Below are 144179 nucleotides of genomic sequence, written 5' to 3'. Positions count from 1 at the left end.
TGTATCTCTCTTTCCGGCAGACACAAGTCTGCAGAGGTTCAAAGACCTGCTGGTGAGAAAATTGTCAAGTCAAGCGGAACGTGACCCGTCAACAGCTCCTCCTTCACATTCTCCCGCAACTGGGGGTGCGAGGTAAAGGCTAAGAATTCCGAGCCCACCCACTGGCGGTGATGCAGGGCAGTCTGGAGCGAGTGCTGACATCTGGTCCGGACTGAAGAACCTGCCAACGATTACTGACATGTCGTCTACTGTCTCTGCATATGATTCTCTCACCATTGAAAGAATGGTGGAGGATTATATGAGTGACCGCATCCAAGTAGGCACGTCAGACAGTCCGTACGTATACTGGCAGGAAAAAGAGGCAATTTGGAGGCCCTTGCAGAAACTGGCTTTATTTTACCTAAGTTGCCCACCCTCCAGTGTGTATTTCGAAAGAGTGTTTAGTGCAGCCACTCACCTTGTCAGCAATCGGCGTACGAGGTTACTTCCAGAAAATGTGGAGAAGATGATGTTCATCAAAATTAATTATAATCAATTCCTCCGTGGAGACATTCACCAGCAATTGCCTCCAGAAAGTACACAGGGACCTGAGATGGTGGATTCCAGTGGGGACGAATTAATAATCTGTGAGGAGGGGGATGTACACAGTGAAAGGGGTGAGGAATCGGACGATGAGGAGGAGGTGGACATCTTGCCTCTGTAGAGCCAGTTTGTGCAAGGAGAGATTGATTGCTTCTTTTTTGGTGGGGGCCCAAACCAACCAGTCATTTCAGTCACAGTTGTGTGGCAGACCCTGTCGCTGAAATGATGGGTTTGTTAAAGTGTCCATGTCCTGTTTATACAACATATGGGTGGGTGGGAGGGCCCAAGGACAATTCCATCTTGCACCTCTTTTTTCTTTAATTTTTCTTTGCATCATGTGCTGTTTGGGGACAATTTTTTTGAAGAGCCATCCTGACTGACACTGCAGTGCCACTCCTAGATGGGCCAGGTGTTTGTGTCGGCCACTTGTGTCGCTTAGCTTAGCCATCCAGCGACCTTGGTGCACCTCTTTTTTTCTTTGCATCATGTGCTGTTTGGGAACTATTATTTTGAAGTGCCCTCCTGTCTGACACTGCAGTGCCACTCCTAGATGGGCCAGGTGTTTGTGTCGGCCACTTGGGTCGCTTAGCTTAGTCATACAGCTACCTCTTTGCACCTCTTTGTTTTCTTTGCATCATGTGCTGTTTGGGGACTATTTTTTTGAAGTGCCATCCTGTCTGACACTGCAGTGCCACTCCTAGATGGGCCAGGTGTTTGTGTCGGCCACTTGGGTCGCTTAGCTTAGTCATCCAGCGACCTCAGTGCAAATTTTAGGACTAAAAATAATATTGTGAGGTGTAAGGTGTTCAGAATAGACTGAAAATGAGTGGAAATTATGGTTATTGAGGTTAATAATACTATGGGATCAAAATGACCCCCAAATTCTATGATTTAAGCTGTTTTTGAGGGGTTTTTGTAAAAAAACACCCGAATCCAAAACACACCCGAATCCGACAAAAAATTTTCAGGGAGGTTTTGCCAAAACACGTCTGAATCCAAAACACGGCCGCGGAACCGAATCCAAAACCAAAACACAAAACCCGAAAAATGTCCGGTGCACATCACTAGTTTTAATATGGATACATGGAATGATTTCAGAACTCAGAGAAATGGAGTTACAGGTAGCCTGAGCTTGAAAGATACTGTGTCAATGACTTTGGTGATTGGAAAGGGACCAATGAAGGTGCAAATTTTACTGAGGGCTCCCACAAACTAAGGTTATACCATATCTCCAACTTGTAGATGAGGAACAGCCTTTATTTTCCTGATGACTTATTTAAGGCTTAATCAACCCCTCTCCAAATTTCTGTGAATTTACAGAGTGAGGAACTTGCTGCGGGCACATCAAATGTTGGTAGTGACTGAAATTCCGGTACTGTGGGATGATGACCGAAGACCATGAAGAAAGAAGTAGAACCAGAAGTAGTGTGATAAGAGTTGTTGTGAGAAAACTTAACCCATGGTAACAGTTCTACCCAGTCATCCTGAAAGGAGGAGATATACAGCCATAAAAAGGAATCAAGATCTTGATTCACTCGACGGGTTGTGGAGAATTTTAGTTTGACCTGAAGAGAGGTACAGAGAGATCTCCAGAATTTTGCAATTAATTGCACTCCTCTATCTTAGACGATTTCAGTCAGAATACCATGCAGATGGAATATTTTGGAAATGAGCAATTGAGCAAGATGTGGAGACAATGGAAGACTGGTTAGAGGAACAGAGTGATCTTAGAAAATCAATCGACAATTACCTAGATTGTATTATACCCTTTGGAGGGTGGCATTTCAGTCATAAAATCCATTGAAATGTGAGTCCATGATTGAGTTGGATGGAGGATGGAGTGGACCAACAGGGGCTTGATGCAATACTTTATGTTAAGCACGATCACACATGAGGCAATGAAATATTGGACAACAGCTCTAATAGATGGCTGCCAATAAAATCTATTAATGAATTCTGTACTGCAGAGTGCAATGAAAATTGAGGAGTAAGACCAGTGGATGAGCTTATTGTGCAAACTAGAGTCCACAAAGTTTTTCCGTGGTGATAATTTGATAGAAGCAAAGGCTGATGGATTAAATGTAGGATAACCTTCCATGGTGCTGAGAAGAACAATGCCCAAAGGGCTTGTCTTAGGGACAGGCCCTGTTCGGCTTTCAAGAAAAGAAGATATATGTGATCTGTGAATCCAATAATTGGGAATTGTGCCCCTTCCAAGAGATAATGTCATTCTTCAAATACCAATTTTATGGCACGAAGTTCCTTTTCTACAATTGGATAGTTTTTTCAGCTGGAGAAAACTTTCTTGAGAAGAATCCACAGGGATGGAGTTTATTATCATAGGATTATAGTACTGCTTCCACTTCTTCTGAGGATGCATCTACTTCAAAAATAAAGGGTTGTGATACATCTGGCTCTTGAAAAAAAGTTGCTGAAACAAATGCCTGTGTAAGGAGTTGAAAGGCTGATTTTGCTTCTGGATACCACTGCGCAGGATTAGCACCTTTTCAGGCAGGAGCTGTAATAGGAGCTACCAGAGTAGAGAAGCCTTGGATAAACATTCAGTAATAATTAGTGAACCTAGGAATCTCAAAGGGGATGGTATTGGGATCCCACCACCTGGGATGCCAGCGGTCAGAATACCAACAGCAGCATCCTGACACATGCAGGATCCCTACACCTACTAGGTAAGTACACTAAGCTTAACCTCCTTCCTACCTTGCCCTCTCTCCCAGCAGCCTGACCTTATCCCTCCCTTCCACAGCCTAACCCTAACACTCCCTGCAGCCTAAACCTTACAATCCCCTCCCTGAAGCCTAACCCTAACCCTCCTAACTGGTGCCTAACCCTCCCTCCCCGCAGGATAACCCTTGCCACCCCCACCCCCTTCACACCTAGAGCCTAACCCTCTACCCGCAGCCTAAACCTATCCTCCCCCTGTGGCCTTACCCTAAGCATCACCGGCATTCTTAAGTTCAGGATGCCAGCAGTCATGATTCCGAAACCGGCATTACGTTGGAATACAGCAGGTACATTGAAAATGCCTAAGGGCATCACCAGGTACTAGTAGTGGCTGCCTCTTGTATTAAATGCAGTTGTCCACTCAGCACCCTCTCAAATGCAAATTAATTTGTATGTGCCCCTGTGGGCACTATATTTGTGAATATAGTGGATCCTTTGATCCCATGGGCAGCAAACAAAAGACTAAAAATTCCAAATCAATGTGGCTTAACAAAAAGATTAAGGAACTTATGGGCAAAAAACAGCGAGCTTTCAAAAAATACAAATCAGACGGGAATGCAGAGTCATTACAGCACTATAAGGATTGTAACAAAATATGCAAAAAAGAAATAAGCGACTAAAGAAGAAACTGAAAGCTAGTAGCAAAGGAAAGCAAATCAAACCCCAGTTATTTTTATTTTTTAATATATCAACAGCAAAATATTAAAGGAGAGAATAGGCCCTTTAAAGGGGTGTAGTATGGTTTGCCGGCGGTCAGGGTCTCGGCGACCAGCATACCGGTGCCGGAATCCCAACCGCCGGCAGATTGACAGCTCGGTGAGTGCAAATGAACCCCTTGCAGGCTCGCTGCGGGCACTGTGGCGCGCTACGCGTGCCACGCTATCTATCCTCCCTCCAGGGGGGTCGTGGACCCCCAAAAGGGAGAAAAGATGTCGGTATGACGGCGGTCGGGATTCTGGTGCCGGTATGGTAGTCGCCGGGAGGCCGGCCGCTGGCAACCTGAAGACCACCCCTTTAAAGGATAAGCTGGGAGTCTTAATCAAAAACGATAATGACATAGCTGACAAATTAAATTAGTTTTTCTCATCGGTCTTCACAAAAGAGGACCAGATACAGGGATCTCAACAAAGATTATGTCCCACTGATAAATGCTTATTTAAGTGAAAAGGTAGTCTGTGACCAATTTAAAAAATTAAGATTAATAAATCACTTGGTCCCGATGGAATTCACCCAAGGGTACTCACGGAGCTTCACTGTGAACTAGCAAGACCGCTATTTTTGATCTTCGATGACAGGCATGTTTCCCAAAGACTTACTTATAGTGGAAGTAGTGCCGATATTCAAAAAGGGAAGTAAAGCTGAACTGGGAAATTATAGACCAGTTGGTCTTACATCTATAGTGGGGAAAGTACTGGAAGGTATTCTAAAGGATAGTATACAGAAATTTCTTGAAGCCAATAAGGTTATTAATAGGAACAAACATGGATTTGTGAAGCATAGATCATGTCAAACTTACTAGGCTTTTATTAAACAGTTAGTGCGAATCTTTTACCAGGGTAAATAGGTGGATGTAATCTTTTTAGACTTTGCTAAAGCTTTCGACACAGTACCTCACATGAGACTTATCTATAAGTTACAAGAACTAGGGCTAGGGAGCACAATATGCAGTTGGGTCAGAAATTGGTTAGATAATAGGGAGCAGAGCGTTGTGATAAATGTATCTTTTTCAAATTGGACTAAAGTAATAAGTGGTGTGCCACAAAGGTCTGTACTTGGACCACTATTGTTCAACATTTACAATAATGATCTAGCAGTAGATCTAGAGAGCATGGTGTCAATTTTTGCAAACGATACCAAATTGTGTACGGTTATAAATTTGTGGGGGATGCCAAGTCTCTTCAGAATGACTTACCGTAGTTAAACTGGAAGCATGGGCAGCAAAATGGAGAATGAGCTTCAATACAGATAAGTGTAAGGTAATGCACTGTGGTAGCAAGAACAAAAATAACACCTACATACTAAATGGGGTAAAATTAGGGGTTTCTGTACTGGAAAAAGACTTAGGTGTTCACATAGATAGCAAACTAAGCAGCAGTACCCAAAGCAGGATTGCAGCAAAGAAGGCTAACAAGGTATTAGCATGTATAAAGCAGGGAAATTGATGCAAGGGATGAGAGTGTTATACTCCCATTATATAAATCCCTAGTGAGGCCACATCTTGAATACTGTGCACAATTTTGGGCACCATAATACAAAAGGATATCCTGGAACTAGAAAAGGTTGAGAGGCGGGCGACCAAACTAATTTGGGGGATGGAGATGCTGGTATACGAGGAAAGGCTTGCAAGGCTAGGCATGTTCACACTGGAAAAAAGGAGACTAAGAGGGGACATGATCAATATTTACAAATATATAAGGGGACAATACACAAGACTTGCGGGGGACCTGTTTTTGGTAAGATCAACAGAGAGGACACGTGGACATCCGCTTAGGTTAGAGGAGAGGAGATTTTGCACACTGAGGCGAAAAGGTTTTTTCATAGTAAGGACACTACGTTTTTGGAATTCCCTGTCTGAGAAAGTAATAATGGCACACTCAGTCAACACTTTTAAGAATGGGCCAGATAAATTCCTAATGGATAAGGATATACAGGGTTATGGTGCATAGTCACGCACTATAGTTAAAAAAAGAGGAATAAGGAATTAACACAACGTCCGACATTAGCAACAGAGAAAATTAGTCCTAAAAAATAATACAACGTAGGAGACCACATATAGGTTGAACTCGATGGACAATTGTTTTTTTTCAACCTCAGAACTATGTTACTATGTTACTATGTATGACATGATCAAAAAGCAGGTAGCAATTCTTGATTGTGATATCATTAAGGCCACAATAGTCAATTCATGGGCAAAGCCTGGCAGCATTTTTCTTCACAAAGTACAAACCTGCTTCTGCAGGTGAAGAGGAAAGAAAGATAAAGCTTTTCTCGAGATTTTCCTTTATATAGGCAGACATTGCGGCAGTTTTCTAGAACAGATAACGGGTAAGTACGAGCCCGAGCAAGAGTCTTTCCTGGAATTAAGTCTTTTGGGCAGTCCCATTCACGATGAAGTGGTAATTCATCAGTGCCCCCTTTACTAAATACATCCGTATTGATGGTACTGAGACGGTAAATTTCCAGCAATGGAGGAATCAGAGGCCCGAAGAGGAACCAATTTCTGGAGACAGCCGGTAGTACAGGATAAGATTTGCATAGCGGACCACTCTATTTATGGGTTGTAGGTTTGCAGCCACAGAAGCCTGAGGACGACTCAATAGGTAGCCTTGGGTATGACAAGGAAAAAGATCCGCTCTGAGTGTAGTGCAGGGCCGGTGCAAGGTTTCTCGACACCCTAGGCAAAACTTCAGCCTGCTTTTAACCGCCCCCCCAAACCCCCCCCCCCCCCCCCGACCAAAACCACAAACCAGTACACATTTCCCAGCCCGTCAGATGAAAGTATGTAGGCAGCATCTTAGAAGTTCAACAGCTACCGTCTAAATTAAGTTTTACAGGGATGCATCTCACGGAGTTATCCTTAAATTTGTGATAAGCAGACTCAGGGCAGCCCACTCAGATACTGGCACCCTAAGCAGCTGCTTAATGGTAAAACCAACCCTGCACTTACACATAATGCCCACAGTAGTAGTGCCGCTTACATATAATACACACAGTAGTAGTGCCGCTTACATATAATACACACAGTAGAATGCCGTTGTTGGGGTGCGGTCCAGACAACGTATCCGAACTGTTGCGGGGGCGGGCCACAGCAACTGCATGATATTACCTAGGCTGCGCAGGCAGGTAGCTACTCAGCGAATGCAAAAGCATCGCCGCCGTGCATTGAGAAGTACATTTGGATCTGGACTATGTACATGCTATTTGAGGATGATATGCAGTGTTTATTGTTTAATACTATTTATGTGAATAGAACCAATAAATCATCTATGATTCTTTATCCCAACAGTCTGCACTGTGTCTGCTTGTTTAAATTTTTTCAGAACAATATCTTTATAAAGAAAGAATACATTAGTGCAGACTTCACTGTCTAATTGCTTGAAGCATTGATTGTTTTACTTGGGATATGTGGTTGCGCAACGTGTTATTAAGATATTAGCATTCCCCTCAGATGTGCAATCTGTATACGAGTGCTCTGCCTTTATACATGCCATATCTGCTCACTCACTACTAATACAGTAAGCAGGTAACTGTATTATCCACTATATATATATATCAGCAATAGATAGCTACAGGCTACAATCCATACAGAAATATTATTATACGATTGCAAAAAAAAAAAAAAGGTAATTTGTGCGATTAATGTTTTAAAAATGTCCTGTGTAAATACATGTAACTTCATCCTCGTTGCTACAATGCCGTATTGCAGCCACGCTGCTCCCCAAGCAGAGCGCCATCACACCTGCCATTGCACAGACTTGCCCTCTCCATACCTTGACAAAGTCCACTGGGTACAGGCTCCAGGACAGGGTCGTAGCAAGAACTTTGTGGGCCCCATCGCAACATATTGAAGGGGTTCAGGGTATACCAAGATATATTGCAGACCCAAAGGCAACTTTTTTTTTTTAAGGACACCTATGTATCACCCAATGGTGAAAAATATATACAACACATGTAACTGTGACAGGGAAGGTGGCCCCTTTTAGCTCTGGGCCCCATAACAGCTGCACTCCCTGCACCTATGGTAGCTACGACCTTGTTCCAGGATCTGACAGCTCCAGGATCCCTACCACGGCTCCAACTGCCATGTGCGTCAGTGGAGACACCCTGTCCAACAGGCTCTTGTAGTTGTTTCCAGGCAGAGAGGGCATCCCCTCTTTAACCCCCATTGGGATACCAGCATTTCGTAGCTCGTTGGGGCTGCCGAGGACAGGAAAGGGGCTCAGCCCTCCCCCTGGTGCAGCTAGCAGTTCGAGCTCCGCCTGCTGTGTGCAGCCAGCACGCAGCACAGTGACCAACATGAATCGATGAAGTGCAGCACAGGCAAGGGGACACAAGAACTGGACTCCTGAGATTCATGAGGGTCCAGGGCCCCTCGGAATCTCAGTGCCTGTTACAAGTGTCCCCTTTGTCCCCCCGTCGCTGGGCCTGTTTACAAATAATGACAGACATATTGCCCCACATTATTAAATGCCCTAATACATGACAGACATAATGGCCCTAATGCTGGGTACGCACTGGTAGATATATCTGTAGATCAATTGATCTGCAGGTATATCTGCGGATGGACCGGGCAGTGTGTTGAGCATACACACTGCCTGATCCGTTGGCACTGATGTCACAAACTTGGCGGGCATTTACATACACCCGCCCAGTTCAGCGGTCAATCACCTCCAGCTGTTGCAGCATGTGTATGGGCGGTTGTCTGCCTGCACACACAGCGATGCGCCAATATATCACTAGATATATTGTCCGTCGGCTGTGCTGCAGGGCCGACGCGATATGTCTGTGAACGACAATGTTCACGGAGATATCGCTCGTACACACTAGCCGACAGACCAGCTATATATCGGCCAGTGTGAACGCACCATGACACATATGCCCCACATTATTACATTCCCTTATATACATGACAGACATAATGGCCCTGTTACACAGCGAGCCAATCTCTGTAACACTTTCGACTGCAATCCCCCACCACCTCCACAGCACTCACCCAGCTTGAGATATTAAACAGCCACGGCCCACGTAGGCTGAGCAGACAGACCGCAGCCAGTCACTCCACACACATAGGAAGAGTCCGGGACCTGGGTGAGCCGGGGAGGCAGCAGCAGCGGAGGCAGACATGCGTGGATTGCGGCCTCACACACGGCGCTCCACCACAAATATTTTCTGCCCTCCGGGACCTGGGAGAGCCAGGGAGGCAGCAGCAGCGAAGGCAGACATGCGCAGATCGCGCCCTCACACCATACTTGCCTACTTTTGGAAATTAATTTCAGGGAGATTCTAAATGGTATGAGAGGTCGCACAGCGCGCTGCTGAGCTGGCATGTCATGCTCCGCCTAAAGGATCTGTCTAGCTCCACCTATGGTCATGTCAATTGCAGCTCAGGGTGATATTATGCAGTGGCAGGTGGAAACTAAAGTGGCAATGTTCTATAGTACTTCCTGCTTCGCCTCATTAGCGAGGCGAAGCAGGAAGCTACATTGACAAGATGTATGAATATCTTGTCTGCCGAAGCAGCGGAATTAAATTTTCCCCTACGCGTCTAGTTTCCCTTCGTGGAGAGGACCTTGGCTGTGCAGTGCGCGATGACGTCATCGCGCACCGCACAGTAAATGACCTCTCCACGAACGCGTCTAGTTTCCCTTCCCAGCGGCCAGCGGCAGCAGGGGGACAGCGGGGGCCGGGGGGCACACACTGCAGCAGCGGATCTTGCCCTGGTGCGGCGCCCTCCGGATGGCGGCGCCCCGGGCAAAAATCCTGCTTGCCCGTGGCAAGATCCGCTACTGATGGGCAGTCGCCAAATATCGCCAATTTATGTGATCATTGACACTGATTGACTCCTCTCAACATGAGCCCTCTTGTGTTTTTATAACTTCCACTGTTCGAGCACACAGGAGTCAGTGCCACCTTACACACACACACACACACACACACACACACACACACACACACACACACACACAGGAGTGCCAGCCTACACACATAGGTCAGTGTCAGCCTACACATACACACACACACACACACAGGGGAGTGCCAGCCTGCACACATAGGTCAGTGCCAGCCTACACACATAGGTCAGTGCCAGCCTACACACATAGGTCATTGCCAGCATACACACACATGTGGGGGAGTGCCAGGCTACACACACACACACACACACACACACACACGGGAGTGCCAGCCTACACACACAGGGGAGTGCCATCTTATACACACACACACACACACACACACACACACACACATCAGTGCCAGCCTACACACACACACACACGTCAGCCTACACACACACACACATGGGGGAGTGTCAGCCTACACACACATACATACATACATACACACACACACGGAGTGCCAGCCTACACACACACACACGGGAGTGCCAGCCTACACACACACGGGGGGGGGGAGTTACAGCCTACACACACACACAGAGTGCCAGCCTACGCACACACACACAGGGTAGTGCCAGCCTACACACACACACTCACACGGGGGAGTGCCAGCCTACACACACACACGGGGGGGGGGGAGTTCCAGCCTACGCACACACACGGGGGAGTGCCAGTCTACACACACACGGGTGAGTGCCAGCCTACACACACACACACACACACACGTGAGTGCCAGCCTACACACACACGGGGGGGGGGGAGTTACAGCCTACACACACACACAAACACACAGAAGAGGGCCAGCCTACACACACACACACGGGGGAGTGCCAGCCTACACACACACATGTCAGCCTACACACACACATGGGGGAGTGTCAGCGTACACACACACACACACATGGAGTGCCAGCCTACACACACACACACACACACACACGAGGGAGTGCCAGCCTACACACACACACATCCACACACACACGGGGGAGTGCCAGCCTACACACACACACACACACACACACACACACACACACACACACAGGGGAGTGCCAGCTTATACACACACAGGTCAGTGCCAGCCTACACACACACAGGTCAGTGCCAGCCTACACACACACACACACACACACACACATGGAGTGCCAGCCTACACACACACACACACACACACACACACACACAGAGTGCCAGCCTACACACACACACACACATGGAGTGCCAGCCTACACACACACACAGAGTGCCAACCTACGCACACACACACACACATGGGGGGGGAGTTCCAGCCTACACACACACACACACACTCGGGGGAGTGCCAACCTACACACACACACATGGGGGGGGGGCTACATACACACACACACACAGTGCCAGCCTACACACACATGGGGGAGTGCCAGCCTACACACACACAGGTCAGTGCCAGCCGACACACATAGAGGAGGAGTAGCAGCCTACACACACACACACACACACACACACACGGGGGAGTGCCAGCCTACACACACACACATGGGGGGAGTGCCAGCCTACACACACAAACATGGGGGGAGTGCCAGCCTACACACACACACACACACACACACACGTCAGCCTACACACACACATGGGGGAGTGTCAGCGTACACACACATACACACACACACACACACATGGAGTGCCAGCCTACACACACACGGGGGAGTGCCAGCCTACACACACACACACACACACACACACACACACACGAGGGAGTGCCAGCCTACACACACACACACACACACACACACATCCACACACACACGGGGGAGTGCCAGCCTACACACACACACACACACATCCACACACACACGGGGGAGTGCCAGCTTATACACACACAGGTCAGTGCCAGCCTACACACACATGGAGTGCCAGCCTACACACACATGGAGTGCCAGCCTACACACACACACACACACACACACACACACATGGAGTGCCAGCCTACACACACACACACACACACACACATGGAGTGGCAGCCTACACACACACACACGGAGTGCCAGCCTACACACACACACACACACACATGGAGTGCCAGCCTACACACACACACACACACACACACACACACACAGAGTGCCAGCCTACGCACACACACACATGGGGGGGGGCTACATACACACACACACACAGTCACACACACACACAGTGCCAGCCTACACACACATGGGGGAGTGCCAGCCTACACACACACAGGTCAGTGCCAGCCGACACACACATAGGGGAGGAGTAGCAGCCTACACACACACACAAGTGCCAACTTACACAGACACATAGGGGTCAGTGCCAGTCAGTGCCAGTCTGCCCCCCCCCCCCCCCCATACACACAGATCAGTGCCAGCCAACCAACACACCACAGCACACAGGACAGTAGCAGCCTATACACAATGCCAGCCTATGAAGCTGCTGAGTTAGAACCATGTACTGTACACTGACCTTTGGAACGGCCACTCCTTCTCCTGCTCCAGCCTCTCCTCTGAGCTCCCAGTCACCCCAGACCGTCAAACTCCCCAGCAGACCAAAACTGCTTTCCGTGCCAGCTCCCCATCAACCACCCCTTAAGGTCAATCTGCAGCTCCCAACATGAGGGGGAGAGAGGGAGAGGGAGATCCAATCGTGGGGGCATGGGTAACATGTGGGAGGGCGGTGCAGCATCCCTGCTGAGCCGTGAAACTCAGCTGAGCTAAGGGTAAGGAATTATTCTTTCACTGGCAGCGTGCAGCACCGCCCTCTAGTGGCCGGCGCCCATAGGCAGCTGCCTAAAGCTGCCTAGTGGTGGCGCCGGCCCTGGTGTAGTGTTCCAATACGAAGTGTTAAGGGTAGGGTTTGAAGAGTAACTGAGCTATGAGGAATTAAACTGCTGTCAACTGCTAATAATGAGATGCCTGGTGCAGAACTTTAGTGGGAAATTAATGCTTGCAAATATAGTCTGCTCAAATAAAGTTTTCAAATGCTCCGGAATCCAGGAGATTTGCCAAACCACTGTGACTGGTTTTGGCTTTGGATTTAAAACAGCTGCAATAAGAGTGGCTATATCTGTACTTCCATACAGTGCTATTGCCAAGGACTTGATTCTGACAAGGGTTATGTGTATTTTGTAGAGATATGCACCGGAAAATTTTTGGGTTTTGTGTTTTGGTTTTGGATTCGGTTCCGCGGCCGTGTTTTGGATTCGGACGCGTTTTGGCAAAACCTCCCTGAAATTTTTTTGTCGGATTCGGGTGCGTTTTGGATTTGGGTGTTTTTTTAAAATAAACCTCAAAAACAACTTAAATCATAGAATTTGGGGGTAATTTTGATCCTATAGTATTATTAACCTCAATAACCACACTCTTACACCTCACAATACTATTTTTTGTCCTAAAATTTGCACCAAGGTCGCTGGATGACTAAGCTAAGCGACCCAAGAGGGCGGCACAAACACCTGGCCCATCTAGGAGTGGCACTGCAGTGTCAGACAGGATGGCACTGAAAAAAATTGGCCCCCAAACAGCACATGATGCAAAGAAAAGAGAAAAAGAGGTGCACTGTGGTCGCTGGACTGCTATGCTAAGCGACACAAACACCTCAATATCACAGGAATTATTCGTTCTAATCAATGGTATTATTGGTCCAAATCACTGGAAGAAAATAACAAAATCACAGGAATTATTCGTTCTAATCAATGGTATTCTTGGTCCAAATCACTGGAAGAAAATGACAAAATCACAGGAATTATTCGTTCTAATTAATGGTATTATTGGTCCAAATCACTGGAAGAAAATTATAAAATCACAGGAATTATTCGTTCTAATCAATGGTATTATTGGTCCAAATCACTGGAAGAAAATGACAAAATCACTGGAATTATTCGTTCTAATCAATGGTATTATTGGTCCAGATCACTGGAAGAAAATGACAAAATCACTGGAATTATTCGTTCTAATTAATGGTATTATTGGTCCAGATCACTGGAAGAAAATGACAAAATCACTGGAATTATTTGTTCTAATTAATGGTATTATTGGTCCAAATCACTGGAAGAAAATGACAAAATCACTGGAATTATTCATTCTAATCAATGGTATTATTGGTCCAAATCACTGGAAGAAAATAATAAATTAATCACAGGAATTATTCGTTCTAATCAATGGTATTATTGGTCCAAATCACTGGAAGAAAATGACAAAATCACTGGAATTATTCGTTCTAATCAATGGTATCATTGGTCCAAATCACTGGAAATAAATGACAAAATCACTGGAATTATTTGTTCTAATCAATGGTATTATTGGTCCAGATCACTGGAAGAAAATGACAAAATCACAGGAATTATTCGTTCTAATTAATGGTATTATTGGTCCAGATCACTGGAAGAAAATGACAAAATCACTGGAATTATTAATTCTAATCAATGGTATTATTGGTCCAAATCACTGGAAGAAAATGGAATGGATGGATACTTGCAGTGACAGAGAGCTGCAAGATACAGCAATGGCCTACTGTACACAACTATATACTGTTGGGTCACCAAAATGCTGCACTGTAATACTATATACTGCTCACAAAAATGCAGCACAGATATGGAATGGATACTTGCAGTGACACAGAGCTGCAAGATACACAATGGCCTACTGTACACAACTATATACTGTTGGGTCACCAAAATGCTGCACTGTAATATATACTGCTCACAAAAATGCTGCACAGATATGGAATGGATACTTGCAGTGACACAGAGCTGCAAGATACAGCAATGGCCTACTGTACACAATTATATACTGTTGGGTCACCAAAATGCTGCACTGTAATACTATATATACTGTTCACAAAAATGCTGCACAGATATGGAATGGATACTTGCAGTGACACAGAGCTGCAAGATACAGCAATGGCCTACTGTACTGTACTACTATATACTGTTAGTCACCAAAATGCTGCACTGTAATACTATATATACTGCTCACAAAAATGCCACACAAATATGGAATGGATACTTGCAGTGACACAGAGCTGCAAGATACAGCAATGGCCTACTGTACAACTATATACTGTTAGTCACCAAAATGCTGCACTGTAATACTATATATACTGCTCACAAAAATGCCGCATAGATATGGAATGGATACTTGCAGTGACACAGAGCTGCAAGATACAGCAATGGCCTACTGTACTGTACTACTATAATTATTATATACTGGTGGTCCCCAGTCCCCACAATGCAGCACACTGATCAGATATTTGCAGCACACTGAGCACAGATATGGAGCGTTTTCAGGCAGAGAACGTAGATATTTTCAGCACACTGAGCACAGATATTTGCAGCACACTGAGCACAGATTACGGAGCTTTTCAGAGAGAGAACGCAGCCACGTCCTCACCATTCAATCTCCAATGCACGAGTGAAAATGGCGGCGACGCGCGGCTCCTTATATAGAATATGAATCTCGCGAGAATCCGACAGCGGGATGATGACGTTCGGGCGCATTCTGGTTAACCGAGCAAGGCGGGAAGATCCAATGCTACCTCAGAACCGTGTAAAATAGGTGAAGTTCGGGGGGGTTCGGATCCCGAGGAACCGAACCCGCTCATCTCTAGTATTTTGAGGTAATAATATCTACCGATGCTTGCATGGCTTTCCTTCATGTGCTAAAGTTTTCTTCCAAAATTCAAAAATGTACTGATAGGATAACTAGCTTCTGAGAATAAATGTACCCTAGTATGCGTGTTAGGGAATGTGTAGCCTAATATTGAAATTTAATCTAATTGTCTAAAAAATCTGCATTCACTATTATGTTTGAATAAGAATAGATCTCATGAATACAGTATCTCTTCTCTAAATGAAAAAAAAAAACAACAACAATAATCACTGATAAAAAGCACGTATCAGCTTCAGCCAATCAGAAGTAGTTTAGCAAGTGCTTTTAGATTGTAAGCTCACAAGAGCAGGACCTTCTTTCCTCATGTGCCTATCCTTTTCTTACTTAAGCTATTTTATACTCCATACTCCTTCTGATGGCACCTAACACCTGATTTTTCATACCTGTCCTATGTTGTCTTGAACTGTAAGTGCTGTCTTCCTGTTTGCTCATTTGATTGTGTACTGCATAATGGGCGCTGCGGATATCTTGATGTGGCATATAAATAAAAAATTATGATAATAATAATAATAAGAAGTGCTGGTGACATCATCGTCATCATCATCAGTGTGTATCTACACTTCCCCTCAGGCACCCGCAATCGATAAGATTTTGACATGTTTATATTCCCTCTGTGCAGATCTGAACCTATCATACTACCCAATCCACCCCTTCTCCTAACCCTAACCCCCTCCCCCCCATCAAGTTGTAAGCTGCAAAAATAACAATGACTACTTACCTGATCCAAATAGGATGTGAGACTAGAGGGGGCTTAATTTAACCTTCCACTAATACAGTATCTCCCTTGCTGTAAGGCTCTTATTCTTCCATGTCCTTCTTCTCTTTGCACAGTGATTGCCAAACTTTTTTGAATCATGGCCTCCTGGAGTAGCAGAATTTTTTTTACTGCACCCCTTGGCCAAAAGTTTCTTTTTGATAAATTTAGAAAGAAATATTAAATTAATTGTGTTTTTATGTCATCATTAGGTTCAGTTATGTGGTGAGGGACAAGATTTGCGTCTGTTTGTCCAGATATTTTATGATTGGCAGCCACCAGCATTGGTTTTGCCTATTACATTGATCACCAATCCAAGGCACCCCTGCCAGGGGCAGTTTTAGGAATCAGGGCGCCCCTAGGTACAACAGTAATGGTCGCCCCCCTCTTCCCAATTTTATTATTTTTCATTGTTTGGTTATAAGTCTTCATTATATATAATAATAATAATAATAATTATTATTATAATAAGTGCCACCCCTAGGCACATACCTCACATGCCTCTTATGAGGAATTACCCACTGACCCCTGCAAGTACCCTGAGGCACCCAAGGGTGCCTAGGCACACAGTTTGAGAACCACTGTCTTAGCCTATTCAAGCCAGTGGTGTCTCTGTTGTCTTCCATGGTCTCTTCTTCTGTTGAAGCCACCAATAAATCTTTCTTCTGTCCAGGGCTGTTTTCTTTATTCTGACTGGCATCTTCTTGCTTCTTACTGGTGGTGCCTCTTTTCCTTTCAGAAAAACATCTTCTGCATTGTTTCTTTGGGAGGACTTTGTGCTTATTATGGATAATATAAGCAATTGGATGCATGACACATGAAATAGTGTGCCACCATTTTTTTCAACATGGTGCCGATATTTAAATGGCAGCCTCCAACTTGTTTACTTTGTTGGCCTTTTATTGGTAACATCTGAATATTCACAAATTTGAATGGATTAATGTCAGAAACCAAGATAAAAGCACCACTCTGGGCTGCAGTAACAATGGCTTCTTCAGGGCAAGACCAGGTGACCTCCTACCATTCTGGGTAACCACCATTGGGCAGCCTCTATAGTTGCAATTTATCAGGCACATTTTTGCAGAAACACAACCAGTTATTTACACTTGCTTTTTAGATACATTTGGTGAGTTTAGCTTTTTACAGCAACCAATCATTACTCATCTCTTAGCTGCTAATGGCTAGTCCCACTCATTCTGCAGATAAAGTATTGCAAGAAATAAACCCTCTGATCATTCACAAGTGTTATCAGGTTTTTGCTTATAGTGTTGCAGCAGGAGACCCACAGGAGTATCACAGGGAATGTAGGGATCAGTACTAAATCCCGCTGGACGGGATCCCGGCGGTCGAAATACAGACGCCGGATTCCCGACCACACAATCCCGTCAGGGGTGGCGAGCGGAACGCAGACCCTTGCGGGCACAGTGCCTCGCTAAGCTCGGCACACTAATTTATTCTCCCTCTATGGATGTCGTGGACACCCACGGAGGGAGAATATGTCGGGATTGTGCCGGTCCGGATTCCGGCGTCGGTATTTCGACCGCTGGGATTCCGTCCGGCGAGATCTTAACCGCATCCCGGAATGTATGTGCACATATCGCATTGTCACAAAGTGTGCATGTGTTTGCCTACTGAGCATCGATTATTACATGGATATGGGGAATCTCTTTCAGAGACTCAATCTTCCTATCTGTGGCTGGGAAAAACTACAGAAAATATATTTTTTGCCCAGCAAACATTAACTAAGAGTAAAGTTGAGAAGAGAATTGGCTCTAAAAGTTCTTCACGGATAAAAAAAAACTGTGGCAACCAATTCATTACCAGTTATTTATATAGCACACATACATTCTGCAGCACTTTACAGAGAATATTTGGCCATTCAGTCCCTGCCCCAGTGGAGCTTACAATCTATATTCCCTACCATATGTACACGCACACACATTCACGCTCGGGTTAATATTGTTGGGAGCCAATTAACCTACCAGTATATTTTTGGATTGTGGGAGGAAACCGGAGTACCCGGAGGGAACCCACGCAAGTACGGGGAGAATATACAAACTCCGCACAGTTAGGGCCATGGTGGGAATCGAACCCATGACCTCAGTGCTGTAAGTAATGCTAACCATTACACTATCCATACTGCCCATTATGTCATCCGTCTTGGTAGTTTCCTCTTTTAAATGAAAGTGTTCCGTTTTCTTTCTTTATGATGTTCTGTTTCTTTATCTTGTGTAAATTTACCCTGTGTATGTTCAGAAAATGTGCTCGTGCAAAGGTGAGAATGCACCATATATACACTTATGACATGGGATAAATATAGTAAGGACATGTACTGTATATGAAAATGTGGCTTACGCAGACCAGCATGCAAGCATTTTCACGCCTGCTAGGAGGGTTATCTTTCTAATATGGAGCTTGTGCAAGTACTGTACACACTGATGTTAATGATGATGACTTTTAGTAAACCAGATGCATATTCCGCACATGTATATGTGTTAAAATTCACTATTTTTCAATACACCTATTTGCCAGGGGATTGCCAAGTAGTTTCAAGGGCATATTAAAAGAGGAGGGGGCCTGTGTGCAGTCTCCACTGGGCCCGCTCTTACAGTATCTAGCAGGCAGCGACAGTGCAGCTACAGAATATTGACTCTGAGCACTAGGTGGTACACAGGTCTCCAGGAAAATGGCACTGCAGGTATTTTCCCGCCAATTTTTCCTTCTGCGCATGCACAAAAAAATGATTATTAGTACAGCACTGCTGATGCTAAAGCGGGTCTCTGGAAGAGGTAAGTATTGAAAAAATGGGTCCAGGGCCAGGCTGTGTGGTGTGGTCCTCCTGGACCCAGGGGCCCATGTGCACCGCCCATGCTACTCCCGTTCTAGATATGCCACTTAGAAGTTTGGCATTCCAGGACAGGAACAAGCATAAATAGACAGGATGGGAGTGTTGAGATATTATGCAGAAAAGGATTATAATTCCTGGACATAGTAAAATAGATATAGTAACCAAAGGAAGGAGTCAGACAGACCAGAGTCAGGTGTCCACAGCACGCAGTTGATTAGCAGAATCTAAAACAAAAATAGGTATAGCATAGGACTAATGTGTGTCATGCATGTAGTTTTCTAAAGATGAAATGATTTAAGAAGTAAAAAAAATGCCGTGATCTAAGAAGCTTCCACTTTAACTTCAGTATCATGATATAACCTGGTAAAACAAGGTTTTTGCTCTCATTCATTTACAGCCCTCATTTTTTTAATGACCCTATTTTCTATAGATTCAGATTTTTTTTTCGTTGTTTACCTTCTGCATCTTTAAGGTTGCTGCTGGACTGTCAGGATTATGTAACATTTTCTGAAGTTTCTATGTTGGGTATTCTAGCAGGGCAGGAGATAAAGCATTATCTGCACATCTGCAGCTGTCCTGCAATTAAACACATGATATATTCTGGCTGAACCTGACATCCCCTGACACATCATTGTGTTTAGTCAGACTGGAGAGCACTTCAACTGGTTTGTTGCTGGTTGAAGTCCTGGTTTCTTGGTGGAATCCTTGGTCAGTCACTTTGGTCAATCTTCAGCTTCCTTCAGCCCAGCTAGTGTAGTTTTGCCTATCTCATTTATTAATTTATTTACTCCAACATATTTTAAACAACAGGACAATCTCAAGAACTTCTAGCACCTTGTGCAAACAATTATGGAGCCCCTTCCCCACCATTATGTGTCATGTGTGCTCCACAAAAAGTGTGTGTGTGGCCTCACAATAAAGGGCGTAGCCTCAAAGGAAATGCCCTATCTGTATGACAGGGAGAGGGTGACGCCTTGGAGAGGAAGAGGGGGACAAGAGAGAGATTGTGATGGGGTGATTGTGATGCAGAGGATGGCAGAGGCAGTGTCTCTTAAACATTATGCCACCCAGTAGTAGTGCCCCTTACACATTACGCTAGAGATGTGTGGACTCGTTTTTCAGAAAACCGAGCCCATCCAAACTTCCGCTTTCCTAGGTGGATTTATACCGATCTCAAGTACATGCACTATTAATGATTATGGGCCTAATTCAGCAAGGATCGCAACTCAGCAAAATTAGCAAAAAAAGTGTCAAAACGCAAATTCTGCAACTTAAATAGCAAAAACTGAGAAACATTTTTTTCTGAGACTTAGCAAAAACTGCATATGCACTACGAAAAGAAGGCATGTAAGGGGCGTACTAAAGGGCTGGACTCGCAAAAACTACGATCAGGGGCGTGTTGCGGGGTGTGTTGTGGGTGTATTCTGATGGTCGGTGGGCGGTGCATTCGCAATCTTTACAACAGATCGCACATTTCTGATGTGCAGTTTCTGAGTGACTACAGGTCTACCTTAAAAATCTGCACAAGCTGACCTCAGTTGTAGACTACTGTATACTGCAATCATTGCTTCATTACACCCAGCTGAAGAAGCTCACACCTCAGACCACAAATCACTTCATTCAGCTGTGTTGGAACTTAGAAACATGTAAGGCAAACTTTTTTTAATCATGTCGCCCTAGAGTATCAGAATTTTTTCACGGCACCCCTAGGCCAAAAGTTTCTTTCAGAATTTTAGAAACAATAAGTAAATTATGTTTATGTGTCATCCTTAGTTTTTTTAGTGTGGTGTGGGACAATATTTGCTTCTGTTTGTCCTCATAGTTTATAATTGGCAGCCACAAGCACTGGTTTTGTCTAGAGATGTGCAGTGGGCATTTTTCGTGTTTTGTGTTTTGGTTTTGAATTCGGGTCCGCGGTCGTGTTTTGGATTCGGACGCGTTTTGGCAAAACCACCCTTTTGGGTTTTGGATTCGGATGTGTTTTGGATTCGGGTGATTTTTGAAAAAAACACAAAAACAGCTAAAATCATAGAATTTGGGGTAATTTTGATCCTATAGCAGAGGCGGAACTACCGCCAGTGCAACCAGTGCGTTGCACTGGGGCCGCCTCTGTCCAGGGGCCCAAAGCATGTAATGAGTCAAACTGACTCATTACATGCCGCTGTGTGCTGCGGGCAACCACTCCCCGCAGCGCACAGCCGCCCGGAGAGGAGCAGCGGTACAGGGGAAGGAGTAGGAGGGAGGTGGAGGAGGGAGCCGCAGCAGCGCTTTGTTACTGGTGGAGGCGCTGCTGCTGCTGCTACCCCTCTGCTTCACTATAGGCTGTCTTCCGAGAACAGCCTATAGTGAAGCAGAGGGGCAGCAGCAGCAGCGCCTCCACCAATAACACAGTGCTGCTGCGGCTCCCTCCTCCACCTCCCTCCTCCTCCTTCTCTACTGCCCGGGAATCGTCAGGCTGCACCGAGGAGCTTGAGTCAGCGGAGAGGCTAAGTATAATTATTCTTTCTTTCTTTCTTTCTTTCTTTCTTTCTTTCTTTCTTTCTTTCTTTCTTTCTTTCTGTCTTTGTTGGGACTGCCTGCCGCAATGTGTAAAAAGGGGGAATCTGCCTGCCGCAATGTGTAAAAAGGGGGAATCTGCCTGCCGCTATGTGTAAAAATGGGGAATCTGCCTGCCGCAATGTGTAAACATGGGGAATCTGCCTGCCGCAATGTGTAAAAAGGGGGAATCTGCCTGCCGCAATGTGTAAAAATGGGGAATCTGCCTGCCGCAATTTGTAAAAAGGGGGAATCTGCCTGCCGCAATGTGTAAAAATGGGGACGCTGTCTGCCGTAATGTGTAACAAGGGCACGCTGTCTGCCGTAATGTGTAAAAAGGGGACGCTGTCTGCCATTATGTGTAAAAAGTGTACGCTGTCTGCCGCTATGTTTAACAAGGGCACGCTGTCTGCCGTTATGTGTAAAAAGTGTACGTTGTCTGCCGCTATGTGTAACAAGGGCACGCTGTCTGCCGTTATGTGTAAAAAGGGGACGCTGTCTGCCGTTATGTGTAAAAAGTGCACGCTGTCTGCCGTAATGTGTAAAAAGGGGGACGCTGTCTGCCGTAATGTGTAAAAAAGGGGACGCTGTCTGCCGTAATGTGTAAAAAGAGGAATCTGTCCGCTGTAAGGTGTAAAAGGGTCTCTACCTGGTGTAGTGGTGCTACTGTGTGGCGTAATTTGAATAATGGAGACTACTGTGCACCGTTTTATGAATTGGTATTATTTTGTGGCCACACCACTTCCCCACGAAGCCACGCCACTATGTATTTTTGCGCCCGCCTCCGGCACGCACTGCCCCTGTTTTGCATGCAGGGGTTGGGCTCCGATGACGTTTCTTGCACACAGTGCTAAAATGTCTAGTTACAGCACTGTTGCTAGGTATCCATTTCTCTGGCCCTGAGCAGGTCCCCCTCACCAGATCCTCTCCAGGGGTGAGGGGGTGGACTTGGATGGGATGGGGCCAAAGCATTTTGTCGCACCTGGGCCCACCGCTCGCTAGTTCCGCCACTGTCCTATAGTATTATTTAACCTCAATAACCATAATTTCCACTCATGTCCAGTCTATTCTGAACACCTCACAATATTATTTTTAGTCCTAAACTTTGCACCGAGGTCGCTGGATGACTAAGCTAAGCGACCCAAGTGGCCGGCACAAACACCTGGCCCATCTAGGAGTGGCACTGCAGTGTCAGACAGGATGGCACTTAAAAAATAGTCCCAAAACAGCACATGATGCAAAGAAAAAAAGAGGTGCACCAAGGTCGCTGGATGGCGGTCGCTGGATGGCTAAGCTAAACGACACAAACACCTGGCCCATCTAGAATTAGACTCCAGTATCATGTGAATTATAAGGCAATATCACTGGAATTATTCGTTATAATCAATGGAATTATTGGTCCAAATTACTGGAAGAAAATGACAAAATTACTAGAATTAAAAGCCAGTATCACAGGAATTATTTGTTCTAATCAATGGTATTACTGGTCCAAATCATTGGAAGAAAATGACAAAATCACTGGAATTAAGTGGCAGTAATGTCGGGAATTATATCAAATGGCAGTACCACTGGACATATACGGAAGTGTCAGACATGATGGCACTTTTAAAAAAATAGTCCCCAAACAGCACATGATGCAAAGAAGTAGCTGTCCCATATGCACCAAGAAGTAAGAGGGCAATGAGGTAGCTCTATGACTAAGCTAAGCGACACAAGTGTGCGGCACAAACACCTGGTCCATCTAGGAGTGGCACTGCAGTGTCTGATAGGATGGCACTTTTAAAAAACAAGGCCCCATACAGCACATGATGCAAATAATAAATAAAAAGAGGTGGAAGATGGAATTGTCCTTGGGCCCTCCCACCCACCCTTATGTTGTATAAACAGGACATGCACACTTAAACAAACAAATCATTTCAGCGACAGGGTCTGCCACACAACTGTGGCTAAAATCATTGGTTTGTTTGGGCCTCCACAAATAAAGAAGGAATTCATATCTGGGACTGGTGGAAACAGGCAATCCTGAGTACCTGGTACAGACTCCTCTGAGGAAGACACCTCCACAACCTCCAAAACATTTTGTTCTGACATGACACTGACCAGTGATACTTAGTGATGAGCGGATTCGGTTTTACTCGGTTTTACTCGGTTCTCAAAACCGAATCATACTGAGCACTGATGATACTACTGGGCAGTGATACTGAGAACTGACACTGAGCACTGACCAGTGATTCTGAGCACTGATGATACTACTGAGCAGTGATATTGAGCACTGATGATACTACTGAGCAGTGATACTGAGAACTGACACTGAGCAGCACAAGACACTGAGCACTGAGCAGTGATACTGAGCACTGGTGATGATACTACTGAGCAGTGATACCGAGCACTGATGATACTACTGAGCAGTGATACTGAGAACTGACACTGGGCAGCATGATGCAGCACAAGACACTGAGCACTGACCAGTGATACTGAGCACTGATGATACTACTGAGCAGTGATACTGAGCACTGATGATACTACTGATCAGTGATACTGAGAACTGACACTGCGCAGCACGATGCAGCACAAGACACTGAGCACTGACCAGTGATACTGAGCACTGATGATACTACTGAGCAGTGATACTGAGCACTGATGATACTACTGAGCAGTGATACTGAGAACTAACACTGAGCAGCACAATGCAGAACAAGACACTGAGCAATGTCCAGTGATACTGAGCACTGATGATACTACTGAGCAGTGATACTGAGCACTGATGAGATGATACTACTGAGAAATGACACTGAGCAGCACAAGACACTGTCCTAGTATTGGTATTAGTGAGCAGCACAAAAGCACTCTGGAATTGTCACCGCTCAGATACCACTGTGACTGGAATGATGATGACCGATGCACAGTCACAGGACACGACTACCACAGCTCCCTACAGCAGCAAGATGCAGCACAAGACACTGTACTAGTATTAGTAATGTATTACTGAGCAGCATGATGCAGCACAAGACAATGAGCACTGATACTGAGCACTGATGATACTACTGAGAACTGACACAGAGCAGCACGATGCAGCACAAGACACTGTACTAGTATTAGTATTAGTGAGCAGCACAAAAGCACTCTGGAATTGTCACCCCCCAGATACCACTGTGACTGAAATGATGATGACCGATGCACAGTCACAGGACACTACTACCACAGCACCCTACAGCAGCAAGATGCAGCACAAGACACTGTAATAGTATTAGTAATGTATTACTAAGCAGCACAATGCAGCACAAGACAATGAGCACTGATACTGAGCACTGATGATACTACTGAGTGAGAACTGACACTGAGCAGCACAATGCAGCACAAGACACTGTACTAGTATTAGTATTAGTGAGCAGCACAAAAGCACTCTGGAGTTGTTACCCCCCAGATACCACTGTGACTGGAATGATGATGACCGATGCATAGTCACAGGAAACTACTACCACAGCACCCTACAGCAGCAAGATGCAGTACAAGACACTGTACTAGTATTACTGAGCAGCACAATGCAGCACAAGACAATGAGCACTGATACTGAGAACTGACACTGAGAGAACGTAGCCACGTCCTCTCTGTACTCTCTACAATGCCCGAGTGAAAATGGCGGCAACGCGTGGCTCTTTATATGGAATCCGAATCCCGCGAGAATCCGACAACGGGATGATGACGTTTTACCTTGTTCGCGTTTTCCGAGTCAGACGGGAATAACCGAGCCGGGCTTGGAACCGTGTTTGACACGTGGAGTTCGGTAGGGTTCGGTTCTCGGCGAACCAAACCTGCTCATCTCTAGTTTTGTCTATTACTTTGACCAAAAATAGTTTGAATTGGTCCTGGACCTCCAATCCAAGCCACCCCTGCTAGTGTCCTGTGGCACCCCAGGGTGCCTAGGCACACAGTTTGGGAACCACTGATGTAAGGTATTGTTTAACTCTGTAACACATGTTGATTGTGAAAATATATGTTACTAATAGAGATGAGCGGGTTCGGTTTCTCTGAATCCGAACCCGCCCGAACTTCATGGTTTTTTTCACGGGTCCGAGCAGACTCGGATCCTCCCGCCTTGCTCGGTTAACCCGAGCGCGCCCGAACGTCATCATGACGCTGTCGGATTCTCGCGAGACTCGGATTCTATATAAGGAGCCGCGCGTCGCCGCCATTTTCACACGTGCATTGAGATTGATAGGGAGAGGACGTGGCTGGCGTCCTCTCCATTTAGATTATAAGAGAGAGAGATTTACTGGAGCTTAGGACTAGGAGGAGTACTGTAGAAGTGTAGGAGTGCAGAGAGTTTACTAGTGAGTGACCACCAGACAGTGCAGTTTATTTAATATATCCGTTCTCTGCCTGAAAAAAGCGATACACACAGTGACTCAGTCACATACCATATCTGTGTGCACTGCTCAGGCTCAGCCCAGTGTGCTGCATCATCTATATATATTATATATCTGTCTGACTGCTCAGCTCACACAGCTTATAATTGTGGGGGAGACTGGGGAGCACTGCAGTGCCAGTTATAGGTTATAGCATGAGCCAGGAGTACATAATATTATATAGTGAGTGACCACCAGACAGTGCAGTTTATTTAATATATCCGTTCTCTGCCTGAAAAAAGCGATACACACAGTGACTCAGTCACATACCATATCTGTGTGCACTGCTCAGGCTCAGCCCAGTGTGCTGCATCATCTATATATATTATATATCTGTCTGACTGCTCAGCTCACACAGCTTATAATTGTGGGGGAGACTGGGGAGCACTGCAGTGCCAGTTATAGGTTATAGCAGGAGCCAGGAGTACATAATATTATATTAAAATTAAACAGTGCACACTTTTGCTGCAGGAGTGCCACTGCCAGTGTGACTGACCAGTGACCTGACCACACTGACCACCAGTATAGTTAGTAGTATACTTATATTGTGATTGCCTGAAAAAGTTAAACACTCGTCGTGTGACTTCACTTGTGTGTTGTTTTTTTTTTTATTCTATAAAAATAAAACTCATTCTGCTGACAGACAGTGTCCAGCAGGTCCGTCATTATATAATATATAATATATACCTGTCCGGCTGCAGTAGTGATATATATATATTTTTTATATCATTTATCATCCAGTCGCAGCAGACACAGTACGGTAGTTCACGGCTGTGGCTACCTCTGTGTCTGCACTCGGCAGGCAGTCCGTCCATAATTGTATACCACCTAACCGTGGTTTTTTTTTCTTTCTTCTTTATACATACATAGTTACATAGACATCTCTTTATCAACCAGTCTATATTAGCAGCAGACACAGTACAGTACGGTAGTTCACGGCTGTGGCTACCTCTGTGTCTGCACTCGGCAGGCAGTCCGTCCTTAATTGTATACCACCTAACCGTGGTTTTTTTTTCTTTCTTCTTTATACATACATAGTTACATAGACATCTCTTTATCAACCAGTCTATATTAGCAGCAGACACAGTACAGTACGGTAGTTCACGGCTGTGGCTACCTCTGTGTCTGCACTCGGCAGGCAGTCCGTCCATAATTGTATACCACCTAACCGTGGTTTTTTTTTCTTTCTTCTTTATACATACATAGTTACATAGACATCTCTTAATCAACCAGTCTATATTAGCAGCAGACACAGTACAGTACGGTAGTTCACGGCTGTGGCTACCTCTGTGTCTGCACTCGGCAGGCAGTCCGTCCATAATTGTATACCACCTAACCGTGGTTTTTTTTTCTTTCTTCTTTATACATACATAGTTACATAGACATCTCTTTATCAACCAGTCTATATTAGCAGCAGACACAGTACAGTACGGTAGTTCACGGCTGTGGCTACCTCTGTGTCTGCACTCGGCAGGCAGTCCGTCCATAATTGTATACCACCTAACCGTGGTTTTTTTTTCTTTCTTCTTTATACATACATACTACTACGACATCTCTTTATCAACCAGTCTATATTATTAGCAGCAGACACAGTACAGTACGGTAGTTCACGGCTGTAGCTACCTCTGTGTCTGCACTCGGCAGGCAGTCCGTCCATAATTGTATACCACCTAACCGTGGTTTTTTTTTCTTTCTTCTTTATACATACATAGTTACATAGACATCTCTTTATCAACCAGTCTATATTAGCAGCAGACACAGTACAGTACGGTAGTTCACGGCTGTGGCTACCTCTGTGTCTGCACTCGGCAGGCAGTCCATAATTGTATACTAGTATCCATCTCCATTGTTTACCTGAGGTGCCTTTTAGTTGTGCCTATTAAAATATGGAGAACAAAAATGTTGAGGTTCCAAAATTAGGGAAAGATCAAGATCCACTTCCACCTCGTGCTGAAGCTGCTGCCACTAGTCATGGCCGAGACGATGAAATGCCAGCAACGTCGTCTGCCAAGGCCGATGCCCAATGTCATAGTACAGAGCATGTCAAATCCAAAACACCAAATATCAGAAAAAAAAGGACTCCAAAACCTAAAATAAAATTGTCGGAGGAGAAGCGTAAACTTGCCAATATGCCATTTACGACACGGAGTGGCAAGGAACGGCTGAGGCCCTGGCCTATGTTCATGGCTAGTGGTTCAGCTTCACATGAGGATGGAAGCACTCAGCCTCTCGCTAGAAAAATGAAAAGACTCAAGCTGGCAAAAGCAGCACAGCAAAGAACTGTGCATTCTTCGAAATCCCAAATCCACAAGGAGAGTCCAATTGTGTCGGTTGCGATGCCTGACCTTCCCAACACTGGACGTGAAGAGCATGCGCCTTCCACCATTTGCACGCCCCCTGCAAGTGCTGGAAGGAGCATCCGCAGTCCAGTTCCTGATAGTCAGATTGAAGATGTCAGTGTTGAAGTACACCAGGATGAGGAGGATATGGGTGTTGCTGGCGCTGGGGAGGAAATTGACCAGGAGGATTCTGATGGTGAGGTGGTTTGTTTAAGTCAGGCACCCGGGGAGACACCTGTTGTCCGTGGGAGGAATATGGCCGTTGACATGCCAGGTGAAAATACCAAAAAAATCAGCTCTTCGGTGTGGAGGTATTTCAACAGAAATGCGGACAACAGGTGTCAAGCCGTGTGTTCCCTTTGTCAAGCTGTAATAAGTAGGGGTAAGGACGTTAACCACCTCGGAACATCCTCCCTTATACGTCACCTGCAGCGCATTCATAATAAGTCAGTGACAAGTTCAAAAACTTTGGGTGACAGCGGAAGCAGTCCACTGACCAGTAAATCCCTTCCTCTTGTAACCAAGCTCACGCAAACCACCCCACCAACTCCCTCAGTGTCAATTTCCTCCTTCCCCAGGAATGCCAATAGTCCTGCAGGCCATGTCACTGGCAATTCTGACGAGTCCTCTCCTGCCTGGGATTCCTCCGATGCATCCTTGCGTGTAACGCCTACTGCTGCTGGCGCTGCTGTTGTTGCTGCTGGGAGTCGATGGTCATCCCACAGGGGATGTTGTAAGCCCACTTGTACTACTTCCAGTAAGCAATTGACTGTTCAACAGTCCTTTGCGAGGAAGATGAAATATCACAGCAGTCATCCTGCTGCAAAGCGGATAACTGAGGCCTTGACAACTATGTTGGTGTTAGACGTGCGTCCGGTATCCGCCGTTAGTTCACAGGGAACTAGACAATTTATTGAGGCAGTGTGCCCCCGTTACCAAATACCATCTAGGTTCCACTTCTCTAGGCAGGCGATACCGAGAATGTACACGGACGTCAGAAAAAGACTCACCAGTGTCCTAAAAAATGCAGTTGTACCCAATGTCCACTTAACCACGGACATGTGGACAAGTGGAGCAGGGCAGGGTCAGGACTATATGACTGTGACAGCCCACTGGGTAGATGTATGGACTCCCGCCGCAAGAACAGCAGCGGCGGCACCAGTAGCAGCATCTCGCAAACGCCAACTCTTTCCTAGGCAGGCTACGCTTTGTATCACCGCTTTCCAGAATACGCACACAGCTGAAAACCTCTTACGGCAACTGAGGAAGATCATCGCGGAATGGCTTACCCCAATTGGACTCTCCTGTGGATTTGTGGCATCGGACAACGCCAGCAATATTGTGTGTGCATTAAATATGGGCAAATTCCAGCACGTCCCATGTTTTGCACATACCTTGAATTTGGTGGTGCAGAATTTTTTAAAAAACGACAGGGGCGTGCAAGAGATGCTGTCGGTGGCCAGAAGAATTGCGGGACACTTTCAGCGTACAGGCACCACGTACAGAAGACTGGAGCACCACCAAAAACTACTGAACCTGCCCTGCCATCATCTGAAGCAAGAAGTGGTAACGAGGTGGAATTCAACCCTCTATATGCTTCAGAGGTTGGAGGAGCAGCAAAAGGCCATTCAAGCCTATACAATTGAGCACGATATAGTAGGTGGAATGCACCTGTCTCAAGCGCAGTGGAGAATGATTTCAACGTTGTGCAAGGTTCTGATGCCCTTTGAACTTGCCACACGTGAAGTCAGTTCAGACACTGCCAGCCTGAGTCAGGTCATTCCCCTCATCAGGCTTTTGCAGAAAAAGCTGGAGACATTGAAGGAGGAGCTAACACGGAGCGATTCCGCTAGGCATGTGGGACTTGTGGATGGAGCCCTTAATTCGCTTAACAAGGATTCACGGGTGGTCAATCTGTTGAAATCAGAGCACTACATTTTGGCCACCGTGCTCGATCCTAGATTTAAAGCCTACCTTGGATCTCTCTTTCCGGCAGACACAAGTCTGCTGGGGTTGAAAGACCTGCTGGTGACAAAATTGTCAAGTCAAGCGGAACGCGACCTGTCAACATCTCCTCCTTCACATTCTCCCGCAACTGGGGGTGCGAGGAAAAGGCTCAGAATTCCGAGCCCACCCGCTGGCGGTGATGCAGGGCAGTCTGGAGCGACTGCTGATGCTGACATCTGGTCCGGACTGAAGGACCTGACAACGATTACGGACATGTCGTCTACTGTCACTGCATATGATTCTCTCAACATTGATAGAATGGTGGAGGATTATATGAGTGACCGCATCCAAGTAGGCACGTCACACAGTCCGTACTTATACTGGCAGGAAAAAGAGGCAATTTGGAGGCCCTTGCACAAACTGGCTTTATTCTACCTAAGTTGCCCTCCCACAAGTGTGTACTCCGAAAGAGTGTTTAGTGCCGCCGCTCACCTTGTCAGCAATCGGCGTACGAGGTTACATCCAGAAAATGTGGAGAAGATGATGTTCATTAAAATGAATTATAATCAATTCCTCCGCGGAGACATTGACCAGCAGCAATTGCCTCCACAAAGTACACAGGGAGCTGAGATGGTGGATTCCAGTGGGGACGAATTGATAATCTGTGAGGAGGGGGATGTACACGGTGATATATCGGAGGGTGATGATGAGGTGGACATCTTGCCTCTGTAGAGCCAGTTTGTGCAAGGAGAGATTAATTGCTTCTTTTTTGGGGGGGGTCCAAACCAACCCGTCATATCAGTCACAGTCGTGTGGCAGACCCTGTCACTGAAATGATGGGTTGGTTAAAGTGTGCATGTCCTGTTTTGTTTATACAACATAAGGGTGGGTGGGAGGGCCCAAGGACAATTCCATCTTGCACCTCTTTTTTCTTTTCTTTTTCTTTGCATCATGTGCTGATTGGGGAGGGTTTTTTGGAAGGGACATCCTGCGTGACACTGCAGTGCCACTCCTAAATGGGCCCGGTGTTTGTGTCGGCCACTAGGGTCGCTAATCTTACTCACACAGTCAGCTACCTCATTGCGCCTCTTTTTTTCTTTGCGTCATGTGCTGTTTGGGGAGGGTTTTTTGGAAGGGACATCCTGCGTGACACTGCAGTGCCACTCCTAGATGGGCCCGGTGTTTGTGTCGGCCACTAGGGTCGCTAATCTTACTCACACAGCTACCTCATTGCGCCTCTTTTTTTCTTTGCGTCATGTGCTGTTTGGGGAGGGTTTTTTGGAAGGGACATCCTGCGTGACACTGCAGTGCCACTCCTAGATGGGCCCGGTGTTTGTGTCGGCCACTAGGGTCGCTAATCTTACTCACACAGCTACCTCATTGCGCCTCTTTTTTTCTTTGCGTCATGTGCTGTTTGGGGAGGGTTTTTTGGAAGGGACATCCTGCGTGACACTGCAGTGCCACTCCTAGATGGGCCCGGTGTTTGTGTCGGCCACTAGGGTCGCTTATCTTACTCACACAGCGACCTCGGTGCAAATTTTAGGACTAAAAATAATATTGTGAGGTGTGAGGTATTCAGAATAGACTGAAAATGAGTGTAAATTATGGTTTTTGAGGTTAATAATACTTTGGGATCAAAATGACCCCCAAATTCTATGATTTAAGCTGTTTTTTAGTGTTTTTTTTAAAAAACACCCGAATCCAAAACACACCCGAATCCGACAAAAAAAATTCGGTGAGGTTTTGCCAAAACGCGTTCGAACCCAAAACACGGCCGCGGAACCGAACCCAAAACCAAAACACAAAACCCGAAAAATTTCAGGCGCTCATCTCTAGTTACTAACCGATTTGTGTTTATACTTACTAACAATCGAGGTTTGACAACCACACTATTTGATAGAAGCAAATGTAAAATAACCTTTACAAGCATTTTGCTTAGTAGTATCTGCTGAATGACATTTAGCTTCCTAACAGGTTTTTTTTTTTTAAACAACCAACATTTTTTTGTTAAACAAAACATACCCACATACATTTTTTTTATTTTTTAAATTTTATTTGTGCGCTACACACATAAACATATGTTGAAGAACAGCAACACCATCTTTTTATTTTCAAGTTTTGCAAATTCTGCTCCATTTGTATACTTATTGAAACAAATATTTACACATATTTCCTTAAAGTAAGGTATGTAAATAAAAGCAAAGAAACAATAATATGTAATGTTTGACCACTTCACAATCAAAAAAAACACAACATTTTTTAAAAAATAAAAATGTTACTGTTGTTTCCGAATTAAAATATTTTGACTCCAAAAAAGGTGTGTTTGTTAAAACATATACCAATAATTGCTGTTGTGTAGGGCTTAGAGGCTAGAATTCACACTCTCTCTAGTTGAATATATTTGAACACAGTTATGGGCATTAGTCAATGTTTGAAGAAAAACACTATGGTGTCTTTAAGATAATAATTGCTAAATTACCACAAGATCATTTGACCAATTACTGATGATTGAATTGATTTACAATTGTTGAGTAGTTTTTTTAATTTGGGTGCAGGAAAGTAGGTTGTGCAATTTGTAAGGGAAAAACACTGTTAGCAAAAAATGCAACATCAGAAACATGTACGCAAAAATTGCGTATATTTGTAATATGTATGCAATAATTGCGATTAATAGGATGGTTTTCGCAATATTTGCACATTTCACAAGGCCACCTTCTTTTTGTTAAATTAAATTAGTGTTTCAGTTTTCCGTTTGTGCGTAGTTTCGCAATTTTGCTTTTGCTTGCAATTTTTGCTAATTTGTAATTTTTGTAATCCTTACTGTATGCTACTGTAACTCCAAATGTGAACATGCTGTACTACACCAGGGTTGTTTCTCCATTTAAAATCTTTCTTGATTGGTAAAGGTTCATAAGGAGTCATTACCGCACTGCACAATTTAGGTTACTGTTATTTTAACTTTGAGTCAACAAGCAGCTTTTAAACAAACTGTAATATGAGTTGTTCAATAACCAACTTCCTTTACCAAATCTAGTGGTGCCCTCACTTTATGTCCTTATAACAGTTCAAAGGGAGGGTAACCAGTTGACCCCTAGGTCACCTCTCTGTATGCAGACAAAAGTATCTAAAGGGCCTGCTACTAGTCCATACCTTCAGACTGTACATATGTTTGTAATAGACCCTTCAGAGTGCTTTTTAATAACTCACATAGTCCATTAGTTTGTGGGTTATATCTGTCAGTCCTTAACACCATAACACAGGGTTCTTCTCTCATAATGTTTGCAGTACCTCCTGCATGAATTTGGTTCCCCAGTTCATCAGTACCTACCAGTGTCGGACTGGGGCATGAAGGGTCCTCCGGGGGAATGCAGAGGTAGGGGCCCACATATAGGGTGTGGCCAGTAATCATAAGGGATGTGGCCAGCCACCACATTGGTTTGGCTCACCATTGGTGTATTGGCTGGGACTCTTGATAAATATATATAGTAAATACTGCTAGTGCATACATGGCAATGCACCAGATTAATAATAGCAATGCAATGTATACAATAGACCTAAGTGCTGTGCATTATAAGGTAACATATGTATATTTATGTATGTATATAAGTACACAGACTGGAACCTAATCCCTAGAGGAAGAGGTGAGGCCTACCAGGAATTTCCCCTGTACCGTTGTGTGCCAGTCCGACCCTGGTACATATTATAAATATACTCCTCTACTTAAAATATCTACTAGTACCTTCATTACATAACGCATATCTATGAATGATAGGTATAATGCTTCAGGATGCTTGATGGCAAAATCCCCAGAGTCTTCCCTGATTGTCATAGCATTTTTTAATGCCCCACGATGTCTATTGCTACATTCCCCAGTAATGGGCAGTTACACTAGAAGCGCTCTCCTTGGGAGTCTGGTTAACCTCTGTCACATGTTACATTAAGAGGTAGAATGTACAACATCCTTGGTCACCTTAGGTCAGTAAATGTTGCATCTTAACCATGCCAATGTTTACAGTACCCAAAATGTCAAGTAGTGGCATATAACAATAAAAATTGGCCACAATATGCCTGAGGACCACTACCTGTTTCAGAACAGTGCCCAGGTCTTTCGTATGGATGAGGCACCCCTTTTAAATAATAGAATTATTAATAGTTATTTATATAGTGTCAGCATCTGGTAATAACAGACAGAGCTGAATTTAATTAGCAGCGGTAATTTACCATGCTGGGAAAAGGGTGTTAGCCTTGTGCTTTAACCCATAGAATCCAGAATAAGTTCCCTGAGCTATGTGTTAACAGTTTTGCAGCACCCACAATCAGGGCATTTAAACGCAGATTTAAGTTCGAGCCTCCTCAGGCTCAAACAGAAATTTGCATTAAATGCAGCCTGTGGGCCTTGCTTTTAAGCTTACAATCCATATTACGTCGTTCTCCTGTATTATCTGGGTTCCTTTTGAATCTACATTTGTTTTTACTTCTACACTTAGTAAATTTGCTAGAGTTGTGTCAATCCATCGGGCCTACCTCTCATATGGCTACCCTGTTGGTTCTTGACTAGTAAGCATGTGAATGTGGTTTCTGAACTTCCTGGATAATTCCTCACTGGATTTAGATTTGACTGCTTGAACAAAATTGGTTGCCAGTCCCCGTCTCAGAATGTTCCACAGGACAACTTTAACTAGATGTCCCAAAAATATCCCCACCTCCACAATTCCATAATCAGTTTCCCAATCCAAGTGCACTCAAGGCACCATAGTCTCACAGCTGTAAAGATTGTCCCTGAATTGCTTTATAGGGTGTCCCACTGAAGAGTGACCAGGTGCCATAGACCCTTTTGATTAATTCCCAGGCTTATGAACAATAGGGTCTCTCCATCGATTTGCCACAAAATAATCTGCCATATATGCAGTGCCTTCTATGGACTCTGGATTCCAATTAGACACCTATTCTCTGACATCTTAATCAACAGGGGCGGATTGAGACGCCAGGACACCACGGCAGTTCCTGGTAGGCTGGCCCCGTTGTCCCCTCAGTGGGCTGACTTTCTCCTCCACCAGGCCGGCTACCGCGATCGGAGCTTAGCTCAGATCGGGTAGCGCTGAGAAACAGCCCCCTTTCACAGTCTGTATAGCTGCAGGCTGTGTAGAGCTGCTCGTGCTCGGTGGGCTGTCAGTGTGCAGCACTTCCTCACACTGTAAGCCCCGACCTCTTCATGACGTCAGCAGGGGGCGGGATCAGCACTCTTCACAGCACTGTCTGCTTCCATTTAACAAACTACACATGATAGGAAGACGTGAGACAGAAGAAGAGACTAGTAGTGAGTACAGTAAGCTGCAGTGCACAAAAGTATAAGGATAAGTGAGAGTGAAGAGAGGAATGTGACTTAGGAATGACAGTGGAGGGAAAGAAAAGACTAGGACACCTGAGGCAGCAAAGAAAAGTAGGTGATAGAGAAAAGAAAGCTAGCGAGATGCTCTGTGTATAGTGAGATGCTCTGTGTATAGTGTGTATAGTGAGATGCTCTGTGTATTGTGAGATGCTCTGTGTGTAGTGAGATGCTCTGTGTGTAGTGAGATGCTCTGTGTATAGTGAGATGCTCTGTGTGTAGTGAGATGCTCTGTGTGTAGTGAGATGCTCTGTGTATAGTGAGATGCTCTGTGTAAGAGGTTAGAAAAGAGTCAAGGTCAGTATGTTATGTGAGAGATGAGAAAGGAAGAAAAGTGAGTGAGATGATCTAGAAAAGAAAGGGAGATTAAATGAGAATAAAGACTAAAGGGAAAGGTGAGGCTTCAAAGAGTGTACTGAGTAAAGGAAAGGGGTATAAGCACCTGTGTACGTTGTAATCAGCGGCAGATTGGCATGCCGGGATGCCGGACCAGATTCCGTTTGGCTGGTCCGGACGTCCCCTCTGTGGCCGCTGTTATCCATCATGCTGGCCGGCAGCCGCGAGCGGTGCTTAGCTCCTATCGCAACAGCGTTAACCTGAAGCTAACTGAGAGATGGCCACCAGCGGAGCTGCTACGCATGTGCATATATATACTGTATATATATATATATATATAGAAAAAGACAAATGTCTGGCACTCACGCTTGCAGCTGTGACAACAGGTCCGGTGCCTATCCTCTCAAAATTAGCATATAGAAAAACGTACGGTGGCACTCAGAAAGAACGACTGCAGAGGCAACGCTGATGCGGTCAACGTTTTAGGTATTGCTCCCTTTTATTAAGACACCTTGATAAAAGGGAGCAATCCCTGAAACGTTGACCGCATCAGCGTTGCCTCTGCAGTCGTTCTTTCTGAGTGCCACCGTACGTTTATATATATATATATATATATATATACTGCTCAAAAAAATAAAGGGAACACTAAAATAACACAGCCTAGATCTGAATGAATAAAATATTCTTATTAAATACTTTGTTCTTTACATAGTTGAATGTGCTGACAACAAAATCACACAAAAATTATCAATGGAAATCAAATTTATTAACCCATGGAGGTCTGGATTTGGAGTCACACAAAATTAAAGTGGAAAAACACACTACAGGCTGACCCAACTTTGATGTAAGGTCCTTAAAACAAGTCAAAATGAGGCTCAGTAGTGTGTGGCCTCCACGTGCCTGTATGACCTCTCTACAACGCCTGGGCATGCTCCTGATGAGGTGGCGGATGGTCTCCTGAGGGATCTCCTCCCAGACCTGGACTAAAGCATCCGCCAACTCCTGGACAGTCTGTGGTGCAACGTGGCGTTGGTGGATGGAGCAAGACATGATGTCCCAGATGTGCTCAATTGGATTCAGGTCTGGGGAACGGGCGGGCCATTCCATAGCATCAATGCCTTCGTCTTGCAGGAACTGCTGACACACTTCAGCCACATGAGGTCTAGCATTGTCTTGCATTAGGAGGGCCAACCGCACCAGCATATGGTCTCACAAGGGGTCTGAGGATCTCATCTCGGTACTTAATGGCAGTCAGGCTACCTCTGGCGAGCACATGGAGGGCTGTGCGGCCCCCCAAAGAAATGCCACCCCCACACCATTACTGACCCACTGCCAAACCGGTCATGCTGGAGGATGTTGCAGGCAGCAGAACGTTCTCCTTGGCGTCTCCAGACTCTGTCACGTCTGTCACATGTGCTCAGTGAGAACCTGCTTTCATCTGTGAAGAGCACAGGGCGCCAGTGGCGAATTTGCCAATCTTGGTGTTCTCTGGCAAATGCCAAACGTCCTGCACGGTGTTGGACTGTAAGCACAACCCCCACCTGTGGACGGCGGGCCCTCATACCACCTTCATGGAGTCTGTTTCTGATTGTTTGAGTAGACACATGCACATTTGTGGCTTGCTGGAGGTCATTTTGCAGGGCTCTGGCAGTGCTCCTCCTGTTCCTCCTTGCACAAAGGCGGAGGTAGCGGTCCTGCTGCTGGGTTGTTGCCCTCCTACGGCCTCCTCCACGTCTCCTGATGTACTGGCCTGTCTCCTGGTAGCGCCTCCATGCTCTGGACACTATGCTGACAGACACAGCAAACCTTCTTGCCACTGCTCGCATTGATGTGCCCTCCTGGATGAGCTGCACTACCTGAGCCACTTGTGTGGGTTGTAGACTCCATCTCATGCTACCAGTAGAGTGAAAGCACCGCCAGCTTTCAAAAGTGACCAAAACATCAGCCAGAAAGCATAGGAGCTGAGAAGTGGTCTGTGGTCACCACCTGCAGAACAACTCCTTTATTGGGGGTGTCTTGCTAATTGCCTATAATTTCCACCTGTTGTCTATTCCATTTGCACAACAGCATGTGAAATTGATTGTCAATCAGTGTTGCTTCCTAAGTGGACAGTTTGATTTCACAGAAGTTTGATTGACTTGGAGTTACATTGTGTTGTTTAAGTGTTCCCTTTATTTTTCTGAGCAGTGTATATATATATATATATATATATATATATATATATAAACAAATCCAGAAGCCTGGCACTCCATATATCACCATTACTTAGCTGGTTTTCCGCAGTAGAAGGATATGTAGTATGCGACAGACAGCGTCACTCCACGCAATAATGAACACCGCACAGGAGGTATGTTTCAATGTTTCATTGCCTAAACATACATGACCTCCTGATGAAAATGCTGTATATTATGTTTAGGCAATGAAACGTTGAAACATAACTCCTGTGTGGGGCTCATTATTGCGGTGTGGAGTGTCGCTGTCTGTCACATACTATATATATATACTATATATATTTTATTATCAACGTTTCAAGCCCAAAAATAATAAGAATTTACTTACCGATAATTATATTTCTCATAGTCCGTAGTGGATGCTGGGAACTCCGTAAGGACCATGGGGAATAGCGGCTCCGCAGGAGACTGGGCACAAAAGTAAAGCTTTAGGACTACCTGGTGTGCACTGGCTCCTCCCCCTATGACCCTCCTCCAAGCCTCAGTTAGGATACTGTGCCCGGACGAGCGTACACAATAAGGAAGGATTTATGAATCCCGGGTAAGACTCATACCAGCCACACCGATCACACCGTACAACCTGTGATCTGAATCCAGTTAACAGCATGATAACAGAGGAGCCTCTGGAAAGATGGCTCACAACCACAATAACCCAATTTTTGTAACAATAACTATGTACAAGTATTGCAGACAATCCGCACTTGGGATGGGCGCCCAGCATCCACTACGGACTATGAGAAATAGAATTATCGGTAAGTAAATTCTTATTTTCTCTGACGTCCTAGTGGATGCTGGGAACTCCGTAAGGACCATGGGGATTATACCAAAGCTCCCAAACGGGCGGGAGAGTGCGGATGACTCTGCAGCACCGAATGAGAGAACTCCAGGTCCTCCTCAGCCAGGGTATCAAATTTGTAGAATTTAGCAAACGTGTTTGCCCCTGACCAAGTAGCTGCTCTGCAAAGTTGTAAAGCCGAGACCCCTCGGGCAGTCGCCCAAGATGAGCCCACTTCCCGTGTGGAATGGGCTTTTACAGATTTTGGCTGTGGCAGGCCTGCCACAGAATGTGCAAGCTGAATTGTGCTACAAATCCAACGAGCAATAGTCTGCTTAGAAGCAGGAGCACCCAGCTTGTTGGGTGCATACAGGATAAACAGCGAGTCAGATTTTGTGACTCCAGCCGTCCTGGAAACATATATTTTCAGGGCCCTGACTACGTCCAGCAACTTGGAGTCCTCCAAGTCCCTAGTAGCCGCAGGTACCACAATAGGCTGGTTCACGTGAAACGCTGAAAACACCTTAGGGAGAAATTGAGGATGAGTCCTCAATTCCGCCCTGTCTGGAAGATCAGATAAGGGCCTTTACAGGATAAAGCCCCCAATTCTGACACGCGCCTGGCCGAGGCCAGGGCCAACAACATGACCACTTTCAATGTGAGATATTTTAACTCCACAGATTCAAGTGGTTCAAACCAATGTGACTTTAGGAACCCCAAAACTACATTGAGATCCCAAGGTGCCACTGGAGGCACAAAAGGAGGCTGTATATGCAGTACCCCTTTTACAAAACGTCTGAACTTCAGGAACTAAAGTTAGTTCTTTCTGGAAGAAAATTGACAGGGCCGAAATTTGAACCTTAATAGACCCCAATTTTAGGCACATAGACACTCCTGTTTACAGGAAATGCAGGAATCGACCTAGTTGAAAATTCCTCCATTGGGGCCTTACTGGCCTCGCACCCTGCAACATATTTTCGCCAAATGCGGTGATAATGCTTTGCGGTTACATCCTTCCTGGCTTGATCAGGGTAGGGATGACTTCATCCGGAATGCCTTTTTCCTTCAGGATCCGGCGTTCAACCGCCCTGCCGTTAAACGCAGCCGCGGTAAGTCTTGGAATAGACAGGGTCCTTGCTGGAGCAGGTCCCTTCTTAGAGGTAGAGGCCACGGGTCCTCCATGAGCATCTCTTGAAGTTCCGGGTACCAAGTCCTTCTTGGCCAATCCGGAGCCACGAGTATAGTTCTTACTCCCCTCCGTCTTATAATTCTCAGTACTTTTGGTATGAGAGGAAGAGGAGGGAACACATACACTGACTGGTACACCCACGGTGTTACCAGAGCGTCCACAGCTATTGCCTGAGGGTCCCTCGACCTGGCGCAATACCTGTCCAATTTTTTGTTTAGGCGGGACGCCATCATGTCCACCTTTGGTTTTTCCCAATGGTTTACAATCATGTGGAAGACTTCTGGGTGAAGTCCCCACTCTCCCGGGTGGAGGCCGTGCCTGCTGAGGAAGTCTGCTTCCCAGTTGTCCACTCCCGGAATGAATACTGCTGACAGTGCTATCCCATGATTTTCCGCCCAGCGAAGAATCCTTGCAGCTTCTGCCATTGACTGCTTCTTGTGCCACCCTGTCTGTTTACATGGGTGACTGCCGTGATGTTGTCCGACTGGATCAACACCGGCTGACCTTGAAGCAGAGGTCTTGCTAAGCTGAGAGCATTGTAAATGGCCCTTAGCTCCAGGATATTTATGTGAAATGATGTCTCCAGGCTTGACCATAAGACCTGGAAATTTCTTCCCTGTGTGACTGCTCCCCAGCCTCGCAGGCTGGCATCCGTGGTCACCAGGACCCAGTCCTGAATGCCGACTTTGCGGCCCTCTAGAAGATGAGCACTCTGCAACCACCACAGGAGGGACACCCTTGTCCTTGGTGACCGGGTTATCCGCTGATGCATCTTAAGATGCGACCCGGACCATTTGTCCAGCAGGTCCCACTGGAAAGTTCTTGCGTGGAATCTGCCGAATGGCTTTGCTTCGTAGGAAGCTACCATTTTTCCCAGAACCCTTGTGCATTGATGCACTGAGACTTGGCTCGGTTTTAGGAGGTTCCTGACTAGCTCGGATAACTCCCTGGCTCTCTCCTCCGGGAGAAACACCTTTTTCTGAACTGTGTCCAGAATCATCCCTAGGAACAGAAGACGAGTCGTCGGAACCAGCTGCGATTTTGGAATATTGAGAATCCAGTCGTGCTGTCGCAACACTACCTGAGATAGTGCTACACCGACCTCCAACTGTTCCCAGGATCTTACCCTTATCAGGAGATCGTCCAAGTAAGGGATAACTAAAACTCCCTTCCTTCGAAGGAGTATCATCATTTCGGCCATTACCTTGGTAAAGACCCGGGGTGCCGTGCACCATCCAAACGGCAGCGTCTGAAACTGATAGTGACAGTTCTGTACCACAAACCTGAGGTACCCTTGGTGAGAAGGGTAAATTTGGACATGAAGGTAAGCATCCTTGATGTCCAGAGACACCATGTAGTCCCCTTCTCTTGAATTTGAACCTCTGTATGTAAGTGTTCAAAGATTTTAGATTTAAAATCGGTCTCACCGAGCCGTCCGGCTTCGGTACCACAACAGTGTGGAGTAATACCCCTTTCCCTGTTGCAGGAGGGGTACCTTTATTATCACCTGCTGGGAATACAGCTTGTGAATGGCTTCCAACACTGCCTCCCTGTCTGCTTGTAAAGCCCCAGCGTCATGCTGAGGGCTTGGCAGAGGCGGGAGAGGGCTTCTGTTTCTGGGAACTGGCTGATTTCTGCAGCCGTTTCCCTCTCCCTCTGTCACGGGGCAGAAATGAGGAACCTTTTGCCCACGTGCCCTTATGGGAACGAAAGGACTGCGCCTGATAATACAGCGTCTTCTTATGTTGAGAGGCGACCTGGGGTAAAAACGTGGATTTCCCAGCTGTTGCCGTGGCCACCAGGTCTGAAAGACCGACCCCAAATAACTCCTCCCCTTTATAAGGCAAAACTTCCATATGCCATTTGGAATCCGCATCACCTGACCACTGTCGTGTCCATAACCCTCTTCTGGCAGAAATGGACAGCGCACTTACTCTTGATGCCAGTCGGCAAATATCCCGCTGTGCATCACACATATATAGAAATGCATCTTTTAAATGCTCTACAGGCAATAATATACTGTCCCTATCTAGGGTATCAATATTTTCAGTCAGGGAATCCGACCACGCCAACCCAGCACTGCACATCCAGGCTGAGGCGATTGCTGGTCGCAGTATAACACCAGTATGTGTGTAAATACATTTTAGGATACCCTCCTGCTTTCTATCAGCAGGATCCTTAAGGGCGGCCATCTCAGGAGAGGGTAGAGCCCTTGTTTTGACAAGCGTGTGAGCGCTTATCCCCCCTAGGGGGTGTTTCCCAACGCACCCTAACCTCTGGTGGGAAAGGATATATGCCAATAACTTTTTAGAAATTATCAGTTTTTTATCGGGGGAAACCCACGCTTCATCACACACCTCATTTAATTTCTCAGATTCAGGAAAACTACAGGTAGTTTTTCCTCACTGAACATAATACCCCTATTGGTGGTACTCGTATTATCAGAAATGTGTAAAACATTTTCCATTGCCTCAATCATGTAACGTGTGGCCCTACTGGAAATCATATTTGTCTCTTCACCGTCGACACTGGAGTCAGTATCCGTGTCGGCGTCTGTATTTGCCATCTGAGGTAACGGGCGCTTTAGAGCCCCTGACGGCCTATGAGACGTCTGGACAGGCACAAGCTGAGTAGCCGGCTGTCTCATGTCAATCACTGTCTTTTGTAAAGAGCTGACACTGTCATGTAATTCCTTCCAGCAGTTCATCCACTCAGGTGTCGACCCCCTAGGGGGTGACATCCCTATTACAGGCAATTTTCTCCGCCTCCACATAATTTTCCTCCTCATACATGTCGACACAAACGTACCGACACACAGCACACACACAGGGAATGCTCTGATAGAGGACAGGACCCCACTAGCCCTTTGGGGAGACAGAGGGAGAGTTTGCCAGCACACACCAGAGCGCTATATATATACAGGGATAACCTTATATAAGTGTTTTTCCCCTTATAGCTGCTGTATTGTTTATACTGCGCCTAATTAGTGCCCCCCTCTCTTTTTTAACCCTTTCTGTAGTGTAGTGACTGCAGGGGAGAGCCAGGGAGCTTCCCTCCAACGGAGCTGTGAGGGAAAATGGCGCCAGTGTGCTGAGGAGATAGGCTCCGCCCCTTTCTCGGCGGCCTTTTCTTCCGTTTTTCAGTGTAATCTGGCAGGGGTTAAAATTCATCCATATAGCCCTGGGGGCTATATGTGATGTATTTTCGCCAGCCAAGGTGTTTTTATTGCTGCTCAGGGCGCCCCCCCCTAGCGCCCTGCACCCTCAGTGACCGAAGTGTGAAGTGTGCTGAGGAGCAATGGCGCACAGCTGCAGTGCTGTGCGCTACCTTGGTGAAGACAGGATGTCTTCTGCCGCCGATTTTCCGGACCTCTTCTTGCTTCTGGCTCTGTAAGGGGGCCGGCGGCGCGGCTCTGGGACCGGACTCCATGGCTGGGCCTGTGTTCGATCCCTCTGGAGCTAATGGTGTCCAGTAGCCTAAGAAGCCCAATCCACTCTGCACGCAGGTGAGTTCGCTTCTTCTCCCCTTAGTCCCTCGATGCAGTGAGCCTGTTGCCAGCAGGTCTCACTGAAAATAAAAAACCTAAAACTAAACTTTTCACTAAGCAGCTCAGGAGAGCCCCTAGTGTGCACCCTTCTCGTTCGGGCACAAAAATCTAACTGAGGCTTGGAGGAGGGTCATAGGGGGAGGAGCCAGTGCACACCAGGTAGTCCTAAAGCTTTACTTTTGTGCCCAGTCTCCTGCGGAGCCACTATTCCCCATGGTCCTTACGGAGTTCCCAGCATCCACTAGGACGTCAGAGAAAATGTGCTTTACCTGGGGCAATATGTATAATGTGCTCTGCCTGAGGTAAAGTGTATACCGTACTCTACCTGGCGCAAAGTGTAGAATGTGCTCTATCTGGCGGAATATGTATAACGTGCTCTACCTGGCGCAGTGTATATAGGAGGTTCTATCTGGTGCAATGTGTATAAGCGCCACTACTGTGTGGTGTAATTGGCGGTATTATGTGGCCACGCCCATTCCCCCATGAATCCACACCCCTAAAATTTTGCAGCGCACTCTCCGTGTTTTCTTTAATCGGGCTTTCTAGGCAGTAATCCCACCCACTCTACAGACTCCACCCCCTCAACAGCCCCCCACCCCCTCTTCATGAGGGCTGCTTCCATAAATTTCCCCGCCTGGTTTTTGATCCCAATCCGCCCCTGTTAATCAATAATAGTTCCAGCAGAAAAATGTCAGTAATTTGCTGTGCCGTCTTTGTTTCCCATCCTACCATCCTTCAGAGACATGAATTTTGTTCATAGTTTGGAATTTGTGACTTTATGTCTCTGGGGTGACTTGGATCCTGGGAAGCAGGGCTTGTTTCACATCCTCATAGACTTTGCAGGAGTGCACAGTTAGTGTTTGATGTTCCTCTTGGTACTCAGTGGATCTAGCTAAAATGTAATATCATTTTTGCTGTAATTGCAACTGCATTGTCTTAAATTAGACCAGGGCTTCACTGCTCTTGACCTGTATCAGCAAATGCTAAGACGAGGCAGACACACTGCTCTTCTGCTAGTAAGAGCAGGGGCCTAAGGAGGCTGTTCCATTAATGCCAGGCCACCCAATATTTCAGGTCCCATAATGACAGCGCCCCATGCAGTGGCAGTACTTTTGACACTGAAAAAATATATCTCTTTAGGATATAGTAAAATGCACAAATTCATATAGACAAGGTAACACGGTTCTCTAGTATTCTTCTTCACTATAATTTATTATTATTATTATTATTATTATTATTTAAAACATAGGTTTTATCAGTGTTTATTGGTTTTCACAAGAGTCTGTAAAATTGAAGTTAATTTCGTGCTTGATTGAAAAAGTTTGGTTATAAGAAAATATTTTGTGCTTGATATATTTTTTAATTGCTTGATTCTCATATTAATTAATAGCTTTTATACAAGCATCTTGCAACAAAATGATAGCAATCCTTCATACTGAATAAAAGGCACCTTAACAACTATTTACTTTAGTGAAATGCTCACTTTTGTTTCGTTTTTTAGTAATTTTATTTAATAATAAAAATGCAATTGTTAAATTAACACGTAAGTAGAAAAACACTGTTTATACTGTGAAAATGAATATAGTTTAGGCAGTGTATCTGTAAACAGCACATGGTCTTCAGCTATTGTATACAAAAAGCAAGTACTGTACATTAAAAATAGAGGTAATAAACCCAATAGAATAAATTAATGATCAGAAATATTAGAGGAAAAACAATTCTTGAATAACGATCAATGTTTTCAGGGTTTTTCACAGTAAATAAATCAATAAACATGTCAAATTTTCCTCTGATTTTTAACCAAAATTTTAATTTTATGTTGTTTGTATTGCATTTATGTTCATCAGTCTCTGCCACAATATTTTCTATTTGACTGTTATTTCGGATCAGTTCTTTTGATGTATCATTGATAGGGATAATAACATTTTCTTCTTGTCCTTCAGGTAGATTCTAAAATAAAGCAAACGGTTATATAAAATGACATGTAGAGTGTAATAGAAATTTTACTTGGATACATCAAATAGAAAAACAAAGTTGACTTAACTTACTAAATTAGTTTCATAGTTTTTCTAGGTTTATCTGATCCATGACTACAATAATAGCAGGCGTGGACTGACAAAGAGAATAAGCAGTAACCCTAAATGGGCATCTACAGCCAGGACTGCAAGAGTTTAGTCAGGCCCAGAAAGTGGAGGTGTGACCATATACAATGAAGTGTTCTTTGCTCTGCGAGAGCGTAATTACTTTCAGCTGGGAAAACTCCCCTCCTCCTTGACCCACCTATCAAGAGCAAATATAATACCAGATACTGGGAAAAATTTTGTCATTTGATAAAATAAAATAAAGAAGCAAATAAGTCTATATTATAGACTGCTGTGGATGTAGTGTATGAAATATGTGGGGTAAATTAAATATTTCACAGTGAGTTCTAGCAACTGTAAGCCTAGGTACAAAGCAGAATGATGTGTTTTTCAGGTGATGGCACAGCCGATGAACCAATATAACGCACGGCCATACACACTGCAGAATCCAGTGTCCTGCAGTGCAATATAGAGGTACATCCCACATTCACCTGCATGGCGTCATCAGCGGGGTCAGCCCATCTGACTTACAGCACATCAGATGGGATGAACACGCTGATGACGCACATGAATCTGCAGTTGGGCATATACACTGTGCGATATGGCCAATATATCATTCCGATCCACGTACAAGTAAACTTATTAAACTTCCCCATTTGCTGCTTTGTTTCAGTCAGGCATTCACTTTCATGTGACTTTGTAATAACTATATATTTGTGAAAAAAACATTCTAACACTGCTTGTCTATACAACTGTGGCACACCACCATTACTAAATCAGTATTGCTGTATTGTGGATGTTTAGCTCTTTAACAGAGGGGATTTGTTTCATTTATATACAAGTACAATATGTAGCATTTGAATTTAAAAGCTTTAATTACATACTATACGGGAGCGCTGCAATTAGAGATGTGCGCTGACCCTTGTGTTTTGGTTTTGGTTTAGCCAAAACCATCCTTAAGTGTTTTAGTTCGAATTCGGATTTGATTTTAGATTTCTTGAAAATTTATAAAAACCAATAAAATCATGTAATTTGGACCTATTTTAGTTCCTACATGATTATTAACATCAGTAACATTCATTTCCCATATTTCCAGTCAATTTTGACAATATTGTTCACCAATATTGGTCAAAGCCTGGCTGGCTAAACTAAGCAAAAGAGCAGTGGCACAAACATGCGGTAGCATAAAAGAATGTAGCACATCCATTAAACATTGCTGCACTGCAGTTGCAGGCAGGATGGCAGTTTAAAAATCTATATGACCCCATAGAAAGAATGTTTTCATTAATAAAAAAAGTGGCCCCATGGTAGTACAGAGAAATAGAGGTGGAGTATGTAGTGACAGGTAGGTAAAGCATTGATTGAATAATTGATTGAAATTGATTTAATACATTTTTTTAAATGGATTAATTCATTGATAGCCTAGGATTCCTGACAAGGGTTCAAAGAGGAGTAAAAAAAAATATATGAATATTTGCACTACAGAGCTGCAACTCCAAATCAGTCTATGTTACATTAACAAATATTAGGAGGCTGACCTGCTGGCTAGACTACTCCCGCGTCCTTCCTAATTCTGTAACACACCCCTGTAGTACATTTATGAGGCGCATCAGAAAGTCTTAGTATGAGGGCTAACACCATGTTTTTTCTCCTAAATCTAGTCCACAACCAGAGAGATATTTTACTTATCCATGATCTACTACCTTGCAAGCAATTCTGTTGACTGTTGTGAAAAATTTCTCTTATAAATATTACTGCAAAATACATAATATGCTCCATAATTCTGTTAATTGTTTTAGAGCAATAACCAATGCCTCCCCCCAAAAAACCCAAAAACAAAACAAAACAGTATTATACAATTATTATTCTTTCTTATGCATTTATTATACACTGCTGTCAAGCTCACACAAGACAGCATTATTAGAAAGATACATAAGTTGGTAAAGGATCGACTTGCGAGAAACAGAAGACCATCACCAATGCCCCCATAATGAAAACCCTTAGGCTGTATATTAAAAAGGACATGCCCAGTTTAACAAATCAAGCACTTCAGCAACAGGGACTCCCACTGTAACTTAAGTGCTTGGTTTGTTTTGGCCCACACAAACTAAGCTGCCAATGGGCTAAAAGCAGCTAACTTTGTTGTTATTCATTATAAAATTTGGAACATGTCAGACTCATTATCCTCATCATCACCCTCATCACAGTTGTTAATATCATCATCATCATCATCTTCATCATCGTAATACAATATTATCTCATCCCCACTGGATCCACCATTACCGAAGAAGTTTATGTTTGTTTTCATTGGCAGCACAGGTATTTGTAATTCATTTTAATGAATATCAGTTTTTCTACAGTTTTTGGAAGTAGACTCCTAAGTACTGTCCCTAATAGGAAATGAAAAACTCCTAGTTCACCTGTCCCTAATAGGAAAGGAAAATGCCTAGGTGTTTTTCCGAAAGGAATAGCTACCCATGATACAATATACAGAGGAGCTAGCATTTACTGCATATATGGACACTCTCCCCAGACCAACATGTATGTTTTTATTTGTTGTATGTACTGTTGAATGTCTTGTATGCTGGTATTAGGTCAAATATCTGCCAGTACCAGTAGGTTTTATAACACTATATTTTATTATTATTATTATTATTATTATTATTATTGTTTTTATCATTATTATTGTCCTTACAATATTGACCATATTATATATCCATCTACCATTATATTTTAATACTTTAATAAAGCTCAATTTATTTAAATTATGTAAGACTTTACGAAATTATTTACACAAGGTATGCGCTGAAATTAATTTCTATGTACTATCACCTTGTGTGGAGTCAGGTAGTGATTCCACTTATATTAGCTGTACCTTGTAGTCCTACCCAAAGGTTTAGTGCAGTCTCCATGTTCTCCTTTTAGCCTACTCATCCTGTTGCACTTCCACAGTAGCATACTCAATTTCCATGTCTAACCCTACACCATCCTTACTTTTACTACTACTCATCCTCACATTTGCAGAGGATTTAGAAATGATGGAAGGAGGCTTATCTAGGATTACAGTGTCAGAATCAGAAATGTCAGACTCAGACAGAGCTAACATGGACAACTCTAGACTCTCCTCATGGATTTGTGAAGTTTCAGAACACACAGTTTAACCTTCAGCCTTAGTTGTCTTCTTTTTTTTGGACACTGATTTATCTGTTTTAAAGGTGACACATCTAGGTACTGAAAGCAAGGCTACCGAAGATGCCAGACTGTGCTTGGCCATGGATTTTGCAATTTCAGAAATAGACCTTTGATTGCATGAAACAGCAGTAGCAAGACCACCACTTGCAAAGAAAGGCCATGGTCTGAAATTTTCTTTGGCACTGTGTGTCGTATCAGGCATGTGGTATTTGGCAAATTTAAATTTTTTCAGCAGGAACCACCTTTAGTAGATGTTGAAGAAGTCCTATAACTAGCAGCAGTCCAGCACTAGTACTGGGTTGCTCCTGCTTTTCTACAGACTGATCCATGAAAAAAAAGATGACAGACTCTATTAGAAATTTTAAAAGAGCAGGAACAATTGGCCAACTTCAATAAGAATTAGAAAAATAATTTTCTAGTAGACAGGACATAGAGATTGCACGTATCACCCAGGGCAGGCACCCAGTATGTAGACAACCCAGCTAGAATGATATGGCTGTGTAACTTGCTTTACTTTTTAACAGCAGCTAGAACAATTGGTCAACTTTAATAATAATAATAATAATAATAAGAAGAAGAAGAAGAAGAAGAAGAAGAAGAAGTATTTTCTAGTAGACAGGTCAAATAGGCAGTACGTATTACACAGGCCAGGCACCCAGTATGTATTATTAATATAACCCAAACCAACTAATATGATAGATACTGCATCACTTGTTTTAATTTTAAAATGAGCATTGAGCAGGACCAATTGGTCAACCTTGATAATAATAAGATTTTTTTGTAGTAGACATGTGGTACAGTATGTATTAGGCATGCCAGGTACATAGTATGTATTATGTAAAACAACACAGCTAAAATTATAAGCTGTGTCACTTGTTTTAATTTTTAACAGGAGCAGGAACAATTTGTCAACTTCAATAATAAGAATTATTTTCCAGTAGACAGGTGGTACTTATCAGCCAGGCAATGACACAAACCAGCTAATAATATTAATCAGTGCTGTAACTAGACATTTTAGCGCTGTGTGCAAGAAACAGCATTGGCGCATCCCCCATGTTTAAAATAGGGCCAGTGCATGCCGTAGGCACGCACCATACATATAAGGGCGTGGCTTCATGGGGAAGGGGCGTGACCACAAAATAATACCAATTCATATTACACTGCACAGTAGTCTCCATTATTTAAATCACGCTGCACAGTAGCGCCACTTATATACATTACACCTGGTAGAGCCCCTGTCACACATTACGACAGGTAGAGCCCCCTTTTATACATTACGGCAGGTAGAGCCCCTTTTACATATTACTGCAGGCAGAGATTAATTTACTAAAGTCTAATATATGCCACACTTAATAAAAATAATTGACATGTCAATATCTTAAAAATCCAGGTTAAATATAATAGGCAGAGGTAACATTTGGTTATATTGTGATTTTATCAAATAAAGTATATGAGAGCAACAATGTTGCTAGCAGATCAAGGTATTTAAACAAAGTCATTACATTGTAAATATAATGTGTTAATTGACAAGAGGTAACACCATATGAAAATGCAGAGTAATGCGACTGCTACATTATATAAACTATTCTCAGCTCTACAGTAGCCTCAAGGAATGGCCCATAGCTTGTGGAATTCCAATTAATGGTGTAGGCTGGTCAGGGCTTCCATCAGAAAGCGTGGGGCACACACAAACACACACACACACACACACACACACACACACACACACACACACACACACACACACACACACACACACACATATATATTTTTTCCAGGACACAAAAAATTAGTTTCACATGTCCCATCAAAAGGCATCTTACTTGCACATGATCTGAAATTTCATAAAACTACACACACACCCTGAGATCTCCTGCTCCCTACACACACAACACAAAGAAAAATAAAATAATTTGTACATAAGAGGAGCACTGTATTAAAATGTATCTTTTATTATAATAGTTGAAAATACTATTCACTATATAGCTAGTAGGCAAAATATTAAAATATATGTGAGGAAAAGTGAGAAAGGTGAATAATGAAACACAATTTTCAAAAACAGCATAACCTTATATGTTTACTATTAAAATCAAATTAATATGAAATGATATACAAGGTTTCAAATAATTTGTATCTGAATAATATAAAAAAAATACTTTTGCATATCATATGTCCGTTAATAAATATTGGAGTCCATACTGCGATACCTGCGACACGCGCACACACAAAACCTATGATCCCTGCTTTCTGCACACTCGTCCCTCCCCCATCCAGTCCTAGCTTCCTACACACACCCACTGTGGTCCCTGCTCCCTACACACTCACACACCCCAACCTGTGGTTCCTGCTTCCAACATACTCCCCCCCGCCCAGTCCTTGCTCCCTACTCCCTACACACACCCTCCATGCCGACCCTGCTCCGCATACCTACACACATAACCTGTGGTCCCTGCTTTCTACACACTCCTCCCCCCATATCCTTGCTCCCTAGACACACACCCCCTGCAGTCACTGCTTCCGACACCCCCCCCCCCCCAAGGTACTTGCTCCCAACTCCCTACACACACCCTCCATGCAGTCCCTACACACACAAACACACACACACACACACACAAAGCAGTCCATGCTCCCTACAAGCTGTGATACCTCCTCCATGGCCTGCCACACAGCAGGCACACACTCCTTACACTCACCGGCTACTATGACCAACTTTGTCTCTCAGGCACCAGGGATGCATGCTGCGTGGTTACGGATACCCAGCCTCTGGCAGCAGCGACTTCTACGTGGGGCTCGCGGGCAGAGGGATGATGCTCCAGCCTCTGCGGGGAGGTGACACTCTAGGGGTGAGAGCACTGGCACTGACTGACATTTGGGCCTCTATCTCTCCTTCTTGACCTGCTCCAGACCCACTCCCGTGCTTGCATTGATGCTGAAGTCAGGCAGCACCTCCTCTGCCGCTGCTCCATCCCGTACTTCTCTCAGCCCCCACCACGGTGATTTCTAGTGATAAGCGTCATCCTCACAGTACTCTGCCCAGTGCCCATACGAGTCCCCAGGCCTGGGTACAGTGTCTGATATCAGCGGAGGTGTCTGGCTGGGATCAGTGCTGGCGCCGGCTGAGGGGTGAATGCTGCTGCATTCAAATCTGCCGGGTGTCCCAGGACTCGGCTAAATTTTTACAGGTGGAGAGACCGCCGCGCACTGCACTATTCAGTGGTCATTGAGGAGCCTTCCATAATTTCCTCACTGCGAGCAGCATGGGACTTGCTTGGGAGCCTGCAGGGACAGTGGGTCTGGAACCTTACGGAAGAAGAGACACAAGGAAGCGGGGGCGCAGCGCATGGAAGACACAAGTGTACCCTGCGCTGCCTAAATACAGTATTTACTGCGCAGTCACATACTACAGGGACTATTGGTAGGATTCCGGATGGTGCACCCACGCTGCAAATGTGCGGTGGGCAAGGCACCATCCGCACACACGTAGTTACGGAACTGATATTAATATACAATAGTATATAGTATAAGATGTGCCACTAACAGAAGTGTTTGTTTTTTTAAAACAGCCAGGAAAACACTCAAAAGTTGGCTTCTGGATTGTGTGTGTGTGTGTGTGTGTGTGTGTGTGTGTGTGTGTGTGTGTGTCAAACAGTGCACTGACAATAAGGATGCCTGCAGACACTGACCGCCAGGTAGTAAGCACTAAGTAAGTGTAGTGTATGTTTATAGCAGTACTCCTATACTCCTATATCACCCTAATGGCGCCCTGATGGTGTGCTAATAAATGCTTGATAATGGCTTTTTCTTTTAACTGATCCTGCCTTCAGCCTCATCACAGGCCCGTCTCACACCCTCTCCCTCTGCTCTCCAGTGTGAAATGGTCCTTGCGATCACAAGCAAGGAACTTACAGTATATAGAATCCAAAACACACGAGATCCAAATCTGGGGAAATCCACAACATATGAGATCCGACACCGGGAACATGATGTTTTGCGTCTGGGATCCGAATGTGGTGGGAAGACCCGAGCCTGAGCTACTGAATACTCAGATACCCTAAGTTTGGCGGTGTTCAGGTTGTAATAAGTCCAAACTGCACATCTCTAGTTACAATGCAGAGGCAATTCTGTGGGATATAGGGGTCTCTACTCATAAAGCAGTGAAAAGTACAGAGAAGTGAGCCAGTGGAGAAGTTGACCATGGCAACCAATCAGCATTGAAATAACATTTATAATTTGCATACTATACAATTGTATGGAGCAGCTGATTGGTTGCCATGGGCAACTTCTCCACAGGCTCACTTTTCCACTCTTTCACTGCTTCATGAATAGACCCCAAAGTCTCTTACTGTAGAAGTGCATGTTAAGAAAATGATTAGATCAAGCCTAATATTTCAGCTTGTGTGCTTTGGAAATCTTTGTACAGTATCCTCTTAAAAATATAAATAATATTATTATCATTGTTTATATGGCATGACGAAACTCTGCACACATACAGTTCGTCGCAGTGTCGGAAGTGCGGGATGTAGTTATGTGACCGGCGGTCCCAACACTGTCACCTACATCCAGCCCCCTCACTATCCACAACACCCATATAGTGGGAATATAACCTGTGACGAGTGCAGCTGGTCACCGAGCCCGCAGCGTGGTGAGTGCAGCGAACCCGCAAGGGGCTTCGTTCCTCTCGCCCCCCCTTCCCCACAGGCCATCTAAATGCCGGGATCCCTCCATTGGTATTGTGACCGGCAGTCTCCTGACCGCCGGTCACACATACCCAACCTGGAAGTACAACGGACATACATGGCGGAAATGTAAAGTGTACTAATGCTGAGTTGTACGTATCTTAAGATGTGCTCATCTCTGCCTGTGCAGAATTACTAGTGAGTGTGTATTTGCACCTACCCTTCACTGCATGCAAAAGTAAACCTACTAATAGGCGTATATACACTTACCTGCTGTATTTATTAAATACAAAAGTTTCACCTATGTGTTTATATTTTATTTACTAATGTACTATATATTACTATAGTGAGGCAGTGATCTTAGAACCCTGTTCCCAGTACAATTTCATTTTTTTCTCATACCTGGCACCCACTACTCTGCAGGGACATGCAGTGCCTCCCCTGTCTTTAATGATTAAAATAATATAAAGAAAATACTTATGACACATAGGGGTATATGCAATTGCGGTCAAATTCCCGAAAATGTCGAAAAACTGGACTTTTTCGCCAAAAAAAAAAATCGACAATGCAATACAGTACTTTTCGTCAAAAAAACGGACTTTTCAAATTCGACTTTTTGAAATTCGACATTTGACAAATTCGACATTTCTGCAATGGTACAAATGCGGCTTTTCGACAAAAGTATATTCAATTGAAGAATGTAAATTCGACAACAGTGCTTTTCGACAGTAAATTCGTCATTTTCAATCCGCCTCACTTTGCTGGCGGAATGTAATAAAAATTTTTAAAAACATGTTTTTTTTGTGTGTTTTTTATTGCTAATAGCATATCTATTTATATTAGAAGGGATTAGGTACTTGGTTTGTCTATTTAGGAGGCACAAGTATTATTTATATACTTTTTAAAAAATATATATATTTTTTTTATGGAATGGGTTAAAAACCTGAAAAAAATGTGTGGGGTCCCCCCTCCTAAGCATAACCAGCCTCGGGCTCTTTGAGCCGGTCCTGGTTGTAAAAATACGGGGGGGGAAATGACAGGGGATCCCCCGTATTTTTAGAACCAGCACCGGGCTCTGCGTCCGGTCCCTGCCAAAAATACGGGGGACAAAAGAAGTAGGGGTCCCCTGTATTTTTGGAACCAGCACCGGGCTCCACTAGCTGGGGAGATAATGCCACAGCCGAGGGACACTTTTATATCGGTCCCTGCGGCCGTGGCATTAAAACCCCAATTAGTTACCCCTGGCCGGGGTACCCTGGAGGAGTGGGGACCCCTTCAATCAAGGGTTCCCCCCCCTCCAGCCACCCAAGGGCCAGGGGTGAAGCCCGAGGCTGTCCCCCCCATCCATGGGCTGCGGATGGGGGGCTGATAGCCAGAGTGTAAAATGAAAGAATATTGTTTTTTGCAGCAGAACTACAAGTCCCAGCAAGCCTCCCCCGCAAGCTGGTACTTGGAGAACAACAAGTACCAGCATGCTGGGGTAAACGGGCCCGCTGGTACCTGTAGTTCTACTGCAAAAAAATGACCCAAATAAAAACAGGACACAGACACCGTGAAAGTAAAACTTTATTACATACATGCCGACACACACATACTTACCTATGTGGACACGCCGACTCTGGCCACGTCTCCGTCTGTCGACGTCCGGGGTACCTGAAAATGAAATTATATACTCACCTAAATCCAGTGTCCTTGTCTTTTATTTGTAATCCACGTACTTGGCAAAAAAACAACAACGCATACCCGATCCACACGGACTGAAAGGGGTCCCATGTTTACACATGGGACCCCTTTCCCCGAATGCTGAGACCCCCTGTGACTCCTGTCACAGAGGGTCCCTTCAGGTAATCAGGGAGCGCCACGTCCTGGCACTCTCCTGATTCCCTATGCGCGTCTGAGCTGGCAGACAGCGCATCGCACAGCACCTCCATTAGTTTCAATGGTGGGAACTTTGCGGTCAGCGGTGGGGTTTACTATAACAAAGAAGGAGACAGAGATATCAGTCATTATCCGTTTCTTTCCTGAGCCATTCACACTGCTTGGTCTGTGGAAGAAGTTGGCGATGATAACTTTTTGTGCTCTGGATGTACAGTATCTATGCTGTGCGTTGTGTGATTATGAATTAATCACTTTCCCAATGTATGCTCCCAAGGGGCTATTACTGGTACTATAAGCAGGCAGTATTATAAATTATAAATTTCAGGAGTTTTAAGTTATGGTAATGTTAGGTACTTGTCCAATCTCCCAAAACTTCTGGGAGACTTCCAAATTTAGGGAAGAGTCTTCCATTTCCTGGGAAAGTTGGCAACTCTCCCGCATCCTGCCTGCAGATCCCTTAAGTGGAAGGGACACGGGTAATGATTATGTGATTCGCTATGTATCAGCTGCCCCGCCCGCAGCGTCACAATGCTGGGAATCAATGGGTGAGGCAACAATAATGCAATCCACCCAACATAACTTGTATGTGATTTGTATTATGTGCGTATTTTATACTCGGTAATTTTGCGTATTATGGGGGTCATTCCCAGTTGATCGTAGCTGTGCTAAATTTAGCACAGCTACGATCTTCTTCCCTGACATGCGGGGGGACGCCCAGCACAGGGCTCCACACACATACAATACGTCAGTTAGACACTGAATTGTGCTGCTAGTCTAAATTGTGCTGCTAGTCTATACATGTTTTTACATAGGTTGAGCCTTCAATATCCGAAAATTCATATCTGAAATATTCTTAAATCCAAAATAGCGACTCTTTTGCTTTCTGATTGCTCAATGTACACAAACTTTATTTAACTCACAAAATTATTACAAATATTGTATAAAATGACTTTCAGGCTGTGTGCATAATATGCACAGTACTGTATTTGAAACATAACATTTCCTTTTCAGACTTGGGCCCCATACCCAAGATCAGGGCCGGAACTAGACTTAGTCCCCCCCCCAAAAAAAAATAATATATATATATAAAAAAATTGCACAATATGGACAGTTGGGGAGGGGCTTCATGAGGAAGGGCGTGACCACATAGTAGTACCAATTTACATTACACCGCACAGTAATGTCCGTCAGTCACATTGCACCACACAGTTGTACTCCTTATACACATTATGCCATGTTAGAGCCCCTTACACACATTACACCACAGAAGAGCAGAGCCTCTTATATACATTACACCAGGTAGAGCCTCTTATATACATTATGCCAGGTAGAACCACTTATACGTATTACGCCAGGTGACCCACACTCACGGACAGGAGCTGAGCAGCGGGATTCCACCTGAAGCAGCTTCCCCAGTTGGAGCGATCTCCACTGTGCAATTGTTATGTACTGATAACACGTACTATGTATCATACTGAACAGGCTATAGGTGTAGCCTTATACATTTCCCCAGCCCAGCTTATAAATGGATGTGCAATCTATGCAGCACTTCATTGCAACAAAGATAGACTTGTAATTCACCCGTCATTAGAGGTGTTACACGTACTGCCAGATGTTTCATATGCTGCACAGGAAACGTTATACATACATCGCATGACAGATGTTCCCAGTACAGGTAAGAGGACACATGTCACCCACACTACATGGAGTTACTTACATGTCTTTGATAGATAAGTACTTCCCTTCAACTACCTGAGTGAACAGAGAACTCCTTCTACCCATAGCTGGGAGGAATCAGCAGCAGCCCCGTGCCTCTGGCTCCATGTGTATCAGTCCTCTCTGCTCTGGACGGGTATGTGCAGCAGCAGGTGCTCAGAGCAGTCAGATGGCAGCAGCCAGTAGCTGGAGAGCTCAGAGGGTGTGCCGGACACACAGGAACCAGGCCTAACTCTAACCTCCCCTTTGCAGCCTAACCCCATCCCCACTCCCTAACCCACGCCCTAGTGCCTAAACCTAACCTCCTCCCTGCAGACTGACTCTAACCTCCCCCCATAGCATAACACTAAACTCTAGCCATAGCCTAACCCCCCCATAGCTTAACCCTAACCTCCCACCCAGTAGCCTAACCCTAACCTTCCCCTAGTGCCTAGCCCTAACCCTCCCGCCCCACAGCCTAACCTTAATGTTTACATTCTGACAAATGTCAACATTTTTGTGTTAGCATTATGAATGTCGAATCGATATGGTTAATGTCACCTAATGACCACATCCCGTATATACTGCACGTTATTTCCTAATCAGTACTGTGGTAATGCTGTTCTGCTATAGTTTCTGCCTCACACGTTGCATTTTAGTATGCTGCACTATACCGCTATATACATTTAAGCCATAGATATATATTTTACATATTTTGTATATCTCTTGTTATATCACTGCTCATATAATTTCATCTTTTCCTAAGAAATTATGTTAGGGAGCAGGAGTGGTTGAAGAAGGAAGAGGGGGGGGTGCAGTCTACATACGTGCTCTTCCTCGCCTCTCACCGGGCCTTGTCCCTAGACGACTCTGGGGCTGTGCCAACACAGTATTTACCGCTTCAGGGGCTCCAGGAGTAGCAGCGGCCATTCATCACCAGCAAGGGGAGAGCCAGCGACTGCGGTCTGCTCCCCCCAGTTACCACTTTCTGTACTCCAGGAGCAGCAGCGGACAGTCATCACCAGCAAGGGGAGAGACAAGACCGCCGATAACCCACAGCCAGGGGGAGATGAAGAGCGCCAATTGCACTAGGTCCGGATGCAGACGGGCGCCGGTGGGGTGACCGTGGCTGCGCCCTGAGGCTATAGCGCCCCGGGCGGTAGCCCTGCTTGCTCGCACCTAAAACCGCCACTGCAAGATATCTCATTATGGTAAGAAAATATTCCAAAATACGGAAAAATCTGAAATACTGTACTTCTGGTCCCAAGCATATCAGATATGGGAGACTCCAGCTATATTGTATATTTACACTACAGCTATTACTGTATTATGTCAATAGAATCTCTATGTTTATCTTCCTTTATCTTACCTTTTTTACACTTGTGCTTCTTATGCTGTGTTGTTCAGTGCAATAATGAGCAATTGCATATTCCAATAATGCACCAAAAATAAAACTGAAGCAGATTCCGAGGTAAACATCAACGGCTTTTATAATACAGTTGGCTGTAGGAAATGTTGACCGAGAACCCATCAAAATTGTGGTCATGGCTAGAACAGTTGTGACCCCTGAAATGAAATAGCAAAGATGCATGCTAAGTAATGAAATACATTTTTGAAGAATTGTTATTTTGAAGCATGATATACTGTGTAAGATATACTGTGCAAGAGCTAATCATATGGGGGTATTCAAATATGTGCTGTAATTTACAGCGCAAAAAAAGGTGTTTTCCGTAGGAACTAATTGGATAGGGTAATAAAAAATAACTGTGAAAAACACCCATTTTTTGCGCATGCACCACTATTGCATGTAACTGTATACTCCCCATAGAGTTAAAAGATTTGGGGGGATTTCCAAAGAGAAAAAAACATGAGAGATTGTTTTTAGGACAAGAATGCAGGAGCACATTAGGTGCTAAAGGCATACTAATCACCAGTGCCATGACAGAACAGCAGTGGGCTCGTTGCCGGCCCCTCTCCCCAAACATGTAATGTCATAACATCCCACCTAGGGGGTGGGGCCACCCACTCTGGGAAGCAGAGCACTGCCTGAAGCAACCTATGGATGTTCCAGGCAGCTCCACAAGCTGCAAGAATCCTACCTTGTGCGTCCCTTTGGTGCTTCTGGCAGCTCTGCAGTAGTGCTACAGGCTGTAGGGTGCCCCAGGGCCCTGTATGATGGCACCACTCACACCCCTCTAGTTACACTTACAGCCCTGCTAATCACAATCACTAACATTTGTGTATAGGACTTGTGTAATATTACTGTGAGACTAACCTTAAACAATGCATTCAATTTAGTTTCCATATAATGATAAAATTTAGAAAAAATACCACAGTTCTTGAAAATCTAAACACGTAGATTATGAACTAGACGTGCACAATTGTAATATGTTAACAGGTATTGGGATTTTATGCTTACCAATGCATGTCCTTGCAGGAACAGAAGTTCTGGAAATCCAAAAAGATATCCAAGATAGGACAACCAATAAAGTGGACGGAATATAGGTTTCCAAAATGAAGTAGATAATGTTTCTTTTGAGTACAAAATATAAAATAAGCCTTGGGTAAGTACCTTAGGAAAAGAAAACATTGTTTAATGTTAACAGTTAAAACACAATAGGGTTGATGCAGAGTGAGTACTGCGATAGTTAGCATGTTGTATCTTATGCGTCCATGCAGATTGGTGCATTCTTGTCTACTCTCCCATATTGGCTGGGAGACTGTGAATCAGGGGTGTAGCAGGTCTGTCTGCAATGATTACTTCCCGAGTAAAGCGGCTGAATTGCATCATCATAGTCACGCCCCTCGCTGTGCAATGCCAGTAATCTCAGCACCTGGTCACCCTCTCCTGGAGATGCATTCATGCAAGAGAATGTCGTATTATTTGCAGATGGTCTTGGACAGGTACTCTACAAACATTGTATGAAGATGACAGTCTCCAGAACCAGCAATTTACTTGTGATTGGCTGTTTATAAATGTTCCGCCATATTTGGCGACCTTTCAGCTGCCTGAGTTGGAGGTGTGGTGAAGCCAAATAGGCAGTGTGGGAGCATGGTGCCATAATCACATCATCTTTGCTCTATCTGTTTTAGACTTACCTACCTTAGTGCATACCTCCCAACTATCCTGGTTGTGTCAGGATAGTCCTGTTTTTTTGACACCATCCTGCCATCCCACCCATGGACCGCACTGTCCTGTGGTCCTGTGGTGGGGGGGTGGGAGTTGGCAGGCCCCCTCTCAGTAGTGAATAGATGCAGTGCGCATATGCATGGCATCTATGGCATGGAGAGAGGAACTGGGGGCATGTCCAGCGGCTCCCAGAGCTCTAGGTATGCCCCCACAGTGATGAAAATGCGGCTAAGCTCCCAGTTGTGGTATTTTCCATGAAGCCACACACCCCTCCCTACAATGAGGTCATCCCCTTTCCAAGTAGCAGCAGGGTTCCGATATCTATTTGCGAGAAGTTGGGAGGTATGTTCACATGGGGTTTGGTAAAGCTACCCCAAGATTCACAAGTCTCCCCAATGTTCCAAGAATGTGCTATGAGTATAGTGACTGGTGATTATTTGTCATCACTAGTGAATATATTATACATTTGTGTAGGGTTTACACAAATGTTTTTTTCCATACACGAGGTAGCCAGTGATGTGCGGTCCGGGTAGGCAGGGCCATACTCCAATATATTCCAAAGTTTTGACTATAAAAATTATTACAATATAAAGAAGATATTTTTAAGTTACATTATCAGTTAAGTTATATTATCATATTTGCGTTATTCTATATAATACAATCATCTTAGTATTATTCTAATCATTTTTATAGTCATAGTTTATTATTCTAATATTTTTTATGCGTGTAAATCTATCTGTGATACTAGATAGTGCCTCCCCGGGTACTGACCTCACCGCACCTTACAGGAGGTAATGGACTTGTTTCTGCTTTATTACAGAGTTTTTTGTAGTTTCATTTATGTCTAATAGCAAATGGAGTTGTAGGTCATTAAATAAATGGCTTACAACGTAGACATAAATATGATATGTGTATTTGATATATGGCCGGAGTAAACCAGGATACTATTACCAATTGGAAAGCGTCTTGAGTTCTGCATAATTTGTTTCTATTTTGCTAACAACTCTGCAACAGCCCCTATATCACATTCAAAAATGTATGTTGTAGCGGATACAATATACAATCACATTATTATATATTTAAAAATGCTTTAACTTTAAATACTTTTATTAAAAGTCAATGTGCTATATATAACTTTTTCCAACTTGCATATTATTCTAAATGAATTTTGATGCAGTATATCATATGCACAATTGTTTGCGGCTACATTCTGTCTCCTCATAAGGGCTGTGTACTATTCTATAAAAGACTGCAGCTGCTGGAGTACTGAGACATGTGAAATAATGTAATGTAAGGTGAAGGACGGGGTTTCCACGTTCCATTTTCCTTCATGAAGCAGCATTTCATCTGTGGCTCTATTCTATTTCAATAGTTGGGATATGTCTCCACCTGCTGTCTTTTTTCTTCTCTTATATTGCACGTACTATACGCATTGTTCCTATTTTCTCAAACAATGATGATATTATATGTGTTAAAACTATAAATAAAACTTAACATGATTTACTGTATATTTAAATAACAAAAACTTTTAAGAAGCTATAACCAGTATTACCAGTTTCATCCCTTCCAATAGTGACTGATGTGTGATATTTCTCAACTGTGTATTGAGCAAGTTGCAAAGAATTCATGCCACGTATTGAATCATTTCCTCTCATCCAGGTATATACAAGATCCCTAGCAGTATAGCCCCCTAGGGAAAAAAAAATAGGTGTTGGAGTCATATACATATAAATATTGCTATTTACTTTATAACTATGCTGTGGGTGTAAAAAAAAAAGTCTCTATATTTTTTATTTTCTATGTGAGATTTTAACCAAACAAAAAAAATTTTTATTAGGTTTTAGAACTTTCTTGTTAACTATTATGTTTTTATAGTATAGATGATTCTAATTAGAGTATAGTCAGGTCCTGACAAACACTGTAATAGAATTGAAGTGTTAGGAGTCTATGTAACACATTCCAATTTTAAGGGAAAAAAAACCCTGTTTTCGGTGAGTTTACCACACAAATTTAGTCTGGTTTTGCCTTATAACTAGGTGCTGCTTTAACTTTAGTGGCGAAATCAATGAAAACATGTTGGTTCCTTAAAATTGGTCCTTCTTACATAACCCCTAAGTGTAGTGGGTCACCTTATTATAGTAGATGGACTTTTACAATATTGGACTTTTACAATCTGATAAAAAATGCGCTAAGAATATCTTGTTTATTCCAGATGTTGAGCCTGATGTAATGACGACCGAGATTAAAAGGGCAATCACTTTTCAAGGCATAGATTGCCCGGTATCTTACAACTCCGGCGATCTCGGGCGTCATAGCTCAGAGACGTGATGACAGTACTGAGAAATGGAGGAAATAAAAGAATAGAAAAATGATTGATTAAAAATTAACTGTCGTGTATATATGTAGTAGGCAACTGTAAGTTCCATTAGGGCAAAGACTGATGTGAATGACTAAGTATTCCCTCTGAGGCCTACTGGCAAAAAGACAATAAAAGAAGAATAACAAAAAATATGATTGATTGATTGATTGATTGATTGATTGATTGATTGAATGTGGTAGGCAACTGTCTGGTTCACTAGGGCAGAGACTGATGTGAATGACTAAATATTCTCTGTGTGGCCTACCGGCAAAAAGCAGAAGCAATAATAGAAAAATGCAAAGAGGATTCATCGATCGATTGAATAATTAAAAATAACATTTATGAAGCTGTTCTGCAGGGGACATGTGTGAAGCAAACGTCTTGTTACAAATTACTTAGTAATGTTGGAGTAATAATAATAAAAATGTTTGTCTATGCAAAATAGACCGTGACCAATGCCCCCCCAAAAAACAGCCCATTATGAAAAGAAAAGTGTTGCAAGATGGAAGATGGAATTGTCCTTGGGTCCTCCTATGATGGATATTAAAAAGGACATGCACAGTTTAACAAACCAAGAACTTCAGCAAAGGGGACTGACACTTTTGTGGTTGAAGTGCTTGGTTTGTTTGGGCCCCCCAAAAACAAATTTTTTGGGAAGGGCTACTATACCTCTGATCACTAATGAAGAGGTTGATGATGATAATTACATCACAATCTTGTAAAACAAATTTCATGATCTCATTGCAAATTAAGTAACATGGAGGAGGTGCCTAAATTGTTAATGTCCCTAGCTCTACTTACTTTGGGCTCACCAATGGAGAACCAGATATCACAATGGCTTTCTTTTTATCACAGACAAGAACTGCTGCCACTAGTGGCTGGCTTACACCAACAACATCATCAACATCCTCTTCATTAGTGTCAGATAGTAGTAGTAGTACACAAATATCCCACTCATTCTGTTCCACTTCCACACTAGCATCCTCAATTTCTATTATGTCCTCATCACCATCTTTACTTTTACTGCTACCCACATGTGCAGATGGGACAGAAATGGTAAAAGGAGGCAAAAGTGGCTTCTCTATGAGGACAGTGTGAGAAATGTTAGACTTACACATAGCTAATGTAACACCCCTAGACTCTGCTCAGGGATTTGTGAACAGACAGCTTGAGCATTAGTGTTCTTTTTTTTTTTTTTGTCACTAATTTGTCACTTTTTAAAGGGACACCTCTACACCTTTTTTTAACATTGTGAAAGATTTTGATTTCAGTTGCCCTTTCCTAAACTTTCTGTCCCCTGGACCACCTTTAGTAGATGTTGTGCTATCATAACTTGCAGAAGCTGCAGCACTAGTATTTGTACCAATGAACACAAACCCGTTGTACAAAGGAAATAACTTTTTTTGTATGTTGGGGTACAATGGGGTACAGTGCACGCAGCCTGTATATAAAATATCAAAAATAGCATTTTTTTTTTCTTCATTTGCAAATGACAACTTACAGCAAGGAATCACACCGCTTATATTTATTATGTCAACAAAGGTGCAATGGGGTACAGTGCACACAGCTTGTATATAAAAAAAAACAAAAAGAGCAATTCGATTTTACTTTTTTGCAAATGACAACTCACAGTAGGGAATCACACTGTCAGGATCTTGGATTATTTCTTGCATGTACTAAGTGTTACTTGTACCTTTCAAGGAGTTCTCTCAGTCTTGCAAGCTCCATGCAGACTTCAGTTTCTAAGCTGCATGCAGCATGTGTCTGTGTTACTCTCTCCTGATTAAGCCCCCTGTATAGGTTTCCCTTGTGTGAGTAATCAGCAGGATCTTGTGTACAGCTTCTGGTATCTCTGTTCATTGTGTTCACATGAAGTTCCAGCAGCCATGTTTCCTCGTCAGCTGATCAGACTATTCACCAGTAGGAGTGCTGGTTACTCTCAGCTGACTCCTTCAACCAATGGCAGTCTACATAAGGGTATAAAGCAGGTCACCAGGAACGAGAAGGGGCCTGTGCAACTAGTCACATAGTGTGACAAGCGAACCTGCTTCGCTCCTTCTGTGTGGCACTATCAGGCCTAGCATGAACCCAGCCGGTAAGCAGTCCCGACCTGCATATCCTCAGTCAGTAACCAGTCCGGTCCTGCACATCCTCAACTGGTAACCAGTCCGGTCCTTCATATCCTCAGCCAGTAACTATCCCTGTCCTGCATATCCTCAGTCGGTAACCAGTCCGGTCCTGCATATCCTCAGCTGGTAACCAGTCCGGTCCAGCAGCATCTCCTCAGCCAGTAGCCAGTCCGGTCCAGCAGCATCTCTTCAGCCGGTAGCCAGTCCGATCCAGCTGTATTCCTTAGCGGGTAGCCAGTCCGGACCAGCGGCATCTCTTCAGATGGTAGTCAGTCCAGTCCAGCTGTATTCCTCAGCCGATAACCAGTCCGGTCCAGCTTTCTTCAGCCGGTAACCAGTCCGGTACATTACCACTGTGTGGTTCATAACCTTGAACTCAGATGAAAGGCAGTTCTCACTGCTACCCAAATCCCATGCGAAAGAGCTATATCGACTCCAAGACTCAGACCCTGGACGTCGGTCATCATCTGACCCAGGTAACCTTGTGCACAAAACCGTGATACACGCCACTTATATTTATTATGTCAACAAATGCGCAATGGGGTAAACACATGCAGAGCTTGTATATAAAAAAACTTAAAAAGACCAATTATTTAATAATAGGTGTATAATAAATATAATAACTAAATTCCTGCACTATAAAAAATAATAAACAATGATTTGCTAACTGCCTGTACTGTATAATCTGGATTGGCCAATATTAATACTGAGGGTACTGGGATAGACAGATAGGTCAGCTCAGCACTTGAGTGGATGGACACAGCATGGACTGAGCACAGAAACCACTGGAGTGGGTGCACACAAAGTGGAGACACATTGTGAAATGGTGCCCGAATACAGTGGCAGGGACTTATATAGAATCCAAAAGCCACAAGAAACCAATGCCAGGATGATGCCATTTTGCCTTGATTTGGAACCTGGGCAAGGTGGGAAAACCCAAGTCGCTGTTGGATGCACTCAGATCCCAGCAGTTTGGGTGGGCTCAATTTTCCAAAAACCAAGCCCGCTCATCTCTAGTGGGTATTATTCTCTTCCCTGGCTGCACATTCCATGTCCTATGCCCTGAGCTCTCTCTTCCTTCTCCTCTTATTAGGTAAACTCAATCTGGCTCTTCAACCTTATTTATGTCACTGTCATCTACCACCACCCTGGCAACACTTACCACTAACTAGATAACTTTGCCTCATTTTCTCTACCCTGACTTTCCATCCCTTATTCTTAGATATCCTTGAATACTTGAATATCTCACTTAACTACTGTATCTCACAGATGCTGCTGCATTGAAACTACTCTTTCTTATTTGACCTTACTAAACAGACCTTCTCCTATTCCAACGTTCACATCCTGAATCTAGATTTCTCTCACCACTGTGTTATATCTAAGTTTTTTTCCTTTAGCCTTTCCCTCCAGCAACCCATCCCACTCCCAAGGTGCAGCCTTGATGCCACTGAACTTGGTTTTTACTCTGCCTGTGCTCTTTGTATTTTGTATTCATGTTCATTTAATGATTCTGATATGTGTCCTTACCCTGCATTCAGGCTTAATGAGTGCCCAAAATCTTCCCCTCTGTGGAACTTGCCACCACTTGCTCTAAAAGATAGTAAGGCAAATTGCCCCTTCATCTCTCGATGTCCTCACCCTACCTCTTTTGTAATTTTATTGCTGTATGTTGCTCCTAGATATATCAATTTACACTATATGGAATTTGTTCTTTTCTGTAAAGTGGTTATGGGCCTAGCTATTTAAAATAAATAAATAAAAAGAATAGTGCACGTATCAGACAATAGGTATAATTTTCTCAAAATATTGCTAATTTTCAATTGATTTTTACAGTAGCTCAGTAATAACTCAATAGCACATACATTGGATAATATATTACTTACAGCTCTCAAATTGTAGTTTGCAGGTCTGTCTATCCATGGGATACTTTGTCAAATCCATATTGCAAGCCACAGTGGTAGTGATTCTAAACAGAAGACATGTATTCATTTGTAGTATAGCATTAGTAATTAATGGTATGAATAATGGCCCTCATTCCGAGTTGATCGGTCGCAAGGCGAATTTAGCAGAGTTACACACGCTAAGCCGCCGATTACTGGGAGTGTATCTTAGCATCTTAAAATTGCGACCGATGTATTCGCAATATTGCGATCACAAACTACTTAGCAGTTTTAGAGTAGCTCCAGACTTACTCTGCCTGTGCGATCAGTTCAGTGCTTGTCGTTCCTGGTTTGATGTCACAAACACACCCAGCGTTCGCCCAACCACTCCCCCGTTTCTCCGGCCACTCCTGCGTTTTTTCCGGAAACGGTAGCGTTTTCAGCCAAACGCCCCTGAAACGCCGTGTTTCCGCCCAGTAACACCCATTTCCTGTCAATCACATTACGTTCGCCGGAGCGATGAGAAAGCCGTGAGTAAAAATACTTTCTTCATAGCAAAGATACTTGGCGCAGTCGCAGTGCGAATATTGCGCATGCGCACTAAGCGGAATTTCACTGCGATGCGATGAAAAATACAGAGCGAACGACTCGGAATGAGGGCCAATGTGATTGTGGAAACTACTGTTGGTAATGATACTGTAGCAGAAGCCACAGACAAATTTTGAAGGGGGACCCTACCTTCTTTCAGAGAGACTCCTCACTCCACAACAAGCATTCATTTTATGGCCTATAGCAGTGCCTTAGTTCATTTTATGAACAATTGTAGTTCCATAGTTCATTTTATGCCCCATAGCAGTGACCTAGTTCATTTTATGAATAATAGTAGTTACATAGTTCATGTTATGTCCCATAGCAGTGCTCTGGTTCATTTTAGGAATGATAGTAGTTCCCTAGTTCATGTTATGCCCCATAGTAGTGCCCTAGTTCACATTATACCATACAGTGCCCACAGCTCATATTATGCCATATTATAGTGCCCCAAGTTAACAGTATGCCACACTGTGCTGCCACCAGTACACAAGCAACACAATGCCCTTAGTTCACATTATGCTACAAAGTGCTTAGCTGTCAATTAAGGAAACCTAGTAAACAACTTTATGACCTAGGTGCAGCTGAGTCAGACCCTAGAGGTGGGCCCCTTAAGCCTCTGGGCCCCATAGCAATAGCATTGCCTGCACCCACTATAGCAACGCCCATGTACTGTAGTTAAAATGGGGACATAAGTTGTGTATCTTTACAGCAAATACATAACCTGCACTGATCCTCACTGTGAACTACACATGCGCGGACATCTATATATGTAATACTTATATTTTACCTTATTGTTGATTGAGCTGTTGAAATTGCTCCATAGAGGTGGGAAGTAGAAAAAAACCCCATAAAATGAGGCATATATGGAAGAGAAAATAAATGCTGAAACCAGAGGGTAGGGAGGGATCTGATCAGAGAGTTCTTACAATTTAGGATTTAGAGTAGTTTAGAGTGGATATCGGGTCTAAAAATGAAGCCCTATTTGCAGGAAATCAACCGAAAATGAATGGTTTTAGAAGATTTTCACTTGAAATAAGTTTCCCTTGAGTGCATCAAGTGCATCTCCAAACCATCCTGATTATGGCAGGACAGTCCCCCTTTTCGGGCACTGACCCACCATCCCACCCATAGGCCAGAGTATCTTGCAGTGAGAGGGGATGGGATTTGGGAGGCTCCTCTCACCCGCTGCTCTGCTTTGTGAATAGTATGAATGTCAAATTGCATATTCGATAGTGATGTGCACCGGAAATTTTAAGGGTTTTGTGTTTTGGTATTGGATTCGGTTCCGCGGCCTCGTTTTGGATTCGGACGCGTTTTGGTAAAAACTCCCTGAAAATTTTTTATCGGATTCGGGTGTGTTTTGGATTCAGGTGTTTTTTTTTTTCAAAACCCCCTCAAAAGCAGCTTAAATCATAGAATTTGGGGGTCATTTTGATCCCATAGTATTATCAACCTCAATAACCATAATTTCCACTCATTTCCAGTCTATTCTGAACACCTCACACCTCACAATATTATTTTTAGTCCTAAAATTTGCACTGAGGTTGCTGGATGACTAAGCTAAGCGACCCAAGTGGCCCATCTAGGACCCAAGTGGCCCAGCTAAGCGACAAACACCTGGCCCATCTAGGAGTGGCACTGCAGTGTCAGACAGGATAGCACTTAAAAAAAGTGTCCCCAAACAGCACATGATGCAAAGAAAAAAAGAGGTGCACCAAGGTCGCTGGATGGCTAAGCTAAGCGACCCAAGTGGGTGGCACAAACATATGGCCCATCTAGGAGTGGCACTGCAGTGTCAGACAGGATGGCACTTAAAAAAATTGTCCCCAAACAGCACATGATGCAAAGAAAAAAAGAGGTGCACCAAGGTCGCTGGATGGCTAAGCTAAGCGATCCAAGTGGGCGGCTTAGATCATTCTGCAAGTACTCCACATCCAATTCCGAGTTAATTACCTTACACAGTTTAGTATCATCTGCAAAGATTGACCCTGTGCTTTCCAGGCCTATTTCTAGGTCATTGATAAATATGTTGAACAGTAGTGGTCCGAGTACGGACCCTTGTGGTATTCCGCTGACTACTGGGGACCAGGTTGAGGACTTCCCGTTGACCACTACTCGCTGTACCCTGCTATCCAACCAGCTGCTTATCCATGTGCAAATAGTGTTTCCTAGGCCAAGCTCCTTTAATTTGATCATCAGTCTCCTGTAAGGAATTGGATCGAAGGCTATTGCAAAATCTAGGAAGACCACATCCACTGCTTTTCCTTGATCAAGATTATTGCTCACTTCCTCACAGAAGTTAGTCTGACATGACCTGTCCCTCACAAACCCATGCTGGTTTTTGCTAATAATCCTAGTGGTCTGTAGATACTTCTGTATGCTGTCCCTTAGAATTCATTCTAATATTTTCCCCACATTTTGTGCAGAACAAGACCAGCCCTGTAGTTACTTATTCTGTGCGATGATTGCTGCGACAAATGACACGGTAATGATGTCAGATACCCACCCAGCAAACGCCCGGCCACACCTGCATTTTTCCCAGAAAATGGTCAGTTGACACCCAGAAAGTCCCACTTCCTGTCAATCGCCTTGCGATCGGCTGTGCGACTGAAAGCGTCGCTAGAACCTGTGCAAAACCACAATGCTCTTTGTACCCGTACGGCGCGTGTGCGTATTGCAGTGCATATGCATGCGCAGTTTTGCCATTTTTTTAACTGATCGCTACGCAGTGAACAAATGCAGCTAGCGATCAACTCGGAATGAGGGCCGATATTAGCAGATATACGATATGTGGACATAATGTGCATAGTAATTAAGCAAGCAGCAGCCAGTTGCTCGGCAGGATCCTGAGGACATCAACAGTCACATTATTGAGAACAATACCTTTGAATGGACCGATGGATGCCGATTTGCGAAAATGTTTACATCACGGACCAATGAGAGAAGACTTTGCTTGATGTATTGTATGCCTTTGGACAAACTGTATAAAACAGTGAACCAGCCAGCTACTCTACCTCTCATGCCAACAACACACACACGCACACACACACACACATACACTCTCTCACACAACCACACACACACACACACACACACACACACACACACACACACACACACTCATTCACGCAACAACACACACACACACACACACACACACACACACACACACACACAGACACACACACTCTTCTCAGTAGTCTTCTATCTGATGACTGGCTGCCTGGAATCAGGGATACTTGCGTATGTATATTGGCTTTAACTTATTGGTGGTCATTCCGAGCTGATCGCTAGCTGCATTTGTTCGCAGCGCAACGATCAGGCTAAAAAATGGCAGTTCTGCGCATGCGTAGCGGCGCAATGCGCACGTGCGACGTACGGGCACAACGAATGATGCAGTTTTGCACAGGGTCTAGCAATGCATTTCAGTCGCACTGGTTGCCGCAGAGTGATTGAGTGGGCGTTTCTGGGTGGCAACTGACCGTTTTCAGGGAGTGTTCGGAAAAACGCAGGCGTGCCAGGGAAAACGCAGGCGTGCCAGGGAAAACGCTGGGCGGGTGTGTGACGTCAAATCCGGAACTGAATAGTCTGAAGTGATCGCAAGCGCTGAGTAGGTTTTGAGCTACTCGGAAACTACACAAAAATTTTTTGCAGGCGCTCTGCGATAAAAACGTGTGCACTTCTGCTAAGCTAAAATACACTCCCAGTGGGCGGCGGCTTAGTGTTTGCATGGCTGCTGAAAACTGCTAGCGAGCGTTCAACTCAGAATGTCCCCCATTGTGTGTTATACCTGCATTTGTGTTTTATATCTGTAATTGTGTTTAATACCATACTCTCTTTTATTAAGGCATTAGCATGCGTATAACCGCACCGCGGGTGCGTTACTCAAATAGATGCAACTTGCATCCGCAGCAAACTATTAGTATTGTTTTAAAATGAAATTGACTTTTACAATAGATGCCATGCTCATGTGCATGGTGTCTATTCACTGGAGAGAGGGACTGGAGGCGTGCCTCCATCTTAACAAATGAGAGGGCGTGGCTTGCAGGTAATATATTTCCCATAAAGCCAAGCTGCTTTTTTCGGCTTGTGCAAATCCGACACCCACTTCATGAAATTTAAATGTATTAAGCGAGTATCTCCAGTATGTGCTGTACTCCCTCTATTTTTGATTCCAAAAGCAGTCCCTATAGAAATCTATGGGACTGTGATCTGGCCGATTCATTATGTTTTCAGAACTTGCCTCCAAATAGATAAAGCCAATTGTTGATGATGTTAGCCATTGTAGCCTGTAAGAAACAATATTGCATTTATTTTGGAGAGGAATCCTGCAGATCCCTCTCCTGTAATGGCCACTTGCTGTTAGGTCTGAACCTGGAAGTGAAATGATTGCATAAGTGATCACTTTACTTTTTATTCTTGCGGCAATTACAAAATAAATTTACTGTATCTGGGCTTTTTTTGTAAGCATTGATAAATATACTAGAGATGAGCGGGTTCGGTTTCTTTGAATCCGAACCCGCACGAACTTCACTTTTTTTTTCACGGGTCCGAGCGACTCGGATCTTCCCGCCTTGCTCGGTTAACCCGAGCGCGCCCGAACGTCATCATGACGCTGTCGGATTCTCGCGAGACTCGGATTCTATATAAGGAGCCGCGCGTCGCCGCCATTTTCACACGTGCATTGAGATTGATAGGGAGAGGACGTGGCTGGCGTCCTCTCCATTTAGATTAGATTTAGAAGAGAGAGAGAGAGAGAGAGATTGCTGTGATACTGTAGATTAGAAGAGAGTGCAGAGTGCAGACAGAGTTTAGTGACTGACGACCACAGTGACCAGTGACCACCAGAGACAGTGCAGTTGTTTGTTTTATTTAATATATCCGTTCTCTGCCTGAAAAAAACGATACACAGTCACACAGTGACTCAGTCTGTGTGCACTGCTCAGCCCAGTGTGCTGCACATCAATGTATTGTATATAAAGCTTATAATTGTGGGGGAGACTGGGGAGCACTGCAGGTTGTTATAGCAGGAGCCAGGAGTACATGATAAATAATATTATATTAAAATTAAACAGTGCACACTTTTGCTGCAGGAGTGCCACTGCCAGTGTGACTAGTGGTGACCAGTGCCTGACCACCAGTATATTAGTAGTATTGTATACTATCTCTTTATCAACCAGTCTATATTAGCAGCAGACACAGTACAGTGCGGTAGTTCACGGCTGTGGCTACCTCTGTGTCGGCACTCGGCAGGCAGTCCGTCCATCCATAATTGTATTATATACCACCTAACCGTGGTTTTTTTTTTCTTTCTTTATACCGTCGTCATAGTCATACTAGTTGTTACGAGTATACTACTATCTCTTTATCAACCAGTGTACAGTGCGGTAGTTCACGGCTGTGGCTACCTCTGTGTCGGAACTCGGCAGGCAGTCCGTCCATCCATAATTGTATTATAATATATACCACCTAACCGTGGTTTTTTTTTCGTTCTTTATACCGTCGTCATACTAGTTGTTACGAGTATACTACTATCTCTTTATCAACCAGTGTACAGTGCGGTAGTTCACGGCTGTGGCTACCTCTGTGTCGGAACTCGGCAGGCAGTCCGTCCATCCATAATTGTATTATAATATATACCACCTAACCGTGGTTTTTTTTTCGTTCTTTATACCGTCGTCATACTAGTTGTTACGAGTATACTACTATCTCTTTATCAACCAGTGTACAGTGCGGTAGTTCACGGCTGTGGCTACCTCTGTGTCGGCACTCGGCAGGCAGTCCGTCCAACCATAATTGTATTATATACCACCTAACCGTGGTTTTTTTTTCATTCTTTATACCGTCGTCATACTAGTTGTTACGAGTATACTACTATCTCTTTATCAACCAGTGTACAGTGCGGTAGTTCACGGCTGTGGCTACCTCTGTGTCGGCACTCGGCAGGCAGTCCGTCCAACCATAATTGTATTATATACCACCTAACCGTGTTTTTTTTTTCATTCTTTATACCGTCGTCATACTAGTTGTTACGAGTATACTACTATCTCTTTATCAACCAGTGTACAGTGCGGTAGTTCACGGCTGTGGCTACCTCTGTGTCGGCACTCGGCAGCCCGTCCATAATTGTATATACCAGTGACCTAACCGTGGTTTTTTTTTCTTTCTTTATACATACATACTAGTTACGAGTATACTATCTCTTTATCACCCAGTCTATATATTAGCAGCAGACACAGTACAGTGCGGTAGTTCACGGCTGTGGCTACCTCTGTGTCGGCACTCGGCAGCCCGTCCATAATTGTATATACCACCTAACCGTGGTTTTTTTTTCTTTCTTTATACATACATACTAGTTACGAGTATACTATCTCTTTATCAACCAGTCTATATATTAGCAGCAGACACAGTACAGTGCGGTAGTTCACGGCTGTGGCTACCTCTGTGTCGGCACTCCGCAGCCCGTCCATAATTGTATATACCAGTGACCTAACCGTGGTTTTTTTTTCTTTCTTTATACATACATACTAGTTACGAGTATACTATCTCTTTATCAACCAGTCTATATATTAGCAGCAGACACAGTACAGTGCGGTAGTTCACGGCTGTGGCTACCTCTGTGTCGGCACTCGGCAGCCCGTCCATAATTGTATATACCAGTGACCTAACCGTGGTTTTTTTTTCTTTCTTTATACATACATACTAGTTACGAGTATACTATCTCTTTATCAACCAGTCTATATATTAGCAGCAGACACAGTACAGTGCGGTAGTTCACGGCTGTGGCTACCTCTGTGTCGGCACTCGGCAGCCCGTCCATAATTGTATACTAGTATCCAATCCATCCATCTGCATTGTTTACCTGAGGTGCCTTTTAGTTGTGCCTATTAAAATATGGAGAACAAAAATGTTGAGGTTCCAAAATTAGGGAAAGATCAAGATCCACTTCCACCTCGTGCTGAAGCTGCTGCCACTAGTCATGGCCGAGACGATGAAATGCCAGCAACGTCGTCTGCCAAGGCCGATGCCCAATGGCATAGTACAGAGCATGTCAAAACCAAAACACCAAATATCAGTAAAAAAAGGACTCCAAAACCTAAAATAAAATTGTCGGAGGAGAAGCGTAAACTTGCCAATATGCCATTTACCACACGGAGTGGCAAGGAACGGCTGAGGCCCTGGCCTATGTTCATGGCTAGTGGTTCAGCTTCACATGAGGATGGAAGCACTCAGCCTCTCGCAAGAAAACTGAAAAGACTCAAGCTGGCAAAAGCACCGCAAAGAACTGTGCGTTCTTTGAAATCCCAAATCCACAAGGAGAGTCCAATTGTGTCGGTTGCGATGCCTGACCTTCCCAACACTGGACGTGAAGAGCATGCGCCTTCCACCATTTGCACGCCCCCTGCAAGTGCTGGAAGGAGCACCCGCAGTCCAGTTCCTGATAGTCAGATTGAAGATGTCAGTGTTGAAGTACACCAGGATGAGGAGGATATGGGTGTTGCTGGCGCTGGGGAGGAAATTGACCAGGAGGATTCTGATGGTGAGGTGGTTTGTTTAAGTCAGGCACCCGGGGAGACACCTGTTGTCCGTGGGAGGAATATGGCCGTTGACATGCCAGGTGAAAATACCAAAAAAATCAGCTCTTCGGTGTGGAGGTATTTCACCAGAAATGCGGACAACAGGTGTCAAGCCGTGTGTTCCCTTTGTCAAGCTGTAATAAGTAGGGGTAAGGACGTTAACCACCTCGGAACATCCTCCCTTATACGTCACCTGCAGCGCATTCATAATAAGTCAGTGACAAGTTCAAAAACTTTGGGTGACAGCGGAAGCAGTCCACTGACCAGTAAATCCCTTCCTCTTGTAACCAAGCTCACGCAAACCACCCCACCAACTCCCTCAGTGTCAATTTCCTCCTTCCCCAGGAATGCCAATAGTCCTGCAGGCCATGTCACTGGCAAGTCTGACGAGTCCTCTCCTGCCTGGGATTCCTCCGATGCATCCTTGCGTGTAACGCCTACTGCTGCTGGCGCTGCTGTTGTTGCCGCTGGGAGTCGATGGTCATCCCAGAGGGGAAGTCGTAAGCCCACTTGTACTACTTCCAGTAAGCAATTGACTGTTCAACAGTCCTTTGCGAGGAAGATGAAATATCACAGCAGTCATCCAACTGCAAAGCGGATAACTGAGTCCTTGACAACTATGTTGGTGTTAGACGTGCGTCCGGTATCCGCCGTTAGTTCACAGGGAACTAGACAATTTATTGAGGCAGTGTGCCCCCGTTACCAAATACCATCTAGGTTCCACTTCTCTAGGCAGGCGATACCGAGAATGTACACGGACGTCAGAAAAAGACTCACCAGTCTCCTAAAAAATGCAGTTGTACCCAATGTCCACTTAACCACGGACATGTGGACAAGTGGAGCAGGGCAGGGTCAGGACTATATGACTGTGACAGCCCACTGGGTAGATGTATGGACTCCCGCCGCAAGAACAGCAGCGGCGGCACCAGTAGCAGCATCTCGCAAACGCCAACTCTTTCCTAGGCAGGCTACGCTTTGTATCACCGCTTTCCAGAATATGCACACAGCTGAAAACCTCTTACGGCAACTGAGGAAGATCATCGCGGAATGGCTTACCCCAATTGGACTCTCCTGTGGATTTGTGGCATCGGACAACGCCAGCAATATTGTGTGTGCATTAAATATGGGCAAATTCCAGCACGTCCCATGTTTTGCACATACCTTGAATTTGGTGGTGCAGAATTTTTTAAAAAACGACAGGGGCGTGCAAGAGATGCTGTCGGTGGCCAGAAAAATTGCGGGACACTTTCGGCGTACAGGCACCACGTACAGAAGACTGGAGCACCACCAAAAACTACTGAACCTGCCCTGCCATCATCTGAAGCAAGAAGTGGTAACGAGGTGGAATTCAACCCTCTATATGCTTCAGAGGTTGGAGGAGCAGCAAAAGGCCATTCAAGCCTATACAATTGAGCACGATATAGGAGATGGAATGCACCTGTCTCAAGTGCAGTGGAGAATGATTTCAACGTTGTGCAAGGTTCTGATGCCCTTTGAACTTGCCACACGTGAAGTCAGTTCAGACACTGCCAGCCTGAGTCAGGTCATTCCCCTCATCAGGCTTTTGCAGAAGAAGCTGGAGGCATTGAAGAAGGAGCTAAAAGGGAGCGATTCCGCTAGGCATGTGGGACTTGTGGATGCAGCCCTTAATTCGCTTAACAAGGATTCACGGGTGGTCAATCTGTTGAAATCAGAGCACTACATTTTGGCCACCGTGCTCGATCCTAGATTTAAAGCCTACCTTGGATCTCTCTTTCCGGCAGACACAGGTCTGCTGGGGTTGAAAGACCTGCTGGTGACAAAATTGTCAAGTCAAGCGGAACGCGACCTGTCAACATCTCCTCCTTCACATTCTCCCGCAACTGGGGGTGCGAGGAAAAGGCTCAGAATTCCGAGCCCACCCACTGGCGGTGATGCAGGGCAGTCTGGAGCGACTGCTGATGCTGACATCTGGTCCGGACTGAAGGACCTGACAACGATTACGGACATGTCGTCTACTGTCACTGCATATGATTCTCTCAACATTGATAGAATGGTGGAGGATTATATGAGTGACCGCATCCAAGTAGGCACGTCACACAGTCCGTACTTATACTGGCAGGAAAAAGAGGCAATTTGGAGGCCCTTGCACAAACTGGCTTTATTCTACCTAAGTTGCCCTCCCACAAGTGTGTACTCCGAAAGAGTGTTTAGTGCCGCCGCTCACCTTGTCAGCAATCGGCGTACGAGGTTACATCCAGAAAATGTGGAGAAGATGATGTTCATTAAAATGAATTATAATCAATTCCTCCGCGGAGACATTGACCAGCAGCAATTGCCTCCACAAAGTACACAGGGAGCTGAGATGGTGGATTCCAGTGGGGACGAATTGATAATCTGTGAGGAGGGGGATGTACACGGTGATATATCGGAGGGTGAAGATGAGGTGGACATCTTGCCTCTGTAGAGCCAGTTTGTGCAAGGAGAGATTAATTGCTTCTTTTTTGGGGGGGGTCCAAACCAACCCGTCATATCAGTCACAGTCGTGTGGCAGACCCTGTCACTGAAATGATGGGTTGGTTAAAGTGTGCATGTCCTGTTTTGTTTATACAACATAAGGGTGGGTGGGAGGGCCCAAGGATAATTCCATCTTGCACCTCTTTTTTCTTTTCTTTTTCTTTGCATCATGTGCTGATTGGGGAGGGTTTTTTGGAAGGGACATCCTGCGTGACACTGCAGTGCCACTCCTAAATGGGCCCGGTGTTTGTGTCGGCCACTAGGGTCGCTAATCTTACTCACACAGTCAGCTACCTCATTGCGCCTCTTTTTTTCTTTGCGTCATGTGCTGTTTGGGGAGGGTTTTTTGGAAGGGACATCCTGCGTGACACTGCAGTGCCACTCCTAGATGGGCCCGGTGTTTGTGTCGGCCACTAGGGTCGCTAATCTTACTCACACAGCTACCTCATTGCGCCTCTTTTTTTCTTTGCGTCATGTGCTGTTTGGGGAGGGTTTTTTGGAAGGGACATCCTGCGTGACACTGCAGTGCCACTCCTAGATGGGCCCGGTGTTTGTGTCGGCCACTAGGGTCGCTAATCTTACTCACACAGTCAGCTACCTCATTGCGCCTCTTTTTTTCTTTGCGTCATGTGCTGTTTGGGGAGGGTTTTTTGGAAGGGCCATCCTGCGTGACACTGCAGTGCCACTCCTAGATGGGCCCGGTGTTTGTGTCGGCCACTAGGGTCGCTAATCTTACTCACACAGTCAGCTACCTCATTGCGCCTCTTTTTTTCTTTGCGTCATGTGCTGTTTGGGGAGGGTTTTTTGGAAGGGCCATCCTGCGTGACACTGCAGTGCCACTCCTAGATGGGCCCGGTGTTTGTGTCGGCCACTAGGGTCGCTAATCTTACTCACACAGCTACCTCATTGCGCCTCTTTTTTTCTTTGCGTCATGTGCTGTTTGGGGAGGGTTTTTTGGAAGGGACATCCTGCGTGACACTGCAGTGCCACTCCTAGATGGGCCCGGTGTTTGTGTCGGCCACTAGGGTCGCTTATCTTACTCACACAGCGACCTCGGTGCAAATTTTAGGACTAAAAATAATATTGTGAGGTGTGAGGTATTCAGAATAGACTGAAAATGAGTGTAAATTATGGTTTTTGAGGTTAATAATACTTTGGGATCAAAATGACCCCCAAATTCTATGATTTAAGCTGTTTTTTAGTGTTTTTGGAAAAAAACACCCGAATCCAAAACACACCCGAATCCGACAAAAATAATTCGGTGAGGTTTTGCCAAAACGCGTTCGAACCCAAAACACGGCCGCGGAACCGAACCCAAAACCAAAACACAAAACCCGAAAAATTTCAGGCGCTCATCTCTAAAATATACCCCATTGACATCCTTTGCAAAAACCATAAACATTTTATTCTGCTGAACGAATAATTAGATCTGTCAAATTGAAATATACTGTGCATATCCTTAGAAAAATAATTTTATAAATTTTAACATTTAGGAATGTTTACAGTACCTGAGAGCATATAGTACAGTTCCATTGGCATACAAACGAACAAGACGGTTGTCCACAGTGACATCATGTAAGAAGGATTTCTTGGACTCTACAATGTATGTGTCTGGGACCCAAAGCAATTGTACAAGCCTGGGATCCAACGTAATGCTCTTATTGCCATCAAACATCAGACGTTCGTCTGTCCAGCGCTGGCGCAAAAATATTGTGGCTGTGTAATCCTGTTAATAGAAATAATAAACTGTTTAGATGATATTAAAGGTCATGGAGACTACGATAAGGAAATTATTGACATTAATCATGTCATGTAGACATTCTGTCATTGGCGATATTGTGAGAATAAACCATTTTTTTCACCTTCTTTATTTAAAGTTAGTTAACAAAAGTACAACCAAGGGAAACAGCAATTACAGGCTGACATGTAAAAACACAGCTGTGTCTAAAATTCAAATAAACCATCTGAAAATTGTGGGGTAGATGTATGAACAGTCAATATTAGGTGAAGAGGTATCAGCACATGTTATGTACAGCTGTGCCACCGCGTTAACAATATAGGTGAAAGTGCTGTGAGTCAGGGGTGTCAGAATGATTTCACACTGTGGGGGGGGGGCAAGTTTGAATATCATTCTGGCGCCCCTGCTGTGGTGCCGATCTCTCCATCAAACACCCCACCCCTCCACTGTGGTGACGGTCGCTCTCCTTCAACCCCACCATTGCAGGGGATTGCTTACCTCTGCATCCCCGTGGGCAGCTTCCAAAGCAGGGTGCGGTGTCCCCCTTTCTGTAATACCCGGCTGTCTCCTCACTGGTGATTCATTATTGGGAGAAGGCGTGGCATTCCGTGCCCACAGCTACGCCTCCTCCCAGTAATACATCACCAGTTAAGAGACAGCCGGCTAGTACAGAAAGGGGCGACGTACCCTGCCTGCGGCAGCACGCTACCTTTAAAGTTGAAGCCACTTACGGGGATGTGGAAGTAAGCGCTCCCCCGCACCATTGCCTGCGCCTCCATCATGTTTTGGGGGGGTCAAGCTGCCCCCTTGCCCCCCCAGTTCCGACGCCTATGCTGTGAGTCAATATGGATCACAATCAGTTGATGCAAGAGTAGTAGCAGCAACCAAGTACTAGTGTTGTGGCTGCTGCCAGTAATGCTAGTACTACAACATCTACTAAAGGTGGTCTCGGGGGCAGACAGTTTAGGAAAGGAGGGCGCATGAATTTAAATCTTTCACAATGATAAAAAAGAGGTAGAGGTGTCATTTTTAAAACTGAGTAATCATCCGTGCTGATAAAAAGAACACTAAGGCTGAAGAACAAACTGTGTGTTCACAAATCCCTGAAGATAGTCTAGGGGTGTCCACATGACCTATGCATGAGTCTGACATTGTGACATTGATGATATTGCATTCATAGAGACGCCTCCTTCCACCATTTCTGCACCTGCTGCAAGTGTGGGGATGAGCAGTACAGATGGTGATAATGACATAATAGAAATAGAGGATGCTAGTGTGGAAGTGTAACAGAATGAACAGGATATTTATGTACTCTCTGAAGCTAATGAGGATATTGATGACGATGAGGATGATGAGGATGTTGTTTGTGTAAGTCAGAAACCAGTGGCAGCAGTTCATCCCCATGAGAAAATCATTGTGATGTCTGGGCATAAAACAAAAAAATCCACCTCTTGGGTGTGTGATCATTTTTACCCAAAACCTGACATTTTTGAAGGCATCTTCTCCATTTGTGAGGCTAAAGTTATTAGAGGTAGGTACCATCTCGGTATCTCCTCCATGTTACATCATTTGCAGCGAGTTCATGAAAAGTATTTTAGAAAATTATAATAATTTGTAACATAACAAGCAGTTCAGTATCAGCTACCAGAATTTTTGGACCAGCTCATGCAATCTCCACCTCCAACATCCTCATCATCAATCTCCTCATTAGTGATCAGAGGTAGTCCTTCCCAAAAAATTGGTTTGTGGAAGCCCAAACAAATGAAGCACTTCAGCCACAAAAGTGCCAGTCCATGTCACTGAATTGCTTGGTTTGTTAAACTTTGTTAAACCTTTTTAATATAATCCCATTGGTTTGGTTAGTGCTCTCAAATCTGCTAATTGTAATTAATTAATCAATCAATCAATCAATCAATCAATAAGTTGATAATTTTTGTATTTTTTATGGCCTTTTCTCTCCCAATTTGTTGCAAAATAGATGTCAATTTAGTCCACATCTCAATTTTTGTTATTTTTTAATCTATTTGATCAATCTGTAATTATTTTACCTGCTTCCACTTTATACTTCACCTCTACCAACTATATACTCTACTTTATCACTCTTCAAGCTTTGGTAAATTCCCCCAGAAAAGTTTTGAGTGCAAAGTAAAAACAAGGGGGACTGATAGAAAACAATTACTTACCATGTTTTCTTCGGAAACAGAAGCAATGCTTGCAACTTCCAGAGTTACTGAAATTTCAACTGGCTTTGCTGAAGAAAACAAAAGAAATGTTGATGACATACTGTACATTATTGTATTATAATGTAATTGCAATGCCTGCACTGAAAAAGTGATAGCTTTGAAAACAATTTGTTTTATATGAACAAAATAATTCTAGTGCTTTAGACGTGTCCACTAAAAGATGCTGCTTAGTAATGCATAGCAAATATGTTACTATGGGGGTCATTCCAAGTTGATCGCTAGCTGCTGTTGTTCGCAGCGCAGCAATCACGCTAAAAATCGTCATTTTGCGCATGCATATGCACCGCAATGGGCACGCGTGACGTACGGGTACAAAGTCCATTGTGCTTTTGCACAGGTTCTAGCGAAGCTTTCTGCCGCACGGCAGAACGCAGGAAGATTGACTTGAAGTGGGCGTTTCTGGGTGGCAACCGACCATTTTTAGGGAGTGCTTAGAAAAACGCAGGCATGTCGGGGAAAACGCAGGCGTGGCTGGGCAAACGCTGGGCGGGTGTGTGACGTCAAAGGCCGTCCCTCCGTCATTAGAATCAACGCACACGAAGAGTAAGTCCAGGGCTGGTCTTGTTTTGCACAAAATGATTTTGCAGCCGCTCTGCTGCACAAGCGTTTGCACTTCTGCAAAGCGAAAATACACTCCCTGGTGGGTGGCGTTTGCACGGCTGCTAAAAGTAACTTGCGAGCGATCAACTCGGAATGACCCCCTATGTCTTGTGTTAATTTGGAAGTTTTGTGCACAATTGTTCTGACTATCTACTTACCGATGTAGCAGACATTAAATGGAAACCGGCGTCATAATGTAAGGAAGTCCGTCTCTGGCGGCCGTGCGAAATGCTGGCCGAACTCGGGCGTTTTTTTTAAAGGGGCAATCATGTACAAGGCAAATGCCTTGTACATGACTGCCCCTTCAAAAAAAGTCTGAGTTCGGCCTGCATTGGCACGGTCACCGAACTCGGACTTCATGACATACCGCCCATGGTGCGTAACACTGGAATTCTGCAGGGAGAACTGGGGGAGGGAGGGTGCAGCAAGACACCAATGTGTACCAAATAAAACAAGTAATAATATAAATGGCTCCATACTAAAAATAAAAACAAATGCTTATCTGAACCACAATAATTCTCCAATGAGAACACTTGATACATCACATGTAGATACTTCTAAATATCCAATGGAGAAAAACGCAGGCATGGCCGGGCATTTGCTGGGCGGGTATCTGACGTCATTACCGTGTCACTAGTCGCAGCAATCATCGCACAGGATAAGTAATTACAGGGCTGGTCTAGTTTTGCACAAAATGTGTTTGCAGGCGCTCTGCTGCAAAGGCGTTCGCACACTTGCAAAGTGAAAATACACTCCGCTGTGGGCAGCGACTATGCGTTTGCACGGCTGCTAAAAACTGCTAGCGAGCGAACAACTCGGAATGACCCCCAGAGATCAGTGTGATCTTGACTGGGATGTAATAGGAGCCAAGTTTAGCATCTGGGAAAAAGACACAGAAACTCGGACATTAAAATGTGCAACTTTTTTCACAGAATTTGGCGAATGTAATGGCGTGGGTCTTTTAAGCTCCAGATACAGATCTGACTTTTTGTGGGAGATTTAGATCAGGAAGCGTGCAACTTTTCCAGACCAACTGGAATGCTTCTTTTGGTATAACAGTTGCAAAGTGTGATAGAAAGTCACCCATTGTCACCCAAAAGTCCCATGATTGAAGCTACACACACCCTAAATAAACCCCACTCCTCCAGGAAGCACAAGCAGATCCTGCTAATTAAAATGATATGCGGCATGGCTATTTTCTGTGTGTAATTGCAGCTGTATTAGCATACTAAATTATGTTACAGTGTTTGCCTACAGAACACTGTAGAATAACATTTCATATGCAGATACAGCCACAATTACACACAGAATATTGGTATGCCACTTATCATATTAATCAGTAAAAGCTGATTGTGCGTCCTATTCACATTTTTTTTGCATCTTAGATGCATTTTCATGGGCAAAATGTGCAAATATAACATGTACAGTGCATGGACTATTTTGATAGTTCAAAGTATCGTTTTTTGTTTTTAAGGTTAGAACCAATTTTAAAAATATATATTTGTTGTAAATGTGCTGTAATTGTGTACTTGTAATTGATTTTCAACATTGATAAGTACAACTCATAAAAGCAGCTCTTTTTATGTCCAACTTTGTCTAGCTTTTTTGTGCAAGATTTTCAAACTTGGACTCCATTACATCGGCCAATTTTTTTTTTTAACATGGGGAAAACATCTGGATTCAACTTTTTTCTGAGCCCTCTTGTTCAGAATAGAAAACATCTGATTTTTCATGAACTCGGATGCTATTACATTGGCCGAGTTTTCAAAATGTCCAACTTTTGCAGAAAAATCGGATACTGTATTTTACAAACTTGGCTCCCATTACTGTGCATCCCGGCCCTTATCTTAGACTAGTGACTCTTGGGCTCTTTTATAGTCATGGTTTTGCAGTTTTGAGTTCTGTTAGGTAAAGGGATTTTGAAGCAGTGTTCTGCAGTGGTGCCTCTTGGAAGTATATTGGGTTACATCATGGTAGTTCACATACTCAGAATAATACTTACAGTATTAATGGCTGGAACAGCAGGGTGTTCAAATACCAATGAAAAGGACTGTCTTAATCTATAGTCATAATTTGGTGCAAAATGTAATTTCCTTGCATTTCATAAATAATGCAAAGTATCTGTTGTGCGTCATCTACTACTTCTGTCAGACTCATAATGTGATTCCATTATGCAGCTGTCATTTCTGCCACATTGTAATAATTTGCTTTATAACTAGAATGATAGAAACAGCTCAATATGTCACCCAAAAATGCCACAAGATGGAGCTATTTGTCTAACAGTAAAGAATCTAAAAGTGTTTTTCATTGTTGAACATGAATGAGCAAATCATCTTGATAGATTCAGATTTTTTTTTTCAAAATGGTTCATGGATTTCCTGACTTGTCGGATAAACGTGAATTTCCGACAATTTAAGGTCGAATCCAGATTCGACCTATTCAATCAAGCTCCCGTTTATCCGACAAGTCAGAAAATCCGACTTGTCAGAAAACATGTGGATCAGCGGATTAGCCGTGGATCCGTGCGTTTTGTCGGATTTGCAGTCAAATCCGACAGGTTTTAGTCCTGTTTCCGACAATGTCAATACGACTTTAGAAACAGTCGGATTGGCATAGTCGGGCACGGCCGAATCCTGTCGGATTTGGCCACAAATTGAATACTGAAATGTTAGTTCCTTTCCATCGGAAAGAATCCGACATCAATTGAATACACCCCTTATACTGCTTGCAATGTAAAGAAGCCACTCAACAGGTATTGTAAAATGTCACATGTATATAGACTTATAAAAGGGTCTTACAGCTCCCCTGGGGCTTAACATTCATTTATCCTAGGTTGTTCTAGTAAAAGGGTAGGCGACATTTACAGCTGCTGTGGGACAACACATCTCAGCATCCCCTTCCAAAGTTTTAGCATGCCCTAACAGCAAATCTGTGGCAGGGCATGCTGGGATATGTAGTTCCACAGAAGCTGAAGTGCCACACTGCGAACGGATCATATCTGTAAATTATATAGTTAGGAACTGTGATTTGTGATGTTAGCTGTGACATGTCCGTGGATTCTAATCTTCAGCTTAACTTCTGTTATTTAGTCACACCTTTATGGACTATGAGGGCAAGACAATATGACAGGTGACAGGTCCCATTAGTGGTGTAAATAAAGTACATGGGAAATTAAAATTAAACTACTTGCAGCAGTTGCAAAATCAGTCTAATTATACAGCAGTACTGCAATGGGATAGTCATACTCTGAGGAACGATGAGGGTTAACCCTGATTCTCTCATGCACACTGCTGGTCAGATGAATAAGACACAATCAAGTAATCAGCCTGAATCTTCTTGCAAAAAGTGAAAATGATGATTATTATTAATATTATTATTATTATTACAGGTTGAGTATCCCATATCCAAATATTCCGAAATACATATTTTTTTGAATGAGTGAGATTGTGAAATCTTTGTTTTCTGATGGCTCAATGTACACAAACTTTGATTAATACGCAAAGTTATTAAAAATATTATATTAAATGACCTGGCTGTGTGTATAAGGTATATATGAAACATAAATGAATTGTGTGACTGTACATACACTTTGTTTAATGCACACAATTTTTTTAAATATTGGCTAAATGACCTTCAGGCTGTGTATAAGGTGTAAATGAAATATAAATGTATTCTGTGTTTAGACTTAGGTCCCATCGCCATGATATCTCATTATGGTATGCAATTATTCCAAAATACGGAAAAATCCGATATCCAAAATACTTCTGTCCCAAGCATTTTGGATAAGGGATACTCAACCTGTATTATCCTTTATTTATATGGCACAACAAGGGTTCCACAACACCTAACAAAGTACACAAACAAATGAGCAAAACAAGAAAACAGTGACTTACAGTGCAAAACAATGCAGGAGAAGTACATGTTATATAAACATTTCTACATCAGCAGTCATGCCACTGAAATAATCATCAGGACCTAAAAAGGGTGTGTGTCAAAAAATAATATAATGAAAAAATAAATAACTGTGCACGCTCCGTAGGGGGTGCTTTTCTAGTGCAGGGGGGCAGAAGGAGTCGATTCCAACCTTGCTTGAGGGAAGCGGGTCTCTACTCCTAAGCCAGCGCAATCTTCCCTGTGATATTTTCCCGTGATATTTGGGAAGATGTCGCATGTGCACTAGAGAACAAAGATTCTGGAACAGTTCCAGAGTCTTTTGCTTTCAATGCGCAGCCATCTTCCAGAAGATATTAGTGGGAAGATGGCACTGACCTTAATTATTGGTATGCTTGGTGGTGAGGCAGCAGCCCTGGGCCCCTCCAGCAGCACGGGCCCCGGTAATTAGTACACACTTCTCCCCCTCTCAGCGTCACTGGTCTGTAGTTTTGTAGAGAGGTGGAGAGTCTGACAGGGAGAGGGAGAGAATTCCAGAGATAGCAATGTAACTATCCCATATCCGGCACTGAAGGCATGTAATCAAAATGGAAACAATCAAAAATTAGACAATCAAATTGTTGACACCAAAATGTCGGCATGGTCAAAATGTCGATAACCAAAATATTGACATGAATATATGGTCAACAGGGTCATAAGGTCATCCATTAAAATGCAGACACAGTCAAAATGTTGACAATGAATAAATAAATGTTGACAGGTTCAAAATGTCTTCTAAATTTTGCCTATCTAATATGTCCAACCGACAAGAAACGTAGTGCTAGTGCCAGTGGTAAGGGGGGTACAGACGGACCGATATTTACTTAATTTCTAAGCAATCTGACTAGATTGCTTAGAAATGAAGCACACATCGCTCCGTGTGTAGGGTGCTGGTATAAGTGATGCACGGCCCCACGCGTTGCTATCGTCGGCTCTAGATTTGGCATGGAGGCCGCTGTGTGAAGTGAGCGCTGAGTGCTGAGCAGGGGGAGAGATGTGTGCTGAGTGGTCTGTGATAGATCGCTCCAGCACACATCTCTACGTGTGTACCCCCCTTTAGTCAAGTACAAAGCGATTTACTGCTAATTCCTTCTAATTCTCATCAAAGAATTGGGGGCAAATGTATTAAGCCTGGAGAAGTGATAAAGCTGTGATAAGTGGAAGGTCATAGGGGGTAATTCAGAGTTGATCACAGCAGCAAATTTGTTAGCAGTTGGGCAAAACCATGTGCACTGCAGGGGGGGCAGATATAACATGTGCAGAGAGAGTTAGATTTGGGTGGGTTATTTTGTTTCTGTGAAGGGTAAATACTGGCTGCTTTATTTTTACACAGCAATTTAGATTTCAGTTTGAACACACCTCATCCAAATCTAACTCTCTCTGCACATGTTATATCTGCCTAGCCCCCACCCCCCCTGCACTGCACATGGTTTTGCCCAACTGCTAACAAATTTTCTGCTGCGATCAACTCTGAATTAGGCCCATAGAGCATACCTTCCAACTGTCCCGGTTCCAGCTGGACAGTCCCACTATTCAGACACTGTCCCGCTATTCCACCTGCAGGCCACAGTGTCCTGTGGGCAGGGGGCAGGCCGGAGAAGCCTGTGATCACCCCTGCTCTGCTCTGCAAATCATCTGGTGATCACTGAATAGTTGCTGAGTGAAAGTGCAAGGCATCTTAACCTACAACAAGGCAAGCCGACGGTTGCCCAGCTGCTCGGGGAGCGCTGGACACGCCCTGAAACTGCTGAAAACAGGGTTCTGCCATGAGGCCATACCCCTCCCAGTCGAGACCACGCCCCTTCCACATGAGGTTTGGCACCCTTTATGGATGAAGAGGGGTCCCAACTTCATTACACCAAAAGTTAGGAGGCATGATAGAGCATGATTTTGAGTTGGGAGTTAAGCTAGAGAAAACAAGTAACTGTGCATCTTGGTAAAACCATGCTGCACTGCAGGTGGGGCAGGTGAAAAATGTACAGAGAGATCTAGATGTGAGAGGGGAGTGTCCAAATCCAGATGTGCAGATTGCAGTTTAACAATAAAGCTGTCCAGCATTTGTAGGCTACATGCAAAAACCGCCAGCATTTACCCTGCATGCAAAAGTAATAAATGTATTTGCACCCCTTGCATTTCAACATGGTTTTACCAAGGTGCACATTTACTTACTCGTTTTTGATTTATTCCCAATTTACATAATTAAATTACATTATATAATCTTTTTTCAAAAGAAACAACTTATTTGCTTCATCAACCGAATATTCAAAGCACAACTTCCGCTTTGTAGATCCCTCACAAGGGCCCTCATTCCGAGTAGTTCGCTCGCTAGCTGCTTTTAGTAGCATTGCACATGCTAGGCCGCGGCCCTCTGGGAGTGTATCTTAGCTTAGCAGAATAGCAAACGAAAGGTTAGCAGAACTGCTACTAAATAATTCCCTGCAGTTTCTGAGTAGCGCCAGACCTACTCCTAGATTGCGATCACCTCAGTCCGTTTAGTTCCTGGTTTGACGTCACAAACACGCCCTGCGTTCGGCCAGCCACTCCCCCGTTTCTCCAGCCACTCCTGCGTTTTTACCTGGCACTCCTGCGTTTTTTAGCACACTCCCTGAAAACGCCATGTTGCCGCCCAGAAACACCCACTTCCTGTCAATCACACTACGATCACTCGAGCGTTGAAAAAACGTCGCTCGAGCTTGTGTAAATCTCCAAAGTTTTGTGTTAAATAACTAAGTGCATGCGCGCTGCGTACCATGCGCATGCGCATTTTCTACCTAATCGTTCCGTTGCAAAAAACGGCAACGAGCTAACAACTCGGAATGACCCCCAAAATGTACAGTATTGTTAAGAATAATGTAACTTATCATATTCTAAGTGAAACAACTGTACCCGATAGTGTGATGGCTGAAAGTGTTCTGGTACAACACTACAGACATTGGCGTTGCTATAATGGGTGCAGTGTGTGTGGTGCACACGGGCCTCTGGGTCCAGGGGGGCCCACACCGCACACACTGCACCCATTTAATATACTTACCATTCCGGAGTCCCGCGGTGAATCCTCTCTAGTGCAGGCATAAATCACTTGTGAAATGTCCACCGTGGCCATTTCCGAGTGATTTGCGCATGTGCACTGGAGATGTCCCTGGGAACAAGGTGCGGGCGTCATGTTCCCGGAGACCTGCACATGCACAGTAGACTCTGGCATTATGCCAGAGTCTACTTGCCGCCGGAGAGTAGGGGGCCCACGATGGAGGCTGCACGTGGGTCCCCTCTTCTCTTAAAACGCCCCTGACTACAGATAAGCTCAAAGGAAGAACTCAACTCAGGGAATTAGACCCATACATTATCTGAAGTGTCAGCCACCACTGCAAGCTGGTAGTATGTGCACAAAGTGTCAGTCAGCATGGGACAAGGACAGAGCATCATCCATGTTGCAACATATTTAAAGGCATCATATTCCTCTATGGGGACCCAATGTAAAAAATCATTATTCAAAAAATATAAATGAATGTGTTATCCTTGCTGATAATTAGGACTGGGACTGAAGTTACATCTAATGACAACTGTGAAGTGCAAAGTGCAAATTCTCACTCTTGATCACTTAATATTTGTAATAATTCCATTGGAAAATTCCAAACTAATTACATCTGTGGCCATCAACCGCCACTGTTAAAAGTATTAGAGGGCTTAATGTGCACCAGGACTGATCCTTAAACACTCATAAAGCCAAATGATAGCTTTAGAAATTATACTCGAGATGTATCAAACCTTGGCGAGAGATAAAGAACCAACCAATCAGCTTCTACAGTAACTGTCAGGTTTCTTAGCAAACTAAAAAAACACAACTGGGTAAAACCATGTGCACTGCAGGTGGGGCAGATGTAACATGTGCAGAGAGATTTAGATTTGGGTGAGGTGTGTTCAAACAGAAATCTAAATTGCAGTGTATAAATTAAGCAGCCAGTATTTACCCTGCACAGAAACAAAATAACCCACCCAAATCTAACTCTCTCTGCACGTCAGCTCTGCCCCACCTGCAGTGCACATGGTTTTGCCCAGTTGCTTGATTTTTTGGTTTGCCAGCAACTCTGAATAACCCCCATAGTCTGTATAATGGCACCAGTGGCGGATCTTGCCACGGGCAAGCAGTACTTTTGCCCGGGGCGCCGCCTTCCGGAGGGCGTCGCACCATGGCAAGAGCCGCCACTGTGCCCCTTGCTGTGCCCACCGCTGGTCCCCCGCTTTGAAGGGAACCAGACGCTACGCGTCTAGTTTCCCTTCATGGAGAGGACCTGCGCTGTGCGGTGCATGATGACGTCATCACGCACCGCACAGCAAAGGTCCTCTCCATGAAGGGAAACTAGATGCTATGCGTCAAGTTTCTCTTCATGGAGAGGACCTTTGCTGTGCGGTGCGCGATGACGTCATCACGCACCGCACAGCATAGTGGCACAGACACTAGGGGTCATAATTGACCTCTAGTATCTATGCTGTGCTATGGGAGAGACGTAATGACGTCTCTCCCATAGATCCGAGGACTGGAGAAGAGCGGCGCTGGCGGAGGAGGAGGTCTGGAATCAGGAGCGGGGATTGTAAGTATACTTTTATTTTATTTTTATTTTTATTCCAGCTGCGCTACAGGGGCACAAATGGGGGCGTAACTGACCACGCCCCCATATGAAGCCACGCCCCTATTTTTGCCCGGGGCGCCACAAGGGCAAGAACCGGCCCTGAATGGCACATAGAGGCTGATTGTTTAGTACCTTTCTATCTCTTCCCACTGCTCATCTCTCCAATGTGATACATCTCCCTCTATGTCTTTCAAGTTTGCTATATTACAGGACTTTATAGCTTGTGTAGAACAACAATAAGTGTGTAAGTGAAATGACTCCTAGCCTTCCCCTAAAACTGATAAGTCTATGATTCCATAGAATAATAAAATATTGTGTACTGTCCTTAACGGTTGATACATGCATATAAGAGATATATTTTTATTGCCTCGACAAACAATATGTGAACAATTGGACATAAATAATTTATTGTGGATTTCACAAAAACAAAGCTATACAAAACATGTCTCTAAACATTGTAAATAGCCAAAGCATGCCACTGTAGATTTGTATACAACCAAATCATATATAACTTAACATATTTCTATATGCAGCAAAAGAACAAAATTGCACGAAGATACAGATACATCATTCTGTGGAACCAATAGGGGAGACTACCCATATGTATCTGCACATTGATGCTAAAAAAGGCCAATGCAAAACAAAAGTAACAGAGTTACAGGGAGAATATGCGTCCAAAGGGTTTTAGTTAAATAAAGGGAAACTATAATACTTACCATTAAGCTGTGGTCGTAGGTATTTATTATAGTCTTTTGTGAGATTTTGAAACCCTGGGACAGCATCTGTCTGATCTGCTTCTAAAGAGGACAGATGACTAGGAATACATTAAAATACAATGTGATTAGATACACATTTTAAAGCAGCTCCATGACTTGGCAGGTACATAGTTTAAGCTAGATAAATATTTCACAATGATAATCTCAGATCTCCTTTAAAGTGACTTCATATTAAATAATGCATCTTTTTTTGTTTACAGCAGTTGCAACTTGTATGAAGCAAAATAAGGATAGTGAATATCCAATGCTTTTAAGCCCTGTTACTAACAAGAGTAAGAACCAAATATGAACCTTAAAATGTCAAATAATTCCTTACGCTTTCACATTGAATCAAGAGGAGATGTATCAAACCTTGGAGAGAAATAAAGTACCAACCAATCAGCGTTTAACTGTCATTTTACTGGCTATGTTTGGACAGAAGATGATTAGTTGGTAATTTATCTGTCTAATCTTTATCTCTCTCCAAGATTTAATGCATCTCCCCCTCAATCTTTCCAGGGGTAACTTTATTTCAGTTTTAATCAAGTTAATTTAACATTGTTTTAGGTTAAATAGCACTTTTCTTATATCCCCATATTTGTGTTGTGTCATTTTTAAGGAGAAGGAAACATCCTAAACTATATAGCATTTTATTCTATATGGGCAGCTGCCAAGCAAGAATCTTACAACTCTGCATATAGGATAATCTACACATTTTGACTGCACACAGAGGGTCATTCAGGTTTGTTAGCAAACCAAAAAAGTAAGCAAATTGAGCAAAACCATGCTGCAGTGCAGGTGGGGCAGATGTAACATGTGCAGAGAGAATTAGATTTGGGTGGGTTTTATTGTTTCTGTGCAGGGTAAATACTGGCTGCTTTATTTTTACACTGCAATTTAGATTTAAGTTTGAACACACCCCACCCAAATCTAATCTCTCCGCACATGTTACATCTGGTTTTGGTTTTGCCCAATTGCTAACTTTCTTGGTCTGCTAACAAATCTGAATAAGACACACCATGCAATAGCCCAGAGACCCCATATCTATCCAACTCAATATCAGGCCCTATCAAGCATAATTATCAATATTTCACATTATTTTAGTATCACTTACTGTAAATATACTAAACGGCAGTTGGAGGAGAATTCCTAAAATTCTCCTCCGAGCCCTTAATATCATTTTTTTTAATTTTATTTATTTTGTTTAAGTAACTAGATTGCATTTCCCATATTTGTAATGTGAAATGTGATTTGCCCAAATTCACTAAAAGAAAAAGAAATAACCGGAGGGAGCCCTGTGATAATAATGCTATCTTGCAATAGTGTTATCTGGGCTTTCCTCTGGTTCCCTGTCTCCTGCACAGCCTTCTCTGCCTGCTGGCAGTGAAGGCTGTGTTTGGATCTGGCCCCTGTGATCAGCCATGTGTGTCTGATGGACACACAGGCTGATCACTATGTATAAAAAAAAAGAGATGTGGATTGTAATAAATAGACATGTATGTGAATAAAACATTTTTTTTAATATCTTTTGATAATTCTTCTCTTTTACAATATCAGTTTAGATTTTAAAGCAGACCTATCACTAGGTCCACTGACATAAACCAAGAGAGTGAAAAAACAAACAAACAACATGAACTCAACTCATATGGCAACACATATAAACACCCCAAAAATAAATAACAGAAGATATAATACAACAAAAAATAATGAATAAGTTTCAATAAATAAGTAAAAGCTGCTATTTTGATTGTATAATGGTATTAATAAACACTAATCCTATTTATACCCATAAAGAGAACACATTGTCATGGACCAACTACAAATACAGAGTACTGCTGTCCATAAAGTTTGCACTGAAGTAATCATTTGTCACACTTACAGTACTTCCTCTTAGCAAGTGATCGTTCTTTCCAAGGCTTGTGCAACTAACGTGTGTTTTTGGATAGGTGCATGTACATAAATGAAAAATCTCTTCTCTGGAGCAATTCATGAAATGATGAAGTGATGTATACCTTGTGTATATTTATTGTTACTTTATTTTGTTGTTTTATTAATTGAAGTCTCATCATACTTCATATTATCTATGTCTTTTTCCCGAGATAGTAAGCAAAAGAGGGGGTTTCCATCCTTGGAGAGGGCATTTTGTTCAGCATGCTAAGTTTCTTCCAGCAGGAAGTCAGCCCTGGAGCTACTGTAACACATACAGTAGCTGATTGGAAGTGTAACTCAAGGGGGAGACTTTTTAAATCTTGGAAAGCGATATAGTGAAGTATGATAAAGTACCAACCAATTAGCTTCTGTTATTTTTCAAGCTGTAACATGTCCAATTAGTGGCTTACTGGTTAGTACTTTATCTCTCTCCATTATATTTCTCTCCAAAATTTGATAAATCTCCTCCATTGTGAGTATGCAGCTTTTTGAATGATCTTGTCTCTTCTGAGGAACCCATTTTTACTATACAAGTATAAATTGGACCTGGTTCTCTGTAATATACATATATACACTAGTATTTTTATTCTGGAATTGCTGGTATGGACAAGGATACAACATATGTGTAGATTACTGGAGGTCCAGTGAGAATTTTCACGTTTAATTGGGAATTGATTACATTTATATCTATGCATCCGCAGCCAGGGCTGAACTCCTCGCCCTCAGTACATCATAGGGAACTGTTTAAGTAAAACAATTGTAACAAGGTATTGACTTCTGGTTTAACTAGAAATTCACCACGTGGTAGTAACCGGCTATATTGTGCAATGGGGAATGAAGACATCCCATTATGGCCATAATCAGACCTAAGAGAGCTGATGGCAGAATTCAAAGTGATAAACACGACAATCAACTTGGCATGACAACTCCAAATAATGCAGTATAAATAGAATACATTGATGATGTCTCATTGAAAGGCTTTCATATAACTCTTCTGATTTTAGTGAACTTAAAAACTTAAATCAGAGTCTTATCTGATACAACAAATACAGTAAGCAAAGCAGGAAGTATCAGCTGTATGCTATGTTACATATGAAACTTACAGTCCACTTACCAGTTAAATAGAAATGTCCATAAGACAAGCACGTGACAAGATCTGAAGTACATTTTGAATGAAGTGGTTAGATAAGAGATCTACTTGGAATTGGAAGGTGATGAAATGCTCAGGATGTGCTTGTAAGTATCCTGTTATACATACTGTCTTATTCTGGGGAGAGCTTTACATACTGCAGCTCTGCTTATAAATATATAACAAGGTGGAGACACTGTTCTGTGGGCCAGCCCTGGTAATGAATATGTAATGAGGCCTTGACACATAGTCTTTCACTGTCACTGTCATGTTCCCTGTCACAGTTCAGGTATTGTTCTAGCTCTTTTCTTGAAAGGTGTGATTGAATATTTCATGCTCTATTTCTTCTTGCATGTCTTACTTTCACATGATGGGTGTGCGGTATGACACTTTTTAATGAATCTCAAGGTTATGAGCATAAAAAAAGCTTTTGGAATTGAATAGTTATGCAATTTTATGACATGGGAAAATATGAACAGTGTGTATGTTAGCAGGTTATAGATGACATTACTATAATGTAAACATAACACTATTAGTTGGTATCTGTCACATTGGGGTTCATACATGGATCTTGTGTGTTTTGGCTATGGGGGGATTCATAGACAACTTGTAAGACTGCTAGCTTCTTGAATGGTTCATTCAAGAATGCAATGTTTTCACGTTCAGCTAGCCCAGACCACAGAAGCATCCCCTGGGGGATGCCTGATTTTGATTTGGAAGTAAAGCAAAAAAAAACAAAGTACTGGAACAAAAAATGTTGCCGTGCAAGGGGAGCAAATACTGTATACTGTTTAAATAATTTTTCTGCGCAGGGTAAATACTGCTTCTGCATGTGGCCCACAAATGTTAGACAGCTTTATTTATATACAGGTTGAGTATCCCTTATCCAAAATGCTTGGGACCAGAAGTATTTTGGATATCGTATTTTTCCGTATTTTGGAATAATTGCATACCATAATGAGATATCATGGCGATGGGACCCAAGTCTAAGCACAGAATGCATTTATGATTCATATACATCTTATATACACAGCCTGAAGGTAATTTTAGCCAATATTTTTAATAACTTTGTGCATTAAACAAAGTTTGTATACATTGAGCCATCAGAAAACAAAGGTTTCACAATCTCACTCTCACTCAAAAACTTCCATATTTTGGAATATTCTGTATTCAGGGATACTCAACCTGAACTGCATTGTAGATTTCAGCTTGGACACACCCCACCCAAATCTAAATATCTCAGCATGTTACATCTACCCCACCTTCATTGCAACATGGTTTTGCCCAGGTGAACAATTACTTGCTTTTTTTTGCTTTACATCCAAATCAGAATCACTACACAGTTTTTGGTGCCTTATATATAAATAAATGATAATAATGAAATTTCAGCTTAAACAATGTTTGATTATAAAAAGAGAAGAGGCTCACAAAGTCGGGCTATGTATTCCATTTAGTATATTTGCAAGTGTACAAAAAAAAAACACACAAAAAAAACACTGCTCTATTGTCAATGACACATCAGTCTGACATATGGCTGAGCCAAAAATATGTCAGATCAACTTGTGTCAAAGATTAGGGCACTGGCCAGGGGCATAGCTATGCGCATTGGGGCCCCATAGCACAGTTAGTCAGCCCCCTTCCATCCCGCCCCGCCCGACTGCAAATGGCACCCTCCCACCCTTTTGAATTGCTAAGAGATCCCTTCCCCGACTACATAAAGATCCCCCGCCTGCCCGTGGACTACCTGCAGTGGGTGTGCACTCACCAATAGGGCACCATTTTCTGAGGTCTGCTGCTGCCTGCAGAACTGCTGCCACATCTGCTTCTCTCTTGGCCGGCTCCATCTAGAGGAGTTGGAGGTGTACGCTGAGAGGAGGAGTGGTGGACGCTGAGAGGAGGAGTAGTGCCCATGGTCCAGTGATGTCCCTGCAGACTCAGCCACGCCTCCTCCCAGCGTTAGTTAGGACTCAGGAGAGGCGGAGCCAGCCGGGTGAGCAGCAGCATAGCACACTTCTAATGTAAAAGCAGCCAGAGGGGTTCAGCAGCTAGGCGCAGGGGAAGGGCTGGGCCCCAAAGACGGCTCGGGCCTGATTCAGATGTGGTTGGAGGTGCAATCGCTGCTGCTTACATGGAAGCAGCAGCAGCGATGCTCTAGTATGGTAATGCAGTTGGAGGCATCTGATAAAAGTAGATGCCCCATGCTTGCATTAGTGATCCCTGCTGTGTCCGTGCTGCATGCTACATGACCCAAGGGGTTCCTGCAAAGAGGCTAGGAAATCTCGCTCTTCTGGCAGAGACCTTGGCTTTAGCACTCCCCCAAAATGGAGGTGCCTCACCTCCATTTTGGGAAATGGTGGCCGCTGCCCCCTCCCCAACCCCAAAAGGCAGCAGACTGTCAATCACTGACAGCCTGCAGCCATAGTGCATCCAATGACATTGGATCCATACATGGATATGTTGCGTATGCAAATTACCGAACATTGGTACTTTTTCGCTGTGTGCCGCACCAACATCCACATCTAAAGTAGGCTGCATGTTAGAATGGGAGAGCACTATTGCACATTCTTCAACATGGCTTCTCTGGGCAGATGCTGCATATCAAGATGGCCACTGCAGTTACTACTGCACATGCCCAACATCATCTAGTTACTATGTTGAGTGACATAGTGGGAGACGGACTTCTCCTCCTTAGCTCCAAGAGATCCTGCTGCTTTAACTCACGAGACTACTGTTCCAGTATCCTGCACCACTATCCGCATCCAGAGATCAGTCTCCAGCTAGCGGGCTGTCAAAACCTCACTCGGCTTTATAGCTCAACCAGTGTAACAGTGAGTATGACTATACCTACATTTATCAGTTAACCACAACACTGGACTTGTGATTGAATCAAATACAATTCCGCTGGTGTGTATATTACATTGCCACAAGCCACCATTGTACACAAATATTTCCAACAGGTTATGGGTCCATGATGCACAGTTCAGTTCAATGTAAATGGCATCTAGACACATAAGTGTGGAAAAGACAACCAGGGTGAACAGATATAAAAAAAGGACCTAGGAACATAGGTGTAAAAGTGTCAAGAGTATATACAGTAGTGTCTCAGACACACATAGAGCAGCAAGAGGTGCCATCTTGGCCACATGTAAAGACAGAGACAAATCTAACAGCACAGTGTGAATAGAGCATAGTGTGTTTAAGCTAAAAAGTGTCACAGCAAAGACATTTTAGAGTACAATAAGTGCAAGATCTGTACGGAGCACATGTGCAGGAGCTACATATATAATGGGGTTAATTAAACTTAAAGGTGCAGAATGCTAAACTACATAGAAGTTTTCTAGGGAAATGCAACTAAACCGTAAAGAATCTGGAAAGTAACAGTAGATCCTGGTGGTAGTCCAATCCTAGATGATGTAGAAAGAGTCATGGTTACCACAGGCTTAAGTGTATTCTCCATAATTCATGGGGAAATGTCAGCTAGAGACATATGGATGGCACTGCAGGAACTATATCAGTATGGAAGACTCAAAAGAATACATTTAAGATGTGCATTATATAATACAAAGTTATGGCAATGCAAAAGTATGAGTGATTATATAGACAGGATGATGTCTGTCTCTCATTAGTTAATGTATGTTGGCGTGCAAGTAGATGATGAAGAAATACCAACAGCCATGCTTTAAAATCTACCACCAGAGTTTGACTTCTTAGATGTTGAGTTATAGGTAAACACTGTGGTTGACAAAAGACAATTTAAGAGCAAAGCTATTACAGTTTCAGTACTGTATTATACTGTGAAACTGATTATGAGACAAAAGCATTACAAGCAAAGAGTGAGAAATTTAGAAAGTTTAAGTATATGTGTTATAATAGTCACAAAGTCACTAAGTGCAAGCAGAGAAAAGTGAATCCTATACAGAACCAGAAATGTAATGACAAAGGTAAGTCGGCCCAAGGACCGTAAGGAGGGTAGTGTGGCTGGTGCATCACGCAGAGGACACACAGAGGGGGTGAAATCCACTCTGCTTGCCAACAGCCACTGCCTGCTTTCCTTCATCTCATGCACTGAGGGAGAGACCTCATTCACAGTGCTGTGCAAGGCAGCGTGGAAGCAGCCTTAAGATGTATCTGCCGCTGTCCCCCTACTCCCCTTACCTGTCAGCAGCAGCAGCTTCTTCTCCAGCCAGCACATGCTGCTGTGTGCTGGCTGGGCTGTGGTGGTGCAGGAAGACTGCTGCCGCTTAGCAGCAGCTGTCTCTTCTGCTTGTGTTAGGGGGCTAATAGAGGGGGAAGTGTTCACACTGAACATGCCTCCCTCAGGATTTTCTCCTGGATAAGGTGCACAATAATGCCCCCCAAATCTGCGCAAACTGGTGCTGAAAATATTTTTTTACCACATTCATTTGCATAAGGTGTGCGGCCACAGGATACGCTCCTGTACTGTATCACATGTGTGTTAGAGGGTGTCTCCATGTGATGTATAATGCTGAATACCTAGTTGATAGCCCTTGGAGAAGTGCCCTATAGTGAGTACCGTTGAAGAGTAACCATATAGTGAAGTAGAAGAGCTGAGTAATAGAAGGTTAAAAGCCCACATAATGTTCCCAGCACATTAGATGAAAGGCCCATGGATAGTGGGATGTGTAATAGGGGCAGAGTCCCTGAAAATAAATGTGTGGTGACAGAAAGAAAAAGGGTACCTACAGTATGTGATGGGATGTGTGTTAGAAGTCTCCCATGAGGACTGAGATGAGGTGTGATGAACTTCGAACCTGGAGTCCCCTGTATATACAGATGTGTCCTCTTACATCTAGGTTCCTGGAACGTTAAACAGCCCCTTCTAGTCACACCATGCCACGGCGTGACACTGTAGCACAAAAGTATCTTTTTGTGTGACCTTTTCCGTTTACATGCTTCTTAGTCACAAAATTATGCAGTGTTGCTTTTGCCTGTTCAAATGAAAAGTGGCATGCCAGTATATCCTGTGTCCAACCATTGCTGTGTCTGCATACGAAATACTACTCTACAGTTTTCCTAGAAAACATTGTAAAGTACCATGTCATATGCAGCTACAGCCGTGGTCTCACACAGAATATACACATGCTACATATCTTTTTAATGAGCAGGCTCTGCTTGTGTTTGTCATTCACATAGTTATGTCAAAAAAAGACGCCAGACCCTAACAGAGTTGCATGGGACGGGTCAGCTCACTCACAACTGGCATTTTCCATTGTGTTGCATTTTGAGGCAAGATATATGAGGACACATCTGTATATGTTGGGCTGATAAGCTGTAGAACTACTGTGCCCAGCAACACAGGGTATGTGCTGCCATTTCACTGCTGTGTTATATGCAAAAGACTGTGCTGGAAGTGTTCGTTTTGAAGTAGAAAGTATAACATATCTTTTGTAACTGTCAAGTTTAAAATATACAGCATTTACCAACTGCTGCAAGAATCGTGCTGCAGGAAGTTGGCAAAGTAGAGCTTGTTGCCATTATTCTTATTATGCTGGAGAATGTAAAGAATGTTTGCCTGTTCTTGTATCACAAGATGGTCTGGTGCCCAACATTTGTTTACTGCACTTCACCTGCTGTCCATGTGTGTGACCTCCATCAGGTACTTTGTGCTACGTAACCATGTATTCATGGGGCCCTGTTGGTCATAGATGCCATACCCATGCCATATGCGGAGCAGAGGAGAGCAACCGCAAAGGGGTAAGAGACAGTAAATTTGGGTACCAAAGTAAGTGTACCAAAGAACCGGTAGTGTTTCAATAGTGTGTAGCTGGGGCATATCCTTCTGCTGCTCTGTGCACTCTGCCGGCAGCTCAACCTCAGGCAAGAAGTCAAAGTGGACACGCTTCCTCTATAGTCTGAGGCTGAGCAGAACACAGAGGTTGTGGTGTGGGGCTGCCATCTAACACCTCCTTTGATTGCTCAGACAGTGATCAGCGGTGTCAGTTGTTAGGTAAACAAAATCTGTACCATAAAAATGTACCAAATCTGCTACTGCTTCCACCACACCATCATATCAATGGGCTTGGTACAGTATGGTTTGTTGACATTTATTTCCTAGACACCATAATGTTGACAGGTACAAAATGTTGACAGACAAATTGTCAACATGTTCAGAATGTCAACTTCCACAATGTCGAAATGAAAACTCTAAAGCTCCATCTCTATGTACATCAGTGTCACTGTTTCAGGTAGAAGTGATTTAAAAAGGCAGAGAAGGAATCCTATGAGGGACCAGCCATCTACAGATTTAGATCCTACTAAAGCTTTATTTTCAATGTCCTCTAATTTTTATGCACATTCTTTGCATACATGCGCATATCTATGATGGGTGCAGGTAGTATGGTACAGCATTCAGACCCAGGAACATTGAGAAAATGGTGCCCGTAGCCACGGTCGCGCATGTGCCAATGATGAAGTCAGCAGTTGGATGGGCAGGCAATGATGTGCCCTTGGAGAGGAACGGTTATTGCCTACCCATGGTCTAGACTCTAGAGAGAATCAAGCTTAATGGGAAGGGAAAAAAACAGCACTTTTTGGGGAACTCAACCACATATGGCATAAGCTTACTCAGTAAGAATAGGATTCAAACCTTCTTGAAAGCTCTTAAGCCATTTACAATCCGAAAACTGAGGTAATGTCAGGATATGACTACACGCCAAACATGACTCATGATAATCAGCCAGATTCCTTGCACTAGCCAGAAGACCAAGAATTTACAATGTAGTGTTTACTTTATACTGCTTATGCAACACCTGTCTATATATATATAGTATTGAGGCCGGCACTCCCACTAGTGTGGATGATCCTGCTCCGGTGCCTTCTGACAAAAAAGGTACCTAAGTTGCAGGAAAAAGCAGCGGCACACGGAGACATTCAAATGTACAGCAGCGTGTATTAAATCATCACAGCATAATACTCCAATGGAAGGCAGTCAGTTGACCGCCTGTCGGGATCCCAGTGGTCAGGATACCAACGCCGGAATCCCTTTACCAGCTGGAATCCCGACTGCTGGCTAGTTACCCCTCTTGGGTGGTAGTCCACGCCACCACCCGGAGGGGAATATAACTAAGTGGTGACTGAAGGTCGCCACCGGGCCTGAAGCGTGGTTAGCGCAGCAAGCCCGCGAGGGGACACGCTGCACTCGCTGCTGGGATCCCGGCTGTCGGGCTCCCGGCGTCAGTCTACTGACCGCCGGGATCTCGTACCGATCCCACTCCAACGTTTCAGGGCTATTATGCCCCTTTGTCAAGGTGAACAACAGTGCAATAACATAAAACATACCTTTATACCAAGAGAGAATCCCTATCTGTGTTAGCTGGAAGCACCATCCAGTCCCGGAACCCGGCATCTTCCATATACGTCATGCGATCGTGGCCGCCAGTTACCATAGCAGCCGGATGCCTGACGTACTGAATAATGAAAAAGCAGGGAGTTTCTGGCATGCCCCCTCTCCCTCTGTCACCTGTGAATAGATGCATGCGTACAGCGTCTATTCACCACAATCAGAGCAGTGAGTGATAGGAGCCTCCCAACTGCTCCCCCTCCCCCCACTGCAGGACACTGCGGGCTGAGGGTGGGACAGCGGCACAGTCCCAAAAAAATGGGACGGTCCCGCAAAAATTGGGAGAGTTGGGAGGTATGTGTAAACCATGGCTCCCAGGTTAAGTGCCTGGAGCTACAGTATGCAGTTATCACTGGCGGTAAGTCAGAGACTAGCCCGGAAGCACTGATTAATACAGATTTCTGTTCGCATCTTGGAAGGATGTAAGCAGAAATCCACATTAAGGGCCTAATTCAGCATGGATCGCAAAAGCAAAATCTTTCTCTAATGGGCAAAACCATGTTGCACTGCAGGGGTGGCAAATATAACATGGCAGAGAGAGTTAGATTTGGGTGGGGTGTATTCAAACTGAAATCTGAATTTCAGTGTAAAATAAAACCACCAATATTTACCCTGCACAGAAACAATATAACCCACCCAAATCTAAAGGTGCATACACACGGTGTGATGTATACTTACGATTTTGAATATATAGTCAGAATTGTAAGGAAAGTTTGTCAATATCGCACCGTGTGTACACAGCTTGCGATACCGATGCGCGTTCCCGTGGGGTAGGTATCGGAAGAAACAATAGACTGTGCAGGCAAGGCAATTGTGACTACAGATGGAGCCGCGCTCATCTGAGGCGACTCCATCGCAAGTGTGCACTCCCAGTGTGACTAGGTGATTCGTCCGCTTAGTCAAGCCAGGAGTGCACAGAGACGCTAACATTCTGAGCGTCTCCGTCCGGGCACGTGACACAGGCACTCTCCCATTCTTCTATGCTAGTGAATGGGGCGCGTCTCCGTCACGGGCTTGTGCGCCCGGATGGATGTAGACAATCTCGGCGACTAGCATGGCTCCATCTGAATCTAGTACACAGTATAATATAATAAAAATCGCACATAGCTAATATCTCAAGAAAAGATAGTCAAAATCGGAGATAGTCAATATCTCATTGTGTGTATGCATCTGAACTCTCTCTGCATATGTTACATTTGCCTCACCTGCAGTGCACATGGTTTTTCCCACTAGAGAAAGATTTTGTGATCCATTCTGAATTAGGCCCTAATCTCTTGAATTATCTTCATCCACTTTATGCAAGGCTTAGTAAATTGACCTCTATGTGCCTTTGTGCTTCACAGTATAACTGTCTTTTTATGTTTCTATTTTTATTTTCTACATTATCTTTTACTTAATAATAATTTTACTTTAAATTAAAAACATTCATTTGAACAAACTGAGTGATTTAACACAAGTTGGCTCTCTAAAGGAGAAATGTCAAAGCTTGGAGAGAGATAAAGTGGAGAGAGAAGTACTAAACAATAAGTTTCCGCCTGTGCTAGAAAAATGACAGGAGCTGATTGGTTTGTACTTTATCTCTCCACTTTATCTCTCCAAGCTTTGATAAATCTCCCCCTTAGTCTTTACCTTTTATATGTGTTATGTAAAAATGTGAAAAGCATTCTTATATAGTTAATGTGAGTATAAAGAGATTGACTGGGTATTATCTGGGTATGCATAATAATCCCGAAACCACAATGTCAATCCCATTAAAAAAATCTAATGAAAGGTGTTGTCAATAAAACCGTAAACATGTTGTTGTTGTTGTTGTTGTTTTTTAAAAGAGAGTAGGGTTGTTAAAAAAGAAGAGTAAGGAGTATGGCTGATAGGCTTTGACAAAGAGATGAGTTTTTTTTGTGCTCTTCGAAATAAAAATGGGAAGAGGTAATTAGAGGGGAGGTGAGATGACAGTTATTGGTTGAATGGAGAGGACCAGGAAGAGTTTGGGTAAAGTTGAGTTTTGTAGATGAAGGGTGAAAGGAGTGGCTGAGGATTTTGTATATGAGGAGTTAGAACTGGTCTCTGTAGATGACAGGGAGACACTGTAGTATATGGCAGAGAGGGTCACCAGTTGTAGAGTAGCAAGAGAGATCAATTTAAGTCATGTAGCAGCACAGTGGATGGATTAAAGTGGTGATAGACACAATAGAAGTAGAAATACATGGAAAACAGGTTCAGCAAAGAGAGATGATGAAAAATGGGACTTTTGTTTTCTTCCAAGTTGAGAAAGAGCCTAATGAGATGTCACAAAGGTGGAAGCAGCAGAATTGGAAAAGAGACTGAATGTGGCCATGAAGAAGAGGGAAGAGCAAAGGATGTAAGCTATTTCAAAAAGCACTAGGACATCTAAGAATATATGTTATATAAACACATAGTGACAGGAGTAAATGGGAGAAGTCAGGGGAATAGAGAAACATTTTGGTATTGTCACAGAGGTGGCATTTGAGGCAAAAATCATTCAATGATCAAATATATCCTATATTGAACAGGTGTCTGAGGATGGATCCTTGATTAAAGCCAACAGGTAGAGGAATTGGAGGGGAAGTAGGGATAGAATTAGAGCCAGAGTGGGAGCAGTTAGAAAGATTAATTGTGATTGATGACATGACTGTGTCTCAGAGACTGATGGATATAAAGTTTTCAAGAGAAGAAGGTGCCAAAAGCCACAGATAGGTCAAGAAAGCTAAGCAGGGTTCTGAAATGACATTTAGATTTGGTGGTTAGAAGATCATTAGTGACATTATTGAAGGCCGCTTCATTGTAAAAGAAAGAGCAAAATCCAGGTTGATGTGAATCAAGGATAGAGTGAAAGGAAGGTGGTTTTAGACAACATGCAAAAGATGCTTGGAAGAGAAGGGGAGATGCTTCATAAGGTGGTAGTTAAAGAGTGTAGGGTAGGGTTTTGAGTACGGGAGTGATAAGAGTATGTTAGATGGAGGGGAAAGGTACCAGATGCAAGGGATATACTCCAGAGATAAAACAAGAATCAGGAGAAAAGGAGCAGAGTAGGTTGGGATATTACGGGAAGTACGGATGGTGTGGGCAGTACGGATGGTGTAATGGTTAGCATTACTGTCTCACAGCAATGAGGTCATGAGTTCAATTCCCACCATACCCATAACTGTGTAGAGTTTGTATATTCTCCCCGTACTTTCGTGGGTTTCCTCCGGGTACTCCGGTTTCCTCCTCCAATTAAAAAAGATACTGGTAGGTAAATTGGCTACAAACAAAAAATTAACCCTAGTGTGAATGTGTGTGCGTGTGCATGTGATAAGGAATATAGATTGTAAACTCCACTGGGGCAGGGAAAGATGTGAATGGCCAAATATTCTCTGTAAAGTGCTGCGGAATATGTGTGCGCTATATATAACTGGTAATAAATAAATATTGGGTCAAGGGGAAGGTCAAGGGAGAGAGGAAGAGAGAAGGGTTCAGTTGTTAACTACTGAGATCTGGGAGAGTGAGAACATGGTGGTTATGCTAGAATGGAAGGATGGGGATAGGGTTAGTGAAGCCTGATGGGAGAAGATGTAATGTTGATGGATTTGCTTGGGAGAGAAAATGGAATGAAAAGTCAAATTCACAGAGGAAGAAAGGTGGTGAAAATCCAAAGGAACTGGAGCATTGGAAGGAATTGAAAGATGGGAAGTAGAACTGTTTAGAGGGATACTGTAGGAGGGGAGAATTCATTTTAATTTTGAGGAACAACGTGAGAGCCTGACTTCCTCTAAATATTCTCGGTGGTTCAGCAGTATTTTTGCAGTAAGAGGTCAGTCTGTATTGTATGATTGTCCAAAGAATGCTCTCTGTATTGTATGGTTGTGTCAAAATATGCACTGACTGTGTACTGTATGGCAGCCATAAGGATACTCTGTGCATTGTATTGCAGTCACAAGGAACACCTGTGTATTATATGTGGTTACAAGGATGAGCTCAGTTCTGCATGGCAGTCAAAATAATGTTGTCTGTATTGTGTGGTTGTTGTCACTAGGATAGCCTCTGTATTAGGTTGATTCTCCATGATGCACGGGACAACTACACAAGTAATCACAGTTATATTTAAAAGTATATATTTTATCTTGGGGGTAAGGATATGCCCAACAGCATGGATAAGACAACCTAAAGTTTTGTGTGCAGGTAGGCAAAGGCAATGATATTTGTTGTTCCTGTTATACTATTAGGCAGATTTTAGAACCGTTGACAGAGGATGAGACACCAGTAAAAATTATCTATGTAATGGTGGCATTGCTTCATGTAATAAGGACTTCCCAGACCCAAATATTATCATATTAATGTTAACCCTTGAAATTCCTGCTGTGGAATTAAGCTGTGCCACTCATGTAACTGATGTGTGCGGACTCTGCTCACTTTCATTGCTCCACCTATCTAAAGTTCAATGCTTTTTCTACTTTTCTGTCAGCTCCACCTACTCTGACAGGCTGCACCTAGTATTTATGTGACTCCACCCATTATTGTATGTTACATTGTCTCCACTACCATCATTGGATTAACATAATGGTAACACCACCCACTCTTTTGTTGGCCCGCTCACAGTTGTCCTGGTTATGCCTACATGACGCCTCTTCCAACATTTTTCCCTGACCACATCCCAATCCACCTCTCTCTTTACATGGAGAAATTAAGGATGAGTTGCGTTCAATTCTGTATTGATCCCAATTTTTTTTATTTGTGAATGGATTTTTTCTCTGGAATTGTTCTCAATTTGCAGGTGTTGGGGAAACTCTGACTATACTGACAACTACGCAGGAGAGATCTGTATCTCCCCAAGAAAGATAAGGAATGGTGTCTGTGCTTCAAAGAATGATGCCAACAGAATATGGCCTTATTGTGGCAATTAGCAAGGGTGAAGGTGAGGTGCTCTAGTCTCCCTGGTCATTCAGCTCCTGCATCGTGTGCTGCCTAACTTACCAGCAGCAAGATGTGCCTCAAAGACCTAACTGTGTCAGGGAGAAACAAGCATAGGGTACTATGTACATGTCCGTAATTTCAGGTGTATTCCAGAGGTATGATGGAAAAACTATAAGACACCTTGACATTAAAATAATGATTAGATGAGGTGATAGGTGGAAAAGAGATCACACCTTTATTTATAAATGCATACAGAAAAAGAAGAGGGGGCCCCACTATCAGCTCAAGCCAATAAAGCCATGGAAGCGGCTGCACCTCTTTCCCTGGCACAGTACTGGACACTGCAATTACTGTAAGAAGCCCAGGTCAACCTATTTGGGTAGATGGGTGGTGCCACCTAGAGCTAGTAAGTGCACTGCTTTCCATTCAAGCTGCACATGGCCTGTGGAAGAAAGCCAGGAGAAGGAAACTTCCACAATAAAAGAAAAACATGGGAAGGAAGGGGTGGGGGGTGGGGGTTGGGGGCTGAAGGCAATCTTCAAAGCCAAAGGACTATACCCCAGACTATATACTATAACTTGCCTAATAACTTTCCTGTCTTTTCCATTTTTATACTTACAGATGTAGCCATGCTCATTTTTGCTGCGATACAACTTGCTGCAATTAAGTCCGAAAAAAATCAGCAGCCTGGCACGCAATGCAGAATGCTGAGATACAACATGCTGCATCGCAGTAAGATGAGTATGGCTACATCTGTATAATGAACATACAATCAAGTTATAATATTATTATATATGCTCATGCCAAATACACATATGCTAGAAGTCTCCCCCAACATGTCATCTCATCTACACTCATCCTAATAAAGATCTGTTATCTTCGTGTTACGCTGCAGTTTGTGGCATCCTTTAAAATTTGGAGGGTGGTGTCTCCTAAGAGGGATCAGTATGATATCCTGGCTGAGCTTAGGTCACCCCAGCGTTATATTCAGCGTTATATACCAATTGGGGATTACAGCCGGCAGTCGGGATTCTGACTGCCGGTATTTCACTGGGTGTCGGGATTCTGGCGTCTATATCCTGACAGCGTCAGTATCCTGACAGCCGGGATCCCGACAGCCGGTAAATTGACTGCCTCCCTCCTAAGCCTATGAAACTATTAAGGAGCAAATTACAGCTGAACAGGAATTGTTCATTTAATATTATAATAAACTAAATTAAACTATTGATAACCCACAATCGCAAAGTTATACAGAAAATATACCCTACCTGTTCAAACACCTGCTACTTTTATTGGATACATGAAAATCTACATGCTAACCATTAATAATAGCAAAACAACAAGAAACACTGTATCACATTCTATTCAGTAATAATCCAAGATAATAAAGTACACTAAGGCCAGTAAACACCATATACCAACTCTATTAGATACAAATATCTCCTACAGCTGCCCACAGGCTACTCACAATCCTATTGTAAGCCATGACTTACAGAAGCTAACCAAATCACACAAGGTCAACTACAGTATATACAAGAGCCCTGTCATTGTCTTTATCCACTATCAATTAGCCATGTGTGCAAGAGGGAGAAGCAGCTTATTCCCTCCATGGTCTCCAGGTTCTCAGGTATGTGTCTGTTTGGTCAGCAAGAGACTATTTAAGATTATGGGAGTGACTATGAACATAAATTTGGTTAGTTCTAAATATAGTATTACTGTATGTGTAACAAAAGCTCATTAATATGCTAATTAACTTTGGCCAGTCTCAACACAGCGGGTGTGGGGTTCCAGTTTAGTTATAATTAGTGATGTGCACCGGACATTTTTCGGGTTTTGTGTTTTGGTTTTGGTTCCGCGGCCGTGTTTTGGATTCGGACGCGTTTTGGCAAAACCTCACCGAAAATTTTTTGTCGGATACGGGTGTGTTTTGGATTCGGGTGTTTTTTACAAAAAAAACTAAAAAACAGCCTAAATCATAGAATTTGGGGGTCATTTTGATCCCATAGTATTATTAACCTCAATAACCATAATTTCCACTAATTTCCAGTCTATTCTGAACACCTCACACCTCACAATATTATTTTTAGTCCTAAAATTTGCACCGAGGTCGCTGGATGGCTAAGCTAAGCGACACAAGTGGCCGACACAAACACCTGGCCCATCTAGGAGTGGCACTGCAGTGTCAGGCAGGATGGCACTTCAAAAAAATTGTCCCCAAACAGCACATGATGCAAAGAAAAAAAGAGGCGCACCAAGGTCGCTGTGTGACTAAGCTAAGCGACACAAGTGGCCAACACAAACACCTGGCCCATCTAGGAGTGGCACTGCAGTGTCAGGCAGGATGGCACTTCAAAAAAATTGTCCCCAAACAGCACATGATGCAAAGAAAAAAAGAGGCGCACCAAGGTCGCTGTGTGACTAAGCTAAGCGACACAAGTGGCCGACTCAAACACCTGGCTCATCTAGGAGTGGCACTGCAGTGTCAGGCAGGATGGCACTTCAAAAAAATTGTCCCCAAACAGCACATGATGCAAAGAAAAATTAAAGAAAAAAGAGGTGCAAGATGGAATTGTCCTTGGGCCCTCCCACCCACCCTTATGTTGTATAAACAGGACATGCACACTTTAACAAACCCATCATTTCAGCGACAGGGTCTGCCACACGACTGTGACTGAAATGACTGGTTGGTTTGGGCCCCCACCAAAAAAAGAAGCAATCAATCTCTCCTTGCACAAACTGGCTCTACAGAGGCAAGATGTCCACCTCATCATTATCCTCCGATTCCTCACCCCTTTCACTGTGTACATCACCCTCCTCACAGATTATTAATTCGTCCCCACTGGAATCCACCATCTCAGGTCCCTGTGTACTTTGTGGAGGCAATTGCTGCTGGTGAATGTCTCCACGGAGGAATTGATTATAATTCATTTTGATGCACATCATCTTCTCCACATTTTCTGGAAGTAACCTCGTACGCCGATTGCTGACAAGGTGAGCGGCTGCACTAAACACTCTTTCGGAGTACACACTGGAGGGAGGGCAACTTAGGTAGAATAAAGCCAGTTTGTGCAAGGGCCTCCAAATTGCCTCTTTTTCCTGCCAGTATACGTACGGACTGTCTGACGTGCCTACTTGGATGCGGTCACTCATATAATCCTCCACCATTCTTTCAAAGGTGAGAGAATCATATGAAGTGACAGTAGACGACATGTCAGTAATCATTGGCAGGTCCTTCAGTCCGGACCAGATGTCAGCACTCGCTCCAGACTGCCCTGCATCACCGCCAGCGGGTGGGCTCGGAATTCTTAGCCTTTTCCTCGCACCCCCAGTTGCGGGAGAATGTAAAGGAGGAGATGTTGACGGGTCACGTTCCGCTTGAATTGACAATTTTCTCACCATCAGGTCTTTGAACCTCTGCAGACTTGTGTCTGCTGGAAAGAGAGATACAACGTAGGTTTTAAATCTAGGATCGAGCACGGTGGCCAAAATGTAGTGCTCTGATTTCAACAGATTGACCACCCGTGAATCCTGGTTAAGCGAATTAAGGCCTCCATCCACAAGTCCCACATGCCTAGCGGAATCACTCTGTTTTAGCTCCTCCTTCAATGTTTCCAGCTTCTTCTGCAAAAGCCTGATGAGGGGAATGACCTGACTCAGGCTGGCAGTGTCTGAACTGACTTTACGTGTGGCAAGTTCAAAGGGTTGCAGAACCTTGCACAACGTTGAAATCATTCTCCACTGCGCTTGAGTCAGGTGCATTCCCCCTCCTTTGCCTATATCGTGGGCAGATGTATAGGCTTGAATGGCCTTTTGCTGCTACTCCATCCTCTGAAGCATATAGAGGGTTGAATTCCACCTCGTTACCACCCCTTGCTTCAGATGATGGCAGGGCAGGTTCAGGAATGTTTGGTGGTGCTCCAGTCTTCTGTTCGCGGTGGCTGAATGCCGAAAGTGGCCCGCAATTCTTCGGGCCACCAACAGCATCTCTTGCACGCCCCTGTCCTTTTTTAAATAATTTTGCACCACCAAATTCAATGTATGTGCAAAACATGGGACGTGCTGGAATTTGCCCAGATGTAATGCACGCACAATATTGCTGGCGTTATCCGATGTCACAAATCCCCAGGAGAGTCCAATTGGGGTAAGCCATTCTGCGATGATCTTCCTCAGTTTCCGTAAGAGGTTGTCAGCTGTGTGCCTCTTCTGGAAAGCGGTGATACAAAGCGTAGCCTGCCTAGGAACGAGTTGGCATTTGCGAGATGCTGCTACTGGTGCCGCCGCTGCTGTTCTTGCTGCGGGAGGCAATACATCTACCCAGTGGGCTGTCACAGTCATATAGTCCTGAGTCTGCCCAGCTCCACTTGTCCACATGTCCGTGGTTAAGTGGACATTGGGTACAACTGCATTTTTTAGGGCACTGGTGAGTCTTTTTCTGAGGTCTGTGTACATTTTCGGTATCGCCTGCCTAGAGAAATGGAACCTAGATGGTATTTGGTACCGGTGACAGTACCTCAATCAAGTCTCTAGTTGCCTCTGAATTAACGGTGGATACAGGAACCACGTTTCTCACCGCCCAGGCTGCCAAGGCCTGAGTTATCTGCTTTGCAGCAGGATGACTGCTGTGATATTTCATCTTCCTCGCAAAGGACTGTTGGACAGTCAATTGCTTACTGGAAGTAGTACAAGTGGTCTTCCGACTTCCCCTCTGGGATGACGATCGACTCCCAGCAGCTACAACAGCAGCGCCAGCAGCAGTAGGCGTTACACTCAAGGATGCATCGGAGGAATCCCAGGCAGGAGAGGACTCGTCAGACTTGCCAGTGACATGGCCTGCAGGACTATTGGCTGGTGGTGTAGTTTGCAGGAGCTTGGTTACAAGAGGAAGGGATTTAGTGGTCAGTGGACTGCTTCCGCTGTCACCCAAAGTTTTTGAACTTGTCACTGACTTATGATGAATGCGCTGCAGGTGACATATAAGGGAGGATGTTCCGAGGTGGTTAACGTCCTTACCCCTACTTATTACGGCTTGACAAAGGCAACACACGGCTTGACACCTGTTGTCCGCATTTGTGTTAAAATAATTCCACACCGAAGAGCTGATTTTTTTTTTGTATTTTGACCAGGCATGTCAATGGCCATATTCGTCCCACGGACAACAGGTGTCTCCCCGGGTGCCTGACTTAAACAAACCACCTCACCATCAGAATCCTCCTTGTCAATTTCCTCCCCAGCGCCAGCAACACCCATATCCTCATCCTGGTGTACTTTAACAGTGACATCTTCAATTTGACTATCAGGAACTGGACTGTGGGTCCTCCTTCCAGCACTTGCAGGGGGCGTGCAAATGGTGGAAGGCGCAAGCTCTTCCCGTCCAGTGTTGGGAAGGTCAGGCATCGCAACCGACACAATTGGACTCTCCTTGGGGATTTGTGATTTAGAAGAACGTACAGTTCTTTGCTGTGCTTTTGCCAGCTTAAGTCTTTTCATTTTTCTAGCGAGAGGATGAGTGCTTCCATCCTCATGTGAATCTGAACCACTAGCCATGAACATAGGCCAGGGCCTCAGCCGTTGCTTGCCACTCCGTGTCGTAAATGGCATATTGGCAAGTTTACGCTTCTCCTCAGACGCTTTTAATTTTGATTTTTGGGTCATTTTACTGAACTTTTGTTTTTTGGATTTTACATGCTCTCTACTATGACATTAGGTATCGGCCTTGGCAGACGACGTTGATGGCATTTCATCGTCTCGGCCATGACTAGTGGCAGCAGCTTCAGCACGAGGTGGAAGTGGATCTTGATCTTTCCCTATTTTAACCTCCACATTTTAGTTCTCCATTTTTTAATGTATGGAATTATATGCCAGTAACTATCAATAGCAATGGCCTACTACTATATATACTGCGCACAACTGAAATGCACCACAGGTATGGATGGATAGTATACTTGACGACACAGAGGTAGGTAGAGCAGTGGCCTTCCGTACCGTACTGCTATATATACTGGTGGTCACTGTCAGCAAACTGCAAAACTAAAATGCACCACAGGTATAGAATGTAGATGGATAGTATACTTAATGACGACACAGAGGTAGATACAGCAGTAGCCTTCCGTACCGTACTGCTATATATAGTATACTGGTGGTCACTGTGTCAGCAATCTGCAAAACTAAAATGCACCACAGGTATAGAATGTAGATGGATAGTATACTTAATGACGACACAGAGGTAGGTACAGCAGTGGACTTCCGTACCGTACTGCTATATATAGTATACTGGTGGTCACTGTGTCAGCAAACTGCAAAACTAAAATGCACCACAGGTATAGAATGTAGATGGATAGTATACTTAATGACGACACAGAGGTAGGTACAGCAGTGGCCTTCCGTACCGTACTGCTATATATAGTATACTGGTGGTCACTGTGTCAGCAAACTGCAAAACTAAAATGCACCACAGGTATAGAATGTAGATGGATAGTATACTTAATGACGACACAGAGGTAGGTACAGCAGTGGACTTCCGTACCGTACTGCTATATATAGTATACTGGTGGTCACTGTGTCAGCAAACTGCAAAACTAAAATGCACCACAGGTATAGAATGTAGATGGATAGTATACTTAGTGACGACACAGAGGTAGGTACAGCAGTGGCCTTCCGTACCATACTGCTATATATAGTATACTGGTGGTCACTGTGTCAGCAAACTGCAAAACTCCATTGTAGCCAATGGTGGGAACTTTGCGGTCAGCGGTGAGGTTACTTTCAGTCAACCGCTGACCGCAAAGTTCCCACCATTGGCTACAATGGAGCGCACAGGCGCTACATTGTATCTCTGCCGTGTGCAGCCTGACAGACACTACAGGAGCACACAGCCAATCAGGAGAGTGCCACGACGTGGCACTCCCTGATTGGCTGAAGGGACCCTCTTTGACAGGAGTCAGGGGGGGTCCTGGCAGTCGGGGAAAGGGGTCCCATGTGTAAACATGGGGCCCCTTTCTGTGCGTGGTCGGGTTTCCGTTTTATTATTTTGCCAAGTACGTGGATTATACAAAGGTCTGATTCTACACTGGATTATGTGAGTATAATTTTTTTCACAGGTACCCCAAGGATTCTACAGGGACAAGAGGACAGAGCCTTGTGTGAACATAGGTAAGTATGTATGTTTGGAGGTGTGCATGTATGTAATAAACTTATACTTTCACGGTGTGTGTGTCCTGTTTTGTTGGGGGTATTTTTTTTACTAGTAGTACTACAGGTACCAGCGGGCCCGGTTTTCCACTGCATGCTGGTACTTGTGGTTCTCCAAGTACCAGCTTGCGGGGGAGGCTTGCTGGGACTTGTAGTACTGCTACTAAAAACAATATTTACATTTTTACAAAAGGCTATCCAAGGGCGGCGGATGGGGGGGACAGTCTCGGGCTTCACCCCTGGCCCTGGCCCTTGGGTGGCTGGAGGGGGGGACCCCTTGATTTAAGGGGTTCCCACTCCTCCAGGGTACCCCGGCCAGGGGTGACTAGTTGGGTATGTAATGCCAGGGCCGCAGGGACCAGTATAAAAGTGTCCCCCGGCTGTGGCATTATGTACCTGGCTAGTGGAGCCCGGTGCTGGTTTAAAAAATATGGGGGACCCCTACGCTTTTCCCCCCCCCATATTTTTGGAACCAGGACCAGGCGCAGAGCCCGGTACTAGTTGATTAAATATGGGGGAACCCCTGTCATTTTTTTCCCCATATTTTTTCAACCAGGACCAGCTCAAAGAGCCCGAGGCTGGTTGTGCTTAGGAGGGGGGACCCCACGCAATTTTTTTCAGATTTTTTAAGACTTTAAACAACTTTTTAAGGTACACAATGAAGCCCTGCACGGATATCACAGATCCGGCCGGGATTCCTTGTGTTTTGTCAGGCAGTGTTTTACTCATCACTCCCGTAAAACACTGCCTGATATTACGAATCACATCGACATCGGAAAAAACGATTGTGCAAAACTCGGCAGCTTAGTGAATGATCGTAACAGGATTCAAAAAGTTGCAATAAAATGCACCCGATACCATTCGGGTTCAAACACCCTTCAAAACGGTCAAAACACGAATCTTTGTAAATATACCCCATGGATTAACCTGCAGCAATTGTGCCAATGCCTGCATATCCCATAAAGCCATATATCTTGCAAAATGAACTCTTTCTGTGTAGAATATTTTTGGACATTCATTCTACTGGAGGGCAAGCAATGAATGTTGGAATATGTGTGTAAAGATGGCGGTGATATGGAAGAGTGAGTGTACACACCAGTGAATGTCCTGAGACAACGAACAGCCCTGATCTGATTCTTAACCAATGAGATGTTTTTTTGAAGTAACAATGTGAATGTACAGCTGTACTCGCTGTTATGAATACACAGACACGTAGCACGGTGACAGAGCTTGTGCGGTGCATACAAGGGGATCCAGTCTCTAGGTCGACAAGACTTAGGTCGACAATGTCTAGGTCGACCACTATTGGTTGACAGTAAGTAGGTCGACGGGGACTCCAGGTCGACATGTACTAGGTCAACATGACAAAATGTCAACATTAATTTTTCACTTTTTTTCATTTTTTGACCTTTTTCATACTTTACGATCCACGTGGACTACAATTGGAAACAGTAACTTGTGCCAAGCGCAGCGAGGCACCTTGCCCGAAGCATGGCGAGTGAAGCGAGCCATGCAAGGGGACACGGTGCTCTAATCGGGGTTCCCAGTCACTGTACGGAGAAAACGACACCAAAAAAAGTAAAAAAAACTCATGTTGACCTTTTTTCATGTCAATCAATATCGACCTAGAGCCCCTGTCGACCTAGAAACCATGTTGACCTACTTACTGTCGACCAGTAGTGGTCGACCTAGACAGTGTCGACCTAAGTCTAGTCTATCTAACATACCACACCACATACAAGTAACCAGCTATTGACTGTATCTGGGTTGCAGTGCGGATGCAAGTGGTACCAGGCTTTCTATGGCGGCTCTCTATAGCGGTATTAGCATCGATCGCAGGGTCTCTCCAGGAGCTAAGTGCAAGATGTTTGTCTCCAACTGTGGCACTCTAACACAGTGACAAGATGGCGCCGTACATGCACAGTAGTAGGTTTAGTGGCCATCATGGTTAGGAAATGAAACCTCCCTGTAGGAACTAATATTGAGTATGTGCAGTAGCGCTTTCCTATTTCAACAATGGACATGAGTATAACTTCATTTTACTGTTTTATTTATTACGACTATTAATGCTGCTGGCATATTCAACATGGCTGATTTGTTCAATGCAGTGGCGGAACTCGTGAGTAGTGGGCCTAGGTGCAAAACTATAATTTGTGCCCCCCCCCCCCCCCTCCCTCCACACCAGCACAAGTACACAATGTACCACACGTCAGTGGGTAACAGGGAGAGGCAGAGGGTGACAATGAAAAGCAAGGGGAAGCAGAGGGTGACAGCAGAATGCAGGGGGAGGCAGTGGGTGACAGGGAGAGGCAATGGGTGACTGGGGGTACAAGCACAATGTCCTGTGTGGTGTGAAGAACAGGGGTAATGTACATTAGTGGGGGGCAGGAACACAGCGGCCTCTGCTATGTGTGTGACAGAGGTCTCTCGTGCTCTCCTCAGTTTGACACTCGGTCAGTCAGACTCTGACAGTGGCACTTATATCGGTTGTCAGCTGCCAATAATTCAAAGACAAAAGTGAATCAGAAAAAATGTACAGCTGTCTGTTAACTAGAGGCAGTAAGTGTCTGTGATCATCAGTGCTGGTACGTAGATGACTCCTCTCTAAATTCGGCACACACAAGGTCAGCCCTGCCTCCCTAAGATAAGGGGCAGGTCACCCTGCTCTCTGCACTGGGTCATTCATCCAACATTTCTCAAAATGGGCTGCATGGGGAGGGGGACATGGTCTGGGCAGCAGTGGGCCCCTTAGTCTTCAGGGACCCCGGTGCAATGCACCTGCTGCACCAATGGTAGTTCTGCCTCTGGTACAATGGGGGTGATTCCGAGTTGATAGTAGACCTGCAAAATTTTGCAGGGCCACGATCATGACCATAGACTTGCGGGGGGACGCCCAGCACAGGGCTATCCCACCTCACATGTCAGTGCCGCCCCCCCCCTCCCCCCCCCCCCCCCGCAGAAGTGCAAAAGCATCTCACGGCGGTGACTCTTTTGCACTTTCGGAGTAGCTACCCGTCGCTCCCTGGCCCGCAGCGGCTGCGTGTGATGTCACGCAGCCGCTATGGCCTGAACCCCGCACAGTTCGGCCACGCCTACGTTGGTCGGACCGTGCCCATGAAACGGCAGCCAAACGCCGCCGTTCCGCCCCCCCCCAGCAACAGCCTCTGCTTGTCAATCAGGTGCATGCGCAGTTCTGACCCGATCGCACCGCTTCGATAAACTGCAGCATGCGATCGGGTCAGAATGACCCCAAATGGTTCTCTCCTAGTGAAAATACTTATAGTAAATTGTAGCCCCACTACATTCCAAACAAAAGCCCTAATCATTTGCAGATTAAATATTAATGTAAAGCTTTTATGTGCATTTTGTTCTTGTGTGTTTCGTTTGAAAAGCCTCAGAAGTTCTGCAGGTTGCTCACTACTCATTAATATAATGTGTTGCAACAAAAATGTTTTGACCAGAATAAGATTATTTAAAAAAAATTCTACCAGGTTTACGAGAGATTAATGAGGTTAAAAAAATGCCAAACTTGTTTTAAAATGACATTTACTTTCTACTTAGAGATCTCTCTATTTGACGCACAAGTAATCATAAATCATGAATCACCTAATTACAATTCAGGTTTATGTAGAAATCTTCATAAAGGTGTCAACCCAACTCCTGCAGGCTTGTTCAGGAAAAGGTTTTGCTTCATGTACAAGATGTTCTACCTGTAATGTAAAAGGTGCAAGCTAATTGTTAAGTCTGCACTTGAAAACATCCTTTGCAACTAAAATGTTTGCTATATTAACAGTTTTCGAACTTCCTGTTAATGTTGCAGATAAATTGTGTTCTAAACATTATTGGAATATCTGGAAGGGCAAGATGTTCTTCTAGTATCAGCAAATACACATAGGGCTATATTTACTAAGCTGTAATTTCTGAAAGCCGCTGATTTTTTTGAAGATTTTGCCGGCAGCACGTAAAACAACAATAATATTAGATGCAAAATGATTGCATTTAATATTTGTGATGTTTCCAATCGCACAATTACAATTGTATGATAAGAGAAAACATTTTTACCATTTTTAAAGGCTAAGAACAGTGGTTCCCAAACTTTTTTAAATCATGGCACCCAGATTCTAGACCTTGTGGCGCCCAGGGCAAAAGTTTCCTTTGGTGCCCCCACACCCCTGACAGGTAAAACAGGGGCGTGGCTTCCTAGGGAAGGGGCATGGCCACAGTTATGGCCCCTGTAGTTGTGCCCCCAGTAGATATGCCCCCAGTAGCTGTGTCCCAGTAGTTGTGCCCCCTGTAGCCATAGGCGTGCGCAGCACATTTTATTAGGGGGTGCACCGTCAGAGGGGTGTGTCTAGCACTGCCTTTTGGGCGTGTCTAGCACATTTATTGACGGTCAACACAATATAAAATATCCACCCTTGTACCAATCCTAATAAAGCAGATACATTGTCAGATGTTGTGGTGTGCACCAAACAAACACCCCTGATGGCACTCACTGCAATTACACTGCTCCTCCTCAGCCTGGTCTGGCTTCCCCTCTCTTTCCCCTGCGAGCTGCAGCAGCTTACTTACAAGTCAGCCACTCACTGATACTGACAGTCGCAGTCTAGTACTGCTGCTGCTGGAAAAACGAGTGACGTGTCAATGCTGCTGCAGATCGCCTGCCAGTATTGAATTTGTCTTCCTAAGAGGAACGCTGGCTGCATGCTGCTCCTCATCAGTGGCTGGCGTTGGCATAGCATAGAAGGAGAGAGGTGGGCATATGGCGGGTGTGGCAGGTGGGTGTGCGAGCAGCATGATGTAATCACATCACATCATGCTGTTTTTGTACATGGAGGTGTAGTCGGGAGTTTGTGGCACCCTTGATTAACCCAGGCGTCCGGTCAGTAATGCAGTCCTGACAGGGTGCAGCGCAGTGGGGACAGTAATCAGCCTGCTTGGCGCTCGCTGCATCAGGCATGTGAGATCAGGGTGCCGGACATTAGGGGGTGCCTGTGCGCACCAGGCACCCCCCCTGCGCACACCTATGCCTGTAGCTGTGCCCCTTGTAACTGTGACCCCTGAAGTTGTGCCCACTGCAGCTTTTTTGACTCATGGCACCCAGGGCCGTTCTAGACCTTGTGGCGCCCAGGGCAAAAGTTTCCTTTGCCCCACCCCCGGTAGGTAAAACAGGGGCATGGCTTCATAGGGAAGGGGTGTGACCACAGTTATGGCCCCTGCAGTTGTGCCCCCAGTAGATTTGCCCCCAGTAGTTGTGCCCCAGTAGTTATGCCCACTGTAGCTGTGCCCCCAGTAGATTTGCCCCCAGTAGTTGTGCTCCAGTAGTTGTGCCCCCTGTAGCTGTGCCCCCAGTTGATTTGCCCCAGTAGCATTGCCCCCAGTAGTTGTGCCCCCAGTATTTATGCCCACTGTAGCTGTGCCCCCAGTAGCATTGCCCCCAGTAGTTATGCCCACTGTAGCTGTGCTCCCAGTAGATTTGCCCCCAGTAGTTGTGCCCCCTGTAGCTGTGCCCCCAGTAGTTGTGCCCACAGTAGCTGTGCCTCCAGTATCTGTGCCCCTTTTAACTGTGCTGCCTGTAGCTGTGCCCCCTGTAGTTGTGCCTCCAGTAGATTTGCCCCAGTAGCTGTGCCCCCAATAGTTTTACCCCAGTAGCTGTGCCCCATGTAGTTGCGGCCGCTGTAATTGTGCCCCCAGTAGCTGTGCCCCCAGTAGTTGTGCCTCCTGTAGCTGTGCCCCCAGTAGTTATGCCCCCAGTAGTTATGCCCCCAGTAGCTGTGCCCCCAGTAGATTTGCCCCAGTAGCTGTGCCCCCAATAGTTGTACCCCAGTAGCTGTGCCCCCTGTAGTTGCGCCCGCTGTAGCTATGCCCCCAGTAGATTTGCCCCCAGTAGTTGTGCCCCAGTAGCTGTGCCCCCAGTAGTTGTGCCCCCTGTAGCTATGCCCCTGTAGTTGCGCCCGCTGTAGCTATGCCCCCAGTAGATTTGCCCCCAGTAGTTGTGCCCCCAGTAGCTGTGCCCCCAGTAGATTTGCCCCAGTAGTTGTGTCTCCTGTAGCTGTGCCCCCAGTAGCTGTGCCCCCAGTAGATTTGCCCCTAGTAGCTGTGCCTCCTGTAGCTGTGCCCCCAGTAGCGCCGCCTACAAACACACACAAAAAAAAACAACCACACAATACTTACCAGCCCCGCTCCCAGCCGCTGTTACGCTGTCCGCCGTCTCTGCCCACCAGCTCCTCTCTACGGGAGAGACGTCATGACGTCTGTCCCATAGCAGTGCCACACAGACACTAGAGGTCAATTATCACCTCTAGCGTCTGACAGTGGCGCCGGCTGCAGCGGGCACCCACACAGCCCACGGGGAGTGGGGTGCAGGTGGGTGGTGGTGGGCACCTGGCCCGCCCTGCTTGCCCGTACCTAGAACCGCTCCTGATGGCACCCTAAAGTGTTAGAAGTTTGTTCACGGCACCTCAAGGCCAAAGGTTTCTTAATAGAATTAGAAAAAAAATATTAAATTGTGTGTGTATATATATATATATATATATATATATATATATCATCCTTAGGTTCAATTGTGTGGTGAGGTACAAGATTTGCTTGTTTGTCCACATATTTTATGATTGGCAGCCACCAACACTGGTTTTGCCTATTACATTGATCTTAAAAAATTTGAATTGGACCTGGACCACCAATCCAAGGCAGCCCTGCAAGTGTCCTGAGGCACCCGAGGGTGCCATGGCACGCACTTTGAGAATCGCTGGCTTATAAAAATATCTTGTTTTTTCAAGTACTAAGAAAGAACAAAGCTATATATCATACCCGAGGGAGTTGTAATGGCGGAATCTGTCAACACCTTTAAGAATGGGTTAGATAAATTCCTAATGGATAAGGATATCCAGGGGTATGGTGCATAGTCATGCATTATAGTTACTATAAATATGGATAAAATGCAACGGATGACAGCAGCATCAGTCAGAAATTTTAGTCAAATCATCATGCATAGGAGACCACACATAAGTTGAACTCGATGGACAATTGTCTTTTTTCAACCTCAGATACTATGTTACTACAGTTACTATGTTACTATGTTACTTAATTAAGTGTGCAGCCTGATGGTGTATTCTGCACCAGGAGCACTACAACACCCAGCAACCCCTGTATGCTCCAGGCTGCCACATGGTAATACCACCACTATTTTGACCCCTGCAATACCACTGTGTGCATTACCTGCATTAATACTGTACCTGCTGTTACCAATAAACTCAGTACCCTGGTTAAGGACTTTCTTTGTGGCATGTCAGTCACTTTCATATCCACTGTGCACCTATTGTGATTGCCATCCCAATATGTTACAAATAATTCAACAGTTCCAGTGAGCCTCATTGGGCTCCTCTTCACAGTCTGCACACCACTGCAGGGGAGCCAGATGACCACTATTGCTTGGAACAGCCACTAGGAGGACCCTGGCACCTACCGGAAGACAAGACCCAAGGCATGGCAAGCAGGTATGGGTCTTGGCCTTGTTTATTGTATGTACCCCATCCCCACAACATGATAAAAATGAAGGGTGTGGCTCACTGGGACAATATATCCTGTGAGTCTATGCCCTTGCAGCGAGGCCACGCCCCTTTCCTAGGGCAAATCAGCTGCACTCAACATCCTTTTCCCCCAAAATGTGTGTCTTATTTGCACAAATAAAACTACCAGAAACGACAATTCTGTATTGCTAGCATGCGCAGACCACTGGGACTTGCAACTCATGTATAGTTGGAACATATACAAAAGGACTCTGATGCAAATAGCAGTAGCTTTCCTCATGCCAAGTTCTGTTGTGCTTAATCTGTGACTTTGTACACGTGTAACACAAATTCCTGTGTGTTTAGAATCACAGCCCAGCAGTGAGCAGTCACTTAGCATGTTCTGCTGTCCTTCCAAATGTTATGAGACACCTCAATGGTGTCCAATGGCATTGATTTCTGCAAAGTGCGCTGCTGCACCTTATCTTGCCATGTGTGTGCATTGACAGGTTCAGTTGTGCATGCAACAGCCGAGTGCTTTCATTCTGGGCCTTAACTACTTATAGCACTTGTGTTTGAGCTAAAGAACACTCCAATTTTGCCAGTTTTTGATGACATGAATAAGCTTAATGTCTTAGCAGGGGCCTATTCATCATCATTAAATGACCAGTACACTTGCTGGCTTCCGCATATTTTATGCAGAGGCGTAACTAGGGTTTTTAGAGCCCAGGGCATGATTAATAATGGCACCTCCCCCATTCCCCAAGAAAAAAAAAACCAACAAAAAAACCTACAAAGGAACGTATGTGTGCATGCCTCTGGCGTGCACTGAAAAAAATGGCCAGAAGGGGGCGTGGACACTGAAAATGGGATATGCCAAGTGCCAACATGACGCCAGCTGTTTCATGTCATACTGGAAACATTGTTTTCAATTCCACATGCACCTTACCCTCATCATCTCCTGCACAAATAGGTGTCACTGTATATAAAGATGTCAGGGTGTGTATGTATAGATGTAGGTGCAGTGGTCGAAGTGGAATTTTTGAAGGGGGGTATGGAAAAGTGAAGGGTGCAATTATGCGTGCGACTTCGGCGCGTGCTCCGGAGAAAGGGGCGTGGCCGCTCAAAAGGGGGCATCTCCGTCAGTGTAGTTGGACCTCTTATACTATCTAGTACTGGTGCCCCTTTCACATTATAGCACATAGTATGAGCCGAAATTCACATCATAGAACACGGTATTAGCCGAAATTCACATTATAGCACACATTATGAGCCGAAATTCACATTACAGCACATAGTATGAGCCGAAATTCACAAGTGTGCGGCACAAACACCTGGCCCATCTAGGAGTGGCACTGCAGTTGCAGACAGGATGGCACTTAAAAAAAATAGTCCCCAAACAGCACATGATGCAAATAAGTAAAAGAGGGCAACGAGGTAGCTGTATGATTAAGCTAAGTGACACAAGTGTGCGGCACAAACACCTGGCCCATCTAGGAGTGTCACTGCAGTCCTACTGCACTAATGGTGGATACCGAATGCACGTCTAACACCAGCATAGTTGTTATGGCCTCAGTAATCTGCTTTGAAACAGGGTGACTGCTGTCATATTTCATCTTCCTCGCAAAGGACTGTTGGACAGTCAATTGCTTAGCTGAAGTAGTACAAGTTTTCTTCCGACTTCCCCTCTGAGATGACGATCGACTCCCAGCAGCAACATCAGCAGCAGTATGAGAAAGTGGTTCTTGATCTTTCACTATTTTATCCTCCAAATTTTTGTTCTCCATTATTTTTCTGCAGTTATATAAAAAAATGCAGCACAGGAGAGCGTACCTCTACACCACACAGGGCAAACCCTGTAAAAATTATTTGTATTAAATATTAATAACCCCTTTAATTGGAGTAAATAATATACAGCAAAAGACAGCACCACTGAACTTATATGGCAGCACCACTGGACTGGACTTATACGGCAGTACCACTGGACTTATACAGCAATATCACTGGACTTATACGGCAGTACCACTGGAGTTATACGGCAGTACCACTGGACTGGAGTTATACAGCAGTATTACCGGATTTATATGGCAGTACCACTGGACATATATGGCAGTATCACTGGAATTATAGGGCAGTACCACTGGACATACTGTATATGGCAGTATCACTGGACTGGATTTATACGCCAGTACCACTGGATTTATGCGGCAGTACTACTGGACATATACGGAAGTATCACTGGACTTATACGGCAGTATCACTGGACTGGATTTATATGCCAGTACCACTGGATTTATACGGCAGTACCACTGGACATATACGGTGGTATCACTGGATTTATACGGCACTACCACTGGATTTATACGACAGTACCACTGGACATATACAACAGTATCACTGGAATTATATGGTAGTACCACTGGACATATACGGCAGTATCACTGGACTGGATTTATACGGCAGTACACCTGGACATATACGGCAGTATCACTGGATTTATACAGCAGTTCCACTGGATTTATACCGCTATACCACTGGACATATACGGCAGTATCTCTGGACTTATACGGCAGTATCACTGGACTTGATTTATATGCCAGTACCACTGGATTTATGCATTAGTACCACTGGAAATATACGGCAGTATCACTGGACTGGATTTATATGCCAGTACCACTGGATTTATACGGCAGTACTACTGGACATATAAGGCAGTATCACTGGACTGGATTTATACGCCAGTACCACTGGATTTATACGGCAGTACCACTGAACATATACGGAAGTATCACTGGACTTATACGGCAGTATCACTGGACTGGATTTATACGCCAGTACCACTGGATTTATAAGGCATTACTACTGGACATATACGGCAGTATCTCTGGACTTATATGGCAGTATCACTGGACTGGATGTATACACCAGTACCACTGTATTTATACGGCAGTACCACTGGACATATACGACAGTATCACTGGATATATACGGCAGTATCACTGGACTGGATTTATACGCCAGTACCACTGGATTTATATGGCAGTACCACTGGACATATAGAGCAGTATCAATGGACATATACGGCAGTATCACTGGACTTATATGGCAGCACCACTGCACAGGGACACCACCACTGGACTGATGCAGGACAACACAGCACCACTGTAATGGACTGTACTTATACAGCAGCGCTGGACATATGGCAGCAGAGGACACCACCACTTTGACTGGACTGATGCAGCACAAGACACTACCACTGGACTGATGCAGGACAACACAGCACCACTGCACTGGACTTATACAGCTACACTGGACATATGGCAGCAGAGGACACCACCACTGTGACTGGACTGATGCAGCATAAGACACTACACTGGACTGGGCCGCACAAGACAGCACTGGAATTGCCACCCCACTTTCCCTCCCGCACAGACACTGAGGATGGAGTCACGTCCTCTCGTTACACTCTCCGGGACCGGAGTGAAAATGCGTTGACGTGTGGCTCCTTATATGGAATCCAAAACCTGCGAGAATCCGACAGCGGGATGATGACATTTTGCCTCGTTATGGTTTCCAAGTCAAGCGGGAAAAGCCGGGCTCGGGTAGTGAAGTTTGGGGGGGTTTGGTTCTCAAGAAACTGAATCCGCTCATCTCTAATGACAAATAGGCCCCTATATGTGTGTACTGTTGTCAGTGTACTTGTTTATACTGCTTCCACAATATTTGAGTAAGTGGCACCATTCTGGTGTTCTGTATATGTTATTGTACTTTTAATGAGGTTGTTTATCTACTGTAACCTCCAATGTTTCAGTAGTTATGTGCTTCATCTCTATCTCAGTTATGGAAACTCTTCTGTATCCGATCCATCATGCCCAGCATTGCTATCTTTTTTTCTACACTAGACTCCTCACTCGCTTGCTCTTGCTCTGATGGTTTACATGCTGCCAGCGGTTGTGTTATACTGGTAGTAAGGCCACAATTACAGTAATGTCCAATTACCCCTCACAAACATATCTGCCAAAAATTAAAAACAAAGTTTCCACTGCTCAGCTGGTTCCAGTAAGCACATCATGTCTGATGCTGTATTGACAGAACTACAATGCCCTTCATGTCAGGATTACTGAATGTGATTAAGACATGCTTGGTTAGAGTCTAAACCAGGCTTTTTCAACCAGTGTGCTGTGGCACACTAGTGTGCCGCGACCAGTTGCAAGGTGTGCCGCGGAGCCAGAGCAGCTTCCTGCACCTTCAAAGTAAACTGTTGGCCCAGGCTCTTCTTAGAGGAAGCCTCTTAGAGGAAGCCGGCTGTGACCTGTGCCTTGAAGACGCGGCAGTGTGATATCATAGGTCACGGCCGCCGCATCTCACCAACCAACCAGCCAGCCCACCCGCCTGCATAAACATCTTCCAGTTCCTGCCTCCATACACAGATTTCCTTGTCCACCCACATCCACACCTGTATGACCGCCCGCTGCTCAGTATTCGCAGCACTCCACTATGAACTCCCGCAACTGAGGGACAGGGAGGAGGAAAGCTGACAGGAAGGGGCTAATATTTGTTATTTTTCACCTGTGGGGAACAATAGGATTTATGTGGGGAGCAACATGATTTATGTGGGGAGCAATGTGATTGTTTTTCTGTGTAGGCCAATGTATGTGTGGATTTTTTTTTTACTGTGAGGGCCAATGTGTGTTTTTTTGGGGGGGGGGTTTCTGTGGGGAACTGATGGTGTGCCTTGGCAATTTTAAAATATTGTTTGGTGTGCCGTGCGTAAAAAAAGGTTGAAAATCACTGGTCTAAACACTTCTCTTCAACAACCAGCATGCAAAGTTGAACTAGTGTTAATAATGACAATAATAATAGCTCCAGGGGATATCAGGTCACAAACACATTAATAAACTTCCTTAACTCATATCAGTTCCCACAGTACTTTCCTCAGAAGCATATTAGAGATGAGCGCCGGAAATTTTTCGGGTTTTGTGTTTTGGTTTTGGGTTCGGTTCCGCGGCCGTGTTTTGGGTTCGACCGCGTTTTGGCAAAACCTCACCGAATTTTTTTTGTCGGATTCGGGTGTGTTTTGGATTTGGGTGTTTTTTTTAAAAAACACTAAAAAACAGCTTAAATCATAGAATTTGGGGGTCATTTTGATCCCAAAGTATTATTAACCTCAAAAACCATAATTTACACTCATTTTCAGTCTATTCTGAATACCTCACACCTCACAATATTATTTTTAGTCCTAAAATTTGCACCTAGGTCGCTGGATGACTAAGCTAAGCGACCCTAGTGGCCGACACAAACACCGGGCCCATCTAAGAGTGTCACTGCAGTGTCACGCAGGATGTCCCTTCCAAAAAACCCTCCCCAAACAGCACATGACGCAAAGAAAAAAAGAGGCGCAATGAGGTAGCTGTGTGAGTAAGATAAGCGACCCTAGTGGCCGACACAAACACCGGGCCCATCTAGGAGTGTCACTGCAGTGTCACGCAGGATGTCCCTTCCAAAAAACCCTCCCCAAACAGCACATGACGCAAAGAAAAAAAGAGGCGCAATGAGGTAGCTGTGTGAGTAAGATAAGCGACCCTAGTGGCCGACACAAACACCGGGCCCATCTAGGAGTGTCACTGCAGTGTCACGCAGGATGTCCCTTCCAAAAAACCCTCCCCAAACAGCACATGACGCAAAGAAAAAAAGAGGCGCAATGAGGTAGCTGTGTGAGTAAGATAAGCGACCCTAGTGGCCGACACAAACACCGGGCCCATCTAGGAGTGTCACTGCAGTGTCACGCAGGATGTCCCTTCCAAAAAACCCTCCCCAAACAGCACATGACGCAAAGAAAAAAAGAGGCGCAATGAGGTAGCTGTGTGAGTAAGATAAGCGACCATAGTGGCCGACACAAACACCGGGCCCATCTAGGAGTGGCACTGCAGTGTCACGCAGGATGTCCCTTCCAAAAAACCCTCCCCAAACAGCACATGACGCAAAGAAAAATTAAAGAAAAAAGAGGTGCAAGATGGAATTGTCCTTGGGCCCTCCCACCCACCCTTATGTTGTATAAACAGGACATGCACACTTTAACCAACCCATCATTTCAGTGACAGGGTCTGCCACACGACTGTGACTGAAATGACGGGTTGGTTTGGACCCCCACCAAAAAAGAAGCAATTAATCTCTCCTTGCACAAACTGGCTCTACAGAGGCAAGATGTCCACCTCATCATCATCCTCCGATATATCACCGTGTACATCCCCCTCCTCACAGATTATCAATTCGTCCCCACTGGAATCCACCATCTCAGCTCCCTGTGTACTTTGTGGAGGCAATTGCTGCTGGTCAATGTCTCCACGGAGGAATTGATTATAATTCATTTTAATGAACATCATCTTCTCCACATTTTCTGGATGTAACCTCGTACGCCGATTGCTGACAAGGTGAGCGGCGGCACTAAACACTCTTTCGGAGTACACACTTGTGGGAGGGCAACTTAGGTAGAATAAAGCCAGTTTGTGCAAGGGCCTCCAAATTGCCTCTTTTTCCTGCCAGTATAAGTACGGACTGTGTGACGTGCCTACTCGGATGCGGTCACTCATATAATCCTCCACCATTCTTTCAATGGTGAGAGAATCATATGCAGTGACAGTAGACGACATGTCCGTAATCGTTGTCAGGTCCTTCAGTCCGGACCAGATGTCAGCATCAGCAGTCGCTCCAGACTGCCCTGCATCACCGCCAGCGGGTGGGCTCGGAATTCTGAGCCTTTTCCTCGCACCCCCAGTTGCGGGAGAATGTGAAGGAGGAGATGTTGACAGGTCGCGTTCCGCTTGACTTGACAATTTTCTCACCAGCAGGTCTTTCAACCCCAGCAGACTTGTGTCTGCCGGAAAGAGAGATCCAAGGTAGGCTTTAAATCTAGGACCGAGCACCGTGGCCAAAATGTAGTGCTCTGATTTCAACAGATTGACCACCCGTGAATCCTTGTTAAGCGAATTAAGGGCTCCATCCACAAGTCCCACATGCCTAGCGGAATCGCTCCGTGTTAGCTCCTCCTTCAATGTCTCCAGCTTCTTCTGCAAAAGCCTGATGAGGGGAATGACCTGACTCAGGCTGGCAGTGTCTGAACTGACTTCACGTGTGGCAAGTTCAAAGGGCATCAGAACCTTGCACAACGTTGAAATCATTCTCCACTGCGCTTGAGACAGGTGCATTCCACCTCCTATATCGTGCTCAATTGTATAGGCTTGAATGGCCTTTTGCTGCTCCTCCAACCTCTGAAGCATATAGAGGGTTGAATTCCACCTCGTTACCACTTCTTGCTTCAGATGATGGCAGGGCAGGTTCAGTAGTTTTTGGTGGTGCTCCAGTCTTCTGTACGTGGTGCCTGTACGCCGAAAGTGTCCCGCAATTCTTCTGGCCACCGACAGCATCTCTTGCACGCCCCTGTCGTTTTTTAAAAAATTCTGCACCACCAAATTCAAGGTATGTGCAAAACATGTGACGTGCTGGAATTTGCCCATATTTAATGCACACACAATATTGCTGGCGTTGTCCGATGCCACAAATCCACAGGAGAGTCCAATTGGGGTAAGCCATTCCGCGATGATCTTCCTCAGTTGCCGTAAGAGGTTTTCAGCTGTGTGCGTATTCTGGAAAGCGGTGATACAAAGCGTAGCCTGCCTAGGAAAGAGTTGGCGTTTGCGAGATGCTGCTACTGGTGCCGCCGCTGCTGTTCTTGCGGCGGGAGTCCATACATCTACCCAGTGGGCTGTCACAGTCATATAGTCCTGACCCTGCCCTGCTCCACTTGTCCACATGTCCGTGGTTAAGTGGACATTGGGTACAGCTGCATTTTTTAGGACACTGGTGAGTCTTTTTCTGAGGTCTGTGTACATTTTCGGTATCGCCTGCCTAGAGAAGTGGAACCTAGATGGTATTTGGTAACGGGGGCACACTACCTCAAGAAATTGTGTAGTTCCCTGTGAACTAACGGCGGATACCGGACGCACGTCTAACACCAACATAGTTGTCAAGGCCTCAGTTATCCGCTTTGCAGCAGGATGACTGCTGTGATATTTCATCTTCCTCGCCAAGGACTGTTGGACAGTCAATTGCTTACTGGAAGTAGTACAAGTGGTCTTCCGACTTCCCCTCTGGGATGACCATCGACTCCCAGCAGCAACAACAGCAGCGCCAGCAGCAGTAGGCGTTACACGCAAGGATGCATCGGAGGAATCCCAGGCAGGAGAGGAATCGTCAGAATTGCCAGTGACATGGCCTGCAGGACTATTGGCATTCCTGGGGAAGGAGGAAATTGACACTGAGGGAGTTGGTGGGGTGGTTTGCGTGAGCTTGGTTACAAGAGGAAGGGATTTACTGGTCAGTGGACTGCTTCCGCTGTCACCCAAAGTTTTTGAACTTGTCACTGACTTATTATGAATGCGCTGCAGGTGACGTATAAGGGAGGATGTTCCGAGGTGGTTAACGTCCTTACCCCTACTTATTACAGCTTGACAAAGGCAACACACGGCTTGACACCTGTTGTCCACTTTTCTGTTGAAATACCTCCACACTGAAGAGCTGATTTTTTTGGTATTTTCACCAGGCATGTCAACGGCCATATTCCTCCCACGGACAACAGGTGTCTCCCCGGGTGCCTGACTTAAACAAACCACCTCACCATCAGAATCCTCCTGGTCAATTTCCTTCCCAGCGCCAGCAACACCCATATCCTCCTCATCCTGGTGTACTTCAACACTGACATCTTCAATCTGACTATCAGGAACTGGACTGCGGGCGCTCCTTCCAGCACTTGCAGGGGGCGTGCAAATGGTGGAAGGCGCATGCTCTTCACGTCCAGTGTTGGGAAGGTCAGGCATCGCAACCGACACAATTGGACTCTCCTTGTGGATTTGGGATTTCGAAGAACGCACAGTTCTTTGCGGTGCTTTTGCCAGCTTGAGTCTTTTCAGTTTTCTAGCGAGAGGCTGAGTGCTTCCATCCTCATGTGAAGCTGAACCACTAGCCATGAACATAGGCCATGCCCTCAGCCGTTCCTTGCCACTCCGTGTGGTAAATGGCATATTGGCAAGTTTACGCTTCTCCTCCGACAATTTTATTTTAGGTTTTGGAGTCCTTTTTTTACTGATATTTGGTGTTTTGGATTTGACATGCTCTGTACTATGACATTGGGCATCGGCCTTGGCAGACGACGTTGCTGGCATTTCATCGTCTCGGCCATGACTAGTGGCAGCAGCTTCAGCACGAGGTGGAAGTGGATCTTGATCTTTCCCTAATTTTGGAACCTCAACATTTTTGTTCTCCATATTTTAATAGGCACAACTAAAAGGCACCTCAGGTAAACAATGGAGATGGATGGATACTAGTATACTTATGGATGGACTGCCGAGTGCCGACACAGAGGTAGCTACAGCCGTGGACTACCGTACTGTGTCTGCTGCTAATATAGACTGGATGATAATGAGATGAAATCAATATATATATATGTATGTATATATAATATCACTAGTACTGCAGCCGGACAGGTAGATAATATATTTATTAGGTAATGATGACTGATGACGGACCTGCTGGACACTGTCAGCTCAGCAGCACCGCAGACTGCTACAGTAAGCTACTATACTCTATAGTAGTATGTACAAAGAAGAAAGAAAAAAAAAAACCACGGGTAGGTGGTATACAATTATGGATGAACTGCCGAGTGCCGACACAGAGGTAGCTACAGCCGTGGACTAACGTACTGTGTCTGCTGCTAATATAGACTGGATGATTGATAATGAGATGAAATCAATATATATATGTATGTATATATAATATCACTAGTACTGCAGCCGGACAGGTAGATAATATATTTATTAGGTAATGATGACTGATGACGGACCTGCTGGACACTGTCAGCTCAGCAGCACCGCAGACTGCTACAGTAAGCTACTATACTCTATAGTAGTATGTACAAAGAAGAAAGAAAAAAAAAAACCACGGGTAGGCGGTATACAATTATGGATGGACTGCCGAGTGCCGACACAGAGGTAGCTACAGCCGTGGACTAACGTACTGTGTCTGCTGCTAATATAGACTGGATGATTGATAATGAGATGAAATCAATATATATATGTATGTATATATAATATCACTAGTACTGCAGCCGGACAGGTAGATAATATATTTATTAGGTAATGATGACTGATGACGGACCTGATGGACACTGTCAGCTCAGCAGCACCGCAGACTGCTACAGTAAGCTACTATACTCTATAGTAGTATGTACAAAGAAGAAAGAAAAAAAAAAAACACGGGTAGGTGGTATACAATTATGGATGGACTGCCGAGTGCCGATACAGAGGTAGCTACAGCCGTGGACTAACGTACTGTGTCTGCTGCTAATATAGAGTCTAGACTGGATGATAAATTATTGATAATGAGATGAAATCAATATAATATCACTAGTACTGCAGCCGGACAGGTACTATATATATTTATTATGTAATGACTGATGACGGACCTGCTGGACACTGTCAGGTCAGCACAGCACCGCAGACTGCTACAGTAAGCTACTATAGTAGTATGTATAAAGAAGAATGAAAAAAAAAAAACCACGGGTAGGTGGTATACAATATTATATATATATATTATATACAATTATATATATATATATATATATATATATATATATATTAAACTGGTGGTGATTGATTATTAAACTGGTGGTCACTTCAGGTCACGTTGCAACTTGCAACTAGTACTCCGAGGCCTAAGCAGACAATCACAAAATATATTATTATACTGGTGGTCAGTGTGGTCACAACAATGGCAGTGTGGCACTGACTCTGGCAGCAAAAGTGTGCACTGTACGTTATATGTACTCCTGAGTCCTGCTCTCAGACTCTAACTGCTCCCCACTGTGAGTGTCTCCCCCACAAGTCAGATAATACACTTACAGTCACACTATCTAATCTATAAATATCACTTCAGCAAGTAGTATAGTAGTATACAGTATAGTAGTACTCCTCCTAATAATGCTCCCCAAAATACTGTGTCTCTCTCTTCTCTAAACGGAGAGGACGCCAGCCACGTCCTCTCCCTATGACTCTCAATGCACGTGTGAAAATGGCGGCGACGCGCGGCTCCTTATATAGAATCCGAGTCTCGCGATAGAATCCGAGCCTCGCGAGAATCCGACAGCGTGATGATGACGTTCGGGCGCGCTCGGGTTAGCCGAGCAAGGCGGGAAGATCCGAGCCTGCTCGGACCCGTGTAAAAAACCTGAAGTTCGGGCGGGTTCGGATTCAGAGGAACCGAACCCGCTCATCTCTAAAGCATATATTAATCTAATCAATCCTACTGTATTTCAATTGGAATTCACATGTCCACTAATTTATAAGGATAATTGAAACAATCATATTATACCACACTGTTGTTGCTGTGTGATCTATTTACAGCACAAACTAAGCATCTATATACATGGATAAGAAAATTTTCCACTTGTAGTGAGCATTTGCATCTATTATTTGGACAACTGCCCCTTCTTTTAAGACATGTTCCTCGTTTCCTAATTGAAGGGTATACCATCAGCATTCCATTGGTCTTAATGACTACAAAAGTTAGCATACCTTATAAATGGCAATAAAGAATATTTTTCAGAGGCATTCTTCAGTCACTGGCTCCAATAGGAGCTCATCCTGCTGATGAGAAAGAAGTAAAGTTTGTTCAGAAGACTTTGAATTTCCTATAAAAAGCATTGGTATGCTGATAACTTCTCTTACAGCAATGGACCTATGACTAGCCATTCTATCATGGAAACATCTAGTTTTCTCCACATGTAACAAGATCAAATCAACAGGCTTGGACTGGCCCACAGGGGTACAGGGGAAACCACCGGTGGGCCCCACTGCCTGGGGCCCACTTCCTGCTCTAAGGATCAGGTTCTAGACTGTGCACTTGAATTATACATTATACATATGTTACCTTATACTCGACTATGGTGTATTTTCTACAGTGCATTGCTGTTATTAATCTGGTACATTATCATGCATGCAGCAACTGTATTTATTGTATATATTTATGAAGGGGCCCAGACATTGCACTCTCTAATGGTTAGTCAAACCAATGAGGTGGCAGACCACACCCCCTCAGCAGACTGGCCACACCCCTAAACATGGGCCCCTACCATTGCATCCCCCTTGGTGGGTCCTACATGTCCCAGTCCAACACTGCAAATCAATATGTACAATGTTTTGTGCAAACTTTTTATAAGTTTGTCTTTGAGCCAATTTCTCTAGTGGTCCAACAAGGCCCATATCCAATATACTCACAAACGAACTGCACAATAGGTATGGTTATCAAGAGGATTTGTAAGTATGTCTAAAGCAGGTTTTATGACAGATCAGACAAAACTGGCACTATCTCTTGGGTGTGGATTATTACACTAAAAAGGTCTACAGTCAATGGGGGTCATTCTGACCTGATCGCTCGCTGCAGTTCATCGCAGCACAGCGATTGTTATGAACCACAGGTAGTGGTTCATTCCTATTTTATGTTTATACATCTCTTGCAGGCCAGGATTTCCCTTTGCTCTGGTTTAGAGGATTATTGTTTGCTGTCAGTGGTCAGTCTGTGTAATTGCAGTCTGTTCCCATGTGTTCAGCCTCACCTGGCTGCTAATTGCATCTTGTCAGTTTGGAGTCATGCAACAGGGCATCTGCATGACATAATTAATTAGGCCTCTCTGTTATATGCTGGCTGAGTGCAATTCACAGATGCTGGTGATATTTCTAGGTTTCCAGTCTGCTTGAGTTCTGAGCTTGTTCCTGCCAGTTCCTGAGCTCCTGTGTAGCAGTGTCTGTCGAGCTGCTTCCTGTGTCGATTCCTGTGTCGATTCCTGTGTCAGTCCCTGTGTCGATTCCTGTGTCTGATCCCGTGTCCTGCCGTGAAGCGTTCCTGTCCAGAAGTCCTGTGGCTTTGCCTATGCCTGGTCGAGTTTCTGGCTTCTTGGTGTCCACCGGTCTGTCGTTTGGGATTCTGCCTGTCCTCCAGTTCTGAGAGTCTGTGTCGGCAGCATTGGGGGTTCCTTTCCGTTTGCCAGTATTCGTACCGGTTCCGTGAGTAGCGGCTCTGCCGCGTCCATCGGCCTAGGCCGCTGTATTCCGTTATTATTTCTGTCACTGGTGTTTTGCAGAGGGTTCTGCTTATGCTGTCACCGCCGGTACACAAAAGTATTGTGTCGGCGTGTGGTCAGCATTTCCTTTGTTGTTCTTTTCCTTTGGCGGCAAGCCGCACATACTTTGGTTTTAGGTTTGTTAGTAGCCCCTGGCCTTGTTGTTTAGTTAGAGGGCCCCTTGTTATCACCCTGTCTCGGTTCACTCTTTGTCTCTCATTAAGACCTGAGGGGGCATCGAAGTTGGGCAGACGTAATCCGCCCTTCAAACGCGGCTGCCATGGGCTCAAGCAACCATAGTCTCGCAAGAGTGTACTGACAGCACGGGCGAGACAACGGAGATAGGGCGCCAGGGGCTATTCCCTTTCCATTCCCCTTTCCCAGCATTACGTCCCGGTGCTCTTGACTCACTTCATAACATCTCCCTTGTTCTGAGCACCAGGAACCTAACAGCGATCTGGTCAGAACTACGCATGCGCTGGTGCCGCAGTGCACACAGACAATCAAACAGAGGCAGTTGCTAGCTGGGAGGGGGCGGCATGGCGGCATTTGGCCGCCATTTTGTGGGCGTGGCCTAGCCAATGCAGGTGTGGCCGGACCGTGCAGGGGGCGGGCCGCTGTGGCTGCGTGACGTCACATGCAGCCACTGCGAGCCGGGCAAGCAACGAGTAGCTCACAATCAGTACGCACAAGCTGCGCTGGCCGGGAGCTACTCCTGAAGTGCAAAAGCATCTCTGCTGTGCGATGCTTTTGTACTTCAGCGACGGGGCAGGGACTGACATGCGGGGAGGGCTGGCCCTGTGCTGGGCGTTCCCCTGCATGTCAGTGTGAATGATCGTAGCTGTGCTAAATTTAGCACAACTACAATCAACTCTGAATCACCCCCAATAGGTCTACCACTAATGGCTGACATGCTTAGGTCGACAGGGTCAAAAGTTTGACATAGAATAGGTAATAATAATAATAATAATAATTTTATTTATATAGCGCCCTTTCTCCAACAGGACTCAAGGAGCTTTACAGATATCAAAAACAATGCACATAATACAGAGGATTTGAGTGATACAACAATAGATAAGCCACACAGATATAAAAGAAAACCTTAAGCACACAGAAAGCATAATGCAGGATTGGTGTAGGCATTTTGGGTAATAACTTCCAAGGGTTGTGTATTCCACCCTCACAAGGTACCAAGTGCGGCAGCCATCTTGGGCGCTCAGCGTAGGATTACCCAGGGTGGAATAGTCTACCCCTAGAAGAGATGACACAAAATGGGGGTGATTTCAGAGTCCTACAGTTTAGAGTAGGGTCCCAACAAAACCACGAGGTCCATGTATTTTTCATCTCATCCACAAGTGTACCATATGGGGTAGCCATGTTGGGCGCACTTTGAAGGTTACACTGCGGGAGGTGAGCCATACAAGGGCCAAGTTCATATATAGGAAAGGTCAACAGGGTCAAAAGGGCAACAGGGTCGATATGTCAAAATGGAAATGGTTGACACAAAAAAGGTAGGCACTTTTTTTTTGTTTATTTGGGTGTTTTGTCACTTTTCTGCCACAAACAAACCCCATTAGTGTACTGCGTCCCCTCGCATAGCTCGCTATGCTCGCCAATGTGCTAGACCTATTGACTGGGCAAGGTGACTTGCTCCGCTACCACTGTGATCGGCACAAAGTGCTATTCCCAATCACAGTCCACATGCTATTCCCAATCACAGTCCATGTGCATGGTAAGGTATGGAAAAATGTAAAAAAATGAAAAAAAAATTGTGTGCCTTATTGGTGTAGATCTGCAGACCGGATACAATGGCCCTCATTCCGAGTTGTTCGCTCTGAGTTTTTCATCGCATCGCAGTGAGAATTCTCTTAGTGCGCATGCGCAATGTTCGCACTGCGACTGCGCCAAGTAACTTTACTATGAAGAAAGTAAGTTTACTCACGGCATTTTCATCGCTCCGACGTTCGCATTGTGATTGACAGGAAATGGGTGTTACTGGGCGGATGCACAGCGTTTTAGGGGCGTGTGGCTGGAAACGCTACCGTTTCCGGAAAAAACGCAGGAGTGGCCGGAGAAACGGTGGGAGTGCCTGGGCGAACGCTGGGTGTGTTTATGACGTCAGCCAGGAACGAAAAGCACTGAACTGATCGCACAGGCAGAGTAAGTCTGAAGCTACTCAGAAACTGCTAACTCGTTTGTAATCGCAATATTGCGCGTACGTCGGACGCAATTTTAAGAAGCTAAGATTCACTCCCAGTAGGCGGCGGCTTAGCGTGTGTAACTCTGCTACATTCGCCTTGCGAGCGAACAACTCGGAATGAGGGCCAATATCTCTTAAGGGGATGAACAGTAGTTGGTATCCTTACGGTCAAGATGCCGCCGGTCTTCTGACAAGATTTTTCCGAAATCCCGGCACCGCTCAGAATCCCGACATCGGAATCCCAACAGTCAGCACCCCAAACATAAGTATGGGAGGATTAGGGATAGGCTGCAGGATGGGAGGGTTAGGGTTAGACTGTGGGAAGGGAGAGTTAAGGTCAGGCTGCAGGATGGGAGGGTTAGGGAAAGGATAATGAGAAGGGTTAGCAGACTTACTAAAATGTGTCAGGATTCTGGCCGTCGGGATGCCGCTGTCGGTATTCTGACCTCCGGCATCCTGTCGGGATCACGTACCCAACCCCTCTTAATTACCACACAGTTTCTAGGCCAGTAAAGGGCTACACAATGCATTAGATGTTTCTGCGCAAACTTTTTAGAATTTTGAGGATGAGTAAATTAATTACAATCTATCGACTCATTCCTATACATGCACAATTTAAACACTTAAAGCTTACAATACCTACAGGTACAATATATAGTCAACTTTCCGTCAACAAAAAGGTAGAAATACTGTATCAATGCTCCTCAGGATATCTCTGAGCTTTGGGCCTCTCCTGTACCTAAGCAAAGGCCTCTTTGTTAGAGAATGCCGCAGGATGCATCTGTAGAAACAACATGACAGTATTGTTTATGGCATGCTGATTGTTATTACATGTTTATTGGAAACAGCATCGCTATTAGAATTACACATAGCTGAAATAACAAAATTGCTGTCAAAGAATTTTTGGATGCGTCTTTGTGGTATTTACCCTGATTAATGAATTGTGCTTTATACAGATTGATAACGTCAGTGCTGTAACCACAAATCCTGGAATGTACTGTAGCTGATGAATTGGAAATGCTCCATAGAACAACTGAATTCAGATATCAGAATCTGTGTGGCCAAAGGGTGACAAGATACTGTAGGTCTGGAGTTTATATTTGTTGCCTTCAATATTTAACACTTCAGTATTTATCATCTGTAATACAAGTTGTACTTTTTTATACAAATGTAGAGATGTGCCCTGTGTCTCAGGGCACATCAACACTGCAGGGTGCAGGGGATCTGTGTCCCCTGCAGAGCGCACGGGTAGACAGCGCTGGGGCAGCTTGTCTGTCCCCAGCGCTGGGTGTGCAGCAGCGGCGGTTGTCTGGTGCAGGGATCAGACGTTTCCCTGCACCAGACTGTCGGCGGCGACGGGTAGCGGTGCGGCAGCGGCGCTTTAAACTTGGCGCCATTCTGGTCACCAATCAAAAGCGCCGCCCGCGGCTTTTCAAATCCGGCGCCGTCCGCGAGCCAATCGCGGCTCGCCGGCCAATCAGAGGCGGGCGCGGCGAGCCAATCGGCGCTCGCCGCATCATAGGCCCCGTCCCCAATTAGGTGAATATAAGGTGACGCTGGGTACTAGGCCCAGGTCACCCAACGGGCGACAAGTTAGGCGGGCGCTAGGCCCGTGGGTGAAGTCAGGCCGACGGCCTGTGTGCAGTCAGGGGGCGCTAGGCCCAGTGAATAAGTGCCCCTCCCCCCCCCCCCCCGAGGTGAATAAAGGTGGCACTGGGCACTAGGCCCAGGCCACCCTGAGGTGTTTAGGTAGGCAGGTCCGGTTGACCTGAGCCCCATAGAAGGAAGTGTACAGGAGGTGGGCAGGCTGTGTGGCGCGCACTCCCTTCCAGCGGTAGGTAGGGATTTAAAGGAACAACACCATTCGATGTTGTACTCTGATATGTGTGTTACCGTGCAGGGCAAAGTGTTGTTTTAGAGTTTGTGCATAGTTTATGTTGCACCACCCACACTTGAGCCAGTTTGAGGGCTTTGTTTATGTAGCTAGTGTAGCGGATGCACACTAGGTTAGAGTTAGGCCCTGCACGGCTGTTTCTCTCTTTGCCTCCTTACAGGGACCTGTAAGTGGAGAAGATCGGAGTACAAGACGTAGGACGGTGAGTAACATCTGTCTGTGTGTTCCTTCTGTGTTTGTCCCTATCTGTCTCCCTTCCTTCAGGGCGAACGGTGAGCCTTGCACACCGGTGCAAGGTAGAATTTCCACCTGGTGCGAGAGTGCCAATAGTTGAAATTCGGGCTCTGAGGCGTACGCCTGGGATGACCCTCACCTAGCCCGAAAGCATTATTTTTCTCGGTTCCGGAGGGCGTTTCTGTCCACAGTCAGGAGGACGGCACTCAGCAATCTCCTTCCTCCTAGGTCATCGTGTCCGGGTCCGACTGAAGAATTCCAGGTCCGTTGAAGGTTCCGGTACCTGAAGGTGAGAGAGTGCGGCGCCTGGTAAGTGATGAACCTACACCTGCACGGCAGCAGGCACTACACGCACCGCCGTCACCCTCTTACACAAATTCCAATCATTGACTGCCTTTCTATGCTATTATTATTATTATTATTATTAACACTAGGATTGTGACATTTCCACACTTGTCCAGTGATTTATCTATGTTTCTGTGATGTTACTGATGGGTTCCCTATGTAGCCTGTTTCCCTAACTGTATTGTCATTATAACAGTTATTATATGTTATATGCAGTATGCTGTAGTGGGATTCTGGATAGTGGATGGACAGCGTCTACTCTAGATAGACAGTCAATAGGTAGATGCCAAAGGGATGACCTGCAATAGGTAGCCAGGGTCAATAGGTCGGCATGGACATTATGTTGACAGATAACTGGTAGACAGTAGTGATGAGCGGGTTCGGATCCTCAGGATCCGAACCCCCCGGAACTTCACCCTTTTTTGCACTGGTCCGAGCAGACTCGGATCCTCCCGCCTTGCTCGGTTAAGCCGAGCGCGCCCGAATGTCATCATCCCGCGGTCGGATTCTCGCGAGATTCATATTCTATATAAGGAGCCGCGCGTCGCCGCCATTTTTCACTCGTGCATTGGAGATGATCGTGGCTGGCGTCCTCTCAGTTTCTATGTTCAGTGGGCTGCAAATATCTGTGCTCAGTGTGCTGCAAATATCTGTGTTCAGTGTGCAGCAAGTGCAAATATCTACGTTCTCTGCCTGAAAAATGCTCCATATCTGTGCTCAGTGTGCTGCAAATATCTGTGCTCAGTGTGCTAATTGCTTTATTGTGGGGACTGGGGACCAGCAGTATTATATAGTAGGAGGACAGTGCAGAGTTTTGCTGACCAGTGATAACCAGTATTATACGTTCTCTGCCTGAAAAACGCTCCATATCTGTGCTGCATTGTAGTATATAGTAGGAGGACAGTGCAGAATTTTGCTGACCACCAGTATAACTATATATATATAGCAGTACGGTACAGTAGGCCACTACTCTACCTACCTCTGTGTCGTCAAGTATACTATCCATCCATACCTGTGGTGCATTTCAGTTTTGCACAGTTTGCTGACCACCAGTATATAATATATAGCAGTACGGTACAGTAGGCCACTGCTCTACCTACCTCTGTGTCGTCAAGTCTACTATCCATCCATACCTGTGGTGCATTTCAGTTTTGCACAGTTTGCTGACCACCAGTATATAATATATAGCAGTACGGTACAGTAGGCCACGGCTCTACCTACCTCTGTGTCGTCAAGTATACTATCCATCCATACCTGTGGTGCATTTCAGTTTTGCACAGTTTGCTGACCACCAGTTTATAATATATAGCAGTACGGTACAGTAGGCCACTGCTCTACCTACCTCTGTGTCGTCAAGTATACTATCCATCCATACCTGTGGTGCATTTCAGTTTTGCACAGTTTGCTGACCACCAGTATATAATATATAGCAGTACAGTACAGTAGGCCACTGCTCTACATACCTCTGTGTCGTCACGTATACTATCCATCCATACCTGTGGTGCATTTCAGTTTTGCACAGTTTGCTGACCACCAGTATATAATATATAGCAGTACGGTACAGAAGGCCACTGCTCTACCTACCTCTGTGTCATCAAGTATACTATCCATCCATACCTGTGGTGCATTTCAGTTTTGCACAGTTTGCTGACCACCAGTATATAATATATAGCAGTACAGTACAGTAGGCCACTGCTCTACATACCTCTGTGTCGTCACGTATACTATCCATCCATACCTGTGGTGCATTTCAGTTTTGCACAGTTTGCTGACCACCAGTATATAATATATAGCAGTACGGTACAGAAGGCCACTGCTCTACCTACCTCTGTGTCATCAAGTATACTATCCATCCATACCTGTGGTGCATTTCAGTTTTGCACAGTTTGCTGACCACCAGTATATAATATATAGCAGTACGGTACAGTAGGCCACTGCTCTACATACCTCTGTGTCGTCAAGTATACTATCCATCCATACCTGTGGTGCATTTCAGTTTTGCACAGTTTGCTGACCACCAGTATATAATATATAGCAGTACGGTACAGAAGGCCACTGCTCTACCTACCTCTGTGTCGTCAAGTATACTATCCATCCATACCTGTGGTGCATTTCAGTTTTGCACAGTTTGCTGACCACCAGTATATAACATATAGCAGTACGGTACAGTAGGCCACTGCTCTACCTACCTCTGTGTCGTCAAGTATACTATCCATCCATACCTGTGGTGCATTTCAGTTTTGCACAGTTTGCTGACCACCAGTATATAATATATAGCAGTACAGTACAGTAGGCCACTGCTCTACCTACCTCTGTGTCGTCAAGTATACTATCCATCCATACCTGTGGTGCATTTCAGTTTTGCACAGTTTGCTGACCACCAGTATATAATATATAGCAGTACGGTACAGTAGGCAACTGCTCTACCTACCTCTGTGTCGTCAAGTATACTATCCATCCATACCTGTGGTGCATTTCAGTTTTGCACAGTTTGCTGACCACCAGTATATAATATATAGCAGTACGGTACAGAAGGCCACTGCTCTACCTACCTCTGTGTCGTCAAGTATACTATCCATCCATACCTGTGGTGCATTTCAGTTTTGCACAGTCTGCTGACCACGAGTCTATAATATATAGCAGTACGGTACAGTAGGCCACTGCTCTACCTACCTCTGTGTCGTCAAGTATACTATCCATCCATACCAGTGATGCATTTCAGTTTTGCTTAGTTTGCTGACCACCAGTATATAATATATAGCAGTACGGCACAGTAGGCCACTGCTCTACATACCTCTGTGTCGTCAAGTATACTATCCATCCATACCTGTGGTGCATTTCAGTTTTGCACAGTTTGCTGACCACCAGTATATAATATATAGCAGTACGGTACAGTAGGCCACTGCTCTACCTACCTCTGTGTCGTCAAGTATACTATCCATCCATACCTGTGGTGCCTTTCAGTTTTGCACAGTTTGCTGACCACCAGTATATAATATATAGCAGTACGGTACAGAAGGCCACTGCTCTACCTACCTCTGTGTCGTCAAGTATACTATCCATCCATACCTGTGGTGCATTTCAGTTTTGCACAGTTTGCTGACCACCAGTATATAATATATAGCAGTACGGTACAGTAGGCCACTGCTCTACCTACCTCTGTGTCGTCAAGTATACTATCCATCCATACCTGTGGTGCATTTCAGTTTTGCACAGTTTGCTGACCACCAGTATATAATATATAGCAGTATGGCACAGTAGGCCACTGCTCTACATACCTCTGTGTCGTCAAGTATACTATCCATCCATACCTGTGGTGCATTTCAGTTTTGCACAGTTTGCTGACCACCAGTATATAATATATAGCAGTACTTTACAGAAGGCCACTGCTCTAACTACCTCTGTGTCGTCAAACATACTATCCATCCATACCTGTGGTGCGTTTCAGTTTTGCACATTTTGCTGACCACCAGTATATAATATATAGCAGCACGGTACAGTAGGCCACTGCTCTACCTACCTCTGTGTCGTCAAGTATACTATCCATCCATACCAGTGGCGCATTTCAGTTTTGCATAGTTTGCTGACCACCAGTATATAATATATAGCAGTACGGTACAGTAGGCCTCTGCTCTACCTACCTCTGTGTCGTCAAGTATACTATCCATCCATACCTGTGGTGCCTTTCAGTCTTGCACAGTTTTCTGACCACCAGTATATAATATATAGCAGTACGGTACAGAAGGCCACTGCTCTACCTACCTCTGTGTCGTCAAGTATACTATCCATCCATACCTGTGGTGCATTTCAGTTTTGCACAGTTTGCTGACCACCAGTATATAATATATAGCAGTACGGTACAGTAGGCCACTGCTCTACCTACCCCTGTGTCGTCAAGTATACTATCCATCCATACCTGTGGTCCATTTCAGTTTTGCACAGTTTGCTGACCACCAGTATATAATATATAGCAGTACGGTACAGAAGGCCACTGCTCTAACTACCTCTGTGTCGTCAAGTATACTATCCATCCATACCTGTGGTGCATTTCAGTTTTGCACAGTTTGCTGACCACCAGTATATAATATATAGCAGTACGGTACAGAAGGCCACTGCTCTACCTACCTCTGTGTCGTCAAGTATACTATCCATCCATACCTGTGGTGCATTTCAGTTTTGCACAGTTTGCTGACCACCAGTATATAATATATAGCAGCACGGTACAGTAGGCCACTGCTCTACCTACCTCTATGTCGTCAAGTATACTATCCATCCATACCTGTGGTGCATTTCAGTTTTGCACAGTTTGCTGACCACCAGTATATAAAATATAGCAGCACGGTACAGTAGGCCACTGCTCTACCTACCTCTGTGTCGTCAAGTATACTATCCATCCATACCTGTGGTGCATTTCAGTTTTGCACAGTCTGCTGACCACCAGTATATAATATATAGCAGTACGGTACAGAAGACCACTGCTCTACCTACCTCTGTGTCGTCAAGTATACTATCCATCCATACCTGTGGTGCATTTCAGTTTTGCACAGTTTGCTGACCACCAGTATATAATATATAGCAGTACGGTACAGTAGGCCACTGCTCTACCTACCTCTGTGTCATCAAGTATACTATCCATCCATACCTGTGGTGCATTTCAGTTTTGCACAGTTTGCTGACCACCAGTATATAATATATAGCAGTACGGTACAGAAGGCCACTGCTCTACCTACCTCTGTGTCGTCAAGTATACTATCCATCTATACCTGTGGTGCATTTCAGTTTTGCACAGTTTGCTGACCACCAGTATATACTATATAGCAGTACAGTACAGAAGG

At 44.5% G+C, this 144179-nt stretch overlaps 1 protein-coding gene across 1 annotated transcript; it reads right to left on the bottom strand.

Annotated features, from left to right (window-relative positions):
* Positions 1-45553: 45553 nt before the first annotated feature.
* LOC134934664 (gamma-aminobutyric acid receptor subunit pi-like) lies at positions 45554-98845 on the bottom strand. The gene is made up of 9 exons (XM_063930045.1): positions 98692-98845; positions 91440-91520; positions 81506-81573; positions 79093-79310; positions 66924-67006; positions 62105-62242; positions 59842-59994; positions 58792-58988; positions 45554-45850 (listed from the first exon to the last, which is right to left on the bottom strand). Exons 1-9 carry the CDS (start codon positions 98843-98845, stop codon positions 45554-45556), a joined length of 1389 nt encoding a protein of 462 aa, XP_063786115.1.
* Positions 98846-144179: the final 45334 nt, after the last annotated feature.

The sequence above is a fragment of the Pseudophryne corroboree genome, chromosome 6, assembly GCF_028390025.1.
Source record: "Pseudophryne corroboree isolate aPseCor3 chromosome 6, aPseCor3.hap2, whole genome shotgun sequence".
NCBI classification, from domain to species: Eukaryota; Metazoa; Chordata; class Amphibia; order Anura; family Myobatrachidae; genus Pseudophryne; species Pseudophryne corroboree.
This window is presented reverse-complemented; position numbering and strand designations above follow the sequence as displayed.

Coding starts and splice junctions, on each gene's coding strand:
- LOC134934664 (XM_063930045.1), bottom strand. CDS start 98,845: ATGTTCAGTGTGAACACTTCCCCCTCTATTAGCCCCCTAACACAAGCA. Junction 59,995..62,104: donor TATTGGAAGGGATGAAACTG/GTAATACTGGTT, acceptor TCTTTTCCTAAG/GTACTTACCCAAGGCTTATT. Junction 58,989..59,841: donor TCCTGCAAGGACATGCATTG/GTAAGCATAAAA, acceptor ATTTCATTTCAG/GGGTCACAACTGTTCTAGCC.